This window comes from Glandiceps talaboti, chromosome 18 (genome assembly GCF_964340395.1).
Source record: "Glandiceps talaboti chromosome 18, keGlaTala1.1, whole genome shotgun sequence".
In the NCBI taxonomy this organism is placed as follows: domain Eukaryota; kingdom Metazoa; phylum Hemichordata; class Enteropneusta; family Spengelidae; genus Glandiceps; species Glandiceps talaboti.
In genome coordinates this window covers 10202082-10321779 of record NC_135566.1, presented here as the reverse complement: position 1 = coordinate 10321779, position 119698 = coordinate 10202082, and the positions used below count along the sequence as shown (strand labels likewise).

The 119698-nt window shown below is 33.9% G+C and overlaps 6 protein-coding genes across 6 annotated transcripts; 4 read left to right on the top strand and 2 right to left on the bottom strand.

Moving 5' to 3' along the window:
• The first annotated feature begins 9542 nt into the window (after nt 1-9542).
• On the top strand, nt 9543-19021 carry LOC144449435 (required for meiotic nuclear division protein 1 homolog). Its single transcript, XM_078139967.1, has 10 exons — nt 9543-9762; nt 10646-11390; nt 11976-12084; nt 12180-12304; nt 12993-13093; nt 13767-13873; nt 14312-14376; nt 15058-15255; nt 17478-17594; nt 18440-19021. The coding sequence occupies exons 2-10, from the start codon at nt 10680-10682 to the stop codon at nt 18527-18529; spliced, it is 1623 nt and encodes a 540-aa protein (XP_077996093.1). The 5' UTR covers nt 9543-9762; nt 10646-10679; the 3' UTR covers nt 18530-19021.
• Nucleotides 19022-20088: 1067 nt separating this feature from the next.
• On the bottom strand, nt 20089-25626 carry LOC144448976 (tektin-1-like). Its single transcript, XM_078139365.1, has 6 exons — nt 25506-25626; nt 24768-24969; nt 24090-24255; nt 23019-23291; nt 21847-22069; nt 20089-21171 (listed from the first exon to the last, which is right to left on the bottom strand). Exons 2-6 carry the CDS (start codon nt 24955-24957, stop codon nt 20815-20817), a joined length of 1209 nt encoding a protein of 402 aa, XP_077995491.1. The 5' UTR covers nt 24958-24969; nt 25506-25626; the 3' UTR covers nt 20089-20814.
• Nucleotides 25627-26038: 412 nt separating this feature from the next.
• Nucleotides 26039-42631, top strand: LOC144449175 (tricarboxylate transport protein B, mitochondrial-like). The gene is made up of 6 exons (XM_078139675.1): nt 26039-26248; nt 35843-36050; nt 38896-39122; nt 39581-39810; nt 40589-40662; nt 41509-42631. The coding sequence occupies exons 1-6, from the start codon at nt 26125-26127 to the stop codon at nt 41630-41632; spliced, it is 987 nt and encodes a 328-aa protein (XP_077995801.1). The 5' UTR covers nt 26039-26124; the 3' UTR covers nt 41633-42631.
• A 7369-nt stretch (nt 42632-50000) lies between these two features.
• Nucleotides 50001-83039, bottom strand: LOC144449633 (uncharacterized). The gene is made up of 3 exons (XM_078140207.1): nt 83010-83039; nt 81291-81475; nt 50001-51137 (listed from the first exon to the last, which is right to left on the bottom strand). Exon 3 carries the CDS (start codon nt 50964-50966, stop codon nt 50001-50003), a length of 966 nt encoding a protein of 321 aa, XP_077996333.1. The 5' UTR covers nt 50967-51137; nt 81291-81475; nt 83010-83039.
• Nucleotides 83040-84600: 1561 nt separating this feature from the next.
• LOC144448804 (proline dehydrogenase 1, mitochondrial-like) lies at nt 84601-106023 on the top strand. The gene is made up of 12 exons (XM_078139103.1): nt 84601-85029; nt 87863-88071; nt 94687-94724; nt 96400-96543; nt 97038-97102; nt 97443-97627; nt 98376-98457; nt 98931-99023; nt 99566-99712; nt 100313-100587; nt 100976-101064; nt 101644-106023. Exons 1-12 carry the CDS (start codon nt 84610-84612, stop codon nt 101826-101828), a joined length of 1932 nt encoding a protein of 643 aa, XP_077995229.1. The 5' UTR covers nt 84601-84609; the 3' UTR covers nt 101829-106023.
• Nucleotides 106024-108786: 2763 nt separating this feature from the next.
• On the top strand, nt 108787-113469 carry LOC144449138 (creatine kinase U-type, mitochondrial-like). The gene is made up of 7 exons (XM_078139602.1): nt 108787-108963; nt 109153-109368; nt 110103-110287; nt 110851-110974; nt 112013-112147; nt 112729-112854; nt 113353-113469. Exons 1-7 carry the CDS (start codon nt 108802-108804, stop codon nt 113467-113469), a joined length of 1065 nt encoding a protein of 354 aa, XP_077995728.1. The 5' UTR covers nt 108787-108801.
• The last annotated feature ends 6229 nt before the right edge of the window (nt 113470-119698 follow it).

Genomic DNA, 119698 nt, shown 5'->3' with positions numbered 1-119698 from the left:
TATTTTGATTTCAATTTTCTTCAAGTTGAAGTCTGAAGATGAAGAACACCAGCGAGTCGTAGAATGATACAATGACTCCTTACCGAAGTCAGAGTCTCCTCGGACTAACCAGCAGTGTTGTCTACACTTTTGTTTTTAAAAAATGGCACTTTCTTTACTAATCACAAGTTTCTGCAATGAATGAAAATCTGTCCGTTACAGGCCTGGAAACCACATACATGAATGGAAAATAAGAAAATAATGCAATGTATTATGAGTATGCTCAGAATCAGGCCATAATTTATTCAAAAACTCACATTGTTTATTTTCCCAAGTTTTCAAAGGAAACATTTTTGGCAATTTTATCATCTCTGTTGGTAAGAGTTCCTTTTGTACCCCCTAGTTTTAAGTCTCACTACATTTTGTCATTATTTTATTCAGAAAATAATAGAAATGTAACAAAAAGTTGCTAACTTAGGCGATTAAGGGTTTTTAGTTAGTGTGGTTTAATAGGGCAATAAAAGTGGTGTTTTTCACTTGACACTGTTGAGAAGAATGGATGGGGTGGGGGGGGGGTACAAAAGAAACTCTTTCCTCACTCTTTACTTTTTGCATTACTACAGGTGGATGTATTGTTAATAGTGAGAGAGGTTTGTTCTCACAAACAAACCATCCTGTAGAACCAAGCTGTGATTTACCGACTATGAATTGGACCTATGTACAAGATATGTCTGAGGACATCATAGATAAAACAGTGGCTAAGAGTTATTCCTTACTGGGTAAGTGATTTGGGGGAGTCTTGAAACAGACTAGTCTGAGGCAACACTGACTTGAACATTTGAGGGGTCTTGAAACAGACTAGTCTGAGGCAACACTGACTAGAACATTTGAGGGGTCTTGAAACAGACTAGTCTGAGGCAACACTGATTTGAATACAGTCAGATATATGTGGTCAGGGTACAGGTCTGACCTCGGCTCCATACTCAAGTCAGAGTTGCCTTGGTCTGGACTAGCAACTTACAAGTCTTTGCAACAGGCTAGTTTAGGAATAACAAATTATGCATATCAGTCTCTTGACCAAGAAAATTGAGTATACGGCATTGTCATGTATGCAATTATCATCATTAGTTTACCAGAATGTATTTTAATATCTTAGCACAGTTGTCATCATTCAATCACTCCTCATCAGTGTTTTGGACAAAAACAATATAGTCATGCTGATATTTATGTTAAGAAACATGTACACTAACAGCTGATGAAGGGGGATTGATTTGGGTCAAAATAATTGTTTGCTAGGAAATACATGTGCTACGTAGAAGTGGTTTGTTTACTTTGATCAAAGTTGTGTTCAGTAAAGTTTATTGGTGTGGTAGTTAGAAATGGTTTGTTTACTTTGATCAAAGTTGTGTTCAGTAAAGTTTATTGGTGTGGTAGTTAGAAATGGTTTGTTTACTTTGATCAAAGTTGTGTTCAGTAAAGTTTATTGGTGTGGTAGTTAGAAATGGTTTGTTTACTTTGATCAAAGTTGTGTTCAGTAAAGTTTATTGGTGTGGTAGTTAGAAATGGTTTGTTTACTTTGATCAAAGTTGTGTTCAGTAAAGTTTATTGGTGTGGTAGTTAGAAATGGTTTGTTTACTTTGATCAAAGTTGTCTTCAGTAAAGTTTATTGGTGTGGTAGTTAGAAATGGTTTGTTTACTTTGATCAAAGTTGTCTTCAGTAAAGTTTATTGGTGTGGTAGTTAGAAATGGTTTGTTTACTTTGATCAAAGTTGTCTTCAGTAAAGTTTATTGGTGTGGTAGTTAGAAATGGTTTGTTTACTTTGATCAAAGTTGTCTTCAGTAATGTTTATTGGTTTGGTAGTAAAAAATGGTTTGTTTACTTTGATCAAAGTTGTCTTCAGTAAAGTTTATTGGTGTGGTAGTTAAAAATGGTTTGTTTACTTTGATCAAAGTTGTCTTCAGTAAAGTTTATTGGTGTGGTAGTTAGAAATGGTTTGTTTACTTTGATCAAAGTTGTCTTCAGTAAAGTTTATTGGTGTGGTAGTTAGAATTGGTTTGTTTACTTTGATCAAAGATGTCTTCAGTAAAGTTTATTGGTGTGGTAGTTAGAAATGGTTTGTTTACTTTGATCAAAGATGTCTTCAGTAAAGTTTATTGGTGTGGTAGTTAGAAATGGTTTGTTTACTTTGATCAAAGCTGTGTTCAGTAAAGTTTATTGGTGTGGTAGTTAGAAATGGTTTGTTTACTTTGATCAAAGTTGTCTTCAGTAAAGTTTATTGGTGTGGTAGTTAGAAATGGTTTGTTTACTTTGATCAAAGATGTGTTCAGTAAAGTTTATTGGTGTTGTAGTTAGAAATGGTTTGTTTACTTTGATCAAAGATGTCTTCAGTAAAGTTTATTGGTGTGATAGTTAGAAATGGTTTGTTTACTTTGATCAAAGTTGTCTTCAGTAAAGTTTATTGGTGTTGTAGTTAGAAATGGTTTGTTTACTTTGATCAAAGTTGTCTTCAGTAAAGTTTATTGGTGTTGTAGTTAGAAATGGTTTGTTTACTTTGATCAAAGTTGTCTTCAGTAAAGTTTATTGGTATGGTAGTTACAATGGTTTGTTTACTTTGATCAAAGTTGTCTTCAGTAAAGTTTATTGGTGTGGTAGTTAGAAATCATCCATTTCAAATGGTTTGTTTACTTTGATCAAAGTTGTGTTCAGTAAAGTTTATTGGTGTGGTAGTTAGAAATGGTTTGTTTACTTTGATCAAAGTTGTCTTCAGTAAAGTTTATTGGTGTGGTAGTTAGAAATCATCCATTTCAAATGGTTTGTTTACTTTGATCAAAGTTGTCTTCAGTAAAGTTTATTGGTGTGTTAGTTAGAAATGGTTTGTTTACTTTGATCAAAGTTGTGTTCAGTAAAGTTTATTGGTGTGGTAGTTAGAAATGGTTTGTTTACTTTGATCAAAGATGTCTTCAGTAAAGTTTATTGGTGTGGTAGTTAGAAATGGTTTGTTTACTTTGATCAAAGTTGTGTTCAGTAAAGTTTATTGGTGTGGTAGTTACAAATGGTTTGTTTACTTTGATCAAAGATGTCTTCAGTAAAGTTTATTGGTGTGGTAGTTAGAATTGGTTTGTTTACTTTGATCAAAGTTGTGTTCAGTAAAGTTTATTGGTGTGGTAGTTAGAAATGGTTTGTTTACTTTGATCAAAGATGTCTTCAGTAAAGTTTATTGGTGTGGTAGTTAGAAATGGTTTGTTTACTTTGATCAAAGTTGTGTTCAGTAAAGTTTATTGGTGTGGTAGTTACAAATGGTTTGTTTACTTTGATCAAAGTTGTCTTCAGTAAAGTTTATTGGTGTGGTAGTTAGAATTGGTTTGTTTACTTTGATCAAAGTTGTCTTCAGTAAAGTTTATTGGTGTGGTAGTTAGAATTGGTTTGTTTACTTTGATCAAAGTTGTCTTCAGTAAAGTTTATTGGTGTGGTAGTTAGAATTGGTTTGTTTACTTTGATCAAAGTTGTCTTCAGTAAAGTTTATTGGTGTGGTAGTTAGCATGGTTTGTTTACTTTGATCAAAGTTGTCTTCAGTAAAGTTTATTGGTGTGGTAGTTAGAAATGGTTTGTTTACTTTGATCAAAGTTGTGTTCAGTAAAGTTTATTGGTGTGGTAATTAGAAATGATTTGTTTACTTTGATCAAAGTTGTGTTCAGTAAAGTTTATTGGTGTGGTAATTAGAAATGGTTTGTTTACTTTGATCAAAGTTGTGTTCAGTAAAGTTTATTGGTGTGGTAGTTAGAAATGGTTTGTTTACTTTGATCAAAATTGTCTTCAGTACTGGAAAGTTTATTGGTGTGGTAGTTAGAAATGGTTTGTTTACTTTGATCAAAGTTGTGTTCAGTAAAGTTTATTGGTGTGGTAGTTAGAAATGGTTTGTTTACTTTGATCAAAGTTGTCTTCAGTAAAGTTTATTGGTGTGGTAGTTAGAAATGGTTTGTTTACTTTGATCAAAGCTGTGTTCAGTAAAGTTTATTGGTGTGGTACGTAGAAGTGGTTTGTTTACTTTGATCAAAGTTGTCTTCAGTAAAGTTTATTGGTGTGGTAGTTAGAAATGGTTTGTTTACTTTGATCAAAGTTGTCTTCAGTAAAGTTTATTGGTATGGTAGTTAGAAATGGTTTGTTTACTTTGATCAAAGTTGTCTTCAGTAAAGTTTATTGGTGTGGTAGTTAGAAATCATCCATTTCAAATGGTTTGTTTACTTTGATCAAAGTTGTGTTCAGTAAAGTTTATTGGTGTGGTAGTTAGAAATGGTTTGTTTACTTTGATCAAAGTTGTCTTCAGTAAAGTTTATTGGTATGGTAGTTAGAAATGGTTTGTTTACTTTGATCAAAGTTGTCTTCAGTAAAGTTTATTGGTGTGGTAGTTAGAAATCATCCATTTCAAATGGTTTGTTTACTTTGATCAAAGTTGTGTTCAGTAAAGTTTATTGGTGTGGTAGTTAGAAATGGTTTGTTTACTTTGATCAAAGTTGTGTTCAGTAAAGTTTATTGGTGTGGTAGTTAGAAATGGTTTGTTTACTTTGATCAAAGATGTCTTCAGTAAAGTTTATTGGTGTGGTAGTTAGAATTGGTTTGTTTACTTTGATCAAAGATGTCTTCAGTAAAGTTTATTGGTATGGTAGTTAGAAATGGTTTGTTTACTTTGATCAAAGTTGTCTTCAGTAAAGTTTATTGGTGTGGTAGTTAGAAATCATCCATTTCAAATGGTTTGTTTACTTTGATCAAAGTTGTGTTCAGTAAAGTTTATTGGTGTGGTAGTTAGAAATGGTTTGTTTACTTTGATCAAAGTTGTGTTCAGTAAAGTTTATTGGTGTGGTAGTTAGAAATGGTTTGTTTACTTTGATCAAAGTTGTGTTCAGTAAAGTTTATTGGTGTTGTAGTTAGAAATGGTTTGTTTACTTTGATCAAAGTTGTGTTCAGTAAAGTTTATTGGTGTGGTAGTTAGAAATGGTTTGTTTACTTTGATCAAAGTTGTGTTCAGTAAAGTTTATTGGTGTTGTAGTTAGAAATGGTTTGTTTACTTTGATCAAAGTTGTGTTCAGTTAAGTTTATTGGTGTTGTAGTTAGAAATGATGATACAACTAAATAATGGGTGATCTACTTACCTGTATAAAATGTAGGACACAATCCCATACAGAAGATGTCAAAATGTAAGAATGAATGGAAATGGAAGTCAAATCTTTTTAAAAATATCACAAATCACTTCTAACTACACATTGATTACTAAATATTTGCTTTATAACAAAAAGTACAAACTATACCACTATAATGTTTTCATTAGGTAATAAACTAGTCAAGACCGAGAAATCAAAAAAGAAAAGGTCAGAAAGAACGCATGAAGGGCAACGTAAAAGATGGAGTGAAGATGAACTACAAGCTCTTATCAAAGTTGTTGATATTACAATGAATAGAAAACTTGATCAGATGAAAGAGACACCCAATAGAAAAAGATCTCTGAGAACTAGAAAGCCAGGAAGTCTTCGACAGAGATTAGATAAATTACAATTACAGCAGTCAATTGTTAAGGCATTGATACCAAACAGAACATTTGCAGAAGTACTTAAGAAAATCCAAACAGTGAACTTTGAACGGAAATATGAAGCATACCTGGAACAGAAAAAACAGAGACATTCAACGACATTGATAGGAAATTACCAATGTCAGAATCCAGTCATAGCAGAGAAGGCAAAGAAGGCACTACAGAAAGCCAAGGAGTCACCAAAATTGAATGAAAACAGAAAGACTAGGACAAAAGTAGAAAAGTCAGTAACTACACCAGTAACGCCACAGAGACAGATACAAACAACAAAGGTGGAACAGGCAGTGAATGATAAAATGACGGTTAGTGAACTTTCTAACAGATTTCACCTGATAAAATTCTGGAAAGTACAATTGAGTGACATTTTTTAATGAGGTTTAACTTACAATGTGTCTATATGATACATATTGTAAACCTGCATATTTTCACGACTAGAAAATTTTGCGATTTTACAGTCTTCATGTAGTTCACAAAGATTAATTTTCACTAATAACCATACTGGTACATTGCATTATGCAGAAATATATATTTTCGCTACTACTTATTTTCGCGTTTTTGTTTTGTAGCGAAATTAGCGAAAATAAATCTTACGCGAACATTTCCAGGTTTACAGAGTATACAATAAACAGTAAAGTGTTTCTGGCCAAGATGTTTCACCAAGACTTCTGCACTGAACTGCCTCAGTAAGCCAACCTATATGATAGATGAACATCAGGTTATTTAAAGGTATAATATGAAATTGTTTCAACAATAACACCACAACACAGTGATACTTACATAGTTTCCCAAGCTTTCAGCATCCAAATTTACGGTTATATGACTATAAAAACTTTTAATTTCAAAAGCCTACTGAATGCCTAGGTAAAAAGTGATGATTTGTTGTAGGTGACTAGATTTATCACATATTTATATATTGTTGTATTCTTTACATACATACAGCCAAGGAGCAAGGCAAGACTTCAGAAGTGTCAGTTCTTAGATGAATGTTTGAATGCTCAGACACTAGGATTTACACCATTTCTTATGGGTAGAGACACTGATAGACAGGCAAGTATAAATTCTGATTTATTTCTAGAATTACAAAATATGTATCTGTGACCATGATTTATTTTCACACAAGACACAACACAGAGGGCGCTATCACGATGCCTAATATCACATGCTCTTTATATTCTTGCTGATGCACACAATACAAGAAACAATTACATTTTCAGAGTACAAATTTATGTAAACATTGTCCTATACTGTTGTGATTACTTTGATCTCTCAAAATGTATGCATGCAATTTGTACAGGAGAGAAAGTCAAGATGTAATCTTATTTTCATGTTAAGTGTTCTGAACAAATTCAATGCTATTTTTGTTTACCTCATTGACAGTTTTACCATTTTTTCATCATCAAAAAAAATGTTTCTTTATTGATCAGCATGTTACTACAAAATGATAGTATGCTTTCACTTTGTGTAAAAGACAAAATAAAATAAAAACTGTGAAAAATATTCAAGTTCATGTACATAATTTTATCTTTTGTGTATTTCTACAGGAAGAAACAACTTCTACAAATAGTCAGATTTTATCCAAAGATGTGAGACGGTCCAGGATGTTAATACTTGATGCATGTCTACAGGCTCAAAATGTTGAATGAAGACCATATACTTTATAGCATTGTGAACTGAGAAGTCTCAGGGAGACGAGACAACTTGAGACGAGTTGAGTTGAATTATCAAACAACGAATAATTCACCAACTACACTGATATTTGTGGAACTAAACTGTCTTTTGTGTGGCTGCTAGGCTGGAACCGTCTAGCAATATTTGATCACGGTCATAAAAATACATTGGGTAAATAATATCCAAGTATGCAAATCTATGTGATGATGTCACTATATTAGGTCAGCGAACTCCACTCTGTCACAAGCATGTTCTGTGATGTTATGTTATGTTATGTGCTGTTGTTTTCATGTACTGGGCTGTCATGTCCTATATACTCTAATGTACTGCACTGTCATGTTCTGTACACTCATGCCCTATGCTGTTATTTTAGTTTGAAATAGTCTTATTTCTTCACCCACATTGAAGCTGATTCTATCTCAAATGGATTCTTTCATAGTCAGTACATGTAGTATTCAGTAATGTGTATTTAATATTGCTGGTATATTTGAAACCATGATATCACCAAGACCACTCTGACAATGGATGCTTTTCAAGGGAAACCATTGTGTAATAAGAAAAAAAAGACACTTTCAGTGTTGCAGTCAGAGGTTTTTTTTTAGGTCATTTGCCACACATTTTTGGACCCGACCCACAATTTTGGAAGTGACGGGTCATAGATGACCCACACTAAAATTGTATGCAAATATGTTTAGCAACATGACCACGCCTATAGCACCAGCCAAATGATCGCGTATATTGCATAGATAACAACAGGGTTGGATAGGCAACTGCATAATCATTCAGCAAATATCTAGTATGGATCAGTATGTCGGTTAAATATTTATATATATACAAATATTATATTCAATAAACTTAATTTATGCATACCAGTAAGTCTCATAGTTGGTTATTAATAATAACATTAAATGATAATGTTAGTTTTTATATAGCGCTTTCCCACTCTGTGCTCAAAGCGCCTTACAATTATTACCTCTGGCACAGATCTATAGTGGCACAACAGCCCTTTACTTCCTCAACTCCTTGGGGAGCATACAATCCATTGCAGCCTCTATAAGCGCATAGGATTAAAGCATTCACATTGCAACCTCTATCCTATGAGGTCCCAATTATACAGCTGGGTTGACTGAGGCACAATCGCAGTTCATATCTTGCCCAAGGACTCTAGCCACTCAGAAACAAAAAGCAACGGCAGGGTTCCAACCTGCAACCTGCAGATTCTGAGCAGACCACTCTAACCATTTGCCCATCATGATTCCATAATCAATTAATTTAGTAAAAAATATGTTATTTCACAATGCTAGAGATAAAATAATAATCCATTCTCTCAAGAATTCCTTCTAACTTCTACAACTGAACCACAATGAAACCAATGTAAAGAGAATTTCATGGGGAAATCTCCAGACTGTAAGATGTGCCATGTCATTCTGCCCTCATGTGTGAGGGCACCCCATCATGGTGTACCTAACAGACTAGGAAATCTCATGGCAAATTACAATGGAAATCCCTTCACCCCATCAAATCATGAGTTATTGGGTTTAAAGGGGAATGTCACTCCAGGAAATGAAGTCATTCTCGTAAACTATAAGTTCTGGAGAGTCATTTCATTGTTTTACATCACCTACAATTACAAATTCAGAAAAAGCATCAAGTTGATTTTGTGCCAAATTTTCAGGACATCTTTTCTATGGGCTATTGCATCATGGGAGCCAGCAGAAATAACATATTCAAGTTGTATACTGAATATTCATGAGAGCTGTTTTACACTGTTTAGGCATAGGCACTGAAGAGTCATGAATATTCTGTGGTGCAACTTGAATAAATTTCCATGATGGTAAAGATATTTTATATTAAAATGCGAAAGACCAACTTGATGTTTCCTGAAATGGCAAGTCATTGTAGGTGATGAAAAATCATGAAATGACTCTCCGGAACTCATATTTTATGAAAATGTCAAATATTTGGAGTTGTGTTCCCCCTTTAATGCAATCCAACAATAATAAGGTATCACTATTCTTCATTTCCTTCAGCATTTTTTTTCAAGCTGTAATCAAATATATCTACAAATATACTTTATGCAAGTTCAATTAGATCATGGAGGTATACTTCCATGGTTAGATTTAGAATGACCTTTCCAGATTAGCAAAAGTACGATTACTATAAATTTTGTATGTGACATGATAAAGGTGAGACAGAAACCTGTTTGTATAGCGCCCTCACACGGCGAACATGACAGTAAAAATGGCACCTACCCATAGAGGTGTCGGAGAAGACGGCCTCTGTCAATATTACGGAAGGTAGCAACTCTGTGATCGTTCTTAGTCAGTATTCGTGTTTGAAGATAAGTAGATAGTTACGTTATGCGATTTTTACCAATTATTTGTCGGTCAGTCCTTCCTACACACCAGTACTTCCAAACCCACGTGTGCACTGTTGTCCCAGAGTTGTCCGACTGTGACCAAATCTGAGAACTTATATCGAATGTCGTGAGTTTATACTAGCTCCCTTGTTGAGGAACCGAGCAGAAGAAGTGGTATGTATTTAATGTAACCTTACTCTACCCTCAAGTTGTTATACATAAATCGCATGTTTGTGACATGCAGCTACACGAAAAGTTAGCTGATGTAACGTACAGTATTTGGAGCATGTGGAGGTATTCTACAAATATACCGAGTGAAGGGTCATTGTTGGGTCATCGTCGATCACATAGTACAAGCATACTACTAATATCACGCGATCGATCGATGACGCAATTTATGCAAATCTGTAATCACAAAGTCAACAGTCCACATTTTACTCGAGAAAAAATTACATATATTACTTTGAATGTAATATATATATATATATAAATATCTTATATTTATAATATAATTAACTTTGTCAAAACTTTTTTTAAAAAAGTACAATATGCACATTTTCAATTATATATATCATATATGTATTTAATACATAGAGTGTCATGCAGTATAGTATATTTTATTTGACTCAACTGTAAAAACACAATCTAGTATAGAAGCCAATGAATACACACAAAAAAAGATGAAGACAAAACCATATAATTTATCTGCAGCAGTAAAATTTTTTGTGTAGATAATTGTTCTTAATCTGTTACTGGTACTGGGGTATGTCTTTTCAACTAGTTTATAGAGGCTCTCAGAATGAACCTTGCTGTAATAATGTTACGAGTAGATCTTTGCCATGGCCGTTCACAGAATGAATGTTGCAATGATAATGATGTAAACAGTCCTCCAGCAGTTGGCTAAATGACTGTATAAGTGTATTCACTTTATTTCTGTATGTTACCATGCTTACTGTGGCACGTTGTTATGCAATAAAGATTGATTGATTGATTGATTGATTGATTGATTGATTGATTGATTGATAATATATTGACTGAACATTTTGGTTACTTTCAGTTGGAATTGAAAGGTGCACATATTGCCAGCCAAAATGTCATTTCTGACCCAATTCACCAGATGTGTTACAACCAGTGTAAGAAGATTTACTTGTAGATCACCAGATGGTCTACAGAACCAACTTAGTTGTACCAGAAGGTCTACTGGATGGCAATTAGATAATAGTCTCAGAAGATTTGGTTCTACGTCAACACAGTCTTCATCCAAAGTTGCATCAGTAAACAATAACTTGTATCAGTCTTCTAGACATACCACTACCAGAGGAAGAATTGTATCAGGCAGTCAAGGTGTCAGTAGTTGTAATAATGGCCACTCCAATAGCAATCACATGGCTTGCAAAGAATGCGTACATACTTGTTTGCGATCTCAGAAAACTGGAGTACAAAATGACCTATTGCCATTTACAAAATACAATGGAAGACTGAAGTATGAAAGTTATAATACCAGCAACTTGATAAACAAGTTCAAGACAGGGGCTTTGTTGCCAGCAATAGGCCAGAACTTTTCTGTGCTATTTCACAATTGTAGTAGCACTATTGATGTGCATAGATGTGTTCAATATCAAGTAAGATGGAACTCAACATCTAGTCATGGTGACACTCACACTCAGAAAATCATGGCCGACTTGAGTATCAAGTCTCAGAGAGAGAAGAAAAAAGATAAGGAAGGAAGTGGTGATAAGAAACATTTGAAGTCTAGACCAAGGACTAAAAACCCATCCAGACTTACAAAGGAAGATTTAGAGGTATGTGATCAATATGTTTATCAAATGATCTGTTGCAATACTTGCCTTGGTCCATTGAAAAAGGTATAGGCATACCATTCATATAAGGGCAACATATAGATCTGTCTGGTTTTGATATATCTGAAGTGAGATTTGCATTAATTTCTTTCAGTTGTCTTTATTCCACTCTCCATTGCTGCAGGTTGAAGCATTTACCAATTCACATAGTCTTGGTTACCCAGACATGCTACACTTAGGGCTCCCCTATGGAGGGAAATTTAATCCAAAGTTTTCTGCACCAGATCTGTGTCCGAAAGCAGTGCATTCTGGGAAATACTTCATGTCCAGTTTTGCTCGCTGGATGCTCCAAGTTCTTATGTGACTGGTGCGCATGTCTCAAACAACTGTTACATCTTAATTATGAAGAACTGGCTTTGTAAGCACATTCTTCATGACTTGAAAGAAATTTATTCATGACTTCCAGTGCAGAAAAGTTTGTATTAGAAAGACTAGAATTCACACAGTTTTACAGTTATAAACTGTGTTCATACTCCTTGACTCTATATGGAATTCTAACACCACTATTTGATTACTGATATTTTTCAGGATTACTTCCTATGTACGGCATTTTCTACTGCAGAGGAATATAATTTGGAACATCTCAACTTTGATTTACAAGCCCAGAAACTATGTACACTATCATCCATGCCACAAGGTGGGTTACTTTGATTTGCTATAGCTCATGTTCTGCAAATGTTATATTTTCCCTTTCCAAATTCTACAATTTATTTCCAACTACTTTCTTTACAGATGTTCAAGATGTGCTACATATGAAGACTAACAATGCTGTCGGTGGAGAACTCGACAGAGAACCAGGAGAGATTTTCTTTTTCAGGGAAGGGTCTGTTGTTTTCTGGAATGTGAAGAATACTACGGTAAGTATTCATGTAAAATAAAAGTTACAATAGCTAGATTATAGCAAACAATGTGGCTACATTCTGAGTTCAAGTTCTGAGTGGAACATTTGATAGAACATACAATGATCAAAGTATATTCATAATGAATGATGTAATAGTTGAGGTGCTGAAATGGTTCTTGTGGCATTAGTTTGTAAGGTACGCTGTGATGGGGCACCCTCACACATCAGTCAGTCCCTCCCACAGAGAGGAGGTCGGTGAGGACAGAACAAGAAGACGTATGTTACAATCTATTGTGTCATGATATGTGTGAAACTTAATAGACAAATGCTACTGAAGTCTGTAAGATGCACTGAGATGGGGCGCCCTCGTGCAATGGCCAACTTCCTTCCCAAAGGAACAGGTCGGTCAGAGCGGAGCAATACAACATATCTTACAGCCTAATGGCATCGGTATTGAACTCATTAGCATAATGACTTGATATTCATGTAGGAATATTTTGATGCTGTTTGAATAGAATTCATTGGATAATGTTAATATTTCATAGATAAGAAATTGCTATGAATGATGTGATTGATATTAATATGGTTTTTCCTCAAGTTGAAGTTTTTGTCACAAAATATTGATTCCCCATTATTGAATTTATTCACTGAATTTCTGTTAACATAAGTACTAACTATGTACTAACTATCATCTTTTGTGACAGATGAAAAAAGTAATGAGAATTATCAGTAAACATGAGATAGGAAGCTATGAAGTTGCTCTTGTGAACTGGGAGAATGAACAAATGTTGTACAAGTACACTGAGTAAGTAACATACATTGGATACAAATAGAAGGTTAAATATATACAAAAATGTCAATTGGATGGTCTCAACAAAACACAACTCTTGCTGACTATAACCAGTAGCTTTCACCTTGTTGACTTCGAATCCAAAGGACAGAGGGAGGTATTCAGGGGTTGTTAAAAACATGACTGGTGTAAGAAAGTGATGCATTACAGGGACAGTACAGCAACTGGAACCTAAATTTCTTATTTCAGTATTCAGTGAGATGATAGAGTATTCTGTATTGTAAACTTCTGAAGCCTGATAATGTAAATACCCAAAAAATAGAGTCGTGTATTAAGGGCACAGACTAGGCTTCCTTGTCTGTGGTAAGGGCAACAACTATTCCGTTGATGTTGCTGTGATATTATGTGTTGGGTTGTGATATGATGGGTCTTGTGGAGTTGTGTGGTTTTCGTGGTTTCATGATGATGTATCGTGGTTTCATGTGTTGTGTTGTGTTGTGTTGTGTTGTGTTGTGTTGTGTTGTGTTGTGTTGTGTTGTGTTGTGTTGTGTGGTTTCGTGGTGTATTTCATCATGGTTTCATGTTGTGTCACACATGATTTTAATTTAAGCTGGTGAGCAAACTTTTATAAATGCAGTGATGTCCTTGAAATGTGACAACTGCTTTGAATGATGTGTTTGTATTACAGTCAGAGTACCAAACTGGTCAAAGATGAAATCATGCTAAACTCAGCTAACAATCCACAAGCTACTACCCTTGAGAAATTTACATTTTCTAACGCAATGGCTCTCTCAGGTAAAGTATCAAGTGCAGAATTTTAACATAATGAAGTTATGGTTGATTGGAATAGAAGTATTAGTATACCTAACATACTGATAAATTGTAACATGTTGTCAAAAAGTTCAGTTTTGATATATTTGGTTCTTCTCTGTGTTGCACTCATTCACCTGAACTTAGGGAGTAATTTGGCATGGCTGACTGTAGATTTACAGGTTGATATCTCCTACAAGTTATAAGTAAATACATTGATGTATTTGCATTATGCAGCAATTTATGTCTGATGAAGATAGATATAATATAGATACCATGTGTTATTTACCTTAGATCCACCGTCACAGCATTGCTAGTATGGTTGTCTGTAATAGTTACAAAGCTGGACAGTTTTAGTACAAATATGTCTGTGGTTTGACTCACTTTTTATTCACTTTCATTACCACCTTTTCTACTTTTCAGTCAAATTAGCAATATGGGAATATTCTCTAGATAGATTTGTCGGATCCATAGAATGGGTGCCTGAGGTGAGTAGTTATTAACATGTCAATCATCTTTGTTATCATCATCTATATTATCATCTCCATCACCAACAACACCACTACCATCTCCATCATCTTCACCAGCAGCAGCACCACCACCACCCACCACTACTATCATCATCATTAGGCTGCCGCATCATTGATGATGATAGCCTTACCTATCGTCACGTCTTCATAGATTTGATGTCGATAAAAATCTTTTGACCAGAATTCTTCAGTACACTTCACTTTTTAGTACTCTGTATAGTAGAAACTGCTCACAAGTTGACTTATCAACATAATGATAAATGAATGTTGTGTATACACCTGGGGAAAGCACAAGCCGTCAAACGTGAGCACGACGATTTGATGTAAAAACAAGCTAGTTGTGAACAGGATTTGATTATGTCGTTCTGATAGAAAAGGGGATCATCCAATATACATAATGAAAAGGTGAAATACTGTACTCATTTGTGTATAACACCCAAGGGGTGACACAAAACAAAACAAAACAAAACAAAGGGATGAGTACTGTAAATCATATTAAAGCAAAACAGACAATTTCCTTGATCAGCTTCTAGTCAGATAGTAGTTGCATCAAGTTAGTTGTTTTCCTATGTGGGTATGTCAAGTTCAGGTGGGCAGGCATTGCTGTTGTGATATAATATGTTTATGTTTTGTGTACAGAATCTGAAGGCTGGCAGGAGGCTGAATATGTCCATGCAGGAAGTCATGAAGAGAGTTGGAGAATTGTTTGAATTACGTCACCATATCAATCTCAGCTCTGACCTCCTAATGACCCCTGATTTCTATTGGGACAGAGAGAGTCTTGAACTGATCTATAGCAGAATGTGTAATTATCTCAACATAGCTAGGAGAACTAAGGTGAATTAAATGACAAAGTTAGAGGGTCTAGAAGTGATGTACAACAGAATGTGTAATTATCTCAACATAGCTAGGAGAACTAAGGTGAATTAAATGACAAAGTTAGAGGGTCTAGAAGTGATCTACAACAGAATGCATGACATTCACAAACCATTAGCGGTCCAAGTGCAACAAACCCGCGGGCTTGCCTGGCGAAAACGGGTGTCATAAAAGTTGTTTGCATCTCTAAAGCTGTTTGTAGCGTTACTTATAATAGCCTAATAAATTGATAACAACTGATATAAGACGGAGATAAGGTTTGCCTCAATTGCAGTCCATGCAGACGGCCGAATAGAGTTTTTTACAGCTGTTTACTTGTGTTATGTAAGAGCCCATCATCACATGTGTAAATATTGGTACTCTTTGATAACAAGTAAACTTGCTTGGCTAATGGCTTGTCCCAGTAATGGTGTAATTATCTCAACATAGCTAGGAGAACTAAGGTGAATTAAATGACAGACTTAGGGGGTCTAGAACTGATCTACAACAGAATGTGTAATTATCTCAACATAGCTAGGAGAACTAAGGTGAATTAAATGACAAAGTTAGAGGGTCTAGAAGTGATGTACAACAGAATGTGTAATTATCTCAACATAGCTAGGAGAACTAAGGTGAATTAAATGACAAAGTTAGAGGGTCTAGAAGTGATCTACAACAGAATGTGTAATTATCTCAACATAGCTAGGAGAACTAAGGTGAATTAAATGACAAAGTTAGAGGGTCTAGAAGTGATCTACAACAGAATGTGTAATTATTTTAATATAGCTAGGAGAACTAAGGTGAATTAAATGACAAAGTTAGAGGGTCTAGAAGTGATCTACAACAGAATGTGTAATTATCTCAACATAGCTAGCAGAACTAAGGGGAATTAAATGACAAAGTTAGAGGGTCTAGAAGTGATCTACAACAGAATGTGTAATTATCTCAACATAGCTAGGAGAACTAAGGTGAATTAAATGACAAAGTTAGAGGGTCTAGAAGTGATCTACAACAGAATGTGTAATTATTTTAACATAGCTAGGAGAACTAAGGTGAATTAAATGACAAAGTTAGAGGGTCTAGAAGTGATGTACAACAGAATGTGTAATTATCTCAACATAGCTAGGAGAACTAAAGTGAATTAAATGACAAAGTTAGAGGGTCTAGAAGTGATCTACAACAGAATGTGTAATTATCTCAACATAGCTAGGAGAACTAAGGTGAATTAAATGACAAAGTTAGAGGGTCTAGAAGTGATCTACAACAGAATGTGTAATTATTTTAATATAGCTAGGAGAACTAAGGTGAATTAAATGACAAAGTTAGAGGGTCTAGAAGTGATCTACAACAGAATGTGTAATTATCTCAACATAGCTAGCAGAACTAAGGGGAATTAAATGACAAAGTTAGAGGGTCTAGAAGTGATCTACAACAGAATGTGTAATTATCTCAACATAGCTAGGAGAACTAAGGTGAATTAAATGACAAAGTTAGAGGGTCTAGAAGTGATCTACAACAGAATGTGTAATTATTTTAACATAGCTAGGAGAACTAAGGTGAATTAAATGACAAAGTTAGAGGGTCTAGAAGTGATGTACAACAGAATGTGTAATTATCTCAACATAGCTAGGAGAACTAAAGTGAATTAAATGACAAAGTTAGAGGGTCTAGAAGTGATCTACAACAGAATGTGTAATTATCTCAACATAGCTAGGAGAACTAAGGTGAATTAAATGACAAAGTTAGAGGGTCTAGAAGTGATCTACAACAGAATGTGTAATTATCTCAACATAGCTAGGAGAACTAAAGTGAATTAAATGACAAAGTTAGAGGGTCTAGAAGTGATCTACAACAGACTGTGTAATTATCGGATTCTGAATATAGCTAGAAGAACTAAGACATAGCTAGTGACTTTGTAATCCTACGTGAGATTATGACTATGAGATTATAATTATGATAGGCCAAAATTCATGTACTTGTGGTCATATTGTACCTGTACAGCTTGGTAAGAAAAGCTGTGTCAACATAAAACATCATATCTATGTAACTACAAATGATGTGTTTTGGTGGTTGTACATCTAACAATTCAACGGTTCACTCTGGGGTAGAACAGAGGATGTTATATAAAGAAGCATCTAGATTATTGTGCTTTTTCAATTCAGATGTACAACTTTGATGGCAACAATTGTATGTTTTTATTGCAGGTAATGAATGAGAAATTGAATCACTGTTCTGAAATGGTTGAGTTGATGAGAACTCATCTCAATGACAGACATTCTCTGAGATTAGAGTGGATGATTATCCTGCTTATCGCTATCGAGGTAAGTATAACATCTTTTGTATTTTGATAATTATTGCTAATTAATACTGTGTATCGCTTTTGAGGTAATTAAGTTATTACATCTTTTGATAATTACTGCTAATAGTACTTCACTTTATATTGTTACTGAGGTAAGCACAAAATCTTTGTATTTGCTAATTACTGCTAATGTTAGCGATTAGTTTGTTCCATGTCATTTCATATGTACATATTTTGTTTTGTTAACATGACAGAACTAAGGTTTAGCATTGTTTATGTTATTGTAAAACATCAGCATATATGTATGTATGTATGTATGTATGTATGTGTGTCTGTCTGTATGTATGTATGTATGTATGTATGTATGTATGTATGTATGTATGTATGTATGTATGTATGTATACACACACACACACACACACACACACACACACACACACACACACACACACACACACACACACACACACCCCCGGTATGTATGTAACGGTATTTATGTCTGAATGTGTGTCTCTCTGTCTGTCTGAATGTGTGTTTTTTGTGAACAACTTGAAGTCAAAAACCCCTCGACCCAGTCACCTTTTGTATTTGATGAAGATATTACATAGACTGCCAAAATTGGAAAATTATTCAAATCTAAATGATTGCTCTGCAAGTGTGTGGATTGGGTTAAAAAAGTATGCTGTTGTGCTAGTATGCCATTGAATCTATTGTTGTTTAGTGGACTGTGAGTGTGGGACAAATTGCTGTGAACTTCAAGAATTTCCACAACGTTTCAAGTTATATAATGGATCTGAGATAGTAAAATGATATATGTTGCATAAAAAGTAAGAGAGAGTCTAATCTGATATTGTCTTTGTTTTGTAGGTTGTATTTGAGATTGTACATTATGTGGAAAGGTTTATTGAGAAGCAGTACCCACCAGAGATGGTGCCAAGTCATCCACCATCTAGCTAACTCATCACCCCTTCAGCTCACAATATGTAGTATATCTATGTATTAGCTTTAGTTTGGGTTGTCAAGCTCTGCAAAAAGATTGGAATTGGGTGAAATAGGTGATACATTTTTAAAAATAAAATTACCAAGTAGATTCAGGTTCAAGTTGTATGGGAGGATTGAGTTTATGACAATGATATTGTTTTCAAGACATACTTATAAGTAGCCCAACCGGAATGATAGCAACTGATCTTTCACTTTAATTCGGAATGTAACATTTACTTTGAAAGTATTCCAGATTTACAGAAGCGAGTGCAGGTGCTTTGTCATATTTCCAGTTGACTACATTAGTACTTTTAATCTACTGAAATCGTTTCAGGATGTTGGTTGGGTTACAGCTTGGGTTGTTTTACTCAAAAATATTCGTATTTTAGTTGTGATATATATATCTAAAAATACATATTATTCATTCACAATTGTTCACTTTCTATGTTGCAACGTTAAAGTGAATGTGTTCCTTCCTCATCATCTGACTAGAAAAGTACAGTTCTTATCATTTTGTTCAATCGGGTCCTTCCACCAAAGATATTTGTTGTTGTTGATGATCAAGCTGTATTTTGTACAGGATTGTATATGTAACACATATGTTGTGATCGTGTGTATATGTCTGCATAACAGAAAGTCGCTGGGAGCAATTCCCAGCACAAAATAAAAATTAAAAATGAATAAATAAATAAATAAATAAATAAATAAAAAAAAAAATTAAAAAAATATGTAACACAATCATGGTGCTATGAACATGGGCATTTGAAACATTTACCATTTACTATGTGGGACAGATTTTACTTTTCAACTGTTATTCCTCTTTACTATGAAATGAACTGCTAGCAGTCACTTATGCTTCAGTGCCATTGGCAGTGTTATCATTTGCTGGGGGGTCTTTTGTGACTATCAAAATATGACTAAAACAAAACATGAAGAATATAATATAATATACATAAGAGCAGTGTTAGTTTAATTAAGACATTTTCATAAAAAATCACTATTGTTAACACTGATTAATCTTTCAGTTTAGCCATTTCATCAAATGTAATTTTTCAATGTAAGAATATTGACCAAGTGTAAGTGTTCACTTCTGAAATATAGATGCCACTATTAAATGAACAGCTGCTAACCAATCACATTTATATATCTAAGTTTTCAATCAGATGTAGAATTGATATATGTCTCAAGCCAATATTGAGCAAAATTTGGAATGATTCGCAAAATCAGTTCTTTGTTTGGCCAAATTACTTGGCTATTATGATGAATGGAATACAAATCACCAAATGTCCATTTGATATATTCACCAATAAAGGAAAGTGAAATTTGTTTGATTTTGTTTTGGTCCGTGTTGTTTTTCTTGTATATTTCCTATAAATACAAACTTGTAAACAATATTTGTAGCCCGCAACAGGTAAAAGCCCGAGGGGCTTCCACATTGTGTCATGGCACTATTGTATCTCTGCATTGCATAGGTTGATTTCAACCTCACAGCTTTTAGTGAAGAAAAGAAACCACAAAAATAGTAAATTCATGTCAAACTTTATTTCACAAATATTAGAAAGCATAATATAACAGCATTGCAGGGGGGCAGGGCTGAGTTGCACATAGCAACACAGTTCATAAAATATCCATTTTACTAAACTATTGATACATGGAATGATTTCAGGGATCTACTGTGGTCTTCTCTGCATACATATCACAGCTTTATAACTTTGTAATACACATTGTAGTATAGTCACTTATTGTTGACCTGTGACTTATTGTTGACCTATGACATTCACTATCGGTGTATTTCTAAAGTTTAACAACTATGAGAATGGAGATGGTAAACCTGATAAAATCTGCATATTTTCTCGATCATTTTAACCATGATTACACACCCTAGTTAAAAGTGTAGGAAACTGGGGAAGCTTTTCCTACTTTACCCATGTGTTTAAAATGTTTATTTTGCAGAGACGTACATTGATGGCAGACAAGACAAGATAACTATCTAATATACAAATAATAGTCTACATTTTCTGTAGTTACTCCAAACAGTTCATTGATTTTACAATAAAAGAAACTTTATTTCATAAGTAATCAGAATTTTTATCGGCTTTGTTTTGAAGTAGTCTTGTTATATGAACTTGACATTGGATGAACAAGGCTGGTATTTATATTAAAATTGAATGTTTTGTATGCATGTATGTACAGTATGTTTTTTGGGGTTTTTTTTCAATTTTTTTTCTTCAAATAATTGAGTTTGATCCAAATGTTGATATTTAGAACTTCTTGATTTTGATACTCTTACGGAGACCCATACAATCCACGTCGTCAATTTGGACTGTGTTAGATTTAATTCCAATGTCCTCCTCTAAACTCAACTGATTGCGAATCAGACCTTTCAGCTCATCTTCTGCCTGTGCCAGTGTCAAGGCAAGCCTAGATACATGTGTATCAATTTCTCCAACTTCTCTGATAAGGCGATATTGCACAGGATCGCGGCAGAGTTCAACGTTTGGACGATTTGTACGTTCAGTGAGGCGGGTCTGTGCAAGCTGCATTGGGCCAGCTTTATCATCCACTGCTTTCTGTAGTTTATCGATATTCTGCTCCATTTCAAGAATTTCACCTTGAACCTGAAAGCAAGTGAAGTAATATTGGGCATTAGACTCTCACAGTCCTTGGGAGCGTCACTAACAGAAAGGGCTGTTTTGTATATACTGACACCTACCCCATACTATGTTTTTGAATATCCTTGTACTGTGCACCCTCATTGAGTCTACATACAGCTAACCATTTGTTCACGTGTTACTGCGATGCTCTGTGTCATTGCGACGGCCCCCAAAGTTTTGTAGTTGAGCTCCTCCTAGGCTTTCTTTATAATTTGCTTACATGGATGAGAAGTACAGCATGTACATATGAGGTCCACAACTTGATGGCCATAAAACCGATTTATGTGGTTGTAACATTGTTTGAAACAATACACTCATGCTGATTGGTCGCAATGAGGAGTGATACTTATGTTAATTGACTATATTCAAATGAAGTAAATATGCAAATGTGCCCTCATTGAGATGAGCTCGAGTGACATAATTTACATATAGTGAATAGTATGTAAATATCTACAAACAGGCATGCTTATAACTGCCATCAGGGACATAGCTAAATTAATCATTTGCCGTTACTAGCATTACAAGTGGTTTGTGAGACAGAGAAGCAAAAAACACATGATGTACACAGGCTAATTATGCATAGAAAAGTGGTTATTGTTTGTCCTGCTATTGTGACAAGCCAAAAGACACTCTGCTTACCTTTGAGAGGTGATCTTCCAGCTTTCCTTTAGTGTCTTTGGTTTCAGAAATTCTCTTTTCAAATGCAAGGTCAGTGTCGTTGACCTGTCTCTGCATATCATCAGCTGTCTGTATCAGTATGGCATCAATCATGCTACGAAGGTTGATGCTGGCGTTCTTCTCACGTTCAGCTTTCTCAATATTCTTGTTGGAGAATTCCTGCCAGTTGTCAGGGGTTACAGAGCTGTTAAGTACAAAAAGATGAATTAGAGCTCCAGAGAAGATATTTTATAAGTGTGTGTGTCTAAAAGGTACTGAAATAATTGTACACCTTTATGAGAATATCTTTCTAATGGTGTTGCCATTGGGTTGGTGCATGCACTAACTCTTCCAGTACCTAAAACACACTGGAGAGGTATAAGTCATATTAGCACTTGGCTACTTTGGCTATGGTACAGGTGTTAACAAGTCCAACAGCTAACACATGGTAGTGTGGAGTTTGTACCACCACACTGGTGTTAACATCATGTTATGTTTGCACTTTTCAAACCCAATACTATCCCAGTAGCAGTTGGAAAGTTATTCTTGAGCTGAGGAGTAATTGAAGTAGGTATGTGAGAAAATGCCACCAGGTACAGGTAGTCAACTTTGCAGAGCACCTTCATTTTTGCCATTTACAAATCAATCTATATACAACCCTTCAATTTAAAATAACTAGTACTGTCATATAAACCATTCTTTATAACAATTCTATGTCTACATCTTCACTTTGTTAATGCCAAAACTATACATAATATGATTATCTAATGAAAACACTAGTCATCACTTTGTATAACTGTCCCTATGATATAACCATGGTTGACAGACATACAGTATCCACCAATACACATTGTATGACAACATTGGAATCATTTCAGAGGTGATTTGTTATTACGATATACTTATTACTGTGATGGTGCTAAACCTTAGTACCTTGAAACAATTCTAGTTGACAAGATGAGAAAAATCAATTCATGTGCGCATGGTGATTTACCAAATTTTTGCAATCAATTTTGTATGATTGTCTAGGAAACCAACAAGAAATTTGTTGTGTCGAGGTAGACATATTATACATGTACTAGAAGGTCCCACAGGTCCCAAAACATACCAGTATGTTGAAACTTTGACCACAATGACTTTCAATATTCACTTACTTTGCTTCAATCTTGGCAGCTCCATCATTATAGTGGATACCAGGGGTGTTGTCTTTCAACTCGGCACATCCTTCATCAATATCTTTGGCCCTAAATTTATCTTTCAGATCTTTTTCTAAATAAAACTTGGCTGATTTGTTCCTCCTGATCTGTTCAATGGTTTGGTCTAACGTCTTCTGTAATAGTGACATCACCCCCTGAATGGTTTCAACTTCTTTCATCAGATTTTTCTGGACATCATCATGTACAAGATCAATGGCTTTCCTTCCTTCCCTGTAAGATAACGAAATGATACAATCATAATTAGATGATCACGAAGGCAATGTACAGCTAAAACATTACAGAATACTTTGAAACAAGTATAAAAATGTGTCGTGGACCAAATGCATTTTTCTGACCCAAATGACTTTAAATAGCCTGGAATCCATGCAGATGGGGGTTTTGAATTCGTTATCCCCCCACCCATCCATCACACACACACACACACACACACACAAAATGGCCTGGATTCTAAACAAGACTTTTAAAGACCAGCCCAGGGATTCAATCCCAGGTTCTCACATTAGTGTTATCTTATAAATATCGGTGGAGCTATAAGAATTACATTTTTTTTGTACATGTAAACAGGACCACTATTTGAAATATTTTGTTCAGGACCAACTACAGCTCTGCCAGATAACTTTTTTACACCTAAATTTTAACCCTAATTAAAACTAGGCATTTAAATAGTTCAAGGGAGGGATTCAGGTATATCATAGACCCTCCATCAACATGGAAGGTCTATGGGTATATGTACAAAAAAGACCTTTTTTATTGACTAGACTTCACAGTCATAGAATTGTCTGGCACATGTCCCCCTTGAGTCAACAGCTCGTTATAACAAGCACCCTTGAATGGGTTTACACACTAACTGGGTTTACAGTTACACACTAACTGTGTACATGCACATTTTCCGCCAGCCAAGCAAATGGGAATGTCCCCATCAAGATCTATGCATGCATACATGCACACACACACACACACACACACGCATGCGCGCGCACACACACAGATCTCATCAGATATACATACCTGTTGACTAGACACTGTTGTGCAATAGCTAAGGGCATCTTGCATGCTTCCAATGCATTTTCCAATCTTGTTTTGTACGCTACCAGTGTATCATTTTCTTTTGCAATATCATCTAACTTGTGATCCAATTCATCTTTCCAAAAGCTTATGTCATGTATTCTTTGATCTATTAAGTAGAGAGATATCATACCATCAATGGTTTTGTGTACTTATCAAAAACAAAGTAACTTCTGTCTATTTCTTGAAAATAATGTTTTTACTTGCCCTTGCATAAGTTTGAAAATTACTAAGCACGGTGTTTAATTTAATGGAATTTTTTTTCAGTAATACCATCCTCTCTCTTTCTATAACCATGCTCATATACTTTATAACTGATGAAACAAAATGTGTCAACTCATAAATGGAAGTGACTATATCTGATTGCCACTGATTTAAAGCAACACATGAACCCCCCCCCCCCCCTCCAATTGCTCTCCATTTGAGCCAGTATCTGTATTATCTGAATATACCATTATTAACATTCTATGTAAATTTGAATCAGGAAAATCAACTCATTTTGTGAATCAATATTATATAGCTACTGATTTCATTCTTTGTCACTTTTATGATAACTACATGTGTAATATTTCCAAGTACCCACATTATGACATACATACAACAATGTATACCACTACTTACCAAATTTCTTTTGAACATCTCTTTGTGTTTTTCTTGTTTGTTTTTCTGTTTCGTCAATCAGTCTGTCACTTTCAGCTTTTAGTCTTTCAGCACTAGCTCTCTGTTTCTCTGCACTATCATACTTGGAATGGTTTGACATAACCCACTCCTCTCTAGTAAACCTGGGTGGTGCTGAAATTAACTTCGCCATTGTGATGGTTACCTGGGTGGGACAGAGGGAAGAAAATGAAAAACATGTGAAAACAAGAATACGAGCACTCAGTCCTCCCTTCTCCAATATAAAAGGAAAGGGGTATGGCATCAGTGGAAACGCTTCCCACGTTTGCTTCGTAATTAACTTACTATTAAATGTGATATGGAATTTGTAGAAAAGCTATGCTTGTTTACAATTGTACGCCATATTGAAAATTAGAACACACGTTTGGGTTCGGTCTCTACCTCTCTCGACACCAATGAAGTGGTGTGGTAGTCATCTCTATTTAAAATGTTTCACTATTTGGGAGTTTTTACGATGATTGACTAATACTGCCGTCAATATGATCATTACAAACAAGGAACCCGAAAAAAATACCTGTTTATGCGCAGCTATTATCTGGGAACAGATTATATTAGCGAACAGTGAGTGAACTATTTGTCAACTACGGTTCAAATGCTAAAGCAACGCCTAAAGTAAGATATTATATATATATATTAACACATATAAATATGAGAGAAATGTTGTGTAAGTAGATTACATACCAAAATATTCCGATTCTCCAAAAAAGCGATGAAATCACCAGTCAAAGAGGGGTAGAATGAGTGACCTGTCGCTACTATGGGGACAGTGTTCGCTTAGTGTTTTGGACGGGAACAAACCATTGGTCGCGTTTACATAGCAACACCAACACAGAGATCAATTCTGTAATGGTGGTGTATAGCAAGATGTACCGTGGTATATTATTAAAATATTGTACATTTGCAATAGAAAATGTTAATTTACAAATAACTGTAGCTTTACGGTTAAATTTATATTGAAATTCACTCAATTTATCATGAAAACCAATTTTTGGGGTTTTTTATTTTATATTCTTCCGTCCCTCAATAGGTAAACTTACCCACATCAAGTGGCGTAGTCGAGAGAACATGGTTGCTAAGGAGAAATACCTTTGATCGATTGGTGTTTTCCTTTCCACGTGATCACTAGAAAGTGCTCTCATAGTTTCTCGAGATAGATCACGCGAGATTATTTTAATATGACCTTCGTGTCACCCTTATCACGTCAACATTCAGAACAAACGCAGAACGCCGAGCTAGCTGTCTTCACTCGCAAAAACGAGTCTCCTGAAATATCACTGTAGCCTTTGCAACTGTAAATACCATGGCTGCTAAACCGTTAGCAAATGGATCCGTACCATTCTCAAGTCCTTTCGGAAGACCCCGATCTCAAGCCGTTGCAGCCGGAGCGACACCTCCTACTCATCCGTTGAAGGGAATCCTCGCTGGTAGGTTTTTTCTATTCATGCCAACAACACCATATTAATTGTTCCAAACAAAAATGGAATAGCAGGGACATTTTAAGTCACATCCTGGCGATAAATCATCAGATGTAACGAGTCCCCAGACCATTCTGAACATAGTATGCATGTTTGTAGAGAACCACTGTCAATTTCCCAAAACACATAAAACAGTCAACGCCAGGGTTCGCTGTATTCCAGTGCTCAGTTCAATGTACGGAAATTTCCACTAGAAGACAAACTTCGACAAAATGTAACTTTATTTTGATAGTCATGCAGAATTTGTTATTTTTGCATTCTGTGTATATCATTGAAGTTTACAAGAAACAGAAAATCTGACATTTTAGTGCGGTTTTTATAGTTAAAGATTAAATGTCAGGTCGACCTTCCTATGTCCACACATCCTATGTGGCGTTGGCGGCTGCTAATTTTGTCGATTTCTTATTGGATAATGGCGGAGGTGTGGTGCCCATCCCCTAATGCGATTGGCTAGTTAGGTAAGACCATATTGAATTAGTCTACGCAAAATAATGATACAAGGACGGTGTGATAGACGACGAAAACAAGCAAAGTTGTCAACGATCCCTGAGGTTTTCATCGTAACCCCGTTGAGTTAGACAGTGTGATTACTGTGTTAAGTCTGGGACTAGTCAGCACTGTGTGTTTATCACAAAAAGTAAACATTATCTGGTGATTGCCACGTGTAAAATTTATCTGAGTGGTAACGTAAATGTAATCAGAGACAGTCATGTACTTAAGCAATAACCCCCGCCGAAGGCGGGTATACACGAGATTTTGGTACAATTCGCGACATATAGCACGAGCCGAATGGCGAGTGCTATATGGAGCGAATTGTACCAAATTCGAGTGTATACCCGCCTTCGGCGGGAGTTATTGCTATTATATTATATCAAAATATGTGTCTATTTCCTCTAAATATGATTCTGTGGTTATTTATATGCCCGAAAAGGCGAATTCGCACGTACAGAAAAAGATCGTCGGTAATAGATCGTCGGGAACGAGCATATTTTAATGAGTGGATACGTTCATGTAGCCCCCACACACACTGCATGAACACAAACCATACACTGCATTGCAATGCATTGCATTGCATTGATAAATTACTTTATTTACATCATATAATGCATAACGAAAACGCGTTGAAAACTAGCAACAACAAAAACGGGGCAAGAGGTCAAAGAAAGTAACAATTTTGTTTGGATATTTACATAAGAACAATACAATCTTGTACACTGCTAAAAATAGATGTCTCGGCGTTGAATCGGAGAAAGCGCGAGACAGTAAATCAGAGACGCGACGTTACACAGTCTACTTTAATTTAATGGTTAACAAATTGAACATTGACTGAACCTGAAGATGTACAGTTTTGAAATAATCCTGACGCACCTTGACTGATGGTTAAAAGTTAAATCGGTGTTGCTTGATTCAACGCGTAACGAGAGTAGGACGCTGAGACGGCTCGTTGCATGGGGAGAACTTGTACCTTATCAGTGGTGTTGAGGCCACTGATCGATCATTGCTTTCGATCGCAAGGTCACCAGTGGAATTATTTGGACTACTGTAACCCAAACTATTGTGAAGGATACCTGACACACCTTTACTCTGGGGAAGTGTTAACTTATTGGTGTACGAACGAACACATTCAGCTTGTATGTACTATTCATATGCTAGTTTAGGGGCCCATTTTACCACTGCCAGCCGTGGTAAAATGGGATTTTACCACAGTTATTATCCAATCAGAATGGCGCATAGTAGCATGATATAATATAATATGACATTTACAATACCATAGAGCTATTGAAAACAAATCTATTGTCTTTACTATAATTAACTTACATTGTAGTAAATTGCTTACATAAGTAGTACTTGCAAAAACATGTTAATTGATAAAGCAGGCTTGTTCACACTCCTACATGTTCATGTATTTATTTTAAAAAACGGACCCAACCCATTATTCAGCATAGTCCTGCTTGCATACGAAATCGTCCCTTCCTTTTATAGTTGAGGGTCATGTAGATCCGTGCACCGTCTAAGCAGGACTATATCCAGCACAGGATGTTTAAAATATGAAATACTAATACAGTAGAGAACTTGTTTTTCTCAAGATTTCCATACCTGCAAATGAAATTTACATATTAATGTTCAAATGATATGAAAATACTAATAGTAATACAAAAACAGTGAATGATGATGTACAAAATAAACTTTACATTCTGCTGGTACCTAAAAAAATAAAAAAAATTGTAATCTACATAATCTGAACTGAAAAATGGTACATTTAATTGAAGGGTCAAAGGTCAATTTGGTACTAATAAAGACAATGACCTTTCCATTTATTGATATGCTGTATTTGAAACTAATTTCTTTACTTGATCAAACTTTTCATGATACAAGTCAAAATATGTAAATGTCAATTCTTATCATTAATTACATTTATTGTTTATTTATCAGATTTGAAATTTGAACAGTTTTTACACATATAATATAGAAAGATCACAACACTATATGATTTTGTTAAGACTTTAAATGCATTTGATTACCACAAAGAAGTAAATTCATAGTTAGATGTACAACTAGGGCAGTATTTTTGTTCTCTTTGGTTTACGTTGTCCTTCATAAATGCAAATTCTAAAACCTAAGTCCTTGGTGGTATTATTAGGTGCCCTGGATACATCCATAGCACAGTCCAAGACTTTCCTCATACAAACAGATACAGGTCAAAGACTACAAAAGACAGGGGACACCAAAACTGTGTATTCATCCCAAACAAAATACATTCCACCATGTATTGTGCGGGATGAGTATTGTGTCAATTCATTCATTTGAGACTGAGTGAACTAAGGGTCAATATGGGTTATAAATCCTAAAGCACAGTTTTTTCATGCGTATATGCATTTTGTGTTAATGGAGTTGTGAAAAAAAAGATAGATTGTAATCTGTCAGTTTTTTTTACATCCCCTCCTAAAGTGCAATGAAGTGTCCATTGTTTGGAACTGCATGTCACTTTGATTATTTTTGTTCCAGTATTGAATTTTTTTAATGTATTTTTTTTTTCATGTAACTAATAGTAACTGTCTTTTTAACTGTCAATATATTAGTTTTGACCAATTCTTTTTCCTAGTTGAAACTATACTTTACAATTGTTACTAACTTGTAGAAATAACTCAATGACATATTCACAGAAATAATGCACCAAAGAGTGCAGTGGGAGTCCCTCTATCACCAGACTGTGGTGCAGAATAGATCATATTATTAAAGTGACACAAGCTGAGTTTATAAGTTTTTTACTCAAGTGAAAATACTTCAATAAAACCACATTCCAGTATAATATTACTGTCAATGCATGTCTTCTGTAATATTGTGATTGTTTTGTGATATAGTTAGAACAATTGATTGCATAGTAGAGATTCCGTATAAAACATTTTTTGATATGTATGATAAATTACACCATTAGATCATTTAAGTTATCTTAATACCAGGTTTGAGTTCAGTCAATTGCAAGTGGTGATTAAATTATGCTACAGTAAGTACAATACTGCAAGTATCTTTTACATATGCAGCAAAATCTATGCCCAGATATGTATTAACTCAGCTTGTGTCCCTTTAATTAAAGGCATGTAAAAGTCATTGCGTGGTCTGAGTTACAACATACAATAAACAATGACAAGATCCTGTTTAATGCTACCAGGATATAATATCACAGCTTGTATTTGTATTGCTAAAATTGAAGGTACCAGTTGTTTGTTTAAACAGATGTAAATGTATTTATACATTTCAAAGCATAATTAACGTGCTTTGATTTAAAAATAATTCATGTGATTATTCTAATCATTATTTTATTATAATAAATGATTTTAGTGGAAGTAAAGTGTTTCCACAATACACTCATTTTAATAACATTTTCTTTGAAGAAAAGAAGGGGACTATTTGAAATTATGTAGTAACTATATTTAGGAATAATAAGTAAATGTATGAATAATTCACGAACTATTTTCCTAAAAATCCCACTATATAGCTGAAATGTTGATTTGATATCTTTTTAGCATGTTGTGTATACTAGTAAAACAGACACAGATATTTGAATAGACCGGTACAAGTTTTTGAAATTTAGAAGTTTACTAGACTAGAAGGAATGCCACTATACTGTGTTGGTACAATGACCTGAACAAATGACCTTTGAACCTTTCATAATTTTAAATGTCAAGGAGCTGAGCTGGGGATCATGATAGCTGATAGGTACACAATAAGTTGAAATGAATGTCTGAAAATGAATTCATCAGTACATGAACGAAAAAATTTGAAATAAATGCCAACATCAAGACTGGTTTATGCTGATTATATGGGTGATACTGATAGATTGTAATTTTTACTAAAACAAGGAGGGCCATGTCTTTCATACAAACAGAATTCTGTAAACACATGTCACATTTTAGGTAAATTATTGACAGTAAAATATACATGCACTTTAAATAAATCACTTTTTTTGTAGAAAAGTATGATGCAATAGAATATTGATTATTAGGCTAACATGTATATTTGTACATCAAACATGTTGAAATATTGAAAATTAAGGATTTTCTAATATGAAATGTACCTTCCTCTGACTACAATTAATTAATTGATAATGTAATTGATAATTAATTTAGTCTTCTAACAAATTTATTTCTTCATCTGTTAATTGGGAGATAGCTAATGTGATAACAGGATAGTTTCGACTGTGCAAATGCCTTCTATGTGTGATATTTGAGAAATATATTATGGTCGGTAGAATGCAAAAATCACCTGCCTATCTACTTGATAACATTGTACAGCTTCTTAGGCAGTTTTCTATCAATATGATTTGTGACTCCTTTAATTCCCATGTTTTAAAGCCTTCTGCACACTGAAAAAAACCAGCTAACTAAATTAAGGTGTTAATAAATGTGAGACCAATTGCAGGTGATTCAGAATAATTAATAACCATCGCAAGTATAATTGTAAGTAGCAAACAACTTGTGATCATGTGTAGAATATATTCATTTAAAAAGTGCTGATTTATGTGTCAATCATCACAGAAACCCATGAAGAAATTAATCTGCCAAGGTGAAGCTTTTAAATCTATCACTTTATTCACAACATAGGTACAGTATTTGAATATTACTAGAGTGTGACTTCCTAGAATATAGTTAAATGGTGGAACTAACCTACAGTATTTCATGCATACAGAAGTCATAACAACTTTTTAATGGAAGTGTCAGCTGTCATGCACCTAAAGTCCTTTTGAATATTAATGTGTATCAATGTACAGATTTGCCCAGCTTTGGTAGTAAATGTAAAACATCACCCTGTCATCCACATGTAATACAAAATGTACATAAAAATATATATTTGACTATTGTGTATAATATTTTGCATTATGTTCATTTCTCTTTGATCTGTTAAGTGTATATATCTTATGTACATTTTGTATTCAGTACATTTTATTTTTATTTAAATCCAACCCAGGTAGCATTGTATCAATGTTCTACATGATGTTACATAACTTTATAACATTACATAACATAACATACCACCATATAAAAAATTTATTGATTCATTTTATCAAATATTGGATGTGTATGTCCCCAAACCCTCTTTTCTCCCTTCGCCATCAATAAATTTATACACTGCACACATACTCACATAGTCTGTCTTTATTTTGTTACGGGTACTGTACAAGTTTAATGAAATGAACATTTCAAAAAACGCTCTCTATGATACACCTGTAATAGCAGTGATTCCTACTTCATTCATATTCAGTTCACATAGTCACAATGATTACACTAGCAAGTGATATGATATCAAATTGAATTAGGCCAAATAAAAAAATAGTGTGTTTGTGATAACCTGAACGACCCTAGTTTAAGTTGTTAACCCTAAGTATTTTTGACAGTGTAAAAAAAGGTAAAATTAAGACAATTTACTTCTATTTCCCTGTAGATTTTCTTGCCAAAGTAACTTTTTTTAAATTACATTCCAGACTGAGAGAGAAATGGTGTCATTTCAGCCCATAACAGCTTGCACAGTCCGAATATTGTGTTTGTCAACTTCTGAATCACATAATTGTCTTCATTTATTACTTTTACACCTCATTAACTGTTACAGAATTAGTATCTTATCTTGGGGTTGAAGGAATTTTTAGAAAAAACAAAATGTAAAATGAAATAAAATAGAATCCTGACCAACCTACTCTATTTTCTGAAGTCATGTTATCAGAAACAAAACATTTTATTTTATTTTGCCTTTACCAGATTTAATTTTCTGAAATGTCTTAAGTAGATGTCAGTGCTCTTTGAAGGAAACTAATAAAACTCTTACAATATTAATAAAGGATATAAAACCTGATTTATGATTAACAAAATGTAAATTCGAAATTGGCCAAGTTTGCCTGGAGGATTTTAGAACCCTGTGTTATAGGGGATATTGTGGAATCCAAATTTCCTTGCACTGTATGTAATGTTAATGAAAATATTAGCATGGAAAGTAGGTGAATTGAGATCTAGAGAGAAACAAATGCAAGAGTTGGTAGATTTACGTTCTTCCTGCCTTTATCAAAAACATTAGCTAATATATTTTAGTTTTGTTAATATATTTTTGGAAATAAATTCAGTAAAGAACTTGTTTTCCTGAAGATGTTCTTACCTGCAAATGAAATTTACATATATATAAATGAAAGTTACATATCATGTACAAATGAAATTTACATATGTACAAATGAAATTTACATATGTACAAATGAAATTTACATATCATGTACAAATGAAATTTACATATGTACAAATGAAATTTACATCTCATGTACATATGAAATTTACATCTCATATACAAATGAAATTTAGATCTCATGAATATTCATAGATTGAGAGATAATCATGAATATTTAGTTTGATGTTGATTTCATATTTTGATGTTGTCAAATTGGTGATGAATAGGTGAAATTGACACTTAAACTTGAGTTACAGCATTCACCTGTTTCCTATCTGAAATGTTTTTAAATAATATTTTGCAGTAGCAATATCATGCTGGTCAGTGAAAGTATAATATTTGCTGCGAGTATAGAATTCAGGTTACATGGTAATTTTCACAGTTCTACACGTCTACTAGAGAATATTGAAAGCTTGGAAACTCTTGAAATTACACTGACTTTTCACTTTCCTCAGCCACTAGAAAGGTACATTCATCAAATACTGACTGGACTCAGGTGGCATACATATATTATATTGATATCAACTTTTATTCTTTAAAATTAATGTATCAGAATTTATCATTTCCAAATATCGACCAGTATTCAACAATGCCCATTTCTTTAAAATGTTCACAATCTGGCCTCAATAATTAAAATGTCTACAGGAATAATCTCGTCAAAGACTCCATCTATAATTCTGTGAGAAAATGTTCTAATTTTATAATAACAATTGCAAAATTGAAATCATTAAAACTGTTTTTAGACCGGAGTCTTTGTGCTAGCATAATATTGACTTAAAAGCTATTTTTGGTATATAAATGCAATTCTAGACACCAAGATAAATTGTTTGAGTTAATATGTAAAGTATGTCTGATTAGATCACAGTTACCATGGTTACTAAGCACCAGTATCAGTTACCCCTTTCAGTTCGGATACTTTTGAGTGAAAGTCTTCAAAATTGTCAAATCACAAAGCTGTTATGTTTCCTGATAATTCATGACTGTGAAGTCAGTTAAATCAAACATATACATCACTGTGATAGAATGTATTGAACTGACACTATTTGGATATTGTCAATGTATACAAAATTATATGTGAAATCACCTATTAATTTCATAAAAGGTGATGACTCTTTTGATCACTTTCAATCTCAATATATTAGTACTTTTTTGGATATTTTCTTGTGATTTCCAACGGTATAGTGATAGTTAAGTAGGGAGTGATTGCTAACTGAAGAGAAGGTTACCTTCTTGCAGCAATGGGGGTGGGGGGATTGGGGGGTAGGGGTGGGGGTGGGTTTACATTGTGATTTAGTGTAAAGGGTGTCAATCAGGCTCAAGTTATCCCAAATACTTTTATTTTAGTTTATTTTGCCATTGAAATATGTTACAATTTAAGTGAAACAAGCACTGAAATGTAGCATAAGGTTTGTGCTTAACCAGCATTGCCAACCTGATCAACCTCTCCAAGACAACACTGCAGAACAGTGACAACATTTGATTTGTCACCAATGAAATCATACCTTTACATCATTACAGTTCATGATGTGTCCTGCAACCCTATATAATCAGGGGTGAGTCGTGACATGTCGTTACATGTAAGTCTGCAGGATGCAGAGGATAAATGTCAATGTATGGTTCAATGTATTATACTCTAGCTGGTATATAAGTTTATGTAACCATTTCATTTCATCAGTTTCTCTAACAAAACAACATAACTACTTTTCAAATTCTTCCTCCTGTGAGAGTGTATACGTATACATGTCTAACTATTAAGTTATTGTATTACGTTATTGAAAAGAAAATCTTATATAAATTTGACATGGTATAGAATTCCATATACGTATGGAATGTATATGAATAGTACATACTAGACTTAGCCGTAGGTGTAAAGCTGATGTATGATATCAATGAACACATGCTGACCACTTTTTACAAACTACCTTACAACAGCTGACCTACATGTATTAATAATAATCTCCTGAAAGGAAATTGAATAACATCTGTATACTCTCTATGAAATGCGTCATTGGGCACATCAAATGCAGTATTAGATAGAGATGGATAGGAATTCATGATTGTATAATGTAGTACTTGTGAAGGATATTTTATGTGAGTATTTAATATAGACTTTGTACCTTTTGTCAAAATTAATATATTTTGATGTATTACAAATATGCAGCTGTTGTTCCTGGTAAATATATGAACAAGTCATTACTGACCACATTTGATGTCAACTTTCTCATAAATCTGGCCAAGTCCATGTATGACATTGAATAATTGCCAATATTTGAATAATCTGTTATGCAAATGTGGGATACCCAGGAATTGTGGGATAGCCAAGAATTCAATGTGTGTACAAAGTTCATTATGTTCCAAATGATTTGACTAAAAAACACACAAGGATCGTGGGATATTAGCCAAGAATTCTTGGGGAAAATCTTGAATTTTTCTTTCTTTTAAAAGTTTGCTTGTCAAAACCATTGGATCAGTTTTTCATGAGATAAGGGAATAAATATTATGGATTATGAAAGGAGAAGTGATTAGCAAAAATACAAACATTTTAAATTACAGTGGCAATACATCTATCACATGAGATAGAGGTACTGTTGTTGAACTTATGTTCACAAAGTCAGTTCTCTTTGAAAAGTTCCAAGCATAATTTTCACAAAACTTAATTTCCCCAAAGCAAACATAACTTCCTACAATATCAACATACGGTCGGAAGCTTTGGTGGGTGCACCTCCCACTGAAAGACGGACAATAATCGTTACATTCTGTTATTTGTAGAATTGTTTTTGTTTTTTTATATATATATTTGTATTTGTAAGGTCTAATACCAAATTTTGTTCTTTACAGGTGGTATAGCTGGAGGTTTAGAAGTTTGTATCACATTTCCTACAGAGTATGTAAAAACACAACTTCAACTAGACGAGAGATCTGCGAAACCTTTGTATAGAGGACCAGTTGATTGTATCAAGTATACAGCTAAAAATTATGGCTTCTTTGGTTTTTATCGTGGGCTTAGTGTACTTATTTATGGATCTGTACCAAAAGCAGCAGTACGGTGAGTCATTAGTAGGACAACGCAACATTTTGGGACAATTAATAGCAGTTATGATTTGGTAAAGGACAATGGACCATATTTTAGACCAAGCAAAATCAAAAATACAAAGTGGAGGAGGACTTTAAGACTTTTCAGCTCAAAAAAAAGACCCCATTTTAGACCAGAGGGCTCAAAAACAGGCGGCACATACTCAAATAAGGGGCGTAGTCTCCCCAATGGGCTCAGTTTACTCAGATAGGCACACACCAAAATTATTGTTGAAAACTATTGTTGAGACATGCTGAGATGCTATTGAATGGACTTATAGTAGGGTGGCTTTTTCGGATGACATCTGTGATTTTCCAGTGTACATTTTGTGGATTTCCAATGTTTACATGATGTTGATTCCAGGATAATTACACAAAATACAAATTACATGTGTAATAACTACATTTTGAAGCTATGCATATGTCATGCAATGAAGGTATATAGTTTACAGAATGTAACAGTGACAAGTTACTACAAGATTTTGACAGCTAGATTATGCTCCTTTCAAGTACTGACTGTATTACACAATGACCTAGAGTGAACACTTAGGGCCCTGGAGTGAACTCTTAGGGCTATGCTGCATTGCATAAAAGAACTAGGAACAATAATTGGCCTGAGTTAAATACAGTTCATGATGAAAAGAAATTTCTACTTATATTGTACATTTCAGAAACCCACAGATAGTTCATTTCAAAATAGTACAAAAGCAAGTAATACTAGACATCAGAGGTCACCTTGATTTTTTGATGTCAAAGACCTTAGTGAGCATACTACAGACCTAAGATTAAGTCCCCAAATACAATTACCAAACCCAATTTTGAAATGACAATTAGATGTTACTCCCCAATATTTTTCTTCATTCAGCCAGGGAAAATATGAGTGACCTAAGGGGCCTTTCTCACTATGAGTTTCTAGACTAGTAGTGACAAAAGTATTGTCTTGGTGAATGAAGAACAATATTTTGGAGAATAACATTATTATACCAGCAATATCAGAGAAAAATTGGGGAAAATAATGGCAATTTTGAACATTTTGACTCATATTTGAACATAGTAGAACCTGAGTATTATAACATAGCATAAGCATTGTCATGACATAGATGCACATTGTGGTGACATAGAATAACCAGAGTATATCGATTCCATATTTATGGCTTACGTATGGTATTGTGAATGAGAACACTGATTTATTCCTTTTTGGGAAATTTTGGACTCATGTAAAAACATAAAATATTACTACTTGCAGTGACAGAGTCAGAAAATTCATGAGAATAATCCATCAAGTTTTACATCTTGGCACCTAGCTTAAAGGGTGTACTGAGTATACAATAATGTTTTTGTGTGACATTGGAAGACTCCACAAAGATGTCACAATTTAGATTACAATTTTAACTTAAGAGTCAAACTCTGCCTGTTAGAGAAAACAAAGCTGTCTGATTGCTTACAGAACCATGCATATATGATAAGCAGCACTCATAGAAATGACACAATTCATTTACATGTAAAATGTCAAGTACTGGTATATATAATGTCAGCATAGATTGACTTTTGGTTAAACTACATTGATACTTACACAGACTCTCATACATGATAAAGTAGTTGTATCTGATTGAAATGGGAATTGTGAATTGGCTGATCAACCTTGACTACTCAAGTGATTAGTTCTATGTTTTATTGATTAAAAGCCAGATAATATCACATCACTAAATGCCCCACATTATTCGGAGTCAGTTAAATTTGTACACTTTGTAATAGGATTACCAATCACTCAATTTTTGTACATGGTAATGATTACGCATACTAATTATTAGCAGGATTTCGTATTATTATGCAGATTATATACTCAGTAACCATATTAGTTTCACTTTCAATCAGAAAAATCACAGTTTTCATATTGAAGTGGCATGTGGATGAGGATTGGGTATTTATTGTTGGATTTTTAATTTATAAAACAATTTTATCATGGCTTCCTACTTGGAAAGTCTATGTGAAACAACATATGCCAAGTCCATGTTTGTAAAATCTTTGATATTGTACATACAGTAACAAACTTTTTACACACATTTTTTAGCTTTTGCAATTTTAATATTGACTTATAAACAGAGTTTGTCAAGGTTATTTCATGTTGAGTTTTCAAGTAGGAAGCCATGAAATTATTTTGAGTGGCTTTTGGACCAGGAAAGAAAATAAGCCCTAAATGGACTAAAGTGGTCAATTCTTCTATGTCTCATTTGTTCCTGTGTATAAATTCTATATATTTTGTCCTTTGTAATGGCTCTAATTTTTACCAGTAATACTCAGCATTCACCACTTTATTCCCTAATTAACATACATGTACAATCATACTAAGTTACTGGTATGTAAAATGTTGTATTTAAATTAATTAAAAGTACAATGTTACCCATTAACAAACCAGATTTACTCTCTCATGTTGAACAATAGACCTACATGTGTATATTGCTGGTTCCAAGATGCATTGCACGTCTCTCCATACAATACCATGTATTGTGTACACGCTGAGTGGGGTTTGCACACGCTCGCTACTCAGGGTGATGGTTGTCACCTGTCTGTACCCTGGGTTTATCGGGGAAATCCTTCTCTGTCGTTTGATAACACTTAGTCTTTGTTTTGTAAAATCACTCACAGTTAAAGAGGTCAACATGTCTTTCCATCATTTCACAATGAAAATGTTATTTCAAATGTAATAAAAACAACCCAAAAGGTAACAACATAGGTGATGTTGTTTCATGCAATGTATCTTGGAAAATTGTCAATAATGCAGTACTAATGATTACTCACTCCTCTGTTTGATATTGTAGATTTGGAGCGAATGAATTCCTTAAAAACAAATGGAGACAGGGTCATGATGGTAAAATCAGTAAAGTAGGCAGTATGATGTGTGGTCTAGGAGCTGGTGTATCAGAGGCTATACTTGCAGTTACACCTATGGAAACCATCAAAGTCAAATTTATCCACGATCAGACATCAAAAAATCCTAAATTTAAAGGTTTTTTCCATGGCACAGCAATGATAGTCAGAAAAGAAGGTAAGTTGATCAAATGAAATACACATATCAGAGAAGGGAATTGGACTGAAGAATTAGAATGCAAGCTCAGATTTCAAAGTTTTCTTTTTTCATGCAATTCCATATTCACTGGTCCCCAGTTATCACAAAGTTGGACTGTTCATCTCAATGTGTTTTACACAATTCAATGTTTACTGGACCCCTGTCATCATAGAAAGTGAGATTGTGAAACGTGATGTGTAATATACAATTTGATTTCACTGGACCCTTGTCAACATAGAAAGTCGGGGCAGGACAGTTCATCTCAATATGTACATTGTGTACTACACAACTCAGTACTTACTGGATCCTGTAAGTACTAAACCAGGACGCAGGACATGTTCATTCCAAAATGTAAATACATCTGAACATAATAATGTATCATCCAGAAATGATAATACAGTCAGTGATTTGATAGCTGTATTGAAATCTGTTTGCAGGCTTCCATGGCATATACCAGGGTGTAACACCAACAATAATAAAACAAGGCAGCAATCAAGCTATACGATTCTTAGTGATGGACACTATGAGGGCATACTATAGACAAAAATATGACATCCCAGAAACTAAGGCTCTTAATCCACTTGTAACTGGTCTAATGGGTGGCTTTGCTGGTGCATGTTCAGTATTTGGTAATACACCAATTGATGTAGTCAAAACAAGAATGCAGGTAAGATCTAAGATCTACAAGTTGGTTGCTTTCTTTACGACTGGATTTAACTTGTATGCAGTCAGAATTTTGATAAATCTAGATTTTGGGCAGTATTGTTCTTCTTTAGATATCAACCACATTTAAAATCCAAACTTACAAATCTCCAACCAAATGTATTACCTTATATTATATGCTTCTGTTACAAATTGAAATATAGTCAAGACACTAGACCAGCAGGCTGTTCTTCTTTCTTTCAAAGTGACCAAAGGTCACATATTTCTAAAGAAGCTGCTGAGGGCGCTAGCACCCAGACAGAGTTACTGTCATCACCTTTCAGGTTTATTCAGCAACCTCCCAAAGTGCAGGTCTCTCTAAAAGACTAATTGAAATGTATCATATTAGTATCATTTAGGTCAAAGGTCAATCCTACAGCATTTCATTCCGCTATCCTGGTATGAAGTGTTAGTTGTTGTCGATAACAAAAGAAGTACTTGTGAAGTTACATGATAGGATAACACTGTATGAGGACACTGTACTGCCATGCAATTCTCATTACCTGCATAAGATCAAATGCTATCACAAAATTACAATTACCAAGAATTGGTATCTATGGTGAAAATGTAACCGTCATTTTGCTTCAACTTGCCCTTGTGAAAGGCTCCTTGTGGAATTAAGGTGTGAATATTCAGCAACAACTCTAAACAGTGTCATTGAACTTTGCAATCACTTCTCAACATAATAATTCACCTCTATTCTAATCCCAATATTTGTTATTTGTTTTGTTTTTTGTCTGCAGGGTCTTGAAGCACATAAGTATAAGAATACTTGGGATTGCATAATGAAAATAGCTAAACATGAAGGACCTAAGGCGTAAGTATTAGTTTAAACTTGACTGCAATTAAATGACCCAGTTTTCACCCATTACTGATACTTTGTATTAGATATGATACTACTTGTACATGCATGGTGACTTGTTCAAACAGTATGAGCTAGAGATTTATACTGTGGTTGTTCGGCGTCAAGACAGTGCACAGCTATTAAAGTGTGTGATTCATTCTGCCACGCTGGAAATATATATAGGGGAGACAATACATCCAAGGTTGTCATTACCGTTCCTAAATTTTCATAGATTATTCTCGTACAAACATTATAGTATTCCCCAATATTTGTCTAAGCCGAGGAGAATATGAGTGACCTAAGGGGCCTTGTCACTATGAGTTGAAGACAAATACTAACAAAACCTTTATGTCATGAGTATTTTCCAGCTGAATTATCAGTAATAATTTATAATATTTTTTAAAAAACACAGAGGAAGGTGATGCATTATAATGGTTTTCTCATGGAAATGTGATAATACATTATTTGTCATACCTGTAAATGGTGGTTTGCTACAATTTGCCGATGGTTCGTTTGTGTCCTTTTTAGTAATAACTGGAAAGTTTTCAGACCTCTTTGACATCTATTGGGGAATATTTGGTTAAAACAAGTAGATTGAAAGACAATAGAAACAACAGCAAGCAAGTAATGGCTGGCAACTTGTTAAATATTTTTGAGAAAAACAAAAGATAGGGGAAATTCAAGGGTAACTTTGAGGGCGCTAATTCATTCATGTCTAACCCATTGGCACATCTTTTAATCAGTGGATTACTTGCACCTGTATGTAATAAAACAAAGAATATAAGAGACATTAATAAGTGTTTATTCTTTACTTAACAGGTTCTACAAGGGAACAGTACCACGGTTGACGAGAGTGTGTCTAGATGTAGCTTTGGTCTTCATACTCTACGACCAAGTACTTGCAGCTATCAACTACGTTGAACAGAAAGTTAAGAGAACATAAATATATGTGTCTTATAAAATTCTGCAACTCTCCAACATCAGATGGCTGCAAAACACCACCTTTGTCAACCTCCAGCCTGACAAAAAATCTGATGTATTTAGAGATTTAAAGTCCAACTTATAAAACAAGCAGACAAATGTCTTCCATCACTATTGATGAAGATTTTCACATTTTCACAAATAAATTTTTGACATTTTCCCCAAATTTGCCCAAAATGAATTATGTATTTCGTAAATCTAACTCTTTTGACATGAAATAAACTATATAGAAATAAAGGAGAAAATGTGATGATTTTTGTTCATGAATTTTGGTGGGAAAACATAAGTTGCAGACTATAGATTGAGGTCAGTGACCTTTTGTGAAAGAGACCATATTTAGATAGTTTTAATGGAAGGAGATCATCTTACACAATTCTGAGTTGTTTACAGCATGGCTGTTCTTGTATTGTATGCTCAGATGTAATATTGCTTTGCAGACTAAATGTCCCAACTTTTCAGTTTACTTTCATAACACATTTAGTAAGTTTTCAAGTCCCGTAAATGGTTGTATGTAAGTTGTAACTGTGACCCTTGCTTCAGAATTTGTACCAGAGAGTGTACATTAGCATCAGATTTCTTGCACACAAGACAGTACTTCTCCCAGCTTAGCCCCAATACTGCTGCGTGCTTCAAACAGCCGTGAAACCAAGGAAAGAGTGTTTTGTAAAAGGCATAGTATAATGTAGTATAATGTTATCAGAAGAAATGTACCAAAACAAATTTTCCAACTCCAAGTTACTGTAACATTGCACAGGTACCCTCACCAAGAAAAGTACTTATTTGCTAGTTTATGCATTGACTATCTGTTGTGGAGGAGAGGTGTTTCTCTTTTATGTCCACGTATCAAATAAAATCTTATGGGGTCAATCTTTATGTATATGCTAAAAAAAACACACACACAAGATTTTGTTTGATACAGTAAAGAAAAACTTGTGTATAGCTAGCATTGCTAGTTTGCCATGACATCTATGACTAAAATTGGTCATATTTGTTATTTTAATGATTGTATTGTGTTGGTGATCTTTCATATCATTCTCTTTTTATAGACAGTGAATTTTTAGTAAAGTGTCCCTCTATTAAAATACACAACTCTTAGAAAAGTGACAATACAATGTAAAATTTATTGTTGATATTTTGATTAAGTTTGTTTTGAAATGAATTTTTTTAATGTTTAACTTCATGTGAGGCGTATTTGCATACAGGTATGCAACAAATTTCAGCATTGCACTGCACTGCAATGCAATAGTATGCAAACGCAGCAATGCAAGTCATCACTGGTATATATGTAATATTAGAATTAATTAATTTCTTGGTGTTTGATTAATGATACACTTTATATAAAGTGAACTTTTCAATATGGCTAATGAAGCTCTGTTATTACAGTTTTTCAGAATTTGAACCTTTTGGCAATGCGGTCAAAGTTTCATGCAAAGTTTTTCCTACAGGTTACAGCATAATCTTGTCAGGAAATCTTGTAAAATACTTTAATTGTACTCACCTTATAGTACCATGCTTAACAAAAACCCTGTTGTCATGGATACACTCTCAGTGTTGATGTGTGCTTGACTTGTTTCCCAAACTTTGCTTTGTATAATGATTCTGAAGTTAAATTTACAACTTCAGTGCCTTCGAATGAAACATCAAATGAAAGGTACCTCAACTCCAATCACTATCAGTATATAAATTCCAAGAGTAAAGTTGCCTGTAAGATCAATGTATTTGTATTTAATAGCACAAAATAGATAAACTTACTTCTATTTTGACATAACTAATGATTGTATCCAAAAGAACAACAAAAAACTGAAAATGAAATAGTTATAAGCTATATAGATTTGTAAACGTCACTCCATTTGTAGTGTGTTTGTTTGTTTGTGTGTGTGTGTGTGTATGTATGTATGTATGTATGTATGTATGTATGTATGTATGTATGTACATATGTATGTAGGTACGTAGGTATGTACATAGGTATGTACATACGTACGTATGTATGTGTGTATGTATGTGTGCATGTGTGGTGAGTCACTTCAAGCACAGAGAAGTATGTTTTTTACTTTGTGCTTCAACATAACACTACATACTACTTTTATCTTCAATGCCTTCATTTTATTTCGTTGCAAATTATTTTTCTTAATACTTGCTTTTAATAATTTTTGTCAGTTAACAATAAGTTGTGATAGCAGTGCTTCCAAAGATTAATCTGATAAGAATTAAAAGTGTGGGCAATTAAAGTAAGAATTCGAAATGTTTTAAATTTACAATTCTTCATTTTGGAAGTGATTTGAAGGTGTTTTTTTTCTTATTGTCTCCTATGGTAAAACAATTCAAATTTTGGACTGTTTAAATTGTCTTTTAAAGACACAACTTTTATCCTTTTAGCTGTATAGTTTTATTTCCAGCCTTTTTGATCTTAGGTTGAAACTTGAAATTTAAGCAATAATGATGTGTTAACTCCATGTCAACTACTATGCCAGTATAGATGTAACATGTGGGAATATATTCAGTTGTAAAGTGTCTAAAAAAAATCCGAGGGGGGGGGGGGATTATGATATTCATTTGTGTGTGAATGTGTCACTTTTTGAAAGTTTTTTGTCATTACATGCAGCAGTAATGTATTACAAACATTTGTCCACATGCGCATAGTCTGTGTACTAGCTGAATCTGTGAAATTTGCTACAGCTCATTCACTCATGATATTAGCAGAGTAGTCACAGATTCAGCCAGTAGACGGGCTATAAACATGACAAGTTCTTTTGCAAAAAACAAACAAACATTAGTCCTCTCAGGTAGTTGAATTTTCATGTCTTACTGTAACAAGGTAACAAGGTAGCAGTCTTTGCTTAGTGAAATAGTTGTGTGTGTTTTATCAGAATCAAGATGAATTACTTGTAAAACTTATCTGTGTTGCACAGCAATAGGTTGGGGACCAGGTCTTACCATAGAGGGCGCTGTATCGTTTAAAAGTCCTCCCCTGGAAAGACTAAATGAACAGTGGGAGTTTTTATGCTTGGATGAAATGTAGATGTCATTTTTTCTATTATTTAGGGATTGTTCTTTTGTATAAATGCTTCTTTGATGATTGGATGATTGTTAATTTTAGTGGGATGTTTATTTTTGTAGTTTATTCTACAGTTGCAAAACAGATTATATAGTTTAGCTTCAATGTTGAATGTGTGAAATAAAGTGGTGAATGTGTGAAGGAAACCCTGGTTTTGTCTCAGTGCTGTGTTTTCTTTCCCTAGTGATGACTGTACATATTTCATCAAACTATCTGGTCACAGAAGGGGGTATTCTGATATTTTGTTTTCTTTTGCGTCGAAGCAATATATTTCACAAATAAAAAAAAAATTTAAATTTTTTTTTTTTTTTGACTTAGCAATGGCATGATTTACTAAGGCATTGTTGGTGATTGACATAGTAATTATATGTAACTTACTAATCATATTAAATGAATTAAAGTTGCCAACCATCTTGATGCTAAAAGTATTTTTAACCAAGTCTTAGTCTAATTTGTATATTTTCAAGGTCCTCTTAATTTTCCAAATTTGAGGCCATTGTTTGAGAGAATACAGAAATTATAAAATGAGATTTCAATGGATTTAATCAGAGTTTATATCAAAGATTGTCTCCTTTTGTGAGCGTGTCCTAAGTAGTTGAATTGTTACGCTTGTAGCTGCACGATTTCCACTCACCTACAGTTACATAGTGTTACCATGGAAACATATCATGCAATCGTCATGGAGATGCCTCTTATAATAGCTATGCGTCACACAAAATGTTGAGAACTAATTACTTCTTTTCAAAGGAAATTGTTCAAGTGACAAAAAAATATGATTTGTTGATGTGATAAATGAATTATAGTGATTGTACCATGCATGAACCAGGTTTAACAAAAAAATATGGAATATATACTCTGGTTGTTCGATGTCACGGCAACGCACGTCTACATCATTGGTTCTGCTGTGTGCGAGTAAAATTGCCATTACTTTCCCCATTTTTTTTATATTAATGGTAATGGTATAATTATATTATTCCCCAATATTTTTCTTCACTCAGCCGTAAAATACTTGTGACTCGTATTTTCCTTGGCTGAACGAAGAAAAATATTGGGGAATAATATCTAATTATACGTTTTATTCACATCTACTGGGATATGCCATTTGAAATGTCAAAAAATGAATAGGAAAATGTCTGTCAGTATAGACATATTTCTGATTTAGCTATTGGACTGATGTGTGTCAGTTCCATTGTGTTGTTATTGATAAATTACTACAAACACGCTGACACACAAAATGTAGTAAAATCCAGGAGGTATTTGGTGTATAAATGTGAAAATGGTAAACGATTTGAAAACCTTGAAATAACTTGATATGCTGTACATTCAATTTGACTTTCACTTTTTACAGTGTGACATTTAAGATTTCACACCTCCCGTAGTCTTGTAGTACTTGAAGACCTCACACCTGCACTCAGAAGGTTGCCAAACAAAAGATGGCAGTATATTAGTATGTGCCTCTGTTGGAGTGCTAGCCCTTGGCAGCTAGTGTCATTGGTGTTATGTGACCTAGCTACTGTGGTGGCTTTGCCAGACAGTGTAGCACCAGACAAACAGTGAATATGATGATTGCAAAAGTCAATGGCAGATATTGTGGCACATACACACACACACACGCACGCACGCACGCACGCACACACGCACGCAAACACACACACACACACACACATGTAGTATACATATACTATACCCAATTTGACATTACTTCATAATAAGCCATATCACATTTGTATACATAGTCACAAGTACAGTGTGTCGATTCAGAGGGCAGAACGACATGATGTATCTTACAGTCTAGTAACTTACATTTCTTTATATACCTCTATTGCCGTCAAAAATCTTCCAATGAATATATCTCCAAATGACCAGCTTTTCGTATATCATAAAACAAAATATCACACACAAAATGAATTCCGACAACATAAAAAAGTATTTTTAGTAAATTTATTTCAACTGAGAATAAGCAATCAATAGCAAGTTTACATCACGAAATCATGCAATTTTTTAATACACATTTAAAAAAAAAAAAAAAAATTTTGACAATTTCTACTATTTACACCAAAAAATTCAAAATCTCATTTGACTTCCAATAAAACTTAGGTCTAAAAGGAAATGTTAGAGTACACTATGACAATTTTTTATTTTCAAATTTACAAAAGATAAAATCTATATTTTTCAGAGTTTAATTGAAGAAATAAGTTTCATCACTGTGATTAATAAAAAGTGTGAAATTTTGTACATTGTGTGTTGCTGTTTGAACATATTAGCTCATACTTTATTTTCAAAAATGTTGCTAGACCTAAATTTTCCTGTTGGTTGACTTTCTCTGTACAGTTTTGTTGAGATGGTCCTCTGTGAGTGTGCAAAGTACATACTCTCACTAGCTCAAATACAAGTCAATATGTGAAATATGTGCAGGCAAACCCACAAGCTTTATCAGTACTAATATCACATTTTGAATATACAAATACTGCCCTCTGGTGGTAGACACATGCAATATTTTATGAAACTTATACATACTTAAACAAATTGTTTTCCAAAAAAGAGTAATTTAGTCCAAGTACAATCACATCATTGTGTATAGGACATAATTACACAGCAAACAAAATTACACAAACTTGTGACCAACATGGGCTTAAAGCATGTTCCAAACCTCTATTTTCATTTGATTGTAGTGTAAATTTAAATATGCAAATGTCTAAACTTGGGTCAAAGACTAGCTATTCTTTCTAAACATATGCATCATATTCTTCTGATGTACTGTTTGTTCGAAAGATAAAATGGCAGACACATATTTGCAATGACCAAATTTTCTGGTATAAAATGACGTCTCATTCAATGTTTCAAATTTATTATGCAAGATTTATTGCTGATGTATGTAGTTGTGTTGTTCAGAAACAAAAGACGTTAAGCCTGTCCATACTACAAATCTGATCTGGCTCCAATTCAATTTACCTGTCCATACTTGTGGTTAATTCGTATCTAATTTGAATTAACTGATCCACAGCAAAGCCTACCCTGGGTGGTGGTTTCAATCTGGATCAAAGTAATTCAAATCAGATCGTGGTCAGTTACGCCTGATGTGGACAGGCGCGTACTCGCATGAATTAGTTTGATAATAAGTAATCTGAATCGAACTTGGTGGTGTGTGGACAGGCACGCTATTATGTAATTCAAATCGAATCCATCTTTTGATTTTTTTAGTGTACATGGAAAGTGGGTTTGATGCAGATTAAAGTGATCTGGATCAGTTTAATTCAGATTGGATCCGGATCAGATATGGACACGGCTATTGACTTTAGTTATATTGATGTAAATTAGATAAAATCAGTAACTATGACACTGTACATGTAATCACAAATATTATAAACTTTACGGTGTAAGTAGATATTGATGTACGATATTGTACGTCTTAAGTAAATGAATTCCTGACAACTGAACCTCAAGTTGAAAACAGTTTTGGTTTCAATCACATGAGTGTTCATGTCTAGATTCCAAACTGCCAATGGTAAAAGTGTCCACATGGATGAGGATTGAGTATGTATTTTGGATTTTTAATTTATAAAATAATTTTATCATGGCATCCTACTTGAAAAATCAATGTTAAACAACATTAACCAAGTCTGTGTTTGTAACTCAATAAATTAGAAAAAGCTAAAAAAATGTGTTAAAAAGTTTGTTATTGTACGTACAGTAACAAACATTGTATACATTTATCAAACTTTTTCCAATTTAATGAGTTACAAACACAGACTTGGTTAATGTTGTTTCACATTGATTTTTCAAGTAGGATGCCATGATAAAATTGTAAATTAAAAATCCAAAATAAATATCCAATCTCCATCCATATGACCTCTTTAAATGTCAGTGGTTTTTTGGTGTACAGGATTGTTTCCGTTTAACTTGCCTTTTTGGTATAAAATCAATCATCAATTTTATGATAAAGATACAGGAATTAAAAATTAGCTGCAAAAATATTTATCATAACAAATTATCCTAATTATTGGTATCACTGATTACTGTACATGTTATCCTTAAATTACAATTACCGGTAAGTGTAAATTGCCAAACTAAAAATTCAGCTATTATCAAAATTACAATCTGCGGAAAATTAAACAAAGAAAAAGGATATTAAGAGAGAATTTACTAACAACAGCTGTGAATTAGTAGCACTTAGGTCAGTTTGACCTTTGACCTAGGCTGTAAACATTTGTTACTGTGACGATAATTGAAAATGATTTATGGATAACTGTTGTCACGACATCAATTATCTATTGTGTTTTTATGAAGTCTGTCTAAAAAATTACATAAATCCATACATTTATTGAACAAACTCATTCATTTCATCTTGTACACAGAGAGCATTATAACATAAATTTTCAACACTTTCATAGAAAGCAAATATTCATTATATGTAATTGTCACCTTAAGTGGTTATTGGGTATTTATTTTGGATTTTTAATTTATAAAACAATGTTATCATGGCTTCCTACTTGAAATATCAATGTGAAATAATATATACCAAGTTTGTGTTTTCAATACAAGATATTGGAAAAGATAAATGAATGAAATGTTTGTTATTGTATGTACAATAACAAGCTGTTTACTGAAATTTTAGCTTTTTCCAATTTATTGAGTTACAAACAAGGACTTAGTCAGTGTTGTTTCATATTGATTTTTCAAGAAGGAAGTCATTATAACATTGTTTTATAAGTTAAAAATCCAAAATAAATACCCAATTCTCATCCTTATGGTCACTTTAAAGTGTGGATTAATTCAACTTAAACTCAAGTGACGGACTGGACACATACACAATCATTTAAAACACAAAATATTGCCAATATTTATTCTGTATTGCCCTTTTCAGTAAAGTTTTAAAAAATCTGTGCACACAGTGTCCAAACTTCACTATTATGATCATGTGCCTCTGTGGTTACACATACATTTTGTTATAAACAGATGCAAAACATTTTTAGTAATTCTGTTTTGACGTTTTTTTGACAGCCAGTCAAAGTGTTGTACAACTTTAGTATGAAATTGAATATTATACGAAAGATGTGAGAAAATATTGACAATTTTTGGGAAAAAGGTCATTGAAATCTCCTCACATAATGCAGATGGATTATTAGAAATGCTGGGGGAAAAAAAGTTTGGTCAGACTTTAAAATTTCAGATTTTCAGCGATTTAGAATGCTGACTTTATTGATAGTGTTAATGTAGGCGAATTGGTTAGGAATATCCAGCTATTTATTAACCTTGGTCTTGATGTATCTCGTTTTCAATCTAGTTTATCCATCTTGACATCAAGGTACCCTAATTTACATATTGCTTTGTATTGATCCGGCACTTCCATTAAGGCATTCAGAGCAAACGCTGGCTCTGCATACTTTGACTTAGCACACACTTTATGGAAATTCACAAACTGAAAGTTATCAAATTTCCTTTCTGGTAGCAGGTCGTCGTACTGTTGCATAGTATTCCATGGTCCATCACCGACGCCCACAACGATGATACTGAGTGCATAGTTGGATGCCTCCACAATAGCGTCAATTGACGATTGTTGATTTTTCAACAGTCCGTCTGTCACTATCAGCAACAAATGATAAAGCTGTGTCTGTTTCACAATGTCTATTGCTTTCTTTACAATTGGTGCAAAACTCGTAGGTCCACTGAGAGAGATTCGCGTCATTGTCTCGGTGTAACAACGTAGAACTTCTGCGAATCCTTTACATAATGTACCATCCTGCTTCAATGGGAAGACCTCCATATCTTTAGTTACTTTGTCACCAAAACCATACGCTGGAATTAAATTATCACTGTCAAATTTTTCAAGAGTTCCTCCAATAATAGCAATGACTTTCTGATAGGGGTTAACAATCTTCTGTCCTGCTAAATGATGTAAGCATTTATTGCCAAATGTCTTTCGTCCTTGCCACTCGTTACTAGCTGTAAAATCAACACCTATTACTAATTGTCCAGTTTGAAGTCCAGCTTTTTTCATCGCCTTGACAATTTGTTCAAAACTGCTAAATCTGTCTGTAAACGCCATAAAATCTGGATTCTCTTCCCTAGAAAAACCGAGTGAGGAGAAAAAGCTGGTATCGAGGTAAACCATTTCTTGTCTCGAAACTTCGTTCTCATCCTCACCAACTGAATTTCCCTTTTCCCTTTGTTCTTTTTGGTAATTTAGGAATAACATGATGTACGTCATCCATGCACACAGGAACAGGAATAAGTCCCACATCGTGACAGTTTTAAGTACGTTCCGAGTCAACGATGGCTTGAAATATGTCCCGTTTCAATGATGGTTCAAAGTATGTCCCAAGTCAGCAATGGCTTGTAGTATGTTCTACTCAGTAACAGTTTGAAGTATGTTCCCGTCAAAAACCACTTAGGGTACTTCACCAGTCACTGTCTGTGGTAAACAAACAATACAGAGACATTACTTAGACATGTTATCACACTATATCATCACTGAAGTCCTAGAGACTGTAAATGTTTCCTGTACAATAATCCCCTTTTATCGATTTGAAAAATGTTATGTGTGAACAGGTCGACCAATGTCAACTTATTTCCATCAGCGACAGATTAATATAACTATGCTAGCTGTTTCTATATTTTCATAATATGATGGATTCTGTCATTTTGAAAAGCAAAAAAAGTAACCATCAATGGCCCTGAAGGCTGCATGTGTACAGAGGAAGTTCTGAAGGTAATTGTCAGTGATTCCACACATGTCATGGACTTCAATTATACTGAAATTACCTTGTAGAATACAATGTTTAATTTACCATTACTTAAGGCCTTGAGATGTGGTTAACACGATTTGGAAAAAAGATGCATTTTATTGGTATTCCAACTATGACAGTTTCAGACAATATTTTATTACATAAATCTGATTCAGAATCAATTAACGATCAATTTAAAACCAATTAATTGATAAATGAGTTTTAAATTACTGATTGGTGTAATGACAAAATAATCAATTTGTTTTCTAAAGTTATTGATAAATAATTTTTTTTACATTTTAATACATATACAGTGTTATCCTGACCGCAATTACTTTAGATTTTAATCTATTTTACATATTTATTGTTGAGATTTTTTAAATGTGAATTCAGAGTTTTTATTTAGTAAGTATAAATACAATATAAAATCCACCCGAGTTCCTAATACATTTTATTAAGGTTCGCCACTAAAATCATGAAAATTAGGTTTGAAAATCTATGCATAAATTCCCAAACCTTAGCAAAGAGACTGGAATTTCATATTTTCATTGTTGGCTCTGTTTTTACATGTCACAACTGATGTACATACATGAATGTAAGTCTTGTACATTGGTATGACTTACAGTCATGTCATTGATATAGATCTAGCAGACTCAAAGTCTGCGTGCATGACATGACAGTAATATGAATACAAATTACCAGTCAATTTTCAAAGCAAAATCATTATAAATATACGTATTCTATACTGTTTTAAATGAATTATATTACTAGTGTATGAAATATGGAATATTTAGTCATACAAGTATTACGACTCATCAATTCTGATTATATTCAAAATAATTTATGTTTAGTTTGTTTATCTATTAAAAATGAGGTAAGCAGACACTTCAGGTAAAATGGATCACTGTACTGCATTCATCATATTTTTGGTCGATAATGAGATATACTTTTCTCAAGCTCATTACCAAAACTGTTCTGCCTGACAAGTCAATTTAGTGTCCTGCTCGGCATTAGTGTGCCATCAGCTATGGATTTGTCCTAATCAGGCACAGTGTTATTGATTACATATACTAAGGTATCTGTTCCATACAGCTCCTACAAAAAATACATTGCATTGGATGGCCTATTAAAATGGGGTAGATTTTTGGTTGAAATCTGGGCTGGTCTAAAATGGGGGTCTAGTTTTTGACACATGGTGACACATCCCTTCACTGGCTGACTGCAATAGTACCTTCCTTCCCAGTGGGCTATAAGTTAAACTAACTTTTAGTAGAGGTAGTCATGTGATCTTCTGAGCTAGCTCTCAATATCAACTGCTTACACTTCCAAATTAAACAGTATGCTACAACCCAGTGATTGAATCTGGTCAGATAAATTTGATAAATGATGTGAATGGAAATCTGACTACAGAGGATATATAGACCAGGTACAAATCTCACACAAATGACAAATTAAATGTGATAGGCATACCAAGAAGATGTAGCACTCTCTATTAGTTGCTTAGCAACTGCCTCACTAAAGAAAAAAAACATTCAGTCAAAAAGACTTTATGTTGATTCAAGATGTCAGTTAGTGTGCAAGGAATATTTTACCAACTTACATGTTTGGATTTGTCTGGTTTTTTATTTGTTTTTGTCTCTCTCTCTGTCTCATAATTCTAGTTAAAAGTAAACTTTGATGGATTTCAAATTATGCAAATTACTTCTACATATATTCTTTTCATACTGTAGTTTGTGAAATCTTATTAAGTAAAAATACACCATTTCTAATAATTGAATAATTAATAATTGGACATCCCATAATAGGTTTCATAATTCACATATAAAAATGTAGATTCATATAAAATATTCATACTCTATGAAATATTTTTACTACGGTCTATAAAATCCAAAGGATAAAACTGAAAACTGTATTATTTCAAACTGCTGAGCCATCATAATTTCACACAAGAATACATAACAACCTTTTGATTTTTAAATACTGTAGGTTAAGTGGACAGTATCATACGATAGGCATGTTACAATACAGGTGGACAATGTACATAACTCTTTGAATACCCAGCCTGGCCAAGTTCTTTACAATAACTTTGATGTAGCTCACTTTTTTTATCTCTGAATATTTTAAATACACAGAAAGGAGTAAGGAATTGTTCTGGTTCCGTAATGACACACAGTTCTTTATATACATATCACAGTATGGCTGTGATGTCCAACTTGACTACTGTAGTATTATGCTCTGGGCAAAGTAGTCAAAACAAGATTGAAAAAACAATGACCTAATTAAGTTAATATTTGGTTTAAATATACAACTCACAAAGTGTTACAAATATTTGTAGAAAATAGAATTATATACATTGATGTATGACGTAAATGTTGTTGTGGATCCTAGAAACTAATAATTAGAATTTGTTCGTACAGCAAAGCATATTTGGATGGATTTCAATATACAAAATATTAATATCTGAACACCTGGCAATAACATGTATATTTACATAATGAATATTGACACCTGGCAAGGCCGCATGTATACTAAATATTCTGCATTGGACATGAAAACCAAGTGACTGCTGGGATGACAACACATATACTGAATATGAATGTCAGATGATGACACATTGGGTTTGCAGCATTGAATAAATTTATCTTCCAGTTGTTTGGATAGTATGGATCACACATACACTCAATCAATAACAGTAACTCTAATTTCTGAGTAAAGGTTATATTTAAATTCAACAAGGACTGAATTACCAATCAATAAAATGTCACAGCTGAGTATAATGTCAGAATGTGTGATGATTCTATCAAACAATAACCAGAATCTGAATCAGAATTTACATTCTCAACACCATCGTTATTATAGTCATTGTTAATGCCAGGGTTGACATCCTGTATCTACTCAGACACACTTCCGCCATCACGTAACTATACATAATTTTCTTCAATATCACTATCCCTGTCTTCATTATAATAACTTGATCCTATCTCTCGATCATTCTCTCCATTTACAAGTCCATCATACAGAGAATGTCATATCCCATAATATGTACACCTGAAAACCTAAGACTTTAATATGTATTACATATATCTGTCTGTATGTAACTACTGATGAGGACTGATTTAATTGTGCTAGATAAACACCAATACTTACTGATGTGCAGATTTATACATTTACGAAGGTCGATATCTTTGACACTTGATAACTTTCAATTTTCTTACTTAAACCAACACACTTTTACATGGACTTCACAATCAAAGTTCCAGACACATACAAAATACTACGTCGTCTATTTTTATTTCACATTTACTGACAATTGGCAGGAGCTTCTCAGGAATAACACGCTGTGTATTTCATATTGATTTATATGTGATGAGTTGGATGAAGTGTGGGTGATACCAAGCATGCATTGCCAATATGCTGCTTTCACAGCTGTAAGGGCTTTAGAACAGGTGGCCTTAGGGATGCCTTCAATTCTCTTTTACACAGTCTGTCTTAACAACTACATGTATCTGCTTTGGTTCATACTGCATATAAATCTCTGATGCATGTTAAAATCAAACTTACAATGTATGTATAAATCAAACTCCCACAATTGAATAATAAACATTCATATATATCAAATAATATCACATTACACTATATTGTTCATAAACATGAGGTGATTGAGGTGAATATGCTAGATAAACATCGATCAATACTTCTGATGTGCAGATTATACACTTATGGAGGCAATCCACAACACTGTGAGATCACAACCTGTACATTTGAACTCAATTGGGTTCAAGCTAACATAACCTTTACTGTTGATAAACATGTTCAGTAGTGCATAAAAATAGCTATTTTGTACAAAGTCAGTGATTGAATCTCAAGAGAATCGATGCCCCAACGGCACTTGAGATAAAATATGACATGATCACATATCACACACATATCAAGGACACCCCTCTAAGGGCTGTCAGTTCCGTGATCCTTACAAATACTAGTATGTAACAAAAACAACGTCAGCCTAGAGACTTGTCATGGTGTCATCGAAAGGAGCTCCACATCTGCTTGAAATTATAAGTAACACCAAGATAATTAAGTCTCTGGGCTATGCAATGTGTACATTTATCAATAAATGATTGTCACTGTATACACATTGTATCACTTTCAGTTGCCACGGATACGAAGTCTGCCATGAATTTGTCAGTTTTATTCAATATAATTATACTTTTTTTAAAACTCCTGCTCATACTGGCGGTATATTTGACAAGGTGTGTGTATAGATCGGTATGACACGACAGCCATCACAATGAAATATTAAAACATAGCAGAAAACTTAGAACTGTGTCTAGACTACCTTACCTAGAACTGCAGTACATAGGTTTTATTCACACAATGCATTCTATTTTGATAACAGATGGCAAATATGTTACATATTCTACATTATCGTATACTGAAATTACCATAAATCGCATCTGAATGATTTAGAGGTACACATGCAACTAGAAATAATATGACAGACACAGCTATAGTTGACAGGAAATGAACACTGGAAACTTTATATTAACTTTCCTGACAAACTATTATTTCACAAAGGCAGCTGCTTCCATAGAGTTGTCGTGACTATGGAAATTAACATATAATGCAATTCATCATTAATAAATAATGTGGTGGAAATGATGTCAATACCTTGGTAATCATTTATAAATAAACACATTCTGGATATCAATTCAACTAAATATTATAACTAATTTACAATTTCCAAAAGATGATATATGTGTTATACAATGCTTTTGGTATCTACCTTATATTAGTGTTTCCTAGACAGGTCAGATGATGCGTATATATTTTGTTTTCTATCTAATTTTACCATTTTCAATTTCCAAAAGATGATCGCTACAGTCATGTTACTTTCCAACTTTGGTGTCTATACCTTTTAAGCATTTGATAAACGTTGGAGACCATGCCGATTAATTTCACTGGATGTTTTTTATACAGGTCTTCGGACAATGGGAGAGGTCCAGTTGCTAATCTGTTTCTACCTTGTCTGTGCAGATACTTAATATCTTTCCTCAAATTTGATTCAAGGCACATCCCTTTAATGCATACATCACTTACATAATGCATATACAGGGATGATACTAATATATTTAGTACGTTATGAATCCTGTAAACCACTTTGATATTAAAAATTTAATACATGCATGTACATCATCTCCTTGGAGTGAATTAATTATCAGCCAACCAAATACAGATTAGCTCACTTACTAAACTCCATGCATAGGCTCTGTTCAATGTGTCCTTGAAAATCAAGTATTACTATTGATGCTGCAAACTATAGTTTATCCTCAGTGTAAAGGCTAATAGGTTATATGCAGGCATTTGAATAACAGCAAATTTGAATACAAGCAAATTTCATAATTTCACCATTCAGGTCAATTTTCATAATTTCACCATTCAGTTCAATTTTCATAATTTCACCATTCAGTTCAAATTTCATAATTTCACCATTCAGGTCAATTTTCATAATTTCACCATTCAAATTTGCATATTCTCTATGCATGCATTATACCGCGTACAAGTAATAAAATACAGTCACCATAACATTATCATTTTATATATGGTACTATAAATTTGATACTTCCCAACAGGATGAAATACAAATAAAACATCACATCAACAGACTTGCCTATCTTTTCATTAACATCCAGGTCTAGTGGATATTCCTTACATTAAATGATTAAATATGGCCAAAGGTGTATTACCATACAAATGTATCTACAATACATTTTAATTAAATATGACCAAATATGCTGTTAGGTACAAGTGTAGCTTAATACATAATAATTAAAACTGACAAATTATACTCTTAGACTTGAGTATGTATCTACTATTCAAAACGTATTAACCAAATATGCCTTTAAGGCAATGAGCTGTGTTACTACAGTACATACTAATTAAACTAGACTTATTTACTGTAAGGTATACAATGTGATCCAATAATGCTAGATATGAACTGTACTAGCTAAAACACATGTACAAACCTGGTGTAGTATATACCACTGTGCTGCATGTGCATACAACTGGTGAAAAAATACTGGTGTGTAAATTGCTTGAATGAAGTAAGCTATTAAAGAGAAGACTTCACGCAAAGACAGTTTTATAAAAAAGACAACAACAGCAAGTGCTTCTGATGTTCTAGGTTGACACAACACTCTTGTCTGTTTCTTCCATAAACAAACTTTCAGCCACACTCAGTTGTTACAACTTAGTGTTCTAATCATTAAACAGGACCAATTAACTGATGTTAATTCAACAAGTTACCGACTAGTTATATTATATGTCTTCGCATGAACCTAATCTCTCACTGATTTCCTGATTACCATGAGCAAGAATACACTGGTATTATTTTGAACAGAAATTTGGGAACGGAAATGAAGACAATATGTTTAAACTTACTCCCAATATACTCTAAGTGTCTGCATGTACATTTGTGATGCTGACCCACTACTGATTCTTTGATTCTGGTTTTAAAGGAAAAGAAGTACACAGCATTTTAATACACATGTCCTTTAACTTGGCTCTATAATATTTAAATCATTATTTCGAAACTGTTAAATTTGATAGTCGGACAACAAATTTCAAGTGATTTCAATACCATGGAAAGGGAGGAGGGGAAGGCTAAAGTGAAATGAATTATGCTTTCTGAGTTCCTCAGTAAAAAAATAATCAGAGACAATCTAAGTGTACAATATTTGTAGTTCTTAGGTCTAGAGTAGGATGTTGTAGGGATTTATAAAACTTACCAGGTAATCTTGTGACGTGTACATTTTAAAGCTTCTGCCAACCTTATAGGCTTTTCAGCTCAAGGCAATGATACTTTGTATATTTGCAAAGGATTGTTCCATCAAGTACTTGGGTGGTTTTGTTTGATATTCATGACATTACCATTACTATACTAATTTGCCTGGCATATTATGCTCAGTCTGAGTACAGCATTGCTATTTTTTCACCTTTGAGTATTTCTACACAAATGATTTTGAAATCAAAGTAGTGTACACTATATGAAAATGACCACAAATAAATTGATTTTTTAAATTTTTTGGTCCAAATTGAGTTAAAATTGTGAAGGGCCTTTTGTGTATTATAATTGCAGTAGGATTTGATGTGATAATTCACTGAAACAGTGAAAAGACTTCTTGACTCTTAAAAATGAAAAAGTTATTCAAACTGCGTTACATTGTACTAGCTCTACAGAATTATCTTCACAAATTGAATATCCTGCATTTTACAACGTGTAAATGTCGGCACTGAAATGTCAATGTTGATATTAATGAGTGAATGACTTGACATACATTGTACTTACAATACATACATTTACTATTCGTGTTGACATTTAGTGTAAACTATCAGCCGACTTACTGATATCATGCATTAAATGTCATCATCCCAACCTAGTTTTCTGAACCACATTGCGTCACTGTATTCGCAATCCTAGATGTCTGTCAATCTTTTCTGATTAATCAATTAATTACTACCTGTAATATAAGAAAATTTGTTGTTGTTGATTCTAAGACTATTACCTGTATTTCTAAAATGTTTATGAGTTCAAGTGATGTAAACTGTGCCATATACTGCAACAAGAGTACAAATTAACACATACCGATACATACTGTTCATTAGCCAAGTTGTTAATATGAGTTGAAAATACAGTGTTTATTTCTAAGTTAGTTTGCATCACAGCAACTCATGTCTATATCAGTGGTTCTGGGTGTTTAAAATATGACTCAAACGTTCAAAATTGCCATTAATTTACTTCCCCATTTTTATATAACTATGCTTGTGCAGGTATATATCACGTACACTCTCCTCTGATATTTTTCAAAATTCAGCAGGATGGCATAAGTGTTCAGTCAGTATACTCAACTTCTACTCATAGTGACAAGGCCCCTTAGGTCACTCATGTTTTCCTCTGCTGAGATATAGTGAAATAGTATCTAAGTTTGTACTCTGTATAGATTCAAAGCTTTATAAAGCTTTCCTTATGTACGATGTATGATGTACTTTAATGCAATATTGAAGAAAGAAAACTCTTCAGTTTAAAATCACTCTCATAAGACATGATAAACCTTGGAGATAAAATTTTATGGCAAGGGACAACAATGGTTTACAGTTTCAGGTGAATACATTTTTTACAGACTCATTGTAACTTAATAGTAATTAAGCTGTACATATAACTTGTATACAGGTTTACCTTGAAGTACATTGTACAAATATCTCAAAGTATGTTGACCACACTTGCTACATTGTATCTCAAAAGATACCCGAAACCATCGAAGAAAAATTCCGAGTGTCCAATTCGTTCGAATTGAGGATCAAATCCTATATTTCTGACAGACGTTTTCTTAGGAAACTAACACTGTACTTGATATCTCAATTTGAAGCACACTGTACATATAAGTGTCTCTGCATGCATTGTACATATGATTATGCAGTATGTATACATTTGGTATCTAAAATTTTGCAGTGCATATATTTGATATCTAAAATTATGCAGTATGTATACATTTGGTATCTAAAATTATGCAGTGCATACATATTTGATATTCGCAGTATGTATACATTTGATATCTAAAATTATGCAGTAGGTATATATTTGATATCCAAAATTATGCTTGTGTATATATTTTATATCTAAAATTATGCAGTGCATATATATCTTATATCTAAAATTATGTAGTATGTATATATTTGCTATCTAAAATTATGCAGTAGGTATATATTTGATATCTAAAATTTTATGCAGTATGTATGATATCCAACATTATATATGATATGGCTAATGTACATACAAACATACCATAATAGTTGATTTTGAAAATATTGTTGTAGGTACATGTATATTAGATAATTAAAATTACACTGTACCAGTAAAACTAGTAAAAGTCATAATGATTGACAGCTTGTCAAAGCTGCTGGTCCTGTATGCAATCTGACTAAAGCAGATTATGTAATGCTTTCTTCAATAGGCCAGGAGAAAAATCGTAAATATTATGCCAGGCTGTTAGCACGTACTATCTAATGATGAACCAGCTTTGCCCAAATAAAAATCCTTCATTCATTCATTGCATGCAATTGCAATGGCTTATTGATTCTCTTTTTGAGGAAGTTTGTATCACTTAGTTTTGTTTTTAGAAATGTTTCTTGTTTCTTTCAAAGTGAAAAACAAATGAAATTCAAAAAGTGCAAATTACTAAATACTAAAAAGACATTGTCTGCAAAAACAGTGGTCTTCTCAACTTTCACATTCAGTTGGAATATCGGGTATAAACTGAAAGAAATACATTAAAATATTAAAACAAAAGAAAGATAGTATATCAAGCCAAAATACCTTTATGCAGTTTGTTCTGTGATATTATTACGATGTGTGTGCCCCATTTGGCCTCTAGACTATAGTGTAACCCCTTCACTAAACATCACAAATATATAATTCATCTATTACTAATACGGAATTAATATTCTAATTTACGACAGTCTATGAATAAACCTCTGAGGATTCACTAGTTCACTGAAATGTGCCCAGTGGGAAATTAAGTTTTACAGAGTATATATTCACAGTTATTGTAAACCCATTCCACTGCAACATAACATATCCTGATGAAATAATACATCTGTGACACGAGTGCAATATTTCCCTTGGTTCATATACTATGCACATGATGTAATCGATGGTACATACATATAAAGGTCTTGACTTTCCGTACGAACTGGTGTGATCTTAACTCGTGACATCATACAGATCATAATTTGACGTATAAATATTAATAATTCATACTTGTTATAGTTAACATGTCATATCAATGTTATGCCAACAACTCATGGAAATCCTGGACATCAAGTTACACATCTCAAATTAATCCGGTTGTCATAAAAAACTTCTAAAATGATTGACATCTTACTTTTTCAAGTAAAGTACACAACAGTTAGATCATTGAATAGTATCATCTTGAATTTGCCATCATTATTACGTACCTATTGCTTCCAATGTAATTCAATAGAGAGTGCATCCATCAATCTTCTGCAATAATTTTGCATATCTCACTTTGCCCAAATATGGCAAAATTGGTGCACTCGTTAATTGATATCTGTTTGTTCAATGACATGGCTTTGATTTTGTTCTCAGTATACCTTTACATTTTTGTACATAAAATAATATTTCTTTATCAGTTGTTGTGGTTATAATGTGATTCAAATAATGGCTATGCACCACTATATTGAACACATATTGCCTGGCCATGAGGGCTATAGCACCCGTTTATTACACCCGAGGGACTGTGAGTTACCAGAATCACATGCTATTTCCCGAGGCCGAAGGCCAGGCATGTGATTCTGGTAACACACAGTCATGAGGGGGTAATGAACCGGTGCTATAGCCCGAATATAGGCCAGGCAATATGTGTTTAATAATATACCTCATGCTGTGAACTCGCGGTGGCAGACGACATCGTCAGAAGCTGCCATTTTGACCTGCTGTGAACGCGCGGTGGTCACGTGACCATGTAAAAGTTGATGGAACTATTTCCCTAGGGAAATAATCATTCTATTTTCATATCACGTGACTGATTCTAGCGAATCATGGCACAGCATTATCACTAGGTATATTATAATATTACTTAGGGTATATATAATAAAAAATTTACAGCCTGGAAATGGGGTTTTGAGGACCTCGGTTTAATAGTGACTCTGCTTTTAACAGCCTTCCGAAAGTCAGGCCCTAGATCCACCATGCAACCTTGGTCCAAAAAACCCATATCCAGGCTGTACAGATTATTATGACAAGGCTGAAGGTAGCAATTACTGTTCAATACTCATATACTCATACGGTTTCAGTCAATTCACACGTAGTTTGGTTAGAAAACTAATCTGGTAAATAATCAGAGATATGAAATTATACACTAGCTGTCAATCATGCTTCAAAATGCTAGCAGACAGTTACCAAAATTGATAACAAATTTGTTTGAATTTAAATATAAATGATAAAAAAAGATAATATTACTTCTAATGTGAGTGAAGTATTGCATGATTTTCTTATGGATAACATCTGGGAAGTGTGTCACTGGGTGGCAAGGATACCTCAGACTCTTGCTGATGTTTGACTATTTGATATTACAACAATATCGGTTGTTCAGATTTCGATGAAACATTCAGAAATTACTGTAACACCATAATGAAACTTCCAGTACTCAGTGATAACCTTTGTGTTTTACCAGAAGACTGTATTTACAAAACAGTTCAAGGAACTGGTCTAGTCTTGTAATAAAACCTCGAGTCTGACTGTTCCAAAGGTTGCCAAACAAAAGCCGAAGGATGAGAACTAGTACTCACGGCACATGCGTAAATGTCTTTGCTGTGTACCATTGGTGTACGTGTCACCCTCAGTCACTTGTAATTCGTTAAAAATAGCAGATAGACTAGAAATTGATGTCAAGATGAAACTAAGAGGTCAAAGGTGAGACACAGTAATGGCTAATTCTGATCATTCACCAGGTAAAAATGATCTCATTTGACTAGATATGTCATTATTGCTCAAATTCCCTCCCGACAGTCAACAGAGAACATCAATAAAGTGGGAAGTATTTATTGATGATAATATGATACTGTGACAATTTTATTTGTTTTGAGTAATTGCATTGAATCCAACAAGACGTCAGTAAAATTACACCCACATCAACGAAATGACAGCTACTGAAAATGATCAATATATGCTTTTTTTTGGAAATGTACTTAATTTCCAATATTTCAAACAATGACTCACTCCAATACCAGAGTATGATACGTGATTGGAATGAATATGTAGAAATTACTACATGTTGAAAAGATGACACAGGTTGAAAAAGAGTCATTTTTCATCCGATTTCTCATTAGTCATACATTATTTTCTCATACTTGGGAAAACCATACATCGGTTATTTAAGTCTAAGAATGGAATCCAAGGTACAATAACATATTGATTGGGTGGCTAAGAGCCTGAGGCTTGTATAACACATATCCTAATTGGCTGTAAGCTCACTTTCTCAAAAAGAAGTACGGCTCATTATCCAATGACTAATCTTGTACTTGTGGTTATACAATTTGATGTAAAAAAATAGTGTGAAAACGTAAAGAGAAACTCCTTTTAGCTAATAAATTGGTGAAAATAGATTGTGGCGCCAAGATTAATCAATAAAACGTACAAGAAAGAAATTGAGTGGACTGTAACCATATCTCTTCTTTGTGTCCAACTCATATATTTTAATGTTAACATAAAACGAAAAAGTGTTCATTTTGACAGAGTAGTACAGTATTTGTAGATTGCTATCAGTCCCTTGGCAAATTTATTTGTGGAAGACTCACATCTTCAATCATTGTTGTTGAGTTGCTACTTATTCATTTTTACTTTTGTGAAAGAAAATGTCCAACTTTTTTTTTGAAGTTTTCCAAATTACTATTACTTGATTCTTAAATATGTCTAGCAACATGACCACGCCCATAGCAACAGCCAAATGATCGCATATATTGCAAAGATAACAACAGGGTTGGATAGGCAACTGGATAATCATTCAGCAAATGAACACCTATACCTAGCTGTACACTTGTGCTACAATGCCATCGGCGCTGTTTTTAGTTGTGGAGGAAAATGTCCTCAACTTTTAATTTACTTTTTCCAAATTACTTGATTCTTAAATTTTGTGATTTGTTATGTGCAGACTGTTGAGACATGTGTTGTGTAATGGTCTTTAAACAATAAATTATTATTATTATATTATTCTTAGGCATTCAGCAAAACTGTTTGCAACAGGTTATCATTTCACAAAAAAGAACACAGATGTGTTCAAAATTTTTTTTTATTCAAGTAAAGGATTAAGAAGGTCTGCAGGTTTGACTTGAACAGGTCCTTAAAGTGGCACATGCTGAGTTTATAAACTTTTTACTCAAGTCAAAAAAAGGAATAAAACCACATTTCAGTATAATGTCAATGCATGTCTTCTATGACATCATGATTGTCTTCTGGCATCGTTAGAACAGTTTATTGCATAATATGGATTCCTGAACATTTTTTGGTACATACCATAAATTATGTTAATTTTATGAGTTTTATCTTAATACCAGGTTTGAGTTCAGTCCATTGCACGTTGTGGTAAGTGTGCTTCAGTGGGTAAAATACTGTGAGCACCTTTTAAATATGCAGTAAAAACTACATTTTGTATGCCTAAACATGTATAAACTCAGCTTGTGCCCCTTTAATATTATTAGCTAGCTATTAAACCTTTGTCGATTCCAGCTACAGTATGTTTAGAGTTTTATTGGGTTCCTTCATATCAGTACAATATAGCGAAAACATAACAAAGATGAAATAAAGCTATGAGCTTGCAATTTCCTCAAAAAAGTACCATTTTCAAATATTTATTACAAAGCGATAACCCAGAAATTCACACCTGATATTAATACTTCAATTATAAATCTTTCATAAGAATTATCAAATGTACGTGCGTCATAGATTTGGTTTGAAGGCTAAGAACTGTAATTTTAAATCAGTTTGACTAGCAGACAGATGGTTATATATCATGGAAATAAATAGAAGATTAGTATCTAAGCAAAAGCTACATGTATATCCTTAAAAAATATGGACACCTAATACTCTGCAAACTCTGAGCTGGATTATACTTTTTTTCCCCCAATATCATGAGAATATTACTAAATAATAGAAGTGGTTATCAGTAAACAATCGTATCGTCGAAAAGTTACCAACTGTCTGCTTATGACAGTATTGCATGTATTTAGCTAGATATATAATTTTCCTTCTCACAAAAGAATCCTTGGCAAGCATTTGCACTATCAATTCAAAGTTTTTAAAAAAGATGATCAAGTAACATAACACTGCAGACTGTCACCAAAAATACATGGCACATAGACTGAACCATGTACTCTCCATAGCTGCGATCCAAAAAATTTACACTGGACCATGGCAGCATTCCAAAATAACCATTGAGTGATTGAACACTTAATGTGGTAGTGTGCTCTGGAAAGACAATTCTTCAACTCTATACATTGTATGCTATGAGATAATTTACAGTCAATTATGACAGAGTGAAAGATGGCATATACTCTGAAATCTACTCAATTTCTGACAACTTCATTTTTCATATTATTAGCTTATTGCATTATTGTACGTTAATGAACAACATATTTTGTACATGAGCTATTAAACTATATTTGCTGTATAGGTACCACTATACATTGTATTCTGCTTTAGAATCCAGCCGGATGAAAGACATTTTGACATATAAAATAGGAATTAGGAGTTGTCAATAGGGAACTTGCAATCCAGACTGAGCATGCTCAGACGCAAAGGACTATGGGATTATCTGTGGTTATCGTAATACCTAATCTGGAGCCACTGATAAAATGAACCTCCCACAATAGTCAGGGTAACTATGAATTGATTATTTCTGTTCACAAACAATGTACAATTATTGTTACAATGTTAATTGATTAGTATTTATTATCACATTTCCCATGATGCAACATTCAACATGGTGGGTTTGCAAGTTCCCTATAGTGTATCTGTTACACAGGACTGAACCAATTTAAAGTAGAAAGACAGACATGCAAGACAGAATCGTATAATACCTCGATAGGACATTACAAGAGGACATACCAGCTGAGTAATTGTACCAATAATTTTCACACATTTCATTCATTAATTAAAGTTTTGTGATATTAAATGGAAATTGACACATCACCTTCAATGTTATTTGTTACTATGCCAATGTTAGCCTAGATTGATGAGAAGTTAATGCAATTGGCAATTATGTTTTGCACTGAGTAATCACTTAAAATGGATTAATTCACAACACTCGCAACAGTTCATTGAACTTCATAAAGTAAACTGATATACATGTACATAAAAAAACATATTTGTGTTAATATTCAAAATAAGACTTATTTTTAGTATGACTAGGTAAAATTATATCCATACCAATGAAGTGAATATTTTCATTTATTTGTATCTAATTTAGTTATTATTTATTTTTTCACATTTTATAACAGAAAAAGACACTAAGGTGGAAACATTAAAATATGATTAATGTTACACTCTATAGTCTGATGTTATCATAACAATTTCTTAGATAATTAATATGACCTTGCAGTCAATATTACCATTATATTAATCCATTTAAGTGATCACATATAAAGTGACAGATTGCTGAGAAAGAATATATGTGCCATTAACTTTCAAAATGGAAAGAAAACCACACATATAATAGTCTGGATGCCAATGTGGGCAAATTTTACATTTTAAATTGCATCTCATGCATCTCAGGAGTTCTAGAGTAATGACTTTGACTATATTGTGAGTGGAGGTGTAAATGGTAACAATTGATACTGTATAGGAACTAGATATACACATATCACAGAAATATCCAATTCTTATCTCATACTTATTAAATGTTAAAACTGAAATTGTTGACTCTGAGATGACTTACACAAAAAATGAATAGTTATTAAATATTGGGCATAATTTATATTTCCAACAATGATCAGTTCTTTTTAGTCGATGCAGTGGTGTGTAATATCAATCTCAAGACAGGAAACGTGTCTGTCTGGCATATTCATATTTGTAAGAGTATTTGCGATGTTTTGTATTGCTCTACTTGTGAGTGAAGCATGAGAGCAAATACCCCAAGTTCCATCCATTCTGGCACTGAGATGTCACAGAGTTCTGTAATCTGAAACAACAAATTTTGTAAACAAAGCGTGAAGCTGTACGCTGGTTCATGTTCGTGTGAGTATGTGTACACCATGGAATGCTTGTATGCTCACTAGCATAGATACGCAATTCATTAGAAAGTCATTCCAGTACAATAAGTATGCACACACACACTCACTGATGCAAATAATCACTGGTATATAATACACCTGTCCAGAATTGATTTGAACATTGGTTAAAGAAATGAACAAGTTTCAATATAGAACTTTAAATTACGAAATTGAGCTTCAAAGGATCAATTGCATTCTAGTCATATAAAGTAAAATAACCAACTTCAATATACACGAGTCATGTAAAACTGTGATACTCAACTATATACCCTGTTAGTCATATTCTACTAGTGGAATTGATAATTTTGAAGCCACTACATACAAACATATTTGTATATCAACTATACCCTGCTAGGCATTTTCTTCTAGCTACTTTAACATTGATAATGTGTCATTCCAAATAAAATTAAGATAAATATTAATGCCATTTCTCTATGTAATTCTTTTATCTTTAACCATGTACATGCATGCATGGTTCCTTTTAATTTACAAAGATTACATGGCAAATTAATTTCAGTTCACACAACTTTGCCAAAATCTTCCAACACAAAAGTGACTATAAAGTAAGCTACAACCACGGACACGCCTCCATCTGATGAATACAAATTAACACATCGCCACTAGTTGTAAATTGTACAAGGTCAAATTTGCAAGCTATTATTCTTCCAACCCATTATATTAATTTTACACATCAGTTGCTCAATTAACACAGAGGTCATTCCCCCATTCAAAGACACACCCTGAAAACATGGATTTATCTACCTGATTGAATCTGACATTGTTAAGTCTCTTACATTTAACTTTCTGATCATTTTTTTAACCGACATAAAAATTATGGAAGTTGAATCTAAATAAAACAACCAATAAACTTGTTTGATTTTCACTTCAAGTTCATAATAATTATTATACAATAATAAAAGGATTTTCTGATATTTGTGCATACATTATGAAACATCTCCAACTAATCTCAGATAATGGCCCAGGAATTGATCACATGTATATATAGATGGTGGTGTGGATATATGCTTGATGCAGACATCACTATTTCTCTATTGTATAATTCCTGAAGGAATATGTATGTTAAACCCAGAAACAAATTTCCATTGGTACACCTTAAGTGGTTTACAGCTACATTCACTATGGTCTATCAATTCATTCCTGCTCACATGGTGAAATTCTGAAATCAGATGAAGCTGTTAACAATTGTAATCATTAAAAGCCAAACTTTCAGAAAGAAAAATTCCCTTCCTTCAACTGGTTGCCTACAGCCCAAAGTAATTTTTAGCTTTTAATAATGCCCTTTTGAAAAGAAAAAAACGTCCAGGGGGAGATCTGATTAATATCATAATTCTGAATCAGTAATTCTTTTATGACAAGATATTAGTATAGACTATTATCAAATCAACTCTATGATATCTTCAAGTTAATGTTTACAGAATTTACTTGCTATTTTTTCTATAAATTGCTACTAAAGTGTATAGGAATTGACTTAACATAGAATTTTGGAACCTTTGATGGTTCAATTTATGTCAGCTGACAGAACTGATTATGAAAAGGTGAGGGAATGAAGATTTAAGCTTGGTGGCAAACCTCTCCTGAAACATGCCATATGGGAAGATCTCTTAGTAAAGGTCTTGAAATGGATATGTTCAACTTGGTATTTAGAAAGTTAGTAAGTAAGTTACTTTGGATGAGAATTTGGTCATTTGATCAGAACAGAGGGCTGATAATATGCCTGGGGTTTAACTCATAAAGGATTATTGCAGCCACTCGTCATTGTGGCTCTGAGTTAAATGATGGATATTTCAAATAAAATTACAAATTGTAGTGTTTCATTGTCTAAGGTGTATGTAAAACTTTTCAAGTATTAAATCATTGTAGGTGGATAGTCATCTTTAAACAACTTTTATGCAGAAACTGTGCTAAAATGAGTGTAGTGTGGTATCATTGAAAAGAACAGTTTGAAAGTGATACTTGTAAAATTCACATGGCGTGGATGGAGTGATGAGTTAATTATTAAATGCAACACACATGAGGTTCTAAGAGGTCTAAGAATATAAAACAGTGTGAATTTAAACCATGGGATAATATACACAATCAGATATACATTGTGTACTCTAAGCGCTACTTTAAGTGAAATTTCACTTACAACTTTTAAGATAATTGCTATCCTTTAACCCTGTTTAACTTTACACATGATGGTATCATTAAGAGGTTACATGGGTTAATGGCCAATTTGATGACAGAAAATATCAATATCAATCAGATATTTCAATACTTTCTGAGTCTGATTATACTCAAGCAGAACAAAACTGCAGGAATATTTAAATGGTGAATTTATTTTTGCATAATTATTATCTGTACATAAATTGTATGATTTTTATCTGGCCAATATAAATGACAATTAATCTCTCTTCTCCTATACCTATAGCGTATGATTCAAATTCATAAATGCCATCTTGCATATTCAATATCAAAGTGAAATGGTGAAATGTTAATTCCAAAAATGCCATCATTTTCTTGAAAGACTATTTTAATCATGTATGTGTGTGTGTGTGTGTGTGTGTGTGTGTGTGTAGGTAAGGATAATATTAACTCTTCAAACATGAATATACCATTTGAATTTCAATTCTTGCATAAATTTATTTTTAAAATATAAACCAGCAAAGGGACTGTCATAATACATAAATTATCACATTTCAGTCCGACTATACCGGTATACTTGCAGATACACAAAATGTCAGGGTCCAATATTTTCCTTTTCTTAATCTCTACGAATGACAAATCAGTCAACAGAACTAAACTGCCTATGAACAGGTAGGAATAGAAAATAACCCATACTTTGTAAAGGATATACATATTTTGTTTGGTAAAAATTGACATAATTGGTGTAACCACAACTTGAATAGTCAAATCGCTTCATATGAGTAAACACTCAACACTGGTATTATCGACAGAAATGACAGAAATTTCATGTAAAACTGATTTGTAAAATTTGTCTAACCCATTTGGCTGAATCAAAAAATAGCCTCAGATAAACTCCTGCTTGTATATTTTAGATACAAAATGTGGAGAAAAAAAATACATGATATATATGTAGCCTTGCAAAATAGCCAGATTATTCAATACGTCTCAGAATTATTATATTCTTATAACATCTCAGCATTTATGATGCTATATGGCACAATGTCGTCTTTCCCTTACAGCTATGTAGATCAATAACACAGTATTACAGGCAATATTATATTTTACAGACAGATCACACGTAAACAGGACACTATAAGCCCAGATCAATATCTGTATCTTTCTTCACTGCTGATATTGCTACAGAGGATGTATCGATTGACGCAACAAAGATTAAAATCGATTCAGAGACTTGAAGTTTTTTGAAGAAATAGTGGCAAATGGTATTGTAGTACAACTGCAGAGTTTATATAAGGATTCTAGGGATGTAAATTTTTAGAGAATTTGATGGGTGGGAGAACACTAAGTCTTGGTCAAAAATAGACCAGAGAATAATACTAATAAAAAATAGTACATTTAATCCTAAAATCTACATTCCCTTTACATATAATGTGCATTAACTTCTATATTCAGTGAGATGAAAGACATGTAACTCAAATAGGCATTGACAGAAAAATGTGATGTTTTGAAATCTCATCTCAAACGATTAAAAGATATCATGACAAAAAGTACTTTAAAATGAATAGTCAATAAGCTATACTTATTGTTGACAGCACGTAGACCAGAAAATTACAACACATTTATGACAAATGATTCTAAATTCTAAGTTACTCGACACAGTTAGGCATCAACTCAGAGTAGCTAAGATTATAGCCTATATGTCGTTATTATTGCATATATATCTAGTTCTTACAAACTGATTGTAATACCTAGACCATTTAATATTGAATAGTAGGAACCATGTCACTTTTAATACATTATACTTGTCAAGTATATCAGATGTCCATATGGGTTCACATCAAGTTGGTACAATCAGTCATGTTACAAATTATTCAAAATATATGGCTTCAGAATGCATGCAATTTGACTAGAACTGGGTCATTTATATTAATAATGTAAATATAATAATGTAATAACAATGTAAATATAATAATGTAATAATAATGTGAATATAATAATGTAATATTAATGTGAATATAATAATGTAATAATGTAAATATAATAATGTGAATATAATAATGTAATAATAATGTGAATATAACAATGTAACAACAATGTTAAACATGTTATAATAATGTTAATATAATAATGTAATAATAATGTAAATATAATAATGTGAATATAATAATGTAATAACAATGTTAAACATAATAATGTAATAATGTGAATATAATAATGTAATAATAATGTGAATATAACAATGTAATAACAATGTTAAACATAATAATGTTATAATAATGTGAATATAATAATGTAATAATAATGTAAATATACTAATGTGAATATAATAATGTAATAACAATGTGAATATAATATTGGTTGTGCCCATTCATTATGTTGAGGCTGCAGAAGGTTTTCATACAATCAAGTAAACACCAAATTTCTGAATCAGAATAATTTCACTGCAGTATAAACTTTCATTTCGTTTCCTCAAAAGAGCCCAACCACTTTAGTGAAAGCTGGAGATCAAAGCTCTTTTTCTAATTACCCTACAGGTACAGGTATTGTATATACATTTATATACACTATATAATTATATATACCAAATATTTTGTATCAGAATGTAGATACACAAACCATGACAATAATACGACTTCTACTGGAAATCCAATATCCTGGAGGTATTGATATTAAATATATTTCATAATATAAAATAATCAATATTATCGTCATAGTTACTTGTGAATACCAATTCTTTCTTCTATATTTCTTTGGTGGAGGAGAGAGAGGTGCATAAGTAGATTTGCTAAGGGCAGTGTTTCAATCCTGGATCATTACATTTTTGTTATTGTAATAAGGATTAGATGAGATTATATTTTTTTTCTTCCAGACCAAGTATTTCATTCTTTAGCGCCACCAAACAACAAGTTTTCAAGCCTAAATGTTCAATCCTACTCAACATATTAAACAAAACATCCTATCAAGCCTGTTGGCATTATAAGTGCATTTTGCAATTTGCAATACCAGGTATCTTGTATTAGTACTATTGTATCGGTGACGGATCAACTCGTCCCAATTTCAACTCGTCCCATTTCAACTCGTCCCACTCAACTCGTCCAATTTTCAACCCGCCCCAATTTCAACTCGCCCCATTTTCAACTCGCCCCAACTCTTTACAATGTAATATATCTGTGCATATATGAAATCAAAGCTAGTAGTACTCAGTTTGGAGGGTGTGTGGTATCTCGTATTCCACTAATGAAGTACGAGGGAGAAGAGACACGTCTCCAAAACCCGTATTATCAATGGAGCTTGGCATACATTTAGGGTCATAATTTTTTGCTGATGACCAATTTCCAGCAAAATATTTTCCTCACCCAAATCCAATCTTATTAACCTGACAGGGCCCAATTAAAGTCAAGATTTTGTAACTATAATGCTGAGCAACTGAGCAACAAAATGGCTACCTGCACATTTATTTTGATTTTAATAGTATATGCAACAATACTCAGCTATACACGATTTCGATAGGTTAACTCTACTGAACCGGACTTGTAAAATTTGATTCGGGCAATAAGATTTTGTTAAAATGTGTCCTTACAGAGAATTCAGTCCAGCAGAATTCAAATCAAAATTCTGAGATGAGATTATTATTAAATTAGATTTCAAGAGACTCATTACTAGAAAGGGAATGGATTGAATACAAGAACTGAGGTTTGGTTCTAAGAATTCCTACAACCACCACAACTAAGTGACTCAATACAGTACAAAGTTCTTATATCCTGCTAAGTGAATTTGAGTCAATTTGATTAACACATTGTGTTCACTTGTGTGCATTCGAGAGTCTCTAAAGTTAAATTCAAACTAGATCCTTAGAGTACTGTGTTTGCTCGGATTAAATTTTACTGTGGTTTCTAAAAGATGGACGGTATAATACAGACCGTGGATATTTACAAGCAACGGTCTTATAACATATCATTTATTTGGCATTTCTAAAGGCCAATAAATGATATGTTATAAAAGCAGCTGTCGCACAAAATTATTTCACTGGCCCTCGTAGCTACAACATGCTTTTTATAATTCTTGCCCACACTTTAAAAAAAAAACCTACAGGGCACACTTTTGCCCTATAGGATCCTATAACTTGCCTGTTGACACCCTATAGGGCAATTTTTTAGGGCAATGCACTGAAACCAAACCAAGAAAACAAATCAGCAATTTGTATGGGGACATTCTGAAAAAGTGAACACTCTTTCTGAAGATTTACACCAAATACTTTCTGAAATTACACCTTTCAGACCACTTATTCTATACTGTGTGAATTGTACTCTCTCAATGATGAGACATCATAATACAGCAAAAACGACACTGAATTATTTCCGCAGTGAGAACAGAAAAATTATTCTCAGACTTATCGATCATCCTGCCTTCCCTGAGAATAGACTCTAATGAACTCTACTGCTGTGAAATTTCTGCACACTTTTGTTTTTTTACTTTATTTCATCTGAGCTTTGCAACCTTTAATAAATCCTCTGGGAGTTATTATGTGTTTGAATAAATATACCTTGCAAACTGCTGTTGATAATTTAAATACACCTTGTCAAATAATTATTGTATTATGTAATAACATAATTGTGTAAAACGATGCAATTAAATGATAGTGTATATCAGTTATCATGACATCCTGCTGATCTAAGTATTAAAATTACTAAGGTGTGTAATTAGAGGATACTCGGAAATAGACTGTAATTATCAAAATATCTCAATTAGTTTTACATTATTACCAGAAAATAACCTGTGTGTCACACATGATATACATATTTTTTTAGGTAAAGACAAGCATATTATGGCATAACCACAACTTGAATAAGTTACATGTAGATCGCTTCACATGAGTAGTGCTCAACAAGCATATATCATCGACAGCAATGAAGCCCACGAATTTCATGTAGAACTGTTTTGTGAACATAACACCGCTAATATTTTTTTAATGATCTAAGGGGTTTTGCAGCTACTCATCTTTTGAATTGTAGTGATGAGGCCCCTTAAGTCACTCACATTTTCTATGGTTGAACGAAGAAAAACAATTGGGGATGATACCTAATTACACCCCAATAACTTTCTATCCTTCAAATGCAGTATATGGTAGATACAACCATAGACCCTCCACACGTGGGTGGAAGGTCTATGATACAACATACTAATTTGTGTCAGAGAACTGCCTTAATTACCAAGCTGAATAAAGAAAAGTCTTATTTCACAGAATAATTAAGAGATTATTTCCCACGACAGTTTCATAGAATATTTGACCATCATGTTGATTATCAGGGTGACTTTTAGGAGGATTTTAATCCAACAACTCTGACAACCAAGTATATTAATATGATATACAATGTTTTAACTAGATAAATACTTGGACAACTGTATAGTCTTCTTGTATTCACTGCAATTATTTGTTACGCATACTTAAGTACGATCAGACTACATATATCAATGGAAAAGTCCAGCCAGGCTTATATTTCTACCTTTCAAACACTTGAATGTTGTCAACTTATATATGATTTTAGGTGATAAAATAACACCTCAGTAACTTACTCAACTTTGAAATCTTATAAAGAAGACCTCATTGTATTTGACAAATGTTCAGCCATTTTGTGGATTTCTTGCAAAGGCTTATGGGAAAACCAGTAGCGATGACGTCATTTTACCCTAATCTCTTTGCCTTCACTTTCTTTACATTTGTCAAGACAAGGAGGATAAGGTAAATATGGTGTAATAGCAAGGTTTTCCCATAAACCCTTGCAGGATATTCCCAAAATGGCCGAAATACATGGCAAGTGTACAGGGCTTTTTGTGAAAAATTTCAAAGTTGAGTAATACCATTGATCACTTCATCACTAGTGTAATAAAGGCAGAAATAAGACTGACTGTACTTTTCCTTTAATAAAATTCAGTAAATTGGCGGAAAAAAAAATCACATTTTCACTTCAATAATTCTATCATTATATGTGACTGTACATTGAGGATAAATTTATACTCCTGACTGTAATACAACATTTGGTATTACTCTCTAGCCTGCAGACAATGACTCATACATGATACACCTTAAGGATATATCACTCTGATTATGAACCAGACAACACACTCAATTAAATTCACTCACTATACCTCTAGCATTCATGTCCAATGGAAATATGACATTAATAAATTAATTAACATAAAATATTACCAAACTGATGTTACATATTTTCAACATACTGATCAATGCCACCATGCATGCATGCAGGGATATTCAATACTTTCTGGAATTAAGGAAATCGGTCTCGCCTTTAATATAGCAAGTTGCAATGCAGTGTACAACCAATTAGACACTAAAACGGCAGCTGCCGCTGTGTTATATTTCTGAGCTCTGGCTATGTAGTACCCCTTAATTCCCCTCCCCCGGCCATCACCACCATTTCTGACACACGTATGCTCACAAAGAAGTAGTAATCTTTGTACAGCTAACAATTGACAGCACACCTCAGACTCTGAAAGACAGTAATCAAAATTCTGAAATACAGTTCATGAAAAGTTAATAATTCATTTTATTTCAGTATATTTTTGTTTGGAAAATGTATTAAGTTATTATACAAACACTGACCAAATTCTCTTTTTATAAACACTATACTAGGGAATGGAAATTGAATTAATAAATTTTGACTTGTAAAGATCAGTAATTTAAATGAAAAATAGCTCATTTATGTTTTAATCTAAGCATACAATCCAATATACCAACCTCTGACCACAGTTTGATTTCAAGTCACAGAGGAAATCAATTTGTCTAATATTTTATTCCATTTTGAAAATGTAAACGTCATTGTACACAGATTACTTGACAAGTATATAAAATATGCAGTACATACGTCTCACATCAGAGATCCTAGTTTGTAAATCTTTAACTACATCCTTCGCTGTAAAACACAACTCTAGGAATCACTGCAAATAATGTACACAATGAGTGTAAAGTTTGTTGACATGCGTAACTGTATAAATTCGGGACATTATAGTCTGGTCACGTGTGAAAATTCAACTTTTAAAAAATAAAATCACCGTAGTCCCTCCGAAGAAAGACAGATATGCATATAACATAGATTTGTTCCTGATATGTATGAATAAATTATTTATAAGGATTACAGATTTAACATACAAATCCCTGTTTTTTCGTCCCAGACTAACTATCACAAGGTGGGATAAATGTATAACTTGCCATATCTTTTTTTTGCCATGAATGTATAAAATTCCCTGTAGGGTATCATTTCTATGTAGAAGAGTTGCATGGATTTTCACAAGACAAGGAAAGGGTTTTTAGAGAGAAACAGTGTATTTTTTGTAAAACTATAGTCCAAAAGACAGATACGTTACATTATATGTATGAGTCCATTTATCAAATTTATCAAAATATTTTGTTAGCGAATATTTTGATATTCAAACCTTGGAACACTTTTAACAATATAATTTGTGACCAGATGACATCAAAATCCTACCAAACAGTTTGGAATTTTATTGACAAATGTTCAACTATTTAAGTCTTAAATGGGCTTAACATGTAAAAATCATAAATGCTAATAACTATTCATACCAGCAGTTCCAATACATGAATTTAGCAGTTCACTTTCAGAAATATCGCAAACCGCTATGATTTGCTTATAACTGGTTATAATTAGCAGTTCAAGTGTTAGTACTAACAGTTCACATGCCTGCAAGCTGTTATTAAAGCTAGCAATTTCTATTTTGTAAATGTAAGCCGAAGAAAGAAGTAAATTATATAAAACCAGGAAATATGAAATTGATATTTATAAAATGTTGATTTGACATGTACATATCAATGATTGACATGTACATCCATCAATTACATTATATATATATATAGTGAGCAATTACCATGGCTTGATATATAAGCTATAATTGATTTTAAGCGCTGTTCAGACACATTGACTGCTGGATGCCAATGGAGTGGCAGTACATATGATCTGTTATATGCAAGCAATGTTTACTCTACAAATGTGAGTAAGGCCAGATAAGAAGACTGCAGTAAAACTGATAAGTTGGATTTTGGTCCTATTCACATTTCATTTTGTACTTGACTCCATGTCGACACATATCACATACCAAAATTACACAATACATGTATTAGCATAGCCTTCATTTGTTTCAATCATTTAGCAGCAACCCTGAACTTTGACCCTAGAAACCTTCCTTTTTTTCCAGGAAACTAAATACACTTACATAATCAAATGGAATTTTGTGTGAATGCAAAAGTTATGCCAGGTCTAAACCACCATCTTTTACATGACCAACTTTTACAAACACAACTCTTAATATTTGTTTCACGACTATTCATATTTGTTTTTCTTAAGTCAGGTTAAGATTAGAGTCAACTCAGAGTTGACATAAATAATGGCTAAGTGTGAACCATCTAACAGTTAAAGACTTGGGATCATCATTGTCATAACCACAGCCTTTTTTATGGCAACATCCAAGACTAGTTAGTTTACAGTGTCGATCACAGTAGAAATATCAGCTCTGGTTTGTGAAAGTGGGATCAATATATATTGTACAAATCCTAGGATTTTAGGAGGGACATGGTTATTTTACAAATCAATCAGATTCAGTGCTTCTCAAACAAATTTATTTTTACCAAAAATGTGAATTTTCAACAGAAATAATATCATTGTCCTCATTTTTAACTTGGATTTCATGATCGCATTCTTTTATATTCCATATCATTTAAAGAAATCTTCATTTTAGCTGGAAAGAAACTAGTCTAGTGGTATCCGTGCATTGAATCTCAAAATCTCACTTTATGGTGAAGAGATGATTTGATACCACGTGTAGTCTGTCGACTAGAAAGAGAGAAAGAAACTTAGTCTAGTGGTATCTGTGCATCGAATCTCAAAATCTCACTTTACGGTGAAGAGATGATTTCATACCACGTGTAGTCTGTCGACTAGAAAGCGAGAAAGAAGCTAGTCTAGTGCTATCCGTGCATCAAATCTCAATTCTCACTTTACGGTGAAGAGATGATTCAATACCACGTGTCGTCTGTCGACTAGAAAGAGAGAAAGAAACTTAGTCTAGTGCTATCTGTGCATTGAATCTCAAAATCTCACTTTACGGTGAAGAGATGATTTCATACCACTTGTAGTCTGTCGACTAGAAAGAGAAAAAGAAACTAAAATTTGAATGAAATGAATTCTGTGTCTGACGTCTATCATGGATTTTATTCATCCACAAACACAATTGGCAAAACATATTAAAATTCATCAGGAAATGAAATGACACTCCACTTTTTTTTCCATGGGCTGATCCAGACAAGCAATTTATGTCTTGGGAATTTGTATGATATATGTAACACAGGGACAATTCAGAGATCGTTGCATAATATTATATTTCAGAACTGATAGTGTTACACAGGGGAAGCATTAAGAGATCATTTCATAATATATTTCAAAACTTGGTGAAGTCACACAAGAAGTCAATTAGAGATTAATGTATATTTCAAAACGTGGCGAGTGATAAACAACCCCGAGGAAACACAATTTTACACTTTGATGACAAAGTCTAATCAAATTTCCCACCTTCATTAATAGATAACAAAGTTTGTATACGATTTACAATTTTTTCATCCAAATAACCATTTAAAGTGTGAAAACTGTAAGTCAATAGACTGACAGCTTTTATAAATCACCTCATCCCACAGGACTTGATTGTTTATTACTGGATATGAGGTTGGCACATCCATGCATCCACACATTCAGTTTTATCTCGGTGCAATCAGCCACTTCCATCAAATGTTATTTATCACCATGGTTATCAAGGCATGCAGCACGTTTGATGTATTAGTGTCTAAAAGACATATGACGTTTCACAGATTGTCACTTTTTTAATGTCTGAGACAAAATTGTAATTTATAAGTACAGGGGCTACAGAATATTAAACTGATGTACGGCTACATTTCCATTCCAATACAATTACTCCACAGGTTCATCTGACAAAAGTCATTTTCACGACTCTAGTTTCTTATCTTTCTCTGTATTACATGTACTATTAGTAACATTTGGATGGATTTCAACATACATCCTGTATTTTGTTAGCCTACAGTCCTGCATGGAGACAGGGTAAGTCGGGACTCAATTCTAGCATCGTCCCTTTCCTTCTCAAAAGAGAAATGACATCAGAATCAAGTCCTGACTTAATTACTCTACTCTAATAATTTGTAAGCAAGGACAATAAAATCTGCTTACAGATTCAGCAATAACTAATTTGTAATTACATTCAATTTTACTGAAAAAATTCAAACTTTGTACTGCACCAAAATGTTTTATATAATAGCTATAAGAGTTCACAGGTTTTCTTTACGGATATGAAGTCATTATTTGCATGTGTGAATTCAGAATATTGACCCAGACAGATGATTCTATGTTCTTGCTTCTGATCAATCTTTGACTAAACCACGAATAAACCAGTCTGACAGTTTATATCTTTTACATTAATTTTCTGTATAATTTTCTCTCCATACTGTATCATCTTTTATTGTGTACTTGAGTGTGCTAAATTGTAAGCTTAACTAATTCCTCTGGGAATTATTATGTGTTTTTATAATAAACACAATTATACTTCGTGTCCTATATAAAAACATTACAACTATCTCCAAACAGAGGCATGGGGCCATATTACACTTTACCACCACCAGTCTGGGACAATATTTTGAAGTCACACAAGTGTAAACATGATGTGACGTTTCACATCCCTGTATGCAGTGTGTAGTACACTTGAGTGCATGTGTGTTTAAACTTTTATGTATACACATCTAGGGTTTCAAGTGAACACTTTTAAATGTGATTCTCTTTGTATTTCTCTGTATATTGTCTCCTGTGCTTCATATATTGTTTGAAAATAAATCATTGAATAAATTATTTCCATTCAAGTTTTTGTAAAGTACAATTCGACCCAATGATCAATAGTCAAATCCAAGGCCTTAAAAAAATTACATAGTATGTTTGTCACAAAAAATATTCCAGATTTTTACAAAATATTGGTACCAGAGATTAACCAAACATTTGTAAAACATGTTTCACAGTAACAGTATATATATTTTCTGTTCAAACAAGAAATAGTTTATTCAAGGTGTGACAGTAAAAGAATTCAAATGTTTGGATTACTATTTGTCAAAGCTCAAAAGGATTCATTTGTGGATAGTAATATTGATTATGTAACAAGATCAAAATGGAATTTGGTCATTTTTGAAGCTGTTCACATATCATAAATTGAGCTTGCCATTAATCAAAATTTGGCATCTTAAATGACAAGTGTCAATATAATAGACTATCAAACATGTATTCATTTACCATATCAAGCTGTTTTTTGACAGAAAAATTCAAAAAAAATTTTTAAAAAAGAATCAAGAGACAAAAATATTTCACAACATATGATGACAGCACATCATCAAAATTTGGGATTCATGTTCAACAAATTCTTGACTTTGTCATTAGAAAATTTCATGATTTTTTTTTTTAGTCAACTTTGGATTATTTTGCATTTGCACACATTTATATTAGTTTTAGTTGTTGGCGATGTTATTTTTTAGTCGAGAATTACAGAGTACAAATTGAACATAACCTGTTTACAAATTTCATTAATAAAGGTGACATCCATTGACCTAGAACAATTTTGTCACAGTCTCTGCATTACATATATGTACATACATCACCTAATAAGTGAGTGTGATAAATGTATCCATAGATGATATACTGTACCTGTCAATGATCTTGAATGTGAAAAACTCACAATGCAAATGTCAAGAAAAGATGGAAAATGATAAAAAAATAACATACCTTTATATCTTGGTGTGTTATTTCAATATCTGGAGCACCACTCAGACTTTGATGAAATGTTTGGTTTACAGTCAAAGACTGGAAGCTTCATAGTGGTATGTGTATATATATATATATATCTACTCTCTGCATTGCATGGCAACTGAAATGAACCAACTATTTCACTGCACTGTACACAGGTCTAGCTATAAGAATATAGAATAAACCATACAAGTGTAGGGGTGTCAGACTGTCACTGATATGATATGGAACAAACCATTCATGTATAGGGGTGTCAGACATTCACTGATATGATATGGAACAAACCATTCATGGATAGGGGTGACAGGATTCTCTGAGACTACACAATCTAAGTACTTTGAGCAGACATCTATGTCGCAGGATAAAAACATGGTGCAATTTGCTCTGTCACATTTCAATTATTGAAATTTATTTTAAATATTTATAAATATAAGACACAAATTAATCATCAAGGCAAACTTTATAAAAAAAATTTGTTTCCTGTAAAAGGACTTCAGAAAATGTGGTAAGTATGGGTCAGAATTTTCTATTTAATTTATTTTATATTAAATTTTTCAAAATTATTTTCACCCCAACATAAGATACTCATCGGTCTTCATTGATTAGGTGTAAAAAAAGTACATGAAGACAATTATAAGAACACGTTATGTAGACTGTACTGTTATAGTCTAAAAAGACCTGGTTTCTCTCTGGAATATGAATATAGATTTCTTTAAAAATTGATCACAGATGAGGGCTAAGGTATGAAGGTGTACATGGAAATAAAGTAAATTGTTACCGTTTTACGTTTTTGCATGCAAAAAAATGCTTAGGGTCGGGGTCTTAAACTAGAGTTGGTCGAATTATCGGAAACACACAATTTTTTTTATTTGGCCTAAATGAGCATATATGCCACTATGTTTCATCTTCCATGAAATATTCAATTTTATACTTATAAAATATTGATATCAAATATACATATAGATGATATACTAGGCAGGGGCTGTTATTAAAAAAATGTCAATATAAATGTAAATTTTGGGTTGGTTTTTATGACTTTATTTTGTGTAATGTAGCAGATACAAGTGTCCTGGGTTTCAATTTCATAGAAGCAAAATAATCAGTCATTATAGAAAAAGAATGTTATATGTAAAGAATTGAGGCTTTGAGAAACATTTTTTTGTCAAATTATATAATGATTTGATATCACTGACAGATGATTTCCAGAACTAAAAGTATCAACAAGGTTATTACTACTTTCATGACAGCTTGGAAAGATTAAAATCTGTACAAATCATTTAGTATAATCTTAACCATTCTGGAGTCTGTTTGACTTAAGAGGTGTCAGCTGGGTGTATTCATGCACATGCAATGGAAATTTCTGTACTCATCCTTACACTGGTAATCAGATTTGCTGCCCTCTATGGTAAATAATAGTTTTACTTTGTTTTCATCTTAGCTTCTCTCAGTATGATTTCACTGTGTCATTTTGTGGCAGTCTATGATCAACAATTCATCAAAAAGGATAAAGATTTTCATCTAACTTCTATGGGTGAAAACTGTATATGTACAGTAAATATATGTTGTACTTGGTTACACTATAGATAGTCTAGTCTGGACATGGATAGTTTCCACTGTCTATGGTTATATTGCCAGAATATCAAGAGTTAATATTTGCCAAATATCAGTTGTGTCTTTCTTGATCATTTAAACTGTTACCTTAGTCTTCAGATATATGATCGCTGTTGTCACTTTCTTCCTGTCTCTTCCTTCACCTGTGATATTTCCAGACCTGCTTACCCGTGACAATTAAAAAAAAGTTAGAAATTGCACTTCAACAATATTGTGACATTACAAAGTGTAAAAATGTAATTTGACCAGGTTCACTAAAGAGAGTGGCAAAGGATGTTTGTTACTGGTGACAGGCTCTATTACTAGGTATGATGAATAAGGAGAGAATAAACTCACAAGTATACACACAGGAGCACAAAAAAATACACACTGTGTGTTCCAGTTAGACACATGCACATACCAAAGAGTTTCTTGAACTCCATTTTCTATGTGTTCTTTCTAAGATAGAATGGCTCCATTTCTCGGTTTGTTGAAGGTGCATATCTATGACCGAGTGACTTGATGGACAGTCTGAGTATTTCAGCTAATAGATGAAAATCTAAATGATGACATCAAAACTGTCCCATTCTGCTAGCGACATTCCTGATACTGTGAAAGAGTTTAGGTCCCAATGTATGCTCTGGACTTTCCAAGGAAAGTATGACTCTGGGTATCAAGTTACATAGTGATAAAAACAAGAAAATATCGCTTTTCAATTTGTCTTGGTTTATAGCAATCCCCTTCTGAATGACTGTTTACAAGTGACAGGTGACCAGTGTATGGTGGTATCTGTTTATTGTATGACTGTACTGTCCAATGAATGGAGCTGACCCCCTGGTGTTTAGGAGTCATAATTTGTTGTACGTATAATGCAATACTGTCCTCTAGTGGCAGCTTACATTATGTAACTTAACGAATATTTCTGTCTCATTTTCATAATTTTACTTGGCAATGTACAAATGTATATTTTATAAACTAATTCAGTTTCTCGAACATAAAAACTTGGATTTATCTCTCTATTCTTGCTTGGATCATTGAAGTATCACCAAGGTCATGATTCTTTCATGGTTGGCTGTCTTAACCACAATTTGTACATTTGGTGAGACGACGGATCATGAAAATCCATCTTTAAAAAAGCAATGTCATCAAGTGTGCCCATGCAGCCAATATGCCATCCATTTTATGTAACGTTTAATTAACTGTGGTTTAACACTTCATGACCAACCTGCTGCCAATCAGTTTGCGATTATTTAACCCTCAAATATCCACGCAGTGCACCGCTGGGCCTTGTCATGTGCTGTAAATGTGACAATCAGATCTATCGATTGAGTCAAGTGCATTGAACTTTTCCTTTCGTAACTTAAAGTTGGACAGAGCATGGAAGTAGTGAAGTAGTTTCCATGGACAGCGACGTTGGTGGCGCTATTGATAACCTCCAAGTGCATAGATTTTATCTTGTGAATTTCTGTCTCAGGATTTCACTCATTTTCATAAAATACGTGCGATCGAGAGTGGCTGTCAATGAATTCGAAGGTATTTCAGAATAGTGTTGTATTTTCAGAGATAAATACTCTATACTTTTTATGACATGCATGTGGCAACTCTAGTACTTTTCTTACATAACTTGGGGAGTCCAAACAATACATAAACATTAGTGACGCATTTCATTTCATTCACGTTCTATATAGCTATCGCCACACCGGCTGCAATGCGGTACCCCTTCATGGAGTCTCTCAGGGGTTTATCGCGATTTTCGCGTTCCACATTCGACAATATTACAAACCATAGGCCTTCCTTGCTTTTAGGATATCGCAGAATATTGAGTAGCTCTAAAAGTACATTTAACGCCCATCCTGACTCGGCACCCGGGGCCAGTGTTCAACAAAACGCGTCGTCAACAGCTATCGAACAAGCGCCACGACCCGTCGAACTCCACAATGTCGAAGTTAATGTCAAAAGGGAAGAGAAAGAGGAGTTTTTGAAGCGTGAGGCGAAGGAGAAGTTCTTGGATTTGCATTTTACAAATGCAGAAGAGTCTTATAAAAGTAAGACCACAGCCGAAATACTCAGGGCTTTACTAGTTTTCAAGTTGTGCTCGTTCAATTTTCTAGTGGACAAAAACAAACAGGTAAGAACAAATACACCCGTACTCTATCTATGTGATGTTAATTCCTGTAGTCCACCTCCGAGTCTACGTAAAGACAGACAGACTGTAGATCGCAGTTGTCTGACACTTAAAACGATATGTTGTCGATGTGATCAGTGATGCCCGCCAACTCTTGGACAACACCATACCATACTCAAGGTGACGTGGTATATACATGTGCTTAGTTGTAATGTAATAGTTGACAAATTGGTCACACACCCACTTTTTTAGCCAATCAAATTTACCTATGGTCATACCAAGATAGGATATTGATAACGATGTAAATATATACACAGTGACAAGTACGAGTATTAGTATGTTGTCACCATCGCACTGTATTTTATTTGTAAATGTCACTAATATCATAAAATGGTTGGCCCTTGGCTAAGTTCGTATTTAAACATACTGCATTTTTTAAAATTGTTTATGTGTTACTATTGAACTAAGACGTGTGACACACTTGTGACAGCATTCATAATTGTGTGTCATTGCATATTACGTATTACCACAGTCCATCTATCAGTATCACTCAGTCTAAGTATGGATGTTTATCTCTCCTTATGCATCCATGCTCCAATTGTGTAGCCTAGAATCCAGGCGATTATAGGGAGATTTTGAATTTTGATTTCCTTGGGAAATAAATTCAACCCCTCCCCCCCCCCCCCCCATCTCATGATCTGCATGGATTCCAGGCTAATAAGTGTGTATCTTGTAAGCTAGAGTAGACTATTAGGAATGTATGAGATTCTGTAGCTCATGTACTTTACAGTTAATCCAACATATACATATATCAGTATGTAGGGAAATAAGGTCACTACCATGCTAGACATGCAGGGACATGTTTTGCATAGCCAGTTGTCCCACCAAAAACCCCATTTTCATTAATCACGATAAAACAATTACAGCTGTCTCCTAAATGCATACAAAGACTGACAAACGAATCTATCACGACTTACATGTAGAGTGGAATGCGAAGGATTTGTTGAAAGAGGACAATCACATTTAATTTAAATTAAGTCAGTTACAAAATGTACATGTGTCCTTTATATAATTGAGAGTTTTGTTCATCAAAGTTATTCAGGACTACATCGTCATGGTTTTCAGATTTGTAACAATTCTGTAAATATCAAATGCTATGACTCTTATGTTTTATGTGTAAGAATTACGGTTGCATTGGGTTGATCATGTGACCATCAATGGGGTGGTAGGTGGTATAGAGCTCTACAACATCTAGATTTGAGACCAGCACCAGTTGAAAGTGACACGTGACCTACATTCACTGCTTGGTATTCACGACCTTGCATAACCAGACACTATAGTCAGTATCAATAGACTCTATGTATTGAGTTCAGCCTCACATACTTGTGATGTATCTAAGTGTAATTGTGAGGCGGGACTAGACTAGTAGTGTTCCATAAAAGACTTTGTCTACATATTTAATGTACATGTATACGTACCCATGGCAGAGACTTGCCTTGGTGTTACTGTTACTATCTCAAGAAACTCAAGATCTCTATACCTAGAGACTTGTTTAATTGCATTAAATACTACCTCAAGAAGCTCTCTACACCAAGTACTATAATAGCTTCTTGAGATAGTTTGAGTAAACATCAAGACTTATAGTCCTTTGTTAGGTGGAGTAAAATAGAGCAGTAGTAGTTCTGTACATGACAATAGAGCTAGCAGGAATTTTTGACATGGGACCTGATTAAGTATATGCATACAGAGTAGGGGAGGGTTGAAGGCATGTTTGGTTTCACTACATTCATCAACATGATATATGATGTATATTGTGTGTTAATATGATAATAATAATAATAATATATTTATTGACATTATGAATTTTAAAAAATACGTTAGGAAAATGCTGTAACATCACCTAAACTCAAACAATTTACATCTTAAGTTTTATATATCTATGTAAATTTTATATTTATTTTATTTATCAATTTATATCTTCATGATACTGTATATAATATGCAAATAATTCAAGTATGGAAACTAAAAATTTGAATGACACAGTGGGAACTAGTATTATTTGTGATGTAACAGTCATGTTATGACCTGTATTATAACTAATGAATTACTGATAAGCCATAGACATTGCGAGAAAGAGGGTCAGGAAACTGCTGCAAAAAAATAAAAGGAAGGCAATATTGTTTGAAGCAATGTGGGGTGGAATTTATAATTAAAATAATTAAGTCTGTTCACACCTTGACACTAGAAAGACAATAAAAATGGTATTATTTATTTCAGAATGCATTAATTTGTTTGTAAAAACATAAATATGACAAGAACATGATCTAGATTTTGAGACAGTCAACAGTTCTTAGTCCTATCTCAACCTTGAAAATATGACAAAGAACTTGGTTACAGTCAGACTGTCTGATTGTTGAGGGGGAATAACAAATCTTCAGTTTGAAGGCACACACATATATCATACATAAAGGTTTGCAATGAATTATACCATCAATACAATTCAAATATGGCTTCCTCAAATACCAAAGTAAAGCATTTTCTGTATGTGTACCACAATCATGTATAGTATCCATATCAAGTATAAGAGTTAATACTGTTTTATTTGCTAAAGTGACCACATTAGAAAGGCCACAAGCTCAGCTTGTAAATAAACCCATTGAAACAGTATACTTTTACACTTAGTATGGATGCTATAAATGAGTGTAGCACATAGAGAAAGTGCTTCACTTCAGTGTTACTCATTGTATTAAAATTGAATTATTCACATACAGTTGTATACAACTTCTGCATAATATAGTAATAACTGAGATCTATGAAAATTGTGTTTCATTCACAGCTGCTGAAGTATGGTAGAATGATAGCTGGTAAGACCATCTTTGAGAAGTTGATGCAGGCCACCTTCTATGGACATTTTGTAGCAGGTGCTGATCAGCCAACCATCCAACCAACTATTAACAGACTAAGTAAATTTGGTGTAGGCTCAATTCTTGACTATGGAGTGGAAGAGGATATACCACATAAACAAGCAATAGAATCAGAATTAGAGTAAGTAACAAATTTCATCAATTTTATTTGAACGTGTAATAACTAATTCCTGTGCGAATAATTACTAAAGGTCACAAAAGCATAAAATAAAAAGATATTGTTTAAAATAAAATAAAATAAAACATAATATACAGACTTGAACTGCAGATACATGAAGAAAACAAATTATATAATGTCTGCTCTGTGCACCACATTCTTAGGCCACGTTGGCATTATGACCAGACTAAAAAGCCTTTACTTTAGCTAAATGTTTATTTTGTTTGGTAAACTTCAGTGCTAGTGTTTACTCTGATGCTGCCAGTGGTGAGCTCTGTGGTTTGCAATCAATACTGCTAACCCCAATCTGCATTTTAGACCTATTTTGACCAAAAACCAACACCCAGTTTTAGACCATTACAGATTTTCAGAAGATCAAATTATAGACCAAACCATATTTGTAGTACATGTAGTTTATACTAAGGAAATGGTGGATCGCAAAATGTAGTTTTCACTCTTGTATTTTTCCCCTCAGGAGGCACTGAACATTTAGGGGCAGTTAATGGCACAGTTATGATTTGGTAGACAATAGACCACATTTTAAGACCAAACAAAATTGAGAATAATGTAGAGTGGACCCCATGTTTAAGACTCTTCAGTTGAAAAAAAATCACATTCCATTTTAGACCAAAGGGTGGCACATATATGTATAGTCAAATTGTGGAGAGTTAGCTCCCCACCCCACCCCTGAGTGTTTACTTTCACTGGTGAATACTAACGCAACCTAAATTAAAGATCTCAGTTTTTGTAATTTTATCAAATGTGCACAGATTTGAACTAAACATGTGTGACAGCTAGTGGAAAACAAAGCTAAGGTAGACGCAAACTTCAATTGTTGTTGGTGTACAGTGATTTGAACTAAATACATGCATTACAGTCACGAGTGGAAAACAAAGCTATTAGGTAGACTAAGATAGACACAAACTTCAATTGTTGTTGGTGGCTAAGTGTGGTAGATAACAAGTGAGTGCATGCACAGTGTATCACTGGGCAATGTCTTGGTTATGCAGATAAATTACCCTGTAATCAGATTAACCTAAGTCACATAAACCAAACAGTTCCTATGAAGTAAAGATATAGAAATCTTAGGTTGGATGTGCCGCCCAAAGAGAGAGATGACACCCTACTTTGAATGTAAATTACATCTGTCCATTGACAGCTAATATATCAACATAGTTTGTTTGTGTTTGCTTCTTAATAGTTGAACTGTCTTTATCTTGTTTTAGCCATATGACATATTCACACCAATTCTGCCATACCTAATTCTTCCTTTTACCAAACTCCATCATACAACTTGTACTAAGGTGCCCAGAACTCCTTAAGACACAGTAAACACCTTACAGCTTCAAGGATGTCCTTCATAATAATATTACCTGGCCATTAATGATGATGAGACCATAAGAAAGTCAAATTTCAGACAGATACTATTTTAGAGTGCCTTAAAATTGTCACATCTAGAGTTCATTGAACTGCTACACATCAACCAAATCATTATGCTGAACACGTTCTATGGCACTAAAAAATCTACACAATAAACTGTTTAGCAGATACTAGTATGTCCTTGATAGTCTCAGGCAGGGATTAACTCAGTTGTACGTCCTGTTGGTTTATACTTCCATGTCTCAAGCATAGACAATAGAGGGAAGGGTAAACAAGTACATGTATCATGAAAGATTTATTGTGAATAGAATAGTACAATGTATGTGGATATAACTCTTTTGTACACATTGTCAGCAGAATACAATCCAAAATTAACTCATCAATATTCCATTACCCTAGCTTGCATAAACTACGTTGTCAAGAATAAATGCCTCCAATTTTCTGTGTTACAGACAAGCACATTTTGCCCAAATAAGGTCAGTTATTGTTGTACAGCTAAACATGACTGAGATATTCTACTGGTATCAATTGTGTATAAACTCAAACTTGTGCTATATGTATTTGTAAAATATTAACTTATAGCGCTCTGATCAGATTCGTATGGTACTGACAGTTCATGATATATGGTAGCTAAGTTTTTACAAGTATGTAAATTTGCACATGCACACGTATATACCAGCTAAAAAAAAACCCATAAATAATCGTAATTTATCATAACAAATTAATCCGGATTTCCAAAGAATATAACAGCTTGTAACAAATCCTGCACAGATGTGTGTTGTACTATCATTCCGTTCTTTCGTATAAATATTAAGTTGATCATCAAGTACCCAGTGATGCTGAGTTTTCATTTTTAGCCGGATATCTCCTGAAAGATAAAAAAATAACTTTAAACTCCTGGCTGGACCACAAAAATAGTTTGTTCAAACTAGTCCGGTTTGTGGCCCAAAGAAAAATATACAATAATATATATATATACATCAATCACAAATAAAAAAAATAAATAAAAAAAATAAAAATATGTATGACGTGCCATCTCTTAATACAAATAATTACACCTGTCGAATATATAGAAGGGGCAAAGGAGGATTTATAAAAATGTTTCTGAAAATTTATCTCGTAAATACTGTTTTAATCACACCACTACAGTCCTCTGGACTCTACATCATTTGGAATCATGCCACTATAGTTCTGTGGACATTATCTGGAATCATGCCATTTGAATGAATCAAAGTACAACTGGAAAAACACATGGTATAAGATAATGATAAGTACACATGTTGTTTGCCTATGCTGTAATACTTAGAAAAAAGGAAATGTTGCACCTAAGTCATTTAAAGTTTCCTGTCTGGGGCATGTACACTTAAAAATGTCTAAATCTTACAAATCTGACAAAATAAGTATATTCCTCACAAAATATTCCACAGGGTACTAACTTGAATGTACACTGAGACCATTATGGTTTGGATAACTGTTTTATCTATCTGTACACGTATGGATTGATATTACTGGCACTGTGACAGAGTAGACTCCATAAGTCCATTTAGTATATCCATCTTATCCAGAAGTTATAAATATTCATTGAATTTCTTTAATTTTAAGAAATTCGATTGTTATATGTTTCAGTATTGTTGCAGAACTTGAAATTTTGACAACCACCAGACAATATATAGTTTGTGATGTACACCCGTCATTCAACTTACTTCCAGGAATCATTCATGCCATATTGATATTGTCATCAAAATAAATTACTATTTGTGTATCACAACATCCCAACACATAAATTTTGAGCCTTAATTTACAAATCAAAGTCCCAGCACGGTACAAAAAATTAATGAATTAAAAAACTAGTCTTAATATATTAATTAAGTGCCTGTAATCTTAAACTACATATTCTCAATCATCAAATCTTAGATGAAAGAATATGACGTCAGCTTACTGTTTTATACTGTGTGATCAATATCTATAAAAACTGTTGTCAAGGCAGAATAACTAAACCCTTATGTCATTACAAAGTGATTTTGTTCTACTTAACGCATACAGTGTATGGTTCCTTCATTACTATGCCATTTGCGCTATTTATCTTGAGTCTATGTATAACCATAAGCCTAAAGTTACAGCCATCCATTCATCATGTTGACATGCCATGGCTACAGGTTAGCTTCAAAATTAGAATATGAAAGAATAACAGCCATTATCTGTCGTCATCATCATCATCATCATCTTGTCATTATCACCATCGTCATCTGTAGCACACATGTATATCCTTATGATTTGCGTCATTATTATTTTATAATGTACATGGATTAAAATGACATCAATTATTACCTTTCATAATTTGAACATGTCTGAACAAAAAATATGGGTGGATTACCAATTTACATCCTGGATGTTCTCTATCACAACAATACATGTCCATGTCATTGGTTTTGTGGCTTTCAGAATATGAGTTATAACATTCATAATCGCAACTATATCTCCCAAGTTTTCATAAACTATCACAGATCACGGGTCATATGTTTATTTCTCAATAATTTTCTTCATTCAGATGAAAAAAATGTGCTCTCACCAAAATGTTTCATCTGTCAACTTTTGGTTACAGTTTAAGGCCCCTTATGTCACTCCTGATTTGACTGTAAAAAGAAAGATATTGGAGAATGATATCAGTATGTCCTGTTTAGAAAGAATTACGTACCACACATCACAAATAGATCGTTTTCATCATGAATATTCATGTGTGGTATATAAAGATTCATGAATATTAAATAAGTAAAGTGTTTTCAGATCATGCCAGATTCTGTCACCAAGGTCTCAGTGTATTTTGATATGCATGGTGTGTAAGATGTTCATCAAATATTGATTTGGCAAGACAGTAGAACACTGACCCCAGTTTGGGTTCATGGACTCCTGGAAAGCCATTGAAATTCCTTCAATTTTAAACTACTCCTGGAAAATGAGATTTATAAAGATGATATTAGCTGTGAAATGTGGTGACAAACATTGACTGACAAATAAACAATGGGCAGATTTTATTTCATGAAATATATGTACCAAACTGAGTACAAAATGTCTGTGAAATTAAATGACAATAAACTGGAAAATGAGTCGAACACTCTAGAAGTTGTAAAATGATTTTGTAAATATATGAATCTCGACAGTTTACGAATTACATTATTAGTACAATTATACATACAAATACAAGACTGGAATTGAATACTGAAATATAGACTACAGTAATGTCAATAGCATAGAATCCAGGCGAATTGGGATTTTGAATTTTGACTTTCCCATGATCTCTCATGAGGAAATAACGAATTCAAACTCCCATTTGCATGGATTTCAGGCTATTTGTCAACTACTACATACTTCCATTCTATATATACATTGTACCATACATGTATATACAGATGATGTCATGTTTTCAATCTTTGTGTGATTTTGTACTCTTAAATTAATAACTATAGTCATTATTGGTAATTAAGTCTTGTTGCCATGACGTACATAGATTTATGTTAAACATAGGTATCTGTGTGTAGCAGCTGGTTACATGTTTTTTTATCTGACATACATGCAGATATTTATAAATGGAAACTCTATATATCTACAGTGTTTTTTGATATCTAAATTTATAGCCTACATGACATATGTATAACCATGCACTTAAGTCTGGTAAGTCTGGCTTTCAGTGTTATCATGGATACATCCACGGGTGTTATCGACTTGACACGCATACATCTGTAATATGCAAAATGAATACTATGTAACATTATGGGATGTAAGACAAACAACATTTCTGTGTTATTGTTCTGAAATATATAGTGTTGATATTGGAATTCCATAGCTCAAATGCTATTATCAGACATCCTATACGTTAATACATAACTTAAGTTACCATTAGGTAAAATAATTGTGTCATTACTTGAAAATAGTATTTTCTGTTTAAACTAGAATTATTTATTAGATTTCAATGTTGTACAGGTAGTACGTACTTCCCACTGTTGTGTAGATTATAGTAAAACATAAATTGATTAGAAGTTTATCAGACTTCCTGGAAATTGCTACAATATTGGGTTTCAATTCGAAAACAATTAAACTATATGAAATTTTAGTGTAATTTACTAACTATATCCTTTCTAAACCGTTCGTATGAATTCAGGTATTAATGTATTGATGTTAAATCTGTATGAGTTGAACTCAGTGGTGCTACAATCATGCTAGGTTATAAGTACAGTTGATCCTTGCAGCTCTGTGTGGTGTGTTTCACTCTCAGACATCAATTATGTCACACATGCAACACTTGTATGGCTTCCCCATTTATAAACTCGCTGTCACTGTGGTATTACTATGATGATGTATTGGTACACCAGCCAACTGTGTCACTACATGCCCCCCCCCCCTCCCCCTGTTCTTGGATGTCTATATCAATCAACCCTTGGGCATCAACCTGACTTAAAGTCTGAATTGTTAAAAGCCCCCCTAGTGTACCTCTAGAGAACTACAATCACCACCCAAAACATAGCTACACAAAATCGTGCCTATCTCTAATCTAAGGACATCAGATTTAAGGTCATTAAACTTGATAAAGTATTATCAATGGAGGCACCTGACTTAACATTGTAAAAATAGTTGTAATACATGAAATCATGACCTGATTTCCATGAGACAAGCCAGCTGATTGGTTGATTGCTTTTATCAGTCACCATAAGGTCAAGTGGTAGATACAAAAATCCAATTCCAGACCATAGTATGATAAAGATGATGAGTAAAGGTCAATGAAGGTCATCACTTGAGTAGAACACAGTGTGTACAGAGTGGATATTGTATCAGATAGTAGCTAGGACACTTTAATGTATAGTGTAATGTATATATAAGTCCTGTTTTGTAATCACTGTGCCTGATCCATTTCCTTTGCCATGATTTGTCAACACATGGTCATGTGACCATTCAGTGACAGTGCATGGTCATGACAAGTGAGAAAGTGATATCATCAGTGATTTGTCAACACATGGTCATGTGACCATTCAGTGACAGTGTATGGTCATGACAAGTGAGAAAGTGATATCATCAGTGATAATTGTGTAATTTTATGAAATGTCTATAGCCCAGTACCTCAACAGAGGAGGGGGGAGGGAGGTACATTGTACACTGACATTGCATTTCGGCCACTTTATTAATTTTGAATGTATGATTTCCTTCTAGATCATGCATCTCAGCAGCTGAGGAACCAGAAACACAAGGTGAGGACAGAACTACATGTATTACTCGATGTATTAGAGGCCACAGAGGTGGGCAAGAAGTGTGTCCATTAAAAGGAGTATGGCAGTTTGCCAATATTACCAAATATCTACAGACATTCAGTCTTAGGGAAATACTACAAAGATTTCAACCTAGGCAAAATCACTCAGGCAAAGTTAGAGAAATGACAGGAAGAAGTGAACAAAAGGAAATTCCTAAACCTGAGCGTAGGGAAATTCCAGAAAGTGAGCTTAGGGAAATCGTGGATAAAAGTAAAAGTAGGGAAAGTCTGGAGATTAGTGAGAGTAGGAAAATGCTGGAAAACAGTCAGGATAAGGATACTAGTCAGAAGACTAATGAGATTAGGGAAATGTGGCAAAGAAGTCAGGATAGGGATAATGAAGAGGATAGACTTAGGGAAGAGGATAGACTTAGGGAAGATGAAGATTTGGATGAATTAGAAGAAAGTTTAGAGGCTAAGAAAGGTAAGCCGAGAGAAATGTCAGGATATACTGATGATTAGTGCATAATATCTGCAGCTAGAATTATCTTAGCTTTTGAAAGAAGTAATAATGATTGATAAATGGGAAAATTATGAAAATATTATTGTTTTGTTTGCTGTTATACCATATATGAGAATAGATGACACACTTAACATTCAGAAGACAGTCAAACAAACAGTTTTTGAAACCATGACAAAACAACTTTGAATGCAAATTTGAGAAAACAGGATGAACATGAAATGGTAAAATTAATATTCTAAAATGATAAATTGTTACCATGTACCCATCAGTGGTTCTTTTCTTTAGGATGAAATATGGTAGAAACACAATGGATTAATGACAGTTAGTGACATTGGCAACATAATGATATCTGAATAGATAAAACCAGCAAGTTAATAGGTTCTTTATTTAATCCGCTATCAGAAATAAATGACATGAAGAATGTACAGAAAGATAAGGAGTACTGTGGGTAGAGTTCGTTGGATCCTATTAAAGTTTTCAGACGGCATAAAAATCATAACATTTTTTATCCTGACTAGTTATGGAACAGTCACTGTCAGGAATAAAGTCCTGTTAAGATAAATGATTTTCCAGCTATTGTTGGAGATAGCAATATTTAAGATGTGGATGTAGAAGGTTGAGGGGTGAAGGGGGGGGTGGGGGGGGGGGTGGGGGGGGGTGAATGTGATGTACCAGTTTGGATAAGCTGAATACGTGTATTACAATGTCATTGGTGGAGCTGCATATAGTATATTTGAGTTTTTGTTATTGTTGTTGTTGTTGTTGTTTGTTTGTTTTTATGATGATGTTTTTTTGGATGGACACCCAATTTAGATGTTATTTAAGCAGAACATGCAGTCATTGTTGATGATAGTATAACTATTGACTAAAATGCATATTTTACCTTACATCATGAATAAATGCCAGGCTCACATTAAAGAATGCACATTTTGAAAACACTTCGTCGACATTACATTTCTATGTTTGTAAACCATGTAGTCATATGTTTTTAGGAAATCTGGAAAAACAATGCAAAATTGTTGTCTTTTCTTTTGCCTAATTTTTGTGTCAAAATGATAAGATACATGTATTATTAAAAGGCATTGTCATGGTAACAATGTGTTATTTATGAATTCATATTTATCATTTTGTGCCATCAACTGTTATTCTACAGCTTCCAGAGATAAAAAGTTTCTGGCGTATGAGGAGTTTGGAGATCGTAGAGACAATGTAGCAAGTGCTAGGACATATTTTTATGAAGATGAACACAAATGTGATGAGAATTTAAAGTTCTTCCTCAAGTGTATTGATGCTGCAGGTAGGTTGCACCTATAAGAACTATTTATTTTTGAAACAAAACGAAAAAATTGAGACTCAAATGCAGTCTTTAACAAAGTGAAATTAGTGTTTGATAACACAGAACGCACACATCTTACCAGTTACATAATTTGTTATTCATAGACATATGTTCTCATAATCTGCACTTCCTGTCATACCTCACTTCTTCACCAAAACTCCATGACATGTGGTACAAATGAGAGGATGAATTTTATTTAGTTTTATAACTGTAGTTTTGATGTTGACTTCCATTCACCAAATGATATGCAACCCCTTGGTACATTGCTCTTTGATGGTAAGGTATCAAGAGCGCCCTCAGTGTTGATATTTAGTTTAGTGACTCGCAGGTAAATTGTCAACATTTCAGACAGTTGGTGACATTTTGCACAGTTTTGAAAATATCTTCATTTATGAATCCACAAATAGTTCATGTACACAGTTTGTCATGTTTGCTGTGTTTTTTTTTTATCCCAGGAGCTTCATCAGAAGATGGATTTGCAGCAATTAAACTAACTGCTCTTGGTCGGCCACAGATGCTTGTAAGTTGTTTTCATTCACTCATTTTATAAAATCTCATTTCTCTAGTTTGTGAAAATCAATCAACCTTTGTCGACAACACCATTCAGTTAAAAGTTTTCATAAATGGTTTATTGATATGATCAGTTTGGAAGATGTCTGAATGGTACAGATGTTCAACGTTACTACAAAACAATAATTTCCTGCAGTTTCGTCGTGAGATATGACTGTATTCCACCAAAAAATACTCGCATAATTTCATGTTTCTTTGGCTTCCTGAAATACATATTCAAAAAGCAATACCAAAATTTTAACAGGTATAATGGTTTCACAATCTGTTGAACGTACTTCTCTTTTTCGCAGCTTCAGTTTTCAGAATGCCTGACAGCTATTCGCCAACTTTTTGTGAAAATAGCGGGTACAGAGGGAGACTTGATCCACAGAAAGATCTCCCAAGAGACTTTCCAAGCCAAGTTGGAAGCCATGGGTGTGATGCCAAGGGATAAGGCAGCTACATGGTTTACAATATTTGATTACGATGAGGATGGGTAAGTCCAACATCTCTATGTTTATTGTGTGAGGGCGCTGTTACAATTTTCATTTGATATGTAATATTTTTGAGTACTCTCGTATTATAAAGTTCCTTGTGTTTCATCTTTTCAAGGTAATATTTGGACAGAGTCCTTTGGTGTTGGTTGTTACGTAAGAACGTGATTACAAATTTAGTATATGTCTGCTTGAAATGGGAAAGACCTCAATGTGAATGACATTGTAAATGAAATGTAATATCATGTATTTGTATTCACTGACTTTTATAAGTTTATAAGTAAAGTTCAGTATGCTTCTGTTATGTAATGGTGTATATAAAATTATTTCTATAAATAATGCTATTGCATAGTGTAATGAGCTTTATTTGCATGTTGGTTTTGTTTGTTCGCTTGCTTTTTTTAAAAACAAACCACATCAAAAATGAATTAAAGAAAAAATACGAAACATAAAAAAAAAAATAGTGTTGCTTTAAAATGTGTGGTACAGGTATCTTAATAGATAAGGCACCATGTACACAATACTTGAAACCTTTATTTATTTATTGTTTGTTTATTCATCTTTAGGCCACAGGCCAAAATGACAATTACATAACTTAATGAAAAAACAGAATACAGTATAACAGGTTGAAACCTTTATGTGACCTATGGAGACACTGTATTTTCATCATAAAAACAATTGTTGTCATCAGTGGTGATTTAGCTATTGTTAGGTGTGATCACTGACAGCATTAGTTTTCGTTCATTACAGTGCAATAGACTTACTTGACTGGGACAGACTAATGGAACCAAATTTAAAGATGGGTAAAGTTTTCAAACGACCAAATTTGAAGGTAAGGTGTAGTCTATTCTGTCAACGTTTGTAATAAAACGTATTGGTCCTAGCAAAAAATGTTCTTATGATATCCTATATCATTTTAAAATGAAAACCCTATTATTCAGAACTCATAAGTACTGTGTGCTTTAAATCTCAAAGCTAAAGTAAATCTTCCTTAGACTATGTGCTCTGTAAAAATTCATTCATTTATCTTATCTTATGCAATGTTAACTTCCTTCTTTCTTGGAAAATCATGGAAATTACATGTATGTCAAGTTTCATGGAAACAACTCTTTTAATTCTGGAAAATTACATGTGTTTTAAGTTTCACCAACTTGAGTGGTTTAATTCCTGGAAATTGTATGTGTGTGTGTGATAACATCAAGTGACACTTATTGGAACTGTTTGATAAATTGTTTATTGTTGATACAGATGACATATGTATTTTTTTATTTATTTTATTTTATTTTATTTTATTTTATTTTTCAGACAGGAGAAATGGAACCCATGGTGATGACCCTGACAGATGATGAAGATAGACAAATGAAGAGTATGATAATGAGGATGAATACATTAGCAGAGGTGAGAGGTCATTCATTGTGTAGCCCCAACACAGTAGAAATGCCGTACATCAAAAGAAGACTCAGAGAGATAAAGAGATTAAGTGAGACAATGCTGATTTACAACCCTTGCACTAGTTGTCTAGAAATGCTGCTGATCAGAACTCGTTTTATCAGCAGTAGACAACTAAAACTGACTTTGAAGATGCTGAAAAGTTGTCTCCTTATCACAAATCAAGCAGACGTGTATTGATACAAAATAACAGTGTGAGTCTCTGATGTAAGGTCATGACATGTTCTTATCAGTTTGTTTATGTCTGTTAATTACGTCATATTGCCATATACCATGTGACTAACTTTCACAGATATGAACAGATAAAAGAATCATGTGAATCTACATGTGAAGCACTCTCTAATTTGTTAGCTCATAGATGTATTAAATCTTAGGGCTAAAATTAGCAGACTTATCCTAATCCTCATTTGTGTTGGTGTTTACTTACAGAGTACAATTACCATACTTTTCACAGCCCATTATTTCTTACGAAGTATTTTATTGTATTTCAGAGAGCGTTGGAGAAAAATGTAAGACTGATGATTGACGCAGAACAGTCTTACTTCCAGCCAGCTATTTCCAGATTGGCCATGGAATTAATGAGAAAATTTAACAAGACACGGCCAGTAATCTTTAACACTTACCAGTGTTATCTTAAGGTTCGTAGTCAACTTTAACCCCTACCGGTGTTACTCAGTTGTACATATAAATCACCAACAGATTTTAATCGTCCAAAAATGAGAGATTGTTCAAATTGTTGAAAACAAAACTCTTAGAATTTTTGTTGTTTTTATGTTTATTTACTGTTAATTGCTTACACATGGAAAAGTTGAGAAGAAGAAAAGGTAGTAAAAAAGTGGGGGTTAAGAAAATGTTTTAACTAGAACCTTAGAGTTGATGTACATATGGCATAACAACATTAAAATATCAATAGCTAGTCAGTTTCAAAGTTGGATAATTTCATTTCCATGGTAACATGGATGGAAAGTGTCTAACTAGAAACTATGATTACAATTTAAGCTTTTACGTGTAACTCTGTATTATTGAACAGTAAAGCACTGATCACAGATGAAAACAATTTGTTAGTACTAAATTTAATGTGCAGAGGTTTCTTCACCTTTATTTTGCACTCTTGTGGTAACCACCACTGATAAACTAATCAGTTGACAAGGAAGAATCACCATGGATCACTTTTTTATCAAAATGGTGAAAAAGTCGTTCTGATTTTGACTATTATTTCTTGTTTTCAACCTCTGTAGGACGCCTATGACAATATCACAGTAGACATGGAATATGCTAGAAACTCAGGGTTCTTTTATGGTTGCAAACTGGTCAGAGGTGCATACCTAGAGCAAGAGAGACAGAGAGCTACCAGTATTGGCTACGATGACCCATGCTGTACAAGCTATGAAGAAACCAACCAAAGCTACATGAAAGTGTTAGACACAACACTGAAGTATATGAAAATACATGGTGGACTGAACACAATGATTGCATCACATAATGAAGACACTATCAGGTTCGCTGTACAAAGGTAAATGTAGATTACAATTATAGCAATGAAACAAATAGCATGTGTTATAGTGTTGTCTTTTTTACCACATGAAACTATAATGTAGTTACCCCAAATCTCTAATCCATATGTGCAGCTAAGTATAAATGTAACAAATAAAGTATACTTTGAGGTAATCCAAAAGTTGGAAAAAAATGCACACTTTTGTACTTTTATTTACATAATCTATGTTTTTTACAAAAAAAGGGATAAAGCTCAAGTATGCTTTGCATCTCTATAGACTGAAGGACTGTAACAACAGTTCTAATTGGTTGTCCAGTTTTACATCACGTCATGTGACTTTATACATAGTTCAGTTTATCTGTTATTTCTTAACTCACCTGTATGGTTACTATTTGTTTTACCACAGAATGCAGGAGTTGTGCATTGGACGTAGGGATCAGTTGGTTTACTTTGGACAACTGCTTGGTATGTGTGATCAGGTCACATTCTCACTTGGTAAGTTTCATCCCAAGAATTCTTGACTGTGTAGCCTTTGAGCAGACAACGTATTCACCTCTCCATCAAGACATTCTAAATCTCATACCAGAATTCTTCACAAACAAAATCTTGGCTGTTTCTCAGATGTTTTTTTCCTCGAAACATTGCCAAACTCTGATGTCACAAAAGTATTTTGAGGAAAAAAATATTTTGAGAATAATATGATTATAGAGCATGCACAAGTAAAATGTATGGAAAATTTTGAATGATTTTTGGACATTTCTACTTTTATTTTGTGGACAACAGAACCAACACACATTGTCATGATATAGAATAACCATGGTATAAATCCCATATTTTCTCTCTGAACATTACTATTTGGCTTGTATCTGTAATGCAGACACACAGACAAGTCAGTGACATAGGATAGTGACATCATGTTGTGACAACAGTTTTATTGACTATAAATCCTGTATTTTTTGTTTGAACAAGTACAACTTGGCTTATGGTTGTAGATGGAGGATATATATGTCAATGACGCTGCATACTGTGTTGTGACAACAATTTTATTGACCATCTATAACATATGTCTTTCAGGTCAAGCTGGTTATTCAGTATATAAGTATGTGCCATATGGACCCGTGGAAGAAGTCTTGCCCTACCTGTCAAGAAGAGCAATAGAGAATAGAGGATTATTACAAGGCGTCACGAAAGAAAGAAAGTTACTTGCCAAAGAGTTAGGTAGAAGAATCCGAACCGGCAGTATTTTCTACACACCATAGCTGAATTTATAGAATAAAATGGTGTTCGATTTGTACAAATTAGATAGCTCTGTTACATGATATTTGTAATAAAAAATTATAAAATAGACATTGGTGCAACAATTGGTACTTTCATTGTCTTGTAATACACAGTGTTTGGGCTGTTGATGGTGAATTAGGTTTAGGGACTCAATAGATATGCAGGTTCACAGGCCCATGGATACATAAGATATGCATGTTCCCAGGCTTTTGGAAATGTAAGATATACAGATTCCTGGGCTTGGTTGGTTGTAGACAATAAATATGCATATTTTTGAGATGAAGAGGTGTAGGATAGTGAAGCTTTGCCAAACTGACAAATGAAGTACCAAAGTTTTAAATTAATGATTCCAAATAAAATACAAGGCAATATATTATGTAAGCTATGCAAGAAGTCATAGTAATTTGCTGTCTCTAAAGTGACATCAGTGAAATTATAAAATTATTCAAATTCAGTTTATGGTTTTTGTGCATGTTTGTGCATATGTACATATTTTACTGTCAAACAGGTTTTTTTTTAGTACTGTATTGCCGAGTTCTTAAAAGTGGCCATATGGATGAGGATTGGGTATTTATTTTGGATTTTGGATTTACAAAACAATTTTTTCATGGCTTTCTACTTGAAAAATCAATGTGAAAACATTTGACTAAGTCTGTGTTTGTAACTCAATACATGTACTTTGCAAAAAGCTACAAAAATGTGTAAAAAAAAGTTTCTTATTGTACATTTACAAGTACTTGGCAGATGTCGTTTCATATAGATTTTTGAAGTAGGAAACCATGATAAAATTGTTTTATAAATTAAAAATAAAACTCCACAATAAATACCCAATTCTCACTTTAAACTCTGATGACTAATTTGATTGTTAAAATGCACTTGTTACAACTGTATGATTTGAGATATTCAAAAACCCATGTGTGGTTGTATATATTGGTTATTGGTGTCCTCCATGTAAATTGAAATTTAAATGGATTTATGAAATAAGTATGGACTAGACAGAATGCATGCCTACATATCATTGTACAATATATTGTCAATATGACGGTAAAGTATAGTTACTTTGGAACTGTAATTTGAAATGAATACGACGTTTCAATTTATCTACAGCACGTTTCAAGTTACTGTTCACTGGCTCTGTTTGATACAACCATGCAGAAACCAATAAGAAACTGTACATGCTACACTTTAAGATACAACAATTGAATAAATACTGTTTTTTTGCAGCGTTTTCTCTAAATGAAATGAACTATATAAACCTACCACCATGCAGACATCAAATGCAGTTGTCAAAACATTAGTGCTTGCATATCTGCATTTAATTGCAGTACTTTAATGGTTTTATTTCAGTTAGACAAAATGTAACAAAAGTTTGCGATATTAAGGTTTAGAATATACAGTTTCTCATTGGTTTCTGAGTGGTTGCATCAAATAAAGCCTGTGAACAGTAATTTGAAATGGGCTGTATTATGATCTGGAAATGATCATTTCAAATGTACTTTTCCAAAGTAACAATATTTGACTGTCATATGCCTACATATGTATACAATCAATGTGACATGGGGGAACTGCTGCTTGATTGTAAATACAGAATTGTTTAAGTATTTTTTTTGAGCAAATGAATAAGAGAACTGAACAGTGTAAATTTTGGCATCTTCCACCAAGTTTGTTTATAGCAACAGTTGTCATGACAAGTTAGTTTGCCTGGAGACAAATACTAGAAATGAAAATGAAACTGTATTCATTTGAAATGGCTGATTAAGTCGGCAAGATGGTGATGAAGTAAAAATTACATTTCCATGCTAGTTCCAAGATAATTTATAGTTTTATGTATGGGCCTAAAGTTATTTACAGCAACATAATGTCTACTTCTTATTCATGAATTGATATTCTAATACTACTATGTGGCTATTAGTAGGAGCACATTATTGCTAAACATAGTACTCCCACAGAAATAGTGAAACAAAGAAATTGTCAAATTGTACAGTTTGGGTGGCCTTAGATATTGAATTGTATTGTCTCTATAGGAGTCATAATCATGTGTTAAAAATCAAGCAAAGTGAGTATTTTTGGAGAAAACATTTACAATGTGAAATTGGTGTGTGTGTGTGTGTCAGTGGAAGTCTCTACTTACCTCTTAAAACAATGTCAATAATGAGTCAATAATCAAAAGTAATTTATGTAAAATAGATTATTCTTTCATGTGAAAACCTATGATAGTTATCTATCAAAGTAATGGTACTAAGGAAAACATTGTATCAGAATGTTTTACACTCGGGCAAAAATAATACAAATATTACGGTGATAAATTTGATGGTAGTATAGTGCCTGGTAACATAACGTAAGGTATGCCATGATGGGGTGCCCGACATCTTTCACAGCCGGTGAGGGCAAGAGAGACATATATAATACAGCCTATATGCCCACAGCACATGGGTAATAGTCTGGTTCTTGAATGATTCAGTATCCTTCGGAAGAAACAGATTATGTTACCAATATGGCTGGGTAAATATTACCCTGGTAGTTGAGCCTTCGGTTTTCTTAGATAGAACACAAACTAAAACTATTGTCACAACATATTGATACAACAGTGATAAGCTATTGAATGGCCATTGGATTAATTATAATCTCAGTAGGGAGGCATGTCTGAAAACTAGTTTATTTAGAGTTCCATAAACTTGCAGTGTTGTTTTGGGACTTCCAATGTTTACACTATGTTGATCACAGGGTGATTAGAATTGCACAACAGAGGAATTATCGCTATCATCCACTTGTGTAAACTACCACATTGAAGAACAATAGATTTAGTTTGCGTCTATCAGTAAACCGAAGGATGGATTATCAGAGTCGTATATGTATAGTCTGATACTATGTATCGTTGATACATACACTATGAATTAGACACTTTAGTATTATGGCATGTGTGACAATGTACACATCTCTGACTACAAGTCAGTTTGTATATAATATTGTGTTGTGTGCTATTAACAGACCAACAGTGTGAACTTGGTTGATAGAAAACCTACCTCTATAAGTTTTTAAAGCTTTCCTGATTGTCTTGCTGTTACAGTGTTTTATTTCTTAACCCAAGGTATAACGTTATTAATCTTCATTGGATAACGAATTCTATCTTGCCAGTTTTTCTTAGCCATTGTTGTTTTCAAATTCTACTTTGAAGCAAGATGCAGCAAAGTATGTGTATTGCATATGTAATAAGAATTGGTGTAAAAGTGTAATTCCATCTTAAACCAAGATATTTTATTTTACTAGAAAACAATTTTTCTGTCTTCAGCTAGTTCTCAAAGACTAACTTTCACTGATTGCCAGATAAGCTAGTACATTGTGTTCATGCACAAGAAGGCATTATAATCACTACCTATTTTTGCGATTTTGTTTTCCAAGGAAATAATAAAAAAGAAGTGTATATTGTCTTTAGTAAAAAATTTCCGGTTAACAGTATAATTCAATGTTTTATCAGCAATAAAGAGCTCAGCTTGATTCAGTACCTACTGTACGATAGAAAATTCAATCCTTTCTCTACCTGTCTTGGACATTTGACATTATTTTTTTTCAAACTTTAGAAAATGATGAAGCAAATGGATTCTAAATACGTCCATCATAAGTTTGAAAGAGTTCTGAAAAGTTAAAAAATCGAGAAATACTAACAAATCCAGGGGTGTTTTTTACACTAAGCTTGCTTTTATGAATGATGAATTGCCTATTTTGTAAAATATACATTTGAGAGGAAAGGTCAAAGGTCACTATATTGTGTATGAAAAGTTAATTATACGGGAAGAATTAGTGGTAAATTTGTGTACCATAGCTGAACTATTACTGGAAATTATCATAACTTAATATTTATGCTTTATCAGACAACAGTTTTTATGATAGAATTAGTCAGGGAATCTCTTCAGGGACATTTTTACTTTACTTTCTTTCGAAATGACTACTTTAGTAACCTGTAATCGTCTTGTTTTTAAACAAATACTGATCATTTTAACAGGTTTGTGCTACTTCTACACAGTGTTTGAGTCTTGCCAAACCAGTGATATTGAATGCTGTTTTCAAGGCATATTATTTTATTGTAGAACTGTTGTGGAGTGGAAAGCAGGGTGGTATAGATTGTAGATATGTATAGGTAATATATAAACTATTGACTGACATGTATTAATGTGGAAATAAAAATAATGACAAAATTTGTAGAATGCTGTCTGAAATGTGTGTGTGTGTGTGTCTATCTGTCAGTGACTGTGTGTGTGTGTGTGTGTGTGTGTGCGTGTGTGTGTGTGTGTGTGTGTGTGTGTATAGAAGCAAGAGTCACATATTGTTGACTTGAGGATAAAGATTGTATAACCTTCAATGCAGAATATACCCCTTTCCTATCAGATATATGAAGATGATCGATAGACATGATGATGATGATAGTAGATCACTGCAGTACATCGTCCACACCAATTGTGATGTGGTCAACTTGGACTTACCAGGCACCCTGAACTTGCTTGTCCCATCTATCTGTCAATTTGTGATGAGCGCCCTCTATCGGCTCATAATTACAAAAGTGTGATGCTAGCCATTCATTATTGAATATGTCTATGAGAATAAGACTCGACAGACGATTTTATGTGGACATATGACAGTAAATATGAAAATATAGTAAAATACATGCATGTTTATATATTGCACAGATGGACTAACCATCTCGTGTAGCTAGCTATGATTTGTAAACTTTCATAAGTTCATTTTTAGTTTGCCATAACAGAATTCAGAGATATATCTGCCATGCCAACTTTTTAAAATTAATGTAACTGAGCTTGGAATTACGAAAGCCGTAGAGGGACTTCTGACTTCCGACTTCGGACTTCTGACTTTCGTATGGAATAGTATGGGGAGATTTTCTTTTAAAACATGGTCCAAATGATTTGTAGTGAATTGTAATCTTTACTTGAATTACTTTCCAGCTCTTTGTTCTTCTCCTTTGTTATTCAACTTCTACAAAAAAAAGAAATTGTAAGCGTTTCACTTGATTCAGTGCCATTATTTCTAACAAAAACTTGCTGTTGTGATTATGTTAATATATTCATTTGCGAAACTTTTAAACCAATGAAATGGTAGGATACGTCTACTCTGCGATCACGTGACTAAACGGCACACCTAAGTCTGTGATATTTCTTTTAAAACGTCGGACGGATCTGACTGCTGTCACTGTCGCGAGGTAAATTCTTTATATTTTTGAAAAAACGTTTCTTGAAAAGTTATTCCACTTATGAATTTAGACAAAGGCTAGTCATCACAACAATTACAAATTTATTTTGACACATTATTCATCGTCTCTGACTCGCACAGTTCACGGACCTCAAGTTCAAATCCCGTGGTTCAAATGTCCCGCACTTTTCGTCGTAACTCGACCCGAGGCCTCCTGCCATGCCTGCTGCCGACAACATCATGGATGTTCGTAATCTGTTCACGTTCACCATGCTCTGTGAGTGGAAAACCAGCAGCTACAATCAGAAACTTTGATCAGGCCCCGTGTGGCCGACTCTAACGATGAAAATGTTAGGGGGTTGGACGTTTATGTTATGGCACACGTCACAATGTTGCCAAGGTAACGATAGTGAGTAATACCGATTGTCCAACATACTCGTATCTGCAGATTTTGAAAGGTAAGCAGCATTTCTTGTACTCTCCTGCTTACATTTAAAATATTTCCTCAAACTTCGCAACATTTTGACTGAAAAGTTACTTCCAAGATGTATACTTGTCATAGTATTAGTGGACCGTGTTTTATTCAGTGTATCAAGTTTTTTCCAACTTTGCAAGGGTTTTTATCTTTCCACTGAGCTGATAGTACTACTAGTAAAAATATTCCTGCCAATATTTCTCTTGGTTTATAACACTAAAATAAATTGGCCAATTGGTAAAAAAAATATACACAAAATTCAGATAGCTGCTTTTACAATTTTTGCTGTTGAATTTATTAGTTTTGAACAAAATATGTAATTTTGTAAGAATAGAGTACATCTTTGTCCAATGTAGATTTATGCTAATTTCAATGTGACATGTGACTAGATTAGAATAATTGTGGCCATAGATACAATTCAGATGTCATCTGTGTTACATTCTTTTGTCATTTTATATATTCAGTAATTTCAGTTTTGTGTACAGGTAAGTCCGACTCTGATGTTCATGTAGATATATCATACTATATTGTCAAATCTATTTGTTTATTATTTGTGAATTGTAAAATATTTGTTGTTGATGTGGTTGTGGTAGTGTTAGTGGTAAGTTATTTTGCACACCCCACATCCAAATATATGAAATCCATCAGTGTGTTTGTACTTTGTTTGGAAATTTTTGTTAGTTTTTCATTTTTGTTTTGTTTCTTGATAATGAATTTTAACAGCTTGTTCCAGTATCTAAGTTGGTAAAATGTGCAATTTTACTTGCATTTTCACAGCATTGTGTATGTTATTCAGCACTGTAAACAAATTTTGTGTTTGACTAAAAATCATGCTTTAATTACTGATGAAATTCCAGAGTAATTCTCAAGATTAATTTTAATCACTTGTATAAGTTGTAAAAAAAAATATTCAAATTTGAAGCATTTGATTAAATTTTTTTGACCTAGGATGAAATTAAACTTATTGAAAAATTTTACTCTTGCCTTGTTTCTAGCAAATTGGATTCCTCCTTTCACAACAATTGTCATTACAACACTTTGTGCGTCCTTGTGATTATCAGTGATACTCTGCAAGTATGGCTGCTTTCATGAATCGCTTAATCGGTGCTGCTCCTAAGATGACTGCAATGAGAGCTGCTGCAGCAGGTGTTCTTGGCATTGGAACTGGTGCTGGTGCGTTGTATCTTCAACAACAAAAAGTGGCTGCTCAATCACAAAGGAAAGTGATTGCCTACCCACCCTCTTCCAACTACCCTGATCTTCGTAAACATAACAACCATATGTCCAAGGCATTGACTCCTGAAATCTATGCCAAACTATATGACAAGGCTACACCTAACGGTTGGACTCTGGATGATTGTATTCAGACCGGTGTCGATAATCCTGGACATCCCTTCATCATGACTGTTGGCATGGTAGCTGGAGATGAAGAGAGCTATGAGGTAAAACAATTACAGTTTTAAAATATATTCAAAAAGTCACCACCTCAATAGTAACAAAGTTTGACCAATTTTTGAAATGAAGATTTTAATAGAATAAATAAATGCTAAGTTACAAATGCATGTGTTATAGATACAGTCAGTCTATATGTTTAACATTTTTATGATTGCAATATGTTATGTATTTTACAGACTTTTGCTGACTTATTCGATCCTGTGATTGACGACCGCTTCAATGGTTACCCTAAAGATGCCATTCATCCAACTGACTTGGACTCTAGAAAGATCCGTGGTGGAGTTCTTGACAGCAAATATGTCTTGTCATCACGTGTACGAACTGGCCGCTGTATCCGTGGTCTCAGCCTGCCTCCTGCATGCAATCGTGCCGAACGTCGTGAAGTTGAAAGGGTATGTACCTCATACACAATAATCAAATCTTTTCAGAAATAATTTGAGTTGATTAATTTTATTCTAACCTGTAAATTTGGGAGTACATTGAATGTAGATTGATCAGAAAATATTACCATTGTTAACTTCTCCCAAGGACATTACAAAATGCAAGGTTCGACCCTCACTTGTCTTGTACAACCTAAGTGGGTACATGTACATAACAAGACAGCCATTTGTTATGCAAATACAACCACCCCCACCCCCAACTGTACTAGTGACAATTGTACCTTCTAAGAATACATGATAATTGTAATGAGTTGTTCATAACACCTATTACATTCAAGGTAACCGTAAGACAATAAGTACAAAAATTTATATTGATTTTTAGGCATGTGAAGACTGTGTATGTGTGTGAATCTGTGTGTGTGTGTGTGTGTGTGTTGGCAACTTAAGAAAAACTGGTCAATTGCAATGAATTTTGGTGTATGCTGAAAATTGAAAAGGAAAACAAAAAATGTGGATTTCATATTATCAGTTGTGCTACATTACGATTGGTTTAAGTGTGCGCTCTAAGCCAAATTTGATGTGCCACTGACACACACAATTTCTGGTGACGCACTGAAATATAGTGTTCCCCTAACTCTTACTATGTGGTGACTCACAAGAAATGCTAGTTTTTAAAATTTTGACTCACAACAACAAAATTTGGCTATCATTTGGAGAGGGGAAACTGATTGGTTCTATTTTCATAGGTTGTAGTTGATGCCCTGAATGGTTTAGATGGTGATTTGAAAGGTAAATACTATCCACTGGGCAGCCTGACTGATGCTGAACAACAACAGCTGATTGATGACCACTTCCTGTTTGACAAACCAGTGTCTCCACTGCTGACCTGCGCTGGCATGGCTCGTGACTGGCCTGATGCACGTGGTATCTGGTGAGTACTCATCTTATATCTTTGGTCTGTAATTTGTTGGTGTTTTTTTTCAGGAAAGTTGTCACCTGACTTTCTGTGGCAACTTAAGGGGGAAATTTTAAGTGTAACTGGAACTATCATTAATGTATTGAGAATTTTTTTAAATGTATGATAAATATTCTTTATTGCATCATTCTGCCATGTGCCTCTCCTAAAAAGAGAAGTGAAATAAGATTTTTAGCACGCATTGTTTCTCAATCTCCTAGGGTCTTTATAATTAAATAATTTCTCTTTTTCATATGTCTTAAAACATGGTAGATACAATTTTGATAGTTTCAGCTTCACATAGGCTAAATTATAAGTGGAAAGTGGTTCTGAAGAGTATAACTATAAGAACGTTATATAGATATTAAATTAATTAACATTGGGGCAGTACTGGAAGTAATGACTCAATCAGATTGTACTTGATGAAAATGATAAAATGAAAACAAGGGCAAATGTTTCATCATAAATCTGTCCACCACTATCCATGTATTCTCTCTGACATCATTACCACAATAATAAGACACAATAAATTGATGTAGGCATAATCAGAAGAAGAACTTCTTGGTTTGGGTCAACGAGGAAGACCATACCCGTCTGATATCCATGGAGAAGGGTGGCAACATGAGAGCTGTCTTTGAACGCTTCTGTAGTGGCCTCAAACAGGTGGGTGACTTTAGTCAACTTGTGTAACTTATGCTTGTAATAAAAAATACATTGTATGTTATTGGTGTTAAACATTTACTGTTATTTGACCAAGGAATTCAGTGATTTAGCAATGCAAGCAAACTGATCATGAATGATCAATTTAATAAATAAATAAATAAAATAAATGAATGAATAAATGAATGAATGCATGCATGCATAGAAAGAAGATAAAATGTATTTCAAGTGGTCAGTTTTCACATGTTGTATATAACGTGACCAAAAATGTCCACCGACTTAGTAGATTAAGTGAATTACAAAGCACAAAGTAGTTAATACGAAATTGTTAACATTCAGCTTTTCAATCTGTCCTGGTCAACAATCTGATCATTAACCAGGATAGATTGCAAGTTTGTATTAAAAATATTATTATTGGTCCTTTATAATTCAATAATGTGATTTTTTTTGTTTTGTTTTCTTACTAACCTTTTTATAAGATTTGATAGTCTTTTTTCTTAAGTGTGTATCAGGATGATTGATGATTATGGATTTGTGGTCCATGGTAATGAGTTGGATTGTACAACGGTCTTAATCAGGTCTACAATTAGTTACTGGAATGTTATTCCAATAACTGTCAGGTTAAACAAACTCTTTATCATTTTCAAATCATAAATTATAAGCAAAATACAATTCTTATGATATGTGTACTGCCATACGTGAATTATAAAAATGAAATCGGAACAAAAAAATGTTGAGTTTCTAAACTCCAATAAATTTAGAGAATAGAATAACAAAAAAATAATGGAGACAATTTTTTTAAGCGGTCGCTGTATGTGTAATGTAGTCAAGTTTAATTGGAAGTTAAGAAATAAGATGTATTTTTGAGAGAGAAAATACTTAGAGTAAATTCTAAAAGTATGATCAAGTAGATATGACATATGAAGTGTAGCATACAAAATGGAAAGTTACCATTCATACTGGAGATGTAAATTTAAGTAACTCTCAACATTGAAATTTTAGAAATCTGATGTATTCCTTTGTCAATGTTTGTTTGGGTAGGTTGAGAACATGATCAAGGAGAAAGGTTGGGAGTTTATGTGGAATGAACATCTTGGATACATCCTGACTTGCCCATCTAACTTGGGTACTGGACTGCGTGCTGGTGTGCATGTCAAACTGCCACATCTGTCAAAGGTAGGAAGAACTCATAGTGAAGTACATTATGATAATTATCTTAAGGCACTGTTATTACCCAGGCACAAAGTAATGTAACACCACAGTGGCACAATAGGACTTCCTCAACTTCGGGGGAGTATATACGTACTGTGGATCCCCTGCAGGCTCCCTTGCATAGCAGCCTCTGTCTTTCAAGGTCACCGTTTATACAGCTGGGTTGACAGAGCCATAGTAGTAATGCAATCGTGTCAAAGGACTACTTCCAATCAGAAACAAATGGCAGTAGCGAGGCTCAAAGCAATGACTTATACATTCTGGCCACTCTAAACCATTCCGTCATCATGCAAATGTATAAGTGTGGCTTGGAGGAAAAAAGTGAAAATAGTAGTAAGTGATCAGAGAATTGTATTTATGGTGCCTAGGTCATTACATCATTCATTTTTGTAAATTTCAACAGGCTTACCTTAAAAACCAGCCTCCAAACAAGACTGTCTAACTTCAATAAGATATTTATGTAAATTCCAGGTGTTTCCTTTTGAAAATCTGCATCTTAACATTGTAGCCAATTACATGTGAGTGTTGTGATTTGGGAATTTCAGGATCGCCGCTTTGAGGAAATCTTGGAGAACCTGCGTCTTCAGAAGCGTGGAACTGGTGGCGTGGATACTGCTGCTACTGGAGATACCTTTGACATTTCTAACATGGATCGTCTTGGTCAATCTGAGGTGCGGACTATTATTGATTCTAAACATTACAAGATCCTTCCTTTTTTGCACACTTGCTGTCTCATACACTCTGATGATGTGCATTATGAAGTTAACTTTGGCAATTTAAGCTTATTTACATTGCATTTTTTTTTCAGACTTAAAGCAATTATATTCATTATCATTTTAGTTTCAACTTGGATTGAAGTCATCATCATAACCTCTTACATCATAGCTACCATCCCTATAGTTGGTGTATCAATATACCCACAATAACCAGATCGGTTGAAAACAAAGTGTTAACATCACTGAATGCAGTAGGGCTATGAGGAGTAATGATATGAAACCATCATCTGAAATGAGTCCATCAGTTCTTGTGAAATCACAGACCCTCCACCACAGTTGTTGGAGGGTCGACGGTGAAATCAAATAACATGGGGTGATTTCAAACATTGATCTTTGACTTCTATATCACATTTTATTTAATAATATGATGGTGTGTTTGTTAACCATTTATAGGTTACCCTGGTCCAACGTGTCATTGATGGTGTCAACTTGCTGGTCCAGATGGAGAAGAGCCTGGAGAAGGGAAAGAGGATTGATGGCATGATGCCATCTCCTCTGTCCAAATTCTAAGATCTCAGCAGAGGCACAGGGGGAAATGGGGGAAGGGGGAATTGTCATACCACATGGATTGAACCTGTCATAACCTGGACATAATTACCACCTCTACAGTATTTTACCAATATCTTGGACAGATCAAGATTTTACATGGATTGAAACCGTCATAACCCAGACTTAACTACCACCTCTACAGTATTTTACCTGGACGTAACTACCAATTCTACAGTATTTTACCAATATCTTGGACAGATCAGGATTTTACATGGATTGAAACCATCATAACCTGGACATACTGAATAACATCATATCACCCTTTAACTGGAAGAAAATATTTTGTTATCATCATCAGAATATTCCTGCAAAAACTTGGTGAAAAATATCGATGACATACACAGACCTGTGAAAACATGATGACTCTACGTACGAAGAATTAAAATAGAACATACAAGAAAATGAAACTGGATGAAAATAAAGCAATAACATCGCTAGTGATACTCAATGCAGCAGTGAAATGAAACCATCATCAGTATACTGTTTTAACATCGATATCTCAACAGTATTGAACGCAATCCACAGTCAAACTCAATAACATCAGAGTTTGTGAGACGGCTAACAGCACAGGTGAGATGTCTTGGGTCTCATATAATCCCCCCCTTCTTGACCTGCTATTAACATCTGTCAGCAGAGGACTCAGGACACTTCATCTGTGTCTGAAGAATTTATTATCTGAAAGAAAGAAAGAAAGAAAGAAAGAAAGAAACATCAATAGCCGAGAAGATCTAGAAAGGGCCGCTGTGCAGGGGTGTTAACTTAGGTCTATCTTAAACCCCCCTCTATCCTGCCATTGTCATCTGTCGGCAGAGGACTTTTGTTTTCACTCTTGTACAGCCATACTAAACATGTCAACATCACGAAAGAACAGTCATAGTCATTAAAGATAGAAGAATACACCATCTGGATTGAAGAAAAACCATCACCTGCTGTGTTGAAGTTTAAAACAACATCATTTGAATAGACCAAGCGTCACTAGCTGAAATAATTCCAACTATAACAAAATAAAACTGTCCCAGTCAGTCTAGAAGAGATTAAACATTACTAGACAAGAGATCAACCAATTCTAGAGTCAAGCAAGAAAAGATCAAACACTTCCAGAGTCAAAAAAGAGCAGATCATACTGTTTTAACATCTCAACAGTATTGAAAGAAGGCAATCCACTGTCAAACTCAATAACATCAGAGTTTGTGAGACGGCTACCAGCACAGGTGAGATGTCTTGGGTCTCATATAATCCCCCCCCCCTTGACCTGCTATTAACATCTGTCAGCAGAGGACTCAGGACACTTCATCTGTGTCTGAAGAATTTACCATCTGAAAGAAAGAAACATCAATAGCCAAAAAGATCTAGAAACATTGCCAAACATTGCCAGAGTCAAGTAAGAAAGAGAACATCAAACAATTCCAGAGCCAAGCAAGAAAAGATCAAACACTTCCAGAGCCAAGAAAATATCAAACACTTCCAGAGCCAAGCAAGAACAGATCCAAAGCCAAACAAGAAAAGAACAAACACTTCCAGGGCCAAGCAAGAAAAGATCGAACACTTCCAGAATTACCCCAACCTTCAAAGTAGACCCAACATCATGAGGAGTGAAGCAGTATAGTATCATCAAAGAACACTGCTATAGACATACATTTTGTATCACACTGATACTTTTCCTCTGTGTCCTATTGACAGACATCTTTATAACCACAAAATGTTAGAAATTGAGTTGGAGCTGGTCTTCGACTTGAAAAATAATTAAAAATTGAGCTGGACTCAAACTAAAATGCAATGACAAGTAGTACAGTGCGCCTTTTTTTTCTCCAGAGATTTGTATGTATGTAGCCTGTCAGTATATCAGCAATATTTTGTGTGACTTGCATCTATATATACCACCAATGATTTCAGAACAGTTTTTTAGAACATGTTCACATGCGATTAATTGAATTTAAGCGAAAGACTTGAGAACACTGAACACTAACGCTAGAAGTTTAGACTATTACTATTAGAAATATACAGATGTCAGTGGTATTGTGGTGTAGTTATTTTGACAATGAACTTAACTGAGAAGCAATACTTATGTCATCATCTACAACACGGGTAATCCAGCCTTTGTTTTTAAAGATAGATGCAAACTAAAGCTATTTTTCTTCAGTGTGGTAGATTACACAAGTGGGGTGATAGTGGTTCCTCTGTTGTTTGATTGTAATCACCCTGTGATCAAGATAGTGTAAACATTGGAAGTCCTAAAACAGCACTGCAAGTTCATGGAATTCTAAATAAACTAGTTTTCAGAGACACCTCCCTACTGAGGCTCAAAATAGCTGAACTCTGTTGAGAAAACAGGTTAAAACGGTTTTGTTATAGACAACCGTAATTTCTTCTTAGACAACTGTTTTCATTCAATTCAATGAAATAATGATTACTCAATTGTATGTAAGTTGAATGTAAGGAGGCCCTCTAGAGGTGGAGAGGGGACCTGTATTCAGACTTAATTAATAGGTTAAGTGCTGCTCATACCAGATTTGATTTCAGACCTATTTCAACTAGTAACCTGTATGTATATACCCCATACACACACATACCCCTTCCCATGGCACAATTGCCTCATCAGGCCAAAGAAGTGTTCTCCCCATTTTAGACCAAAATATTTGAGAATATAATACAGTAAACTGCATTTTAAAGGCAAATTATATACATTCTATTTTCAGACAAGTTGGCTTACATAAGGAACATACCCCAAAAGCCATCTTAATTCCACCCAAAAAGCATTCGACTACGCATGACAGCTTCTCCCCTCTTTTTAATAATATTCCCATCTCACTTTCCAATGTGGAAAAATCTCTAGGTCTCTTTATAGATTCAGCTCTATCCTGGACCAACCATTGTGACTATACTTGTAAAAGGATTTCAACTAATATTGCTGCACTACGCTATATTTCAAGGTTTCTCGATGTACATACTAGAAGATTATTTTATCTCAGCCATATTCAGCCTCACTTTGATACACGTTGTAACATCTGGTCCCATGCCAGAAAAGGTGATGTTGATAATATTTACAGACTACAAAAACAAGCCGTCAGACTTATCTTAAACATCAGTACTAGGGAAATGCAATTGCAAAACACTAGTAGTATTGATCTTTTTTTAAAAAAATAGACATTTACCTTTAGGTAAAAGGTTCCTTTTTAATAAATATTTACTGATCTTTAAAACTGTGCATAACATGGTACCTCCCTACCCTTCCGATCTTCTTACCAAAATAAATTCGGACTTTCAAATTCATACTCGTTCACGTTCTAATGACCTTTTCGTTCTACCTAGTCCCAACTGTCAACTCTTCACTCACTTGATCTTTTTCTTATGAGGCAACCAAATTATGGAATGAACTTCAGACTTTACCTCTACCTCCACAAAGTTTACCCACTGAAATACTGGCTGCATCGTCGTAAAGCACGGCCTGTTTTACGGCACCGTTCTTAACGCGCCGCCCCACTTTATTTCGAAGTGTGGCGGAAGAAATAACAGCTCTGGTTTGCGAAAAAAAATTCCTTTCCACTTCCACTGAAAAAGCGTGTATAAACAGTTATTTGCACGAACAGCTTCATCAGTTGCATCAGAAGTAAGAAGAATGTCTCTCAGTTTGATTCTACCGAACAACGCAGGTCACCCCCCCCCCCTTCTCCATGCATTTGACACTTATCCTAAAGGTGTGTAACCTGTTATTTAGCTAATTATCCCTGTTGAATGGGTTTTTGAATTAAATACTTATCATTTTAACATGCGAAGGTAGCATGCACTCGACAATAGAAATTATATTTGGAAACCCCGCCCATTCCCATTTTGTAATCCCCCTAGACGCATTGCACAAGTTGGTGTTTGTGTTTTATAATTACACGCACGTATTTCTGTTGCTAGTGTGGTCGGGTTGCAGACTGTGGGACTTCTCAGCGTGAATGTAAGTACAATTTACTTCTGGTACTTTTGAACGACTGTTAAAACAATCTGTTAAGTTTAAATTCGTTATATATCATCCAATACTACACATTTTGTGGCCCAACTTTTTTCTGAACACGTTTAAATTTAAGACTAACATTATGGTAATAATCAGTCGATAATTCCTGCCTGGTATTTTTTTTAGCAATGTCAACCCTTCACGTTGTGTCGATACACACTGTTTGTTATAATAGTATGGCATTTCATGACTCAAATATGGCGACTGTTAAAGATAGACGCAAACTAAATATATTGTTCTTCAATGTGGTAGATTACACAAGTGGGTGATAGCAGTTCCTCTGTTGTGCAATTGTAATCACCCTGTGATCAAGATAGTGTAGACAGTGGAAGTCAGAAAACAGCACTGCAAGTTCATGGAACTCTAAATAAACAAGTTTTCAGAAATGCCGCCCTACTGAGACTATAATTAAACCAATGTCCATTCAATAGCTTTGTATCAACTTGCGACAATAGTTTTAGTTTGTGTCCATTTTAGAAAAGCGAAGGCTCAAAATAGCTAAACTCTGATGAGAAAACAGATTAAAATGGATTTGTTTTAGGCAACCGTAATATCTTCTTAGTCAACTGTCTTTGTCACTTCAATTCAATGATTACTGTACTCGATTGTATGTAAGTTGAATGCAAGGAGGCCTCTAGATATGGACCCTGTGTTCAGACTTAATTAATAGGTTAAGTGCTGCCCATACCACATTGTACCACATTTCAGACCTATTTCAACTAGTAACCTGTATGTATATACCCCATACACACATACCCCTTCGCATGGCACAATTGCCTCATCAGGCCAAGGAAGTGTTCTCACCAATTTAGACCAACATATTTGAGAACATAATATAGTGAACCTTATTTTAAAGGCAAATTATACACCCTATTCTTAGACAGTGGGTACACACGCAAATTCCCCCCTCGACGTACTGCTGGAGGTGAGTTACGCTAGTGTAACAACGGCTTCTCTGCTGGTGGTACAACAGTGAAGAACTACACTGATGGTCTGCTGCATGCCTCTTCTGCAGGTACATCGCTTGACCTCGATGATGTAACGCTAGTGTACATACACCGATGTAACACTAGGGGAGAGTTACGTTAACGTAACACTGATTTCTCATCTAGTGGTACTGCGGTGTAGATCTCCACTGACGTTCAGCTGCATGTCTCTTCTGCAGGTACAGCGTATGCATGCTCGTCAGTGTAACGCGAGTGTACACACTCCGACGTAACACCGTTGTGAGTTACGCTAACGTAACAGTAATATTGTACATCGATGTACTGCTGTAGGTGAAGTACTTCGAAAGTTACACCGCTCCAATGTTAGATGTACTCCGGTGTACATCACCGAGAGTACTTTCGATGTTACACGGGCAAGTTGACTGCCGACGTACCACCCTCCCTGACGTCACGTACTGACAACAAGTCGCGCGACCGTCCAGACGTCAGGCGACAACCATTTTGTCACATGTCAGACGACGGCAAATACTCTTGTAATTTTCACCGCGTTGTCTACAAAATACGGGACAAACTACTTATTTTTGGCTTACATAAAGAGAGAAAGTTTAGCGGCATACAAGAGTGGTAACGTTATGTGAAACACCCTCCGAAATTATAGTGAGATGCATGTCCGAATGCCTGAAGACAGAAAAGGTGAAAGTGAAGATTTTATTAACAATGTACGCCACTCTGATGTCAGATATTATCACAAAATGACTACAAAGTTATACAATGTCAAGAGTCAAGACAGCGAAATGTTACATGTATTTCAAAGGTTAGTTTATTGTTTATTTCGTATGTCATGAACTGGTAAAAAGGGCAAACATTACACTTGGTGTTTGAACAGTAATGGGTAGCTCGAGTGAATCTTTGGTTCACTCTTGTCGACCGTCTGTTGTGTTAAAGTGGAGACAATTCACATTTACTATGATATATATAGGCAAGAGAACATGATATATCCAAGAAATGAGTACCCTTTATTGATATTCAACCATAGACATAGATGTAGCATGATTCCCAAACACCCTAAATGGGAAGGGGTTTGTTGCTTCATTTTTTAAACTCTCCCTTCCACACACACTCAATACTTTTATTAACATGCCTTTTGGTCTGGCCTTACTAATCACTGTTGGTTGAAATATAATGCCAAGTGTAGTTGAATGTATAAACCAGGATATATTATATAGAATAGAATAGAATCTTT

Excerpts from the sequence above, each read along its gene's own strand:
- LOC144448976 (XM_078139365.1), bottom strand. The coding sequence starts at position 24,957 with ATGGCGAAGTTAATTTCAGCACCACCCAGGTTTACTAGAGAGGAGTGG. Across the intron at positions 24,256-24,767 it reads AGATGTTCAAAAGAAATTTG|ATCAAAGAATACATGACATA; the intron begins GTAAGTAGTGGT and ends TCTACTTAATAG. Across the intron at positions 21,172-21,846 it reads TGGAAGATCACCTCTCAAAG|GTTCAAGGTGAAATTCTTGA; the intron begins GTAAGCAGAGTG and ends ACTTGCTTTCAG.
- LOC144449138 (XM_078139602.1), top strand. The coding sequence starts at position 108,802 with ATGTCCAAGGCATTGACTCCTGAAATCTATGCCAAACTATATGACAAG. Across the intron at positions 109,369-110,102 it reads AACGTCGTGAAGTTGAAAGG|GTTGTAGTTGATGCCCTGAA; the intron begins GTATGTACCTCA and ends CTATTTTCATAG. Across the intron at positions 112,148-112,728 it reads AACTGCCACATCTGTCAAAG|GATCGCCGCTTTGAGGAAAT; the intron begins GTAGGAAGAACT and ends TGGGAATTTCAG.
- LOC144449435 (XM_078139967.1), top strand. The coding sequence starts at position 10,680 with ATGTCATTTCTGACCCAATTCACCAGATGTGTTACAACCAGTGTAAGA. Across the intron at positions 12,305-12,992 it reads GGAATGTGAAGAATACTACG|ATGAAAAAAGTAATGAGAAT; the intron begins GTAAGTATTCAT and ends CTTTTGTGACAG. Across the intron at positions 13,094-13,766 it reads ATGTTGTACAAGTACACTGA|TCAGAGTACCAAACTGGTCA; the intron begins GTAAGTAACATA and ends TTTGTATTACAG.
- LOC144448804 (XM_078139103.1), top strand. The coding sequence starts at position 84,610 with ATGCGGTACCCCTTCATGGAGTCTCTCAGGGGTTTATCGCGATTTTCG. Across the intron at positions 85,030-87,862 it reads TAGTGGACAAAAACAAACAG|CTGCTGAAGTATGGTAGAAT; the intron begins GTAAGAACAAAT and ends TTTCATTCACAG. Across the intron at positions 99,024-99,565 it reads GGATGAATACATTAGCAGAG|AGAGCGTTGGAGAAAAATGT; the intron begins GTGAGAGGTCAT and ends ATTGTATTTCAG.
- LOC144449633 (XM_078140207.1), bottom strand. The coding sequence starts at position 50,966 with ATGTGGGACTTATTCCTGTTCCTGTGTGCATGGATGACGTACATCATG.
- LOC144449175 (XM_078139675.1), top strand. The coding sequence starts at position 26,125 with ATGGCTGCTAAACCGTTAGCAAATGGATCCGTACCATTCTCAAGTCCT. Across the intron at positions 26,249-35,842 it reads GTTGAAGGGAATCCTCGCTG|GTGGTATAGCTGGAGGTTTA; the intron begins GTAGGTTTTTTC and ends TGTTCTTTACAG. Across the intron at positions 39,811-40,588 it reads TAGTCAAAACAAGAATGCAG|GGTCTTGAAGCACATAAGTA; the intron begins GTAAGATCTAAG and ends TTTTGTCTGCAG.